Source organism: Harpia harpyja, chromosome 12, assembly GCF_026419915.1.
Source record: "Harpia harpyja isolate bHarHar1 chromosome 12, bHarHar1 primary haplotype, whole genome shotgun sequence".
NCBI classification, from domain to species: domain Eukaryota; kingdom Metazoa; phylum Chordata; class Aves; order Accipitriformes; family Accipitridae; genus Harpia; species Harpia harpyja.
This window is the reverse complement of record NC_068951.1, coordinates 39657394-39800512: the sequence shown is the minus strand read 5'-3', so window position 1 is coordinate 39800512 and position 143119 is coordinate 39657394. Positions and strand designations below refer to the sequence as shown.

Here is a 143119-nt window from a genome sequence, read left to right as displayed (position 1 = left end):
GGTAACTCAGAGTTATTAAAATCACTCTCATAAATGTAAAAGTTGGCGCTTTTCCTCAAAATTGCCTTTCTCTCCTCCCCCCTCCCCGCCCCCGCCCCCTCCCCCCCTTGAAACAGCAAATATTTCAAGTTTAGAGTTAGTTGCAGTGCCAAACTGAAAGCAAAGGGAGCTGGATCCTCACCTGGTGTAAACAGGAAGAGTTTCCTGAAAACTTTTTGCAGAAGTCAAAAAAAAAAAAAAACAAAATTTGAGTTACCCAAAGCCCTGAAACTTTCTCACTTCCCAGAGATGGCTGGATGTCATCAAACGTGTGCAGTTACAGGTATATGACTATAAGACCCTTTTCCTTTATCAGTATGAAGTATAAATACCACAGGATAAAAGGGTTTTAGTGAAGTTGGAGAAAAGGACAGAGTATTATGCACCTTGCTGAAGCTGACAGAGGACACTTTCTGCCCTAGCCTGGGGAGACCAGGAGCACAGGGGGGTACCAGCCTTAGTGGGGGGACACACAGAGGGTGGCTCTGCCAGGTGCCATGGCTACCTGTTCTCCCAACGGCACATCAGGAGGCAAAGCGGTTTTGCTCTCCAGGAGTGCAGCCGGGAGGGAATAACTATAATTCAATCACATGCCCTGCTTAGCTAAAGTGGGGAGCTGATGCTGCTGCAAGCGCTCAGCCGCCTGCCCCTTTGCTTGCGTGGCCAGGGAAACCAAGTGCCACCTTTTCCTAAGATAAACCAAAATCTACTGTTTCTCCATCGCCTTCCACAGGATCCAGCACTGACGCAGCCCCTCCACGCCCCTCTGCCAAGCCTTGCAGAACCCTGCTTTTACGTACACAGTTCTTCGAGGAACCAGTTGCCAACATACTTTTGAATTCGATGCTTCAAATGGGTATGCAAATCCCACATTTCATGCATCGTGGGGTGTTTTACGCTTTGGCAAGAAATGAAAGTCACCTAAGAAACAATTGCCATAATAGGGTGATGAGCACAATAGAAAGACATTTACAGGGCTAAACATATTATTGACGTGTCTGGTTTGACATAGTTTCAGTACAGCAAGACACGTAGTTCACATGTCAAAAACATGTTTTCAGTGACTACAATGTACACATCCAGAAGTGCAGTACTGTATTCTGCTGTTCTACAGACGCTGCCTAAAATAGGAATTAGGAAGTGTTATTAATTAAAAAGCAATTCGTATATACTGTCTATTATGAGTAAGGCATTGTGTTCCTCTGGGACTTTGACTTGAGGAGATTCCAAGCACATAAAAAAAACTCAGTGATTTTTTGTCAAATCCCAAAAGATATGCTAAACAGAGTAGATGATAAGCAATAGCACGTGGTTCAATGACCCTGTCTGCTTTTTTCATTTTTAGAAACATATAAAAAACAGTTTTCTTCTTATCTTTGATATTTGGGGGATTATTCCTTTTTAAATCAATTTTCCAGTTCCAAGATGTGCTATATGACAGCATTCATGTTGACTGCCATGCTTTTTAAAGTGCATTTTATCAAATATCCTTTACTTGCAAGTAAAACTATCTTTCTTCCTCCGCTTTTCTTTCTTTCTGACCTGCAACCATGAAAGCAGATTTGGGCTGCTAAGAGCACCTCCCAGCCAACACACCTCTGCAGGGGATGGTGGCAGCTCCCCACTGCTGCCCCTGATCCCCCTCCCACCTCCCAGTTTCCCCAGAGCTGGGGTCTGGGCATCAGGTGAGCAATCCTCAACTTGCATTTCTTGCAACCTGGTTAGCAAAATCTGCCAAGTGATGGAGAGTGAGCTAAGCCAGCGAGATCTGGGAGGAGACCAAAAGCTGGAGGAGATGCTCCGTCTCCAGCCAAGGCGAAGCCTGGCACAGAGACCACAGCTGCTCCCCAGTCTGCCCTCAACCAGGGCTATGGGGCAGCTCTTGCGTGGTGGATGGGAAGAACAAGGACATTCATTTAGCAACCAGCCTCCACTTTCTCACTTAGCCTGGAGGAAAAATTCACACCTGCAAACAGCAGTCAGGAAGAGGTGGGTGGGAAGGTCTCAGCCGCACCATCCACATCAAGGACATGCTCCTGGCTGGGAAAGGGCAGCGCTCCCCAAGATGCCTGCCTGCTGCACCAGCCAATGTGCAGGGGCAGGGTGAGAGAAGACAGCAAGGGGGTGTCCCCATGTGTGTCACCCCGAAGTCCAACATAACAATGTTTCAGTGGAGGCTTAAATAAAATTGCAAAATAATCCATAAAGCACTTTGCTGTCTTTTGGAACAGAAGGTTCTGTACCGTGCGTAGCAGGATGAGCTAATATTGCTGGAAATAAAAGCACTAAAAATATTAAAAGGTGCAAGATCATTCAGTGCTGAAGTTACTCCAGGCTGATCCAGGATATAAATTAGTTGCTAAACAGAGGATCTATACACATCCCAAACATGCCGGATAGGAGAGCATCACGAGGCTGACACCCGGTCCTGACTGGGCATGGTGTGGAAAAACCAGCCCCTTGCAGCACCCCACCGGACCCCAGCTTCCTCACCTCCCAAACCCTAAAAAATACTTGTTTCCAGTTTGTCATGTCACATTAAATTGAAATCTTTCATTGCCTAGCTAGTAAAAGATAACAGAAAGCAACACTTCAAGGTGATCTACCCTTCCAAACATAATCTTTAGCTAATTAATAATTAACCAACTATTTATTGGTCAGCTGATAGTGCTCAAGATACAGAGTTCCAGGCAATGCACCAGTGAGATCTCACACAGCCGTACTTCTCTTAATTAAGCACAGGTGAAAGGATATTTCAGCTAACCCTATTAATCTGGAGGACCTTCAGGGTAGGACCAGCATGAGCATGATGCAGCTCTGCTTCCCACCCAACCCCTGCAGGCTTTTCCTCCTCCTTTCTGCCATCCCCAGCTGACGGCACAGCTAACCTTGTCAAAGAGCTGCTTGTCACATCTTCAGAAAAAGCCATGCACAGGCACTGCTCTGACTTCAGGGACCGTTTCCCTCTGGATTTGGCCCGCACTTGGACACCTCTGCATGGAATTGGGCATCCTTTCTCCCAGGTACTCCCCAGCCTGCCAACTGCTAAATCTCCAGCATGCCTGCAGCCCCCTTGTGGAATGAGGTTTCAAAAACTACACCAAAAAGATGCATTGTTTTTATTTAAGAGCATGGAGGAGTTCATTTTTAGTTGCCACAGGGCTGATCCTGCAGGTGCCACAGGCTCCTGGGGCAGCAGCAGCTCCTGGCACCTCTCGGGATATGCTGGAGCCACTGGCGACCCAAGGGAAGAGTTCACTCCGTATCATATTTAAACGCCAGCAAAGTGTTTTCCTTGTTTCTCTATAATCCTTCAGCATGGGCTTCTGGCTGGTTTTTTTTTTTGTTTGGTTTAGCCCAGAATTGGGGATTTTGCTTCACAATGTTATTTCTAGCCCTCCAGTCCAATTCTCTGCTCGCTGCAGGACCAGAGGCACTTTCCAGCCTGTGCCGCTGCTGCAGGCTGTCCGAGCGCCATTCTCACTTTCAGTGTTTCCCCACTTGTGCCTGACAAAATAAATTGCAAGAGATATCGAGTCGCTTTTAATTTTACTTTTGCTGAAAACATCTCAGCGCTTCTCAAGATGTCACACCCATCAAAATCCCGAGCGGGATGCAGGACCCAGCAAATGGTCCAGGAGCAGAGACACAGGTTCATAAGGCACTCAGAGAGAGAAGCACAATTAATATGTATTTCTTCCCCAGCACACATCTTGCAGAGCACATCGAGAAAGTGGGGGAAAAAACCCATGCCACGGTGTTTCTAATAAACTAAGAAAGTTTTTTGACTTTCATGATGTACATATGGCCGTTAATTTCAATGTCATATTATGATTTTTGGCTGAGCCAACAGTATGTATGTATGGATGGAAGCAAGAGAAACAAATGCATTTTGTATTCAAATTTATACAACTCCATACATTTTTATGCTGTTTATTTGAAAATTAATTTTGGCTTAGGCCTTAGAGACAGCAAATGTTGTCAAGATTTGAGGGCTACCTGAAAAGCCTTGGGGACAGCATTACCCTTATGCATAAGAAACAGCAAAATAAAATAAAAATAAATGAATTTCCAAATACGTCATGGCTAATCCCTTGAGCTGACCTACAAATGAATTATAGAGGGTTTGCTACAGGACTGAGTAGATCTTGTGATTTCACTGAGAGATTTATCTTATTTTCCAACTTATTTTCATATCTTATTTCCTTTTCTTTTAGAATTAGACTGTAAATAAAAGAGCTAAGACCGAATGAAGCTCCCTTTCACTGCACTCATATTGGATTGATAAATTAAAATGGTGAGATGAGTTTTGTATGACCCATCCTCGAGGATTTGGGAAATTTAGCCGATGCAAAACAAGGCATTAATTTGGAGAGGCCTAGCTACTTACAATGCTTAGTATTCTGACAATGATGAATGGCATCATTCCAAGCAAATGGTAATTTCACTTTTTGTGACAGTACTTTAGAGCAAAACCGACTTTCTTCACACAAAGAATTTGCAATCCTATTGAACAGAGGCTGTACCTGAATATCAGAAATCCTTCATTGTTTAAGTATCATCTGATATTCTTGATTGGCTCCAGACTGAAGGTTGCAGTTGAATTAGGGAGAACGGAGGTTAAGTCCTAACCTTGAAAGATTTAGCTGCCATTGAAACACTGCCTTTGGGCACTTATTGGCCTGTATTTATCAAAAAACTTTTCAATTCAATGAGGGGAGGGAGAAAACACAAAACTTGTCACATTCATCAAGTGAAGCCACTGGAAAGACATCTACAGAAGAACACCCAAAAAGCATAATCTTTCAGAAGAGCTGATAGAAATGGTAATTGGATGGGATGAAGAATAATACTTCTAAAGCAGGGGTATAGAGAATATAGCTAAAAAATCAAGGTCAGGAGAAGAGAATGTATCCTTTTCAACTTAATAAAACTTACATTTGCCTTTTGTATTGCGGAAAATATTCCAGGTACCATCTGTAATTTATTTCTGCACAAACACTTCTGAGTGAAAACAAGATTACAGACAAACTGGAAGCATGTTTTCTTTTAGCATACGTGCAGCAAACATAAAAGCATTGTTAGCAGATACAATTAGGAAAAAAAAAAAAAGACAACACAAAACAAACTGCAGGACTTCCCTATTATTTAGAAATGTGGCTCAGCCTTCAGAAACACAGAGAGCATCTTTAAAAAAAGCATCTCCCTAAGGCACTCGAAAGCCACCTTCTATGATTGGCAAAGAGCACTGACATTGTCTCCCAAACAGGGAACAGAAATGATGAATCATAAAAACTTGATTGCACTTCTTCCTGCCTCCTTACTAACAAGCTAATCAGAGACCATGAAGCAAGTGTCATGTGTAAACGGATGAGTTGTACGGGGATGCTATATTGTCCCATTTTTATCTTGCACAAACACCTCTGGCCTGAACTTTGAAGACTTTTGGCACATTTCTCAGGTTTTGTATCAGGGGTCCTATCCAGCTGGTGAAGAAGGGGAAATACTGAAGTGCTGTGTCGCTCTCCTCGCCGGAGCTGCACGGATGCAGGTGTCTCCTTACTGACGAAGACATCAGCTAAGGGGAAAAAAATCTGCGAAAGGTCAGTATCTGCAGACACGAAGCCTCCAGCCAGCTCCCTAAACAGTTAACAGAAACAGCACCTACTACCAAAACATCCCCATAAATAACTCCTGTAATGAAAGTAGAGATGAAAGCATTTGTTAATTTTCCATAGTCCAGGGAATTTGGCTATCAATGCCTATTAATCCAGGAAATATAGCATTGTATTTGTCAAGAGCTTCTCAGGATGTGGGGCTGGAGGAGTAACCTATGATTTGTGCTGACAACATTTTCTTTGCCAGACCAGGTACTGTATTTTAGGGTTACAGTGCATTTAGCGATAGCATTGACTAATCTGCTCAGGCACTATTGCTCATCAGCGAGGCTGTCCCGCTCTGAGGTACCTGGAAAAAAACAACTTTTGCCAACCAGAACTGCAGGTCATCCCCATCCCAAACACATTAGCTGCAAGACATGACAGGGACAGGTCAGTGAAGACACACTGACATGATGAAAACTGGAATGAAGGACAAAAATACATAGGAGCGGCCCGAAAATCTGTAATTTGGGGTGAAACCTACCATCTGTTCCTTCAACACCTTGACATCAAGAAAGCACTTACAAGGATGCCCTGGTGTGACTAGGCATTTGTGGACATATGGTATGTTTTACCATTAACTGCAAATTTCCTTACTTTTATTGTTTTCTGTCACAAGCATAATGTTTTCTTTAGTGTGGATTTGTTGCGTGAACATATTTATTATACTTTTCATGTTTTCCTAGCCACTGCCCACTTCTTGGCTTTCTTGGTATCCACACTGGCCCAGGCCATGCCACAGCAGGGTCCCATCTGCCCTGCAGGACCACAGACACCCATCTCAGTGTTAGAAATGCTGCATCCCATGACAGGCATCTGCACTCCAAGCTTTGTGTTTTCCTCCATGCTGCTTAAAAACCCCTTTAAATCACCATCCAACAGGTGCCTCATTTCTCCTCCTCAGCACATGGACCTGCCAAATCTCCCCACACCGACCACCACCCTGCAGATGGCCAATCTCCTCAAGTACTTTCTTAAGCTTTTTATTTTCCTGTCCAAGCCAGACTAGACAGGTCTTTGGCCACATTTAGCTCTGGCACAAGCAGACCCTGCATTGCCCCCCTGCATGCACCACGCTGGGTCTCCTCTCTTGTCCCACCATCATAACCCCAGGAAGAAAACCAGCAGCTCAACGGAAAAGTCAGCTATACTCCTGGGTAACTCAGTCTCACATAATTCCTTCGTGGTCACAGCTGAGGTAAACCCACATCCACCTCAGTGTCTCTGAAAGGGCCAAGGAAGGACTTTTCAGGACATGGCCCATAACTACAGAGGCACAAACTGGATGGCCACAGTCCGCATAGTAATGGTGAGACTGGAAACGTCACGCTATCGGTGATGAAAGAAAGACGTATTTACAAGATCAGTGCTTTTAGGTAAAACCTGACTGCAAACGTCTAGAAAATTAGATAAACATTAGCCACAGAAAGAACTAACCTCTTACATCCACAACAAATTCCTGTATCACCTGCAATTCAGAGGCAGATCTTGCATCCCATCTCAGCAGTCCTCAGAGCTGCCCTGTGATATCAGTGTAAGTTTTGGCTGAGCAGAAGTTGAGTAAACGCCTCAAGATTTGGCCCTCTGATGTTGAGGAACCAATTTTAATTTAGAGCACACATTTCCTAAAATACATTAAAAGTATAAGTTAAGTCTTTACTGCAGCAGGCTCCAGGAAAGCAAACAGGTCATTATTTGTGGCAATGGTGGCGTGTGTGATTTTCCAAAAAAAGGCTGGTTTGTGGGAAATCACCAAATTAATCGCTACCCCGCATAAAAGGAGTATATTCTACAATGATTTCAGCACGCTTCTATGAATTTATTTATTCGCCTGATGCCACCTGTTTCGCTGCCGGTTCCTCCAGCCACATACCAAGGCATCGCTGGGGGGGTCAAACCAGGAAAATTCCTGGGGACCATCTGCTTATTCATAACCCCCAAACCCATATTTCCATCTCGGCATCATATCCGCCCTTATCACGGGGCATTGTGCGCTAACGACCATTATTTAATTAACAGATGAAGAAGCCCTGAAAGCCGCGCCGGCAGATTTTGAACTTGATCTTCTCTCATTTGCTGTCATGCAAGACCAGATAAATGACAAGTATTTCGAGAGTCTGCAAAGGCCCTTTAGAACAGCTGCACAGGCTTCACCCCTTCTTTGCAGCAGGTTTCTCACTTAAGAAAAAAACACGCTTCATTACATCGCCTCTTACTTGAGCTGCAAGGGTCTATTCAAGGAAGATAAGCCTCTTAGAAATGAAGTAGCGTTGAATTTAGGTTTTGAGTGACAGGAGGAAGGTTTATCCATTCAGCAGACAATACTGCTTTCTCTGCATTAATCTAGGAGGCGGACAATGATCTGTTTTTTAGGCAGCATCTCATCTCTTTTCCCACAGCAGAAGGTGATTAGAGTTCGGAAGCAGGGACTGTGAAAGAAAGGCAAGCGCTATCTCCCCAGCCCTCCTGTTTCCTGAGCGGGCAGGAGGGAAGTTCTCGGCCAAGTGCATCAATCACGGGGCTGGCGCTCAGGATGTGCCGCTTGGTCGGGTGCTGACCGGGGGCTGGCAGGTGAGGGCACGGGCACCCCGGCAAGCCCCAGCCCGGTTATCTCTACAGATAAACACACGGGCTCGGCGGAGGGAGTTGCATAACCCCACGTGTCTTGCATTCAGGACAGGGGGGAATAACGCCCTGGTATGAGCCCAAGGTAGGTAATAGGTGTCAGAAACCACTTTTCGTTAAGTGGGTCCAGCTGAGGGATTGCTTATCAGCGAAGAGTGTTGGCATTTCTCAGCTCACTCCGCGCAGCAGCACTCTGCGCTCGCTGGCAGCTCCATCCAGGCGATCTCCCAACACTCACAAAGAGGGCCGCACAGATCCTGCTTTGCAGAGAGTGGAACCAAGTAACCGAGAAGCAGATTTGCCTGAGACCACAGCACCAGAATGATTGAACCCAGAAATTTTGGCTCCCCCCTTCCTCCCCGGGACCTCCCGGCGGATTACACACAACCAAAGGGGCTGGGAGCCAGCTCACAGAGCCCACTCACTCCGTGCACATTCCCGTAATAATGCTCAAAAACAGCTAAAAGTTTTTTGTGTCTCACATCACCTCTGTTTTCCATGTTCAAGGAGCAACCTGCGATTTCAGCCAGCGGGAGAAGCGAGCTACCAGGAGCCACGTGAGAGCAGCGCAGCCACAACCTGCTCAGCAGCAGTGGCATTTCTCTCTGCTTTTCTGAGATCTGTGCCCCCAGCTGTCAGGCTGGAGGGGTTTTAAGCACTTCAGCTTTTCAAGCACACATGCATAGGCATGAACAGGCAAGGTTGCGAGAGAGGCAAATACACTGAAGTGTGAATAAATACACCACACAAATGCCATAGTTTGTGCTGGTACACAGGACAAGACACCAAGCTTTCCAAACAGAACTATTAAACTATCCATACATGCATCCTCTGACATGCAAAATAACCTGAACTTCGACAATTTTCTTTAGGTAATCACTATAGCACCTAGGTCTTCACAAATTAAAGTTGCAAATACTGACTAACCCACAGAAATCAGGTTTCTTGTCCCCAGTTGACGGGGAACCTGGCAGAGGTTATACCATAACTGAAGGCTGTCGCAATCCACCAGGGAACATCAGGACCAAAAAAGCCAAGACCAAGGCACATTGGAGACCCCATCCCTGGCTGCCCAGGGACCTGCTTGGAGGACAGCAAGCAAATCCAATTCTACATGAGCTGAGCAGTTAAAAAACAAAAAAAAACAACTTCCTAAAAATATTTCTGCCATTTTATGTAATACCCCATGGACACCATTTTTAAATAAGCAAATCCTCTGTAAGACAATCAACATTTACTACATTAGGAGGACTTTGTTGTGTCCCAGAGGGAAGCAGCTAAAGAGAATCCCTTTTCATCACCAGGACACTCTGAATAACTTTGAAGGGGCAACACAGCAACCCCCACTCCTGTTAGTGACAGCCCACAGATCAAAATGCAGTGTCTTGCAGAAACATGGTGAACCTTCCACAAATAAGGAGCGTATTGACACATTTTCTCTTCGCCCCTTTGTGCTAAGCCTGTGTAACTGCGCGTCGGTGAATGGCTTTTTGTTATTCTTATCTCCGCGCCTCAGAATTCCTCAAAACACATCTGTCATGGCACAGCTTGAGAGCCAGCCCCAAACAACTCCGGTGTCACAGCTCTCCTATCTCCCCCCCAACCTCCCAGGTGGGACGGAGTTTGCACAGACATTTCTTTTGCTCATCGGAGCATGGCTGGCGTGCCGAGTCAGCACCGCGCAGACCCACGTCCTCCCCTTTTCCTTCTCTCTGCCCCCCCCCCCTTTTTTTTTTAAGGGGACTTAATTGCTTCGTTTCAGATGTTATGTTTAACCTCAGGAAATGGTACTATAGACATGGCAAACAACTTTCTGGTTGTTTCCAATCAGTACCATATTATAAAGTACAGCCAGTTAAGAATCCTATTCATTTTCTTGCCTTGTCATCTTGATCTTATTTGAATGTCTGGGGAGCAGGAGGTGCTCGCTCGGCCCCGCGTTTCAGAAGTGGGGGCAGGAGCGTCTGTGCAATGTGTTAGAGACACTGAAAGTTTTCATTTTTGACTCCTTAATGAGAGCGACCTTTGCCACGGGCTGATGAGTTCCATACCTGTCCTGGTGTGTTTTCTGAAAACATTTGACACTGCTTGCAGGTTTGACGGGGATATGACTAATGAAGTCTTGGTATAAAAATAATGGGCTGCAATTGCAAGTCATTTGTGTGAAACCAAACTCCTTAAAAACTTGTCTCTGCTCACTTTCTGTTTTCTAAATGAGTCAATAATACGAATCAGATGGCTTGAAGGAATAGACCCCCAAATATTTCCTCTCTCCCTTCTATAAATTAGCTGCCATTTTGTGCAATTTTTGTTGCCTCCAGGCACGGTTTAAATTGGACTGTAGTTACTAAATTGCTGGAGCTATTGCAAAATGTGTAGGCTAATACATAATACCTTGTTTTTGTTAAATGTATAGTAACAGCTCTTCTTGTGAGGTCAAGAGGCCCAGGCTGCTACTACTTAGAATGCATAACAATTTTATGTAAAGTAATGGGGAGGCAGGCAGGAGCGTGTGTTTCTGCTGCGAGTTTTAAATAATCAAAAAAATTTATGTATTGTTTTCACCTTTCTTTTTTTTTTTTTTTTTTTTATCTGCTGCAAGGGCAGAGGGATGCCTGTTGCAATGCTGTGCGTTGCCTTTAGTCCCTGCTGTGGGACTTGCCTGTGGGCCAGGGGAATGCAGCATCAGGAGCCTCCCAGCCACATTAAAGAAGGCCATTTTGGAGACACATCACCGTGGCTCATCCTCCACCATCAAAGTTTAAATTCTCTTTTTAATTGAATAGGTACATCATGAATCTAACCACCTGGGTAGTCAACTTAAAATATATAAAACACTGCAATGACAACAACAACAATATCCTGGAAACACAAACTGCTATACTCACAGCATAACTGGATGTGCCACTGACTCTTCAAATTTTAGCATCAGTACTGAAAATAAAGCCTCAGCTCTTGGAGTCATGTGAATATATGAGGATTTTAACTATTAGAAGCAGCAGCTTACAACATGACAGAAGAATGCCTGAAATTCTCACCCAAGCTACCTTAGGAACTCAAAACCTTGAAGAAAAAAACAAAAAGAAACCCATGTGCTTTAACTTCCATACTTCTGAGACACCTGATTCATGATTTTTGATTGCCAGGAACTGGAAAACCTGTTACAATGACTATAAAAACTTCCATCATAAACTACTCTGCTTTTAATGCAGCCTGACCACTGTTTGATGACAACAGGTCCATACAGGTCCTAACTTTCCCTAACATATATATATTCCCACATAAATTATTTTAAATCCCTCCAAAAAAAAAAAAAAAAAGAAAAAAAAGTTCTGCTGGATACAATCAAGGGAAAATAAATATATGATGGAGGTGTAGTCATGCGTTTTAGTGTGCTAGTGGAAAAGGGTTCATATTGTATGGTTTTAGAGTCCACGTGGGCTAGAAGGGGCCACCGCTGCAGGGACTGCCAGCCGCTCCCAGGAGTTTTGTTTGATGTTGAAACACACAATCAAGTTATTTTATATAAGATACTATTTGAGCCACATTTGGATAGGCAATTGAAAGGCAAAGGTCAACGTTTTTCCTTCAGTTCAGGGATGTATATATATCCACCACACAAGTACAAACACACATTGTACTCATGTACGTGCATGAGTGTTATGAACGTGTGGAAGAAATAATCTGAACAGGTTACAGACATTTCCCATTACAACCTGTGAGTGGTCTCATTATACCAAAGCTCATTTGCACTCAAAAAGTGCAAAGTTAGGAACACGCATAGCCCTTTGCAGGACCAGGGCTTAAGTACACATTCAACCTCAGGCTCCAGGTTTGGACATGCTGTTCTTCAGCCCTAGAACAAACGCAAAGCTTCATACAACTAAATATAGCCAGTATACAAGAGATTTTGTTTTGTTTTGTTTTCTTTAGCAGCTCCCCTGTGACCCAACAGAAGTTACGAAACCAAATGAATGTAATAGAGCGTTCATTCCCTGCTTATTGATGTTGCCTCGCCCTTGGGCATATTTGCAAAATTTCCTTCTACATAATAAAAAATGGCATGTCACTTGGTGTGGCCAGCCGGACTGCGGACTAGCACTAGTCAAACACGGAGGCTATTCGCTGTTAAATGCCTGCTGCTCCTTCAGGACAAAGGCATTCCTGGACTCAGATAAAGGTGATATTCTTCTACGCTGAATCTCAGCGAGGATGATACAATTGTTTGTTGGTGGTGTTGCCCAGAGATAGGGCAGTCTCTTTGTGGGAAGTTTGCTCACAACACAAACCCACTCTGTTGAGTGGACTCACAGCTACCCTTGGAAGAGCCGCATGTCCCGTTTCATCATCTTTTCTCCTATATAAACAAACACATCTACCATCACTGACATTTCCTTGCCTTCAGCCCCAAGCAACTGACATCAAAGGAACACACAAGAAATCCTCCCACATGCAGCTCAGCAGCAATAGCAAGAGACCAGAAACCAGAAAGCCTACTTTTTGCTGTCTTCATTCAAGGATTCACTAATAAATCCCCATTAGCCAGGCTGAGCTGCTTTGCTCCTGCCCTCCCGCATCCTGCGTGGATGCAGCCCAGCCCTGGAACAAGAGGATTCCAACACCCAAGTGCTCCAGAACCCCACGTCTGCTCCAAAGCAGCACCTCACCTCCAGGTAGGAAGGGGACCTGGCAGATGGTGAGCGCTCCTCTAGGTGCCAGCACCACACAAAATGAACAATAACTACCAACTCTGGCATTCGTATCTACAGCTGCCAACTTCTGTGGTCAGAGAGCATCTCGCCTAGCTTTAGGGAGGGCACTTCTCAGCAAGTGGTCACCCAGCCTCTTGCTCCAGTCCACAGAGGAAGACACATTGGAGACCTCGCCCCAGATGGATGGGCTCACTATGGTCTTCTCACTGTCATCCACCAAGGGGGCTTTGAGAGCCACATTGAGCTGGATACCAAACGTTCAGACAGCTCAAGCTAGCCAAGATGAATCTCACCCTGTGTGGTAACCTACAGGGAAGTTCTCTCATCCTTGCCTATTTCAAAACCTTTCATATTTTCCTCTAAAATACATGGTATCAGCTATGGCAGAGAAAGGGTCCATGGCCAAATTGTCCAGCTCACTGTGGGATTTTCTACTTTCTGAACTCTGTCTTTGTTTTTGCTGGCTCAGGCTTGCCTATAGGTAACTCTGCACATATTTTCGCCCTCCCTGTGAACCGCAGTGAACATTGTAGCTAAACCTAATTTGCAGTTTGGGTACAAACGGGTAATTAGACATCCACTCCTTCCAACATTTGTGCCAGCAGTTTAAAGCGGGTACAGAATTACTAGGTGAAAATTGCACCTTACACCTTGACACCAGCTCTGAAAAGGTTGGTCCTGGGACATTGGACATTACATAAATATATGCACAGCCAGGAAGAAAATGGTGCAAGCCAGCCAGGATTCTTTTTAATATATCTCCTTAATTCAAGGGGCCCATTATATATAGTGCTCAGGACGGGAAAAGGAAGACTTGTACCCTCTTGGGGGGGGCGGGTTATGGTTTAGCCACTAACTTTCCTTTTTGCTCACACAAGGGCTAATTCATAGGTTAAGTGGAGGATTATAGATGATAGAAATGCAGCAGCCCTTTTCCTTTCCTCCCCATGCTTTTCATGTAAAGAGAAAGAAGCCTTCTCTCATCCCTTCTGCAAAAGTGTCGACACATTTCCATAGCTCTGTGAGAGGACCTGCCATTTCTGTCACTCCACTACCCCTTGTCCCTTTGTCCCCACAGCATCTTATTTCAGCTTGGAGAAGAATAATTCACGACTTCAGAAGATAAGACCAGATTTCCTAGGAAATACTTCTGTAAGAAAAGCCTAGACTCTAACCACGCCCAGGATAACGTGAGCCCAGTCCTCTTTTTCGCTGATTTGTGAGAGTTTTGCCACCAACTTAGAGAAGCAAAATTAGCTCTTTGCAAGATGTCTCTTTCAAAGCAGCATCTCACTTCGCACAACAGCACCTGCAAAGTCACCAGGCACCTTTGAACACGTTTTGTCAGTGGGAACAAGATGACAGCGTGGAAATTCAAGCACTAGCCAAATACCAGCCTGCCTTCTGGTACCCAGCTACACTGCCCCGTCAGAATAACTGCTTGTCTTTGCCTATAACTAAACACCAACTAAATGCTTAGAGAAATTAAACAATTTGTTACAAATTAAGCACCCAAGGCTGTAAAGACTCATGCTGAAAACAAATGTGTGCATGAACAGACAGCCCCATTGGGCTGCTGGTGACCCAAAGTTAGCGACTGGAGCAAAATTGCAACTATGGGTTTGTTTAAAAGAAACCTCTGTGGCCTTTTGTTGCCCTGAAAACATAGCAAAAACTACACACAGATCCCTTATGCATTTGTCCATACGTTGCATCGCAGGGACAACGTATATGTGCTGCAGATTGCTGCATTTTTCATAGTAAGTGGTCATATGCTGTTGAGCACAACAGTAAATAAAGCTCCGATATAAAACTCATGTAACTTTTTTGCTGGCATGAAAATTAAGGCTTCCCCTAGCCTTTCAGGAACTTAAATGCTTTCCTTTGATAGTTTCCCTTTTGTTTCTTTCAATTTTGTTTGTTTTAAAGAAATACTTGGAATTTTAGCACAGGATCTGCGAGTTGCCTTTTTTTCTCAACTCCTCCCTGTTAAAACCTTGACTCCTTTTTGAGTGCACAACAGAGACATTTGCTGGGTTCCCAGAGGGAGAGAGGAAACAGAGAAAAAAGTGAATTTGAAAAATGTATTTTTTTGTAGGGGATAAATGCACATTCCACACTTGTTCTGGGTAAGACAGATGGGAATCCTACATAAAAGAAGCTCTTTGCGTTTTGAAGAGTGAAGTGAGGAACCAAAAAATGTCCTTTCAGGAAAAAAAAAATAGTTTAGGATCATCTATACATGTTTTTTCGTGTATTTTCTATGGAAACATGGCCAGAGCTCACAGTTTCCACCTTAGGTACATTTTCCCTAGTTAATTAAACCCTCTTTCCCCACATGACAAATGGGCCCTTCTCAGGAAAGGGCATGATTGCAGGCGCGGGTGAAGTCAAAGAGGGCATTCTTAGTGATTAGACATGAAATATGGACTTGGAAAACATTGCGATTTTGAATGTAAAGGGAGAATAACTTACTGCATCCTCAGAGTAAAGATAATTTATGCATCCTTTGCCTAAGTGAGTTTTCTCTATCTGTTTATTTTGGGTTTAAAAAGTCTATTTATCTGGTTGGGTGTACTTTTAAAAATGTACTTCCAAAAATGTACTTCCCACGGCCCTCCTCTTCTGTATAGTGCTCACATGTTTCCCAAGCCAAATTCATTAGAAATATTGCCTGGATGATATGTGAGCTTTCAAACGTGGCATGCTTGTGGAGAAAACATGGGCACTGATGGGCTGAGTTTAGGACCGGTGTCTCTGGCTGTACCATTGCAAACTGCCAACGTGCGGGATACAGAAATGAATTATGAGAGGGGGGACCTAAAAATCATGAGATATTTTATATTTAATGAGATACTGGGCTTGGTGCTCCAGGTCATGTTTTCAAGCACTGCTTTTCCATGAGCAGTGCTGGAAACTCACTGTATTTGAAATGAAAATTGGGGTTGTCCCAGTTGCTTTCCCTGTAAAGGTTTGGGCAGGGAGATGTCAGCAGCTAAAGCTCACAGCCTACAGGAAAATTTGGGAGGTTTCTTCCTTTTGTCAAAGAGGCACATTGAGCACCAGGGAAACACCAAGAATCGAGCTGAGGAACAGGGCAAAACACAGGGCAGTGATAGAGACAGAGGTACTGAATATATTCAAGAGATACCAAATATATTCAATTCCTCCCACATCCTAGAGCTCAAGGACCACTTATTTCCTTAGCAGTGCTGTTCTGTTCCTCCTTGGTTCAGATAGAGTAAGTTCCTCTAGCTTAAATGGGGAACTAGTATAAGCACAAGGAAAAAAAAAAAACACAAAAAAAACTCAAGAGACAAACCTGTTCTTGCTGTAGTCCAAGTAACTTCCAAGCAACTTAACTTGCATGGGGTTCACAGGGCACTTGCATAAGAAAAAACAAAAAAGAATTCACAGCCCAGCAGAAACAGTGACCGACCGACCCATGGTCTTAGTCAAGTCCCCCTGTCTCAGTTTCCCCATTTTGCAAAATGAGACCATTGTAAAGAAGTCTTCTAAAGCATAGTGGAAAGATCTGCATCAGCTAGCAACACAAATACTATCTACCTACTGAGTGCAAGTACTAAATTCTGTAAATTTGGGGGGGTGGAACCTTTCATTTTCTACCAGGCATTAAACCATGCATTAAAGTGTCTGGTCCACTTTTAACTAATAAAGCAATCCCTCACTAATTCAGATCTTCATCCTGCTGAATTCATAGGATCTCTGTCAATCAGGTGCTTGTACTTCAGAAAGGCAGCGATTTCTCTTCAGGTGTGCATGGGGTGGAAAGTAACCATTTAGAAAAGATTGGTCATGTACCGGTGCGATTTAAAATTGAGAACATTTTTGGAAATAAAGGATTATGCATGGTTGTCACTTTTCCTCCAGTTCTACAGAGATGCAAGGGTGCAGAGGGAATACAGAGACTAGCCATGATCAGAGCTGAGACATGCTGTTCACCTGTGGTTTAATGGGGAGGGAAAAAAAAAACCCACCACAACAATTTCATCGTTCAACACATGAGAAAACAGAGTAGAAGTTTGCACCATGGAAACACAAAGGATTCTGGCCCAATCCTATTTTCTGTACGTATGTGAAGTGGTTTCCAGCACGTGGCCGGCAGCACGCCCCACCACCTGCAGCACACGCGCCACCCCACCACACAACATAATCTTTGCAAGAGTGCCCTGCACCTCTCTTCTGACAATCAGTTAAGTTTTCCAGATGGAAACACTGTCCTGCTTGCTCCTCACTCCAACTTACCCCCAAAGAGCCTTGCTTGCACCTCCCTCTGCGGTGATGTGGGCACCTTGGAGCTGACCCACCACTCACATGAGCTACCAAGGGGGATGCTAACTGCTTCGTTCTGGTGATTACTACTTACCAAGTATTAGGAACAGGAAAAAATACCCCAAAGCCGGGCCTAAAACCAGGAATAAGCCCAGCATATATACGTAGCTCTTTTCTGCCATACCTTAGGGACTGTAAAGCACACCGGCAAAATCAGGCCCCGTTCCCGCAGTCCTTACTCACGTGGCAGCAGGACTACTTGTATGAGCTGCCAGCGACTTACACAGCCAAAGAGCTGCAGGATTGGGCCCTTAATTGCTTAAAAATACACTACCCACCAATAGTTACCTAATTTAGCAGAATATATTACCTCTCTGCTTCATAAATCTTAATTAAAGCTGTTAGTTTTCCTATTATATGATCAAGAAACGCCCCATTAAAGTTAAGCAGTTTCTCCAAGTAATTATATACATTATGTGGTGTGAGTGTAAAGATGCATATAGCATTCTACTTCCAGTTACTTTGCATACCCTGAAAAGCACTATCTATTAAATAAAAAACTTGCAGAATTTCATTAATGCACGATTTTTTTAATCTCCCAAAAGTCAAAGCTGTCCCACAGGAGCATATATACTCAGTGTTGGCTCCTTATAATACAATTTAATGCTCACAAACACAACTAAAGTATTTAAGCATTTACAGAGGTTGTCATAAGTGTTTTTCTTATTTTTGATCAAATTCAAGTCTACACTTAATCCAGTTAACTGTAGTTATTTAATTTCAAAACTCAAGAATCCAACCTCAAAAATTTATAACAATATAAATTTAGTTACATTGATATAGGATATGTATGCTACTGGGAAGCCATTTTTCAGTAAGAAGTGTAGAATTGTAAGATCTGAAAGGAGTTATTTTTTAAAGTAAGCATTATTTCAAATAAACCTTGTCAGATTTCAAATAATATTTTCCTATTCGTCTGCGAACTGATTTCATAATTTTTAGTGGTATCTTTCAAGCCAGTGCTAAATGCTACCAAAAACTAAATATATTTTAATTATGCTTTCTCTTTTGATGAGAATTTCATGTAAATACAGAGCAAATATTAAACTGAGACACTGCAAATATCTTAAACGCGTTTTTACCCAAAGCACTTCATTTCCTAGCAACTGGCTAGAGAGAATGAAATTTGGAAAATTATTCTTAGTTCCCCTAAGACACTGAATTTATTGCCTGACCACATTAACAATTAAAAGGTATATGCAAGATGTTAGATGTTAAAGTATAATGGAAGGAGCTTAACATCTGCTCATATAAGGCAAGGAACCAGCTTCTGCCCTTCAAAGTAACCTAATCAGGCTTGCAAGAATGTAATATTTTACTTTTAAGCAAAATATTATTCTCCAAAAACTGTAGAGAGTCGATTAGACACATAAAAAAGGAGGAAAAAGAAAAGCACAGAAAGCAGCAGCCCCGGCTGATGCTGATAATCTTTGATCCAATACAGTTTCCTATCACCCCCTCAGAGCTGACAGTACATTATTAATTGAAACATTGGGGCTGAACTATGTCCTCTTCTGTAGTAATCATAATATAATTATATCCCATAGGCAGAAATACTATTTCCACCTCTGCCCCTGAAAAAGTAATCTACAAACTGGCTTAAAAATGCGTGAAACAAAATAGTACACCGCCACTCTATTTACGGTATCGGTACTCAGGGTCCATAAATCATGATTCATATTCTGAGGAAACAGATACATGAAAATATCAAATATGATTTTTATATAATACATTATGAAAGCATATTGGATAACTTGATTTCAAACTATCTGGCTAGGTTTCTTTTTGTAATCTTTTTTTTTTCTCCTGTTTTTAATTTTTGCACAGATGTAGCTATATAAATAGCAGTATTTCCTGGAATCCCTGAAACGTCAAACCAAACATATTTTCCAATATTAAATGATTGCATTCCATTATATCATTACCACTTAGAATAGGCTATAAATTCATTGACTGAAGAGTTTAATAGCAATGCCTGATCTTTTATATACCATACTTTCACTAATAGAAAATCGGCCTCTTCTGAAACATTAGCACGTTACCCTTTCTAGTAAAGCATATCAAATCACATTAGTGAAAAAGTTGCCAAGTCAAATGGAAGTTTGGTGCCAGTTTTCTTCTTTTTTTTTTTTTCTTTCTTTCTTTCTCTCAAGAGGCAGAGAGAGAGAGCAAGAGAGGGGGGATTAAATTTCTTACTAAACTTGTGGCAGTGAACATAAAATATAATAATACTCCTTTAACATTCCTATCATGATTTTGGTCCTAGCACTTAAACCAGCTGAGGACCGAAGGAGTTAATGCTTTAAAAGGTACAATAATTCAGAGAGATAGCTTGCATGATTTGCAACATACGTTTTTTTCTTTGCAAGATAGACTCCGGAGCAGAAAGATCAACTTTGCAAAAAGAAGGGGGGGGGAGCCGGGGGGGGGGGGGGGGGGACTCTACAACCAATCAAACCAAATACCAGAGCAGAGGGCAAAGGGATATGGAAACTGAGAAGATAGACTTCCAAGTCCTTTCCTGAAAGTGCTTGGATTTTGAGGAGAGTCCAACATCGCCTGACAAAAGTGTCTTTGTGCGGCGACACTGGGGAGAAGGGAGGAGAGCTCGGGAAACCTAATGAAAACAGACCAAGCCTTGTACATTAGACCCCACGGAGAACTTTGAATCATACGAGCTGCAGACAAGCACCGAGTATGTAATGCCAAATTAAAGACCACCAAATATAGGGAGCATCAGAGCAGCACCGGGGTAGATGTGCTTGTGGTGCAGGGCAGCGCATCTCTTGATGCTTCCCTCCATCCCTCATCCCGTCCCCTGCAGAGAGCCGAGCACCCCGGGGCAGCACAGCGTGCCTCCCCACAGGGACTTGTGGCTCATTTACACACTAAGGAAAATAAACTGCATCTTTTAAAACCTTTTTCTGCAATCTGGTTGACTATTAGCAGTGTTAACATGCTAGCAAAGAGAGTGCCAAAATGCAGATCCCATTGCAACATCCTGGTGTGGCTTTCCAGCAGCATTCCTTCTTTGTATTTTGTGATAGACAGTGTATTTTTTCTTGCCTTTGGAGAAAAAAATCCAGCCTCATGCTACTGTTCATGGGACTTGTTAGCAAGGCGTAATCTTTGCAGCTCTCTCCCACCCAAAGCACGTGCCTCGTGATGCAAGCAGCAAGGCAAGAACAAGCCAATGAATAGGAAACTCCTTGTGCCAAACCACCAGGATGCTTCAGCATCAAGGCGTTCGCCGTCCACCTCCCACCCGCTCGTGCTTTCCCACTGGTAACATCGCAGCACAGCATCTCCATCTTTCAAATCAGGCAGGGCTTGCTTTGCACAGCACTTGGTCCCAAACCTCACTGCCTGCCCTCCCGGGCTCCCCGCAGCACCCTTTCTGTACTATCCACTCATAAAAAAAAACATCCCGATCCCATTAGTTATTCTTACACTGCCACCTGCTCCCTCCAGGGAAGAGCTGCTGAGGTCTCCATGGCCCTGCATGGAGGAGATGGTACAAGACGATCTGCCTGAGCTGTGCTAAACTCATTATAACAGTGTTTAATAACATCACAGTGAACGCGATCCTGCTTTAATGCAAATCAACAGAAAAAGCTGCAAGTAATTAGAATGAGAGCGGAGGAAGGCCTTGCACATGCTCTCACCTTTGAGAGCCAAGCCTATACTCCTTGGGTCCTTCCCAGCTTTCCCAACCTCTGCTCCCACAACCCACCAAGGCTGGGTGAGCCCCAAGCAGGGGACAGGCGAGCAGGGGCAGCCATCCCCACCACCCCATGCTGCAACATCGGGACAGGCATTCACCCATCCCCAATTATTTAGTCCTATGCAAAAATGAGTGAATTTTGCCCTAAAAACATTGGGAAAATCTGCTTTTAAATAACCCAAGTACTTTGCCCATTGCTCCTTTGCCAAAGAAAGCTCCTGGGTGAAGGGGGTGAGTTTTGCTCCCAGCAGTGCTGCTGGAAACTCTTCAGTCCAAAACTTTTTTTAAAAAATTTAATAGTTAAAAATTTGAAAATCTCTCCATTTTAAGAGCAATGCAAAACAGGGATACCACCTCGCCCAGCAGTGAGGGAGGGTGAGAGCCAGCAGAAAAGAAACCAAAACAGAAGAACCCACCATGCAGGTGGGGTGATCAAGGAGGCCATTTGTCCCTCCCTGTCACTGCTCTGTATTACATGAAATTTGAAAACACTGGGCCAAATTTCTTGACTGGTGTCAGCTGGCACTGCTCCTTAGTGGTCAACAAAGCTAAACCTACTTGCAGGAGAGCACAGGATTTGTCTTGGTTAAATCCAAAAAGTTTGTAGAAAATGTAGAAGTGGCTGGTTTGGGGTAAAGGAGAAAAAGGAGGGACAAGAAACAAACCCAAAAGCAACATTTCGGTGTAGCTAGAAAAGACCAGCCACTTTTTAGCTACTAATAACAAACATTAAAAGAAAATCCCCTGTATTTAAAGTAACACTTGAAAAAATGACCACTGTGTTTCCTCAACAGCAACTGAGCCAACTTCTCTCAATCGCCCCCAGCATAGAGCAACACCAACCGTGGTGAGGTTGCGCTCATGTAAGTGACCTCCATTGGCCAAACTCAGGCATCTGTACCCAGTGGAAAGCTGGGGCAACCTCTAGCTTTGGTGGGATTGCCCTAGACTTGCACCAGTGTTGCTAGGGGAAACATTTGGCCCAATAATTCCTTAAAAACTCAAGGTGGTTGGGGTTTTTTTTTACCCCCACTGACTGTGAAATCTCAGTGAAGTCACTGGTGTTTCATATACTATAGATCACTACAGGTTTTGGTGCTTTGTTTTCTGCTAGATATTTTCTGTTATTTTATGTTTCTGGCAAAAATTGCCCTTCATTTATGTAATGGTAAGCACACTGGATGCTCTCCCAATCCCTACCTGTGCAGGCTGGACCTACACAGTCAGAAAACTCTGGGTTTTCCAACGTCTTATAAGAATAGACCTTTTTATTACTACTACTACTATTTAAATTCAGTTACTTTCCCTTTCTTTGCCTCTTCCTTCGCTGCCTGTCTACCCTCCCGCCAGAGCGTGTGCGCCTTTCCACTACTCCAGAGATTATTTTCTCTAACTTGGCCTAACAGTGACCCAAACTACTCCTCCTCACAGCTCAAAACTTCCTCTCTCTCTCAAGGTATTTTTCTTTCATTGCCCCATCATCACAACCCTCCCAGGCCTTTGTATCACATTGGATCCTTGCAATATGATCCTTTAATTGGGGACAGAAAAGGCTGTTCATCGCTCCTTCCTTTCTCCTCCCAGTTCTCCTTGTTCTCCTGTCATTGCCCATGTTTCCATCCCGCTCTCCCATCTGTGGTGCCACCACATTTAAATGGTTCAGCACACCCACAACAGCCCTGCTCCTCTTCACCTTCAGTACGCAGCTAGTTAGATATATAGATCTATATGCAGTAAGAGGGTTCATATCTATTGATTTCAAGACAATTTAAAGTGTGCCTGCAAGATACTGTATGAAGACAGCCCTACTGGACCATTCTTCATCCCACTAAAGTTGATGGGACTGTTCAAGTCAACATCAGGAGCCAACACAGCCTTTTTTGGATCATAAACCAGAGACTTGCTTTCACATTGCCTTGAGTATTGCTTTTCAAGTAATCAAATTTACAATCAGTCTAGCCCCAACAAGCACATTTGATTATTAATAGTTACTATACCTATCGGGCCACCATAATATACTGAGTTTACCCATCAGAAGGGAATTTTTATCATGGATGGCCCTGTTCCAAATTTTACAGGAGGCTACTTTCACTAAAAAGGTAGTTATGGATATGGCAAGGAAACTTCTTTAATGTTATTTGTGCACAGTAATAAAAAAAAAAAAAAAAAAGAAAATAATCTTAATTCCCTACTGAGCACTGATAGAGAGACTAGTTTGGAGCCGAAATCAGGCTCACCGTTCTGATGCCTGTGACAGTCTATACTGCTAGTATTTTATAAAGATTGTTTTATCGCTAGATACATTAACAGCATATCCCTAAAACTTCCCTTCCTACTATCTAGAGTTAAGTTAAAATAAATATTAGAGACCACTGAATAAGAAAAAAAGACCATAATAATCCCAGACTCTGCAGAAGCCCAGATTTGTCTCAGAATCTAATTAATATTTCAGGGGTATCTGAATCCAGCATTTTGACTTGGGTCCTTTGCTACGATTTATAGGAAGGTTTTTTCCATCCCTAACGTGATGTCCATTCATTCCCACTGTCATTTACTAAAGACTGGACATACCTTGGGGCTAAACAAAGAGCAGAGACGACGGTGCCTGCGGCTTCGCAGTGAGTGGTGGGAGAGGGACCTCTTTGCCTGCGCACCTAGCACCACGAGGGCTTTCCGGCATTGTTATTAAATCAATACAAAACACCAACAGAGAGCGTGCATCTCATTTTTTAAAGCCGTATGTTTTCTGAGCTGCTTATTCAATCATTTTAACAATTCCTAAAACCGCGACTCGCACCGCACGTGTCCTTTCGGTGAGAACCATAGGTGATATGATCAAAGTTAGCCTACACCTAATCAGCATGCAAGAAATAATCAAGAATCTTTTTTTTAAGACGTGTTCAATTCAGCAAAGGGCAAAGACTATTAGTCTTTTCCTTATTTACTACAGTTTGGGTGAAATTCACATTATTTCCATTAATATCGTTCCCGCCATATCAATTATTATAAGGTGCACTCAATAATGCAGCTACGTTATACCTCGAGCAAAGTATCTTTCAGTGCGGTTTCTCAAGCAAACAAGATTTACATCCTAATGCAAGATACACGGCTCTACCAAACTAATGCCATATGTCTCTTTTTTCAGTCATTGCCCCAGTGACATAATCCACTGGGTAGATTCGACGTGGAAAAGAATGTTAGAAACTCCACAGAGGAAAACAAGCACCAAAACAGAAAGTTGGATGGGATTGATTAAAGCACCACTTTTAAGTGTGTTGAAACAACAAATTTTTCCCTATTGTGGCAAAACAAATCTGTCACAGCAGATTTAGTCATAAATCATCCTATTGATACACGGAGAGGAGGAATCTCACATGGAAAGATTTGGTTATATATTGAACATCCCTAATCCACACCCATCGGGCAACCTAAACCAGCAGCAGTACGCGTGTATATCTCTATAAAATAGCATCTCTGCTTTCCCTTAATACAAAATTCCTGAACACCTGGATGCTCCCATGTCATGAAATAAATGCTTGTAGAATAAAAATTTACAGTCCTCCACATGCATTAAATTTGTTTAAACACTTTTTCAAAGCAAAGACCTTTTTTTTCTTTTTCTTTTTTTTTTTTTCCTCCTTTTTTAAATGGCGAGCTGTATTTTATAATGGAGCGCCAGCTCTCCGGCGAGCCTCCATTCTTCCAGCCCTGACAGACTGTTTGTCAGCTAAACTCCCCTTGTCATGTATCCCCACCACTGCCAACTCATGCACGGAGACCTTCACTTTTACTGCTACCACTTGCACCCTGCGCAACCTTTGTCATTGATCACTGATCCAACCCAGTGCCCACATGTTCTTCAAGTGCCTACACAAGTAATGAGGTACTTGTGGTGTAAAATTAAACTGTCAACTGTCAGCGATTGATAACCACAGTGAGAGCTGACCTAGAACACCTGCACCCGTGGCCAAGACAGGTGTGACACGTTTGATCGCTGAGCCCTACTAGTCAGTGTGACCCGACAGTGTCCCTCCATGGATTTCGCCCCTGACAGAGACGCCGTATTTCAGCCCCAGGTTTCCAGCGCCGGCACGGGAGCAGCCCCCTCCCCAACCGTCGCAGACCCTCTCCTCCATCTCCTCATTGCGGTGGCTGCAATGCAAGCAATGCCAGATATTGGTGGCGACAGATATTTATGGCCATGGAGCATCTTTCTACCTCCCCATCTCCTCGTTCCCCCTTCTGATTCCTCTTCACCCCCAGCTTGGCAGCAGCCCCCACATTTATCAGCACTGTCACCCCCTTTATGGAGGTTTTTTGTGAGCGCCCCAGGGCTCAGTCAGGATCTTCATTCACATATGTGAGTTGATTTAGGAACAACACTGAGTAGCATTTATGGCTATTTTTGTAGCATGAAGCCTTGGGTTCTGCTTCTGCGTTGCTCTGCATAGCAGGAGCACAGAGCTGAACGTTGCTTTGGCATCGTTTAAGCAAACTCGGTCTGATGCTGTTGGGAGCACTGAATAGGAAATCTCCTTTCCCCCTTCTCATCTATTCCATCACTGCCGTGGAGGAACACATCCCTCTTCACCCAGCTGTAATTAGTTTTAGCTGTGGTTACTACACAACATTTAGCCTTCAGTTCCTATTTGAATATTTTTAGTGTTATTGTTGAACTATTGATTTTCACTTTAAGCAAAAAGGGGGTTTTAAGGCACACACTGTCTTTTAAAAGCCCCTGAAACACGTCAGAAAATAATGGCAGGAAGGTTTCTCCCCTCCCCTCCAACAGTTGCACTATATTAAGTTCATGTGATGAGAAGATAAAAATCTATTAACTTGCTGCTGACCTTATCGACACAAGGATCTCTGCAGACATTACAGGAACCATATCTCTTCTGACTTTTACATCCAGAACCTCATGCACCAGCGTCCCAAACCAAATATAAAATCTTCATGACGAGTGAAACAGTGACACATACTCCGACTCCGGTCCTGCCGGCTGGCAGGAGACACGGGGTCCTCCGGGGCCCGGGTCCAGCCTCTACTTTCAATTTGACTTCAGGGGCGTTTTTTTCACCATATGCTGCTGGGGGCTCTGAATCAAAACACTTTCCATAGAACCATATGCTATGAGGCAAACGTGCTGGATACAGAAAGGCTTTCTGCTCCCCCATATCACCATGATGTATTGCAAACATAATTAAAGGCGAGTAACGCGGGCGCTCCTGTTTGGGTTAATCATTCCTTTTTGCAACTGATGCTGGTATAAAACAAACCAATTTTCAAATTAGACCAAAAGTCCATCTAAATACATATCGCTCGCACACACTTACACCTCCCACATTTCCACATATGCACCAGGCTCCTCCTCTGTGCAGACAGTAGCTCTGGAAAGGCAAAGGATTTAGGTTTTTTATTTTTATTATTAAATAAGAGCTGGTTTGTGCAGAGCAAGGACTCATGCCTGTCTCCGATGCTTCTCCCATTTCAGCAATCAGTGAGACAGGGGACCATCACAAGCACCATCATGCTCCAGGTGCTAGAAGGCAGGGATCAGGCAGTCACACAGTGGTCTCCGAAAGGCAGCAAAAGGAGTTGGTGGCAGGCAGTAGGTGCCACTGGTAGGACAGCAGCAGCATTTGCCAGGAGGCAGCGGATTCCCGTGCAGTTAGAAATAAGTCTGCGCAGGATGCCAGCATGTCAGCACCCCAAACAGCCCATGGTTGGATTACATCAAATGAAACTGGAGTGTTGTAACACCATCAACCAGCAATCCATGTGATTTGCTAGTGTCACTGACACCTAAATTCCAGGGGAATTTGCTCAGTAGCGTAGTTAAGGGGATTTTGCTTGGACTGGGCCAACTCTCCGGGTAATTCGGATATCAGCTCAGCGGGTGAGGTGTCACGTACCCCCACCACACACCAGAGGCAGGGCTCTGCATCAGCAAAGCTCACCATCTCCCAGCCCACAAACATGGCCAACACTCCACCCAGCTGCTCCGTGCTTCAATTAAAAGATAAACTCCAATGTCAACAAATCATACAATAGCCAAATGTTTTCAGAAGGTAGCTGGAGCTCAAACTAGCTGCTCTCGAAGCTATGCGAACACGTGGATGAGCCTGCAGAGCAGTTTCCCAGTGACCAGTCAGCGTGTGCAGTTACCACCTCCTCACCGGGGAGGTTTTGGGGCCAAACACAAGAGAGTTTCTGGGACGTCCCATGACTCACGGCTGCTGCCCTTACACCCTGCTCCGGCCACCCACTGCAGGAGATGGGAGGCTGGGCTGGAGAGACCTGTGGTCCGACCCGGCACATCTGGTTTTACATTTGGGAACATGCTCACGTAATTTTCTAGCAGTACCTGGAAAATCCTCAAGTGTGCTATTAATTTGAAAGGCCAGTGTCCCTCCAAAGCTCCTGGCATGCCAAGGCAAACCGCCTGAGGAGCTCCAAGCTGGAGCAGTGCCTATGCCCCATCCCTCCCCGTGGCTCCAACCCCTCACACACGTTTCACTCCAGAGAGCTCAGAGGAGCTCGTGGTTAGGACGAGGACTGGCCAAACCGCATGCTTTATCCCCATTTCAGCCCCCCGTGTTCCTCCGGGATCTCTAGGAAAGTGGTGTCATTCCCGTGCACCCCAGTTTACTCTTATTTTACAAGAGCTAGTAGCAACACCCATCCCACGGAGGTGTTGGGAAGTGAGTTGCAGTGGTTAAACATGCCTAAGCCACATTCATATCGAGAGTAATAAAAATATATTACAAATGCCTAACAATAAAGAAATAACATGGCTCAAGCCACTGCTGGTTGTGGTTGTGGTTTTGCGAAACAAAAAATCCTACTGATGGGGAAAATTGCTGATGATTTGCTTCACAGAAAGAAAAAATAAACCAGTACAATGTAACATGGAGCAAAGTTACGGTTTGATCAATGATGCTTTTTATATTAGCAGCCGATGCAGGCTGAAAAATTTGGATGCCAATTCAAATGTTTTCAGGGCTCAGAGATGTAACATAGAGCTCTGCGTGCTGAATGCGGTGAACCTGACGGGAGGATTGCAAACAGCTACTGTTCATCATCCAGTCTAGGCGCTAACGTCTGATACTGAAACTACAAACTCACTGTATTTGCAAGCAAACCCTAGTATTTCTGTTGCACATACAGCCTTTCTGTTGCTTTACTGCAAACAGGTCCTGCAATTTGTATGCTAGAAGGACAGTAGATGTGTTGCTTCTCTTCGATGCTCCCTGCAAGACATGCTGAGATCAGAGACTGCAACCCAGCCCAAGGAGAGATCAGTATGTAAAGTATGTCTGGAGCACCACATACAGCTCACTCCAGCATGCGCCATCAAGGAGAAATTAATGATACGTGGAAAGCTCATTCCAGATGATCACAGTGACCAAAACTCTTGGACCTAGAGCCTCTTCTTTTTTTTTTTTTTTTTTTTCCCGCCTGCATCCAGAGAGAATCCCTCTTGTTTTTATTCTAATCACAGAGCTGACTGGAAAACCAGAACTTCCCCAACCACCCAAGTGGAAGCAAAAGAGCTGATTTCAGAGCAATAAGGACAAAACAGAGTCCAGATTATGCACCTCCCATCCCAGTGTTTTGAAATCAAGAACAGTGCACACCTTCTGGCATCAAAAAGAGATATGTAAAAGTAAAATTAAACAGCTAAACTCTTGGGCATTCCTTGGGACAAAAAAAGTCAGCAAGAAGTGACATCAAAGATAGGTTGTTTACATATTGGGGGACCTGTCTGCCTGTCTCTTCGCATTGATTTTTACGGTACAAAAATATTATTTCAGTGACAAGGATGTAAACCTTATTCAAAACAGGATTTAAACCATATCCTGCAAGTGAGGCATCTCTTCAGATAGCCTGCCTGCACTTACAGCATACCGAAGGCATGCTGATTTTCGTCTGCGGTGTTTGTTAAGAGGGTCACAATATCAGGAAGCAGGAGAAGGCTCATCAAAGCCTCGTTGCTCGCCTTCACCGCTCATCAGCTAGACAGTACCTTGTTTTTTAAAGCAGAGCGGAAATGCATCTCCAGTGACCCATTGTTAGAAACTTCCTTTTGTCTTTAAGTTTGCTGGAAGGAGTATGGGGGCCCCTTTTAACTTTTTTCCAATAGGTAATTTCCCTTAATTAGGGCTCTCATTACAAGTGAGAATTTATCAGATGTGATTAAAGAAGCATCTTGTCTCTTTCCTATCGCCTCAAAAGGGGCATATTTTGATCTCCCAGCATGTCTTGCAAACACAGATAAGCACAGGCACCGAGCTGAGAGATCACAGCAGAAATTTGGCCTGCCCAGAAAGTTCATGTTTGGATCTCGGCATCCTCAGAGCTTCCCTCTGAATTGCAGGGTGTCAAAGCCGCCACCGCCGGGGAGCGGTGGGGCTCCCGGGGCAGGCAGGAAGCCAGGCAGATGCAACCGCAGAGCTGAGCTCCAGGGCTTCAGGCAAGCCACAGTTCCTTAAAAACCCCATGTGCACTGCGCAAATCACCTTCCTGAGTGTCCCTGGACTTTATTCCTTCAGAGCATCCATTTCAAACAGACCATGCCCTCAATATGAAAGGGCAACTCCTACCCATGACTGTGGGAGTTTCATGAAAAAACTGAATATAGCCCTTTTGGAACACCTCTAAATGCATTTCCCCATGCTGCAAGCATGAGAGATCCAATACAGAGCTTGCTGAACCAAAATCCTGCACTCACATAATGAATCTGTTCTACAGGTGCAGCCCTTTCTGCCATCAATACCCTAAACATTGGCCCTGCTCCTGATGCCTTCTCCTCCGTGTCCGAGCTTGCTTCAACAAGAGGGAAAAATCTCCCATTGACTTCAAAGGCAGCTGGATTGGGCCGGTATGTTAAAAATGCACTTGTGCTCTCAATAATATTATTTTTAATAAGCATGAGTGATAAACTCATTGGTAAGTGTACTATTTTATAGAGTAACTATAGAGATGCAAGTTATTTTTTATTACTGTGAACCAGCCAAAAGCACCGAAACTCAGATTATAATAGCAAGAATATTAATTTGCACCAAAAAAAAAATGCTTTCCCACCTGCAAATTATAGTATGCACTTACTCTCATTAATGATCTAGTATTTACACTCACATTGACCACAGAGTGAGCATTAATCTGATAATAAAGAAGCAATGAAGAATTTTCCAAACATTAAAAACATTCATGATCTGTGAATCACCTACAATCCAAGGTGTCGCAAACATTCATCTCCCTATGTGTCACTCGCAAACATCTGTCCCCTCTTCCCCTCATACAAACACGCATTCCATTCAACCACAGATACAATCAGGCTTTAATTTTATTTTTCTCACATAATGTTAATCAAGAGCTAAAAAGATAATTTCCTTCTACCACAAAGCAATTCCACTGTGGTGGAACAAACTGTTATCTTAAGTTTCACAGAGCAATTGTTCAATAATTCCTGTTTGTGGCTCTTTTCCAAATCCTTGAGAATAGCTCAGGCTGCCAACCCTTCTTAAAAAAAAAAAAAAAGAAAAAAGAAAAAAAGAAAAAAAATCACAACAGAAGCCAAAAAGCACTTGCTGTCACTCAGGGGTTCAGTGGTGGCAGGCTCGGCCATTTCTCAGAAGAAACTCCAGTCCTGAGACTCCAACACACAGAAATGCACTGTCTGTTTGAAGACAATTGCCTGGAAAGATATAAGCTCCCAGACTGTAAATTTGTCGCAGCACTGGCCCTCCGAGATGGTGTTATCTTGGCTTGGTGGATTCAGTGAATTGGAAGCTCCAGGAGGAAAAAAAAAATAAGGATACTTGGCATTTCTGCAGTTTTCTACATGCAAAGCGCAGAATGAGCTTTAAACGATTAATGTTTGTCAGAGAAGAATGGGAGGGTGTTTTGTTGCATGAAAGGAAACTGATAACGTGGATTTCTTCAGCGAAAGTAATAAAATGTTCTGTTTCTATGGAAAAAAATTAGAAATAATAACAACAGAAAGCACCCTGCATTTCAAAATCACTATTAATTTTAGCCTGTGAGCTCACTGAGGAAGGGACAGTCATTTACTACAGCTTGTACAATGAGCAGCACAACAGGGTGCTGCCCTGCCCGTCGGTGGGAGTTACCATCAGACAAATATTAGAGCAATATTAATCGTCACAAGTGAAAGTGCAACATTAAGCTGCCATTTCAAAATCTCTGGGTCTGAGCTGAGTGAAGGAATAGGGCAGGGAGGGAGGTCCAGGGGCTCAGACCAGCCAGTACCGGGCACCGCACACAGACCTGAGCTGCAGTCCGACCTCCTCCAAAGCATCCCAGTGTAACCCTATGGCATCCTGGCTGGGGTTTCCCAAAGGGTTTGGCCATGGCTTGCAGGAGGCAGTGCATGCTTGCTCAGGGTAGACCCAGCTGCTGAGTAAGTCTGGTGTTACCACCACCACCACACTCACATCATGTTCAACCCCAATGCTAAAAGGGGCAGGGGGGGTATCGGGGGGGAACAAGATGTTTTTTATTCCAGAACATAGGTGTCTGCAGAGATAATCTGTGCAAGTGGATTAACCATAATTTTTTGCTTCATTTAAATGTTTCTTTACATTGCTTGCACTTTGGTGTAAATGCATGTATCCCAGTGAAGCTCTTCTCACTCTACAGCAGAATAAAATTGAAGAATTGAGCCCAGGCCCTCTTCTCCAGCCAAAAAGGAAAGAAAAAAAAAAAAAAAAAAAGCACCACCCTCTGGTTAGAGTAACACAGCAGGCTTTTCAGGGCTGGCATACACTATTTTACCCAGTCTCTAAAATTTTTGGACTCAGAGCACAACAGAGAACAACCTGACTGTTCTGGAAAGATGCTCTCCAGGCAGAAGAGGGAAAATAAACAGATATAAATAACCACTGGCTGCAGAAGAACTTGGCTGCATCCGTACCTGCACACTGCACAAAGGCAGTGAGTTTTAGACAAGGTACAGCTAAGATGAAAATGCTGCTGTGGAGCTAAGCATGACAAGACATGGTTTCCCACCAGTCTAGTGTGCTGGGGCTATCCCATGCCCCTCTCCCCCCCCCAAAAAAGCCCAAACATATTACCATGCAAAGATAGGCTTCACATTAGCCTTTTGACCTATTTGAGCTCACAAATCAGATCAAATGTATAGAACTGCCGTAACAGCGAGCATCAGCAGGAGCCCACTGCCACATGGTTGAAACCCCATGGAAGGGAAATCAGCTTGGCTTCCCTGCTGGGGGTGGACCAGGCTTCAGCCTGCATAGCTCACCATCTCTGCCATGGGACAAGAGGCTTCTCCTGCTGGCTGTCTGCTCAGGATGAAGCTCAAGAAAAGCAAAATCAATAAGGACAGGAAGAGGGGAGAAAACAGATCACAGAATATCTGCCAATACACAGATCATGTATCGTGTTTTGGACAATTCTGTGCTCAGCCATGGAGGTACCACTTTGAAGTAATTATCAGGAATGAAGATATTTGTTAATTCATGTTCTCTCCCACGGCTTGCCAGGCAAGCAGTGTTTGTAAGACCAGGTTCTTTCCACAAATCCTCATGCATAAATCCCACTGAGATCAGCTGGGGTCCTGCACAAGCCTCCCAGACCATAACATGGACAGGAGACCACACCTCCCTTTCATCCCAAATCCAGGTTCCCACGTTCAGTAGTTTACCTATTACACCCCAACAAGCCCTCCTGAGTTAATGTCCCTGAGCTTACAGGGCCCTTCCCTTTAAGTTCCTCCTGACTCAGAGATGCAGACAGGAGAACGGCCACCCTGGGCTAAAACACACATACACGCACATGACTTAACACCCTGATCCTCCAGGATAAGCTATGAGCCTGTAAATCACCACACTTCCAGAAAACAATAGCTACCTCTTGTTTAAATAAAACTGCACCTGCTATATTAACATACCACTGAACAACTGCTTTGTTTTTCACTAGGCATCCAGGCTGAAGCCATGCTGCTTCCTGACCCATATAGTGGAAGACTTATTCTTAGAAGGGTATAGGGGTTTCATGCCGCACAGCAGCATTTTGCAGTGATCACCTTCCTTCCTTCTTTTGTACTGGGGCAGTACATGGTTTTGTTTAGCTTTCAACAGGTTTATTTCCATCACAGCCCTCCAAGACCTTGCAGCCCTTCTTTGGCAAGTGTTCCTTCATTTTGTTTCCCATCTTGGGCTATTGCAAGCTCTGAACTGCTATTTGGGCCATTTCGAATCATTTTTCAGAAGATCCTTCTCCCATTTGAGTTTGGGCAAAGCAGGCGCCAGCTGAAAATTTCTTTGCCAAATGTTCAATCATCGCTAAATCATTTTGCTCTCCCCCCAGCAGGTTAATTATGATGCCTGTTTCAAGTTTATTTCTCTCTACTCGATGCTTGTTTATTGATTGCACTGGGACTCTTTTCTAATGGAGTTATTTTACTCAAATAAGGTGCTCAGCGATGATTGAAAAATGGACTGCTTCAAGAGGTTGGGTCACTGATGTAGGGAGCAGTAAGAGTCTTGTAGAAGTGTGCAGTGGATACAAGAGCCAACTTCACTTCACCAAGAAATACGGTGTCTCCCCCAAAGAGCATGGATCGGTCATTGCTAAGCCAAAAAAATGTTTTATTCCTGAATCTGAGCCCAAAACAAACCCAAATCCAGCCCAGCCAGCACATTTCCACTTAGATATGCGTCTTCTGTCCTGCAGGCTACCGTGCTCAAAACAAGCACCCTGCCTCCGCTCACCACCTCCGCCCGCAGCCGGGAGTGCTTCCTTGCAACTGGCTTTCCAGGAATACAGTGCCCGCTCCTCCTCGCATCCTCTTCCTGGATGCCTGCCCCACGCCACGCTTCCTGCTCGTCCCACACGGCTCTCGGCCGGATCCGGCACCTCCTGGTTCACGCAATCATTTCCATTCTCAGCTGACTGAAGCCAATGAACTTTGTGGGGAGCTGTGCTCCATGGCCCCATTCAATAGTAACGTCAAGGCTTTAGCCATTTAAAACTGCAGCTGAACTTATAAAAAAAAAAAAAAATCTGGATGCAGACCTTCCTGAACAATTATTTTAGAAATTGTAAGAATATTTGTCCTGCTCCTGCAGGCACTACTAGTAGGTTACTCCTCTTCCTTTTAACCTAATTATGGCACTGCAGCCTGAGCAACAGGTGACTTTTTTTTTAGTGCAGCAGCTCAGAATTAAAGAGAATGTTATCAAACTGCATTTCAAGGCACTATTAGGAGTTGCTGGTGAATCCTGGAAGCCAGGTTGCAAAGATAGTCTTCAATTAATTGACTGACACTGACCATCAGGGCAAGTGGGATTTCCTCTTACACAAACCAGCAAACACACAAGCCCACACCAGCATCCTACCACATGACTCTTTTATAAGAGCAACAATATCGGCACTCCTCATCTACAAAGTCTCCATCCAGTCCACTTTCATTATTGTTCCCTCCCAATCAATATATTAAATTACTTTTAAAAAGCTTCCACATGCAAGATGTGACATTTCTCAAAGTCCCATATAGAGGAAGAAATTACCCTGAAAGCGAGGTTAACCTCCTGGTCTCTCTGTCAGCAAGGTGTGTAACCATATACCAGGGGAAACAGATGCCAGCTCTTCTGAAGACCTGCCTTGGCCAGCACCTGCCCTGCCACATTCTTCACCTGTGATGTGCCCCCACCGACAATTCTGCCCAATGTCTTGGCCAATGCCTCCAGCAGCACCAGGTGATTTGGCTGCCTCCAGCCCAGAGAGCCCAAACTGGGGTACAAAGCACCTGCTGTGCCTCATGCCAGATCCAGCACCAAGATGACCAGTGGGAATCACCAGTGCCAGCAGAGCTGCACCTCTGCAAGCCTCATCAGTGCTGCAAGTCTTAGTGGTGACCACAGCCACCCACATGGGTGCTGCCACCCTACCATGAGAGAAGCCCCATGTGGGATGGCCAGGTGCTGAGAAGCCTTTGCAGGCCAGCAGCAGCTTGGGGTCAGCAGGAACCAGTACATCTTACAATGAAGGGAAGCTGAGCCAAGCTCTGGACCAGCCCCTCCCCGACACAAGGGCATTTGAAACATGGATCAAGAACAAAGCTCTTCGTTAATAACAGCTTGTTTTGTGCAGTGAAAAATGTGCAATATTGGGTTCACAAGCTGAATTCCAAACTGCTTGGCCATTTTCCCTTCAGCTTCCCAAATTTATTGAAGTGTGAGAGCTTGGCTGTCTTTATAGTGTTTGAGTGACTGGCACATCACTCAGTCGTGGAGACTCGCATTCCTCATCACTGCTGTGTCCGAGGGCAGAGTCAGCTCTTGCGTTCGCACGCACTGGTCAAGTTCAACATCCACTTGTGCATCTGCAGGACAGCTAATTTCCACAGAGCCCTCACCAGCCTCCCTTTATTTTGCTGCACTGGGTGCTTCCTTCCTATCTTGCTCCTTCCAAAAGCCAGACAGCTCTATCACCAACCCTCCCAAACACAGCGACTGATCCTACATGCATCTCTGGAATATGGATGTGGGGAAGCCACCGCTCTCAGCATCTCCCAGACTTACAACGGTCAGAGACACAGGGGGAGGCCATTCCCATCACCATTGGAGGTAAGAGAGATGCCTTCATCCTCATGGCAGACGGTTGTCTGCTGACTGTACATACGTGCAACATCTGCCAAGGAGAAGGACCAGCTTGTGTCCCAAAGGGGTAAAGAGAAAAGCAAAGGTGGGTCATTCAGCCTTGGAGCAAAACCCAGGTGAAGCACCACTCCGCTCCCCACACAGATCTTTGGCCCCTACACCCTTCTCCTGCTCTAGCCACCAGAGAGCACTTCTTCCCTTCCCTTTTATCAGTCAGGCTCACAGATTGAATGTTATCAATTGACAGCTTTAAAGCTAAGGAATTGTATAAATTAAATACGGTCTGCAGCAAATATACTGAGGAGCTAGAATTTATATACACACTAGATATGGGAGCTCTTAGTTATTACCCACTTAAGGCTATGGCACTGATGAATGGTAAGGCCACCCTATCCCTGAAGGCACTTTTCATTACCCACAGTATAGGAATATTGAGAGAGTGTGTGTATGTATCCAGCACAACTGCTCATTTCCATAGTTCTCCATCAGGTTTGCATTCAGTTTATAAAATAAAAAATTACTCTGGGGACATATTTCACTCATTCCAGAACCCTTTCTCTCTCCCTCTCCCTCCCAGCCCATATCCCGGCTGCCTCTCTACTCCTCCCAGCCCTGATATGGTAACAATGCCTTTAAATCTGATGGAATTTATTAAATGAAACAACTTAATTACTATCAATATATAATGTTGTGTACTTCAGCCTCAACCGAGACGTCTGATCCCATTCTGCTCCTGACCTTTAATGGCCATCAAATCAAAGTAATTTTGGTCAGCTCAGTACAGCTCTGACACATGCCCAGGTCAGGAAGATGAAGGGACACTAATCTACCATGTTACCCTGCCCTTTGTTTAATACCTTTTTCAATAGAATTTAATAACTGGAGAAATGCCAGTTTTCTGTCTAGTTTGGGTTAAAACCTCTTTCGTTGAAAATAAATAATTATGGAACATTCTGAATAGCCTAGGGTTTACATAATTGGTGCCTCTTAGACAGAGCAATATACTTGCCTTTGAAGTTTGCAAGGAGAGGAATTTAGGAATTCAAATCAACAGCAGCGCTCCTGAGTGCGCTTCGCTCTCCACCTTGGAGGGGCCAGTGCCAAAGGAGGCTTAATTAAGGGAAGTGAAAACCACTTTCGATTCACCAAGGTAACACAACAAGTGCATTGCTTCCTCTGAATTGAGGGGAAAATAGCAGGAATGCTTCCACTCAACAGCAGCTATTCTGCAGGCAGGGACACAAGTCCTTCGGGGAGGGAGAAAAAAAAAAATCTATCATAAAATAACCAGTAACACAGCACCCCGTGCATAAGGACAACAGGAGTGTTTAGGTTCAAGCATTACTATTTATACACATTGTTTTCCTAGTGCTAAACAAAACAAGTTTTCCCATGCGAAAGCAAGGGACACTGCCAGGAGAGCTAGACACCCTGTCTGGATCGGACAAATAGCTTGACTTATTGACAGGGCAGCTAGATGCAGCAATATTTTATAGTGGGTTCACTTTGCTAATGCACTTGCACCGGGCCACTTTCAAAGCAACCCCACACTTCGGAAAAAACTAACTGCAGCACAAAAACATCACGTCAAGGCAGATACCGGTGACTCTCTGGAAAACCCTTGCTGCATCAAATGCAAGGGCAGGAAACTAGGGAATCATTCAGGGATTGCCAGGTTTCAAATCAGCCCTGCCTTTGCGTTTGTGAAAGAGGGAGGCTACAAATCATATCTGCCTGGCTTTTGAAAGCACCAGTCACGGAAGCTGAGCAGAAAACACAGAAGGATGTTTTTGTTAATTACCCGTTTCTCCAATACCCATTCTTTACCTTAAGTCATTAGTCATGTAACATAGCAGGCAGGTAACAAAAACCAGCAACCGAGATTTATAGGGCATCTCTCAACCTGAGGGTCCCGCAGCAGCTTACAGGGTTGGGATTACATCATGCCAGAGCTCTTCAAAGGCTGAAGGGCCAAAACCACGCTTGGTGCAGGCTCCATCACACTGCAGGTGCTGCTACAGGTCACAAAGAGCTTTGCAGATCCACGGAGACAGGCTCCATCTGTCCCAGCTCCCATCCGAGGCTAGCAGAAGTGGGATGCAATGGGAACCGTACAGCTCAGCATCCCTGTGCTGCCCTTGCAAGGGAAACGGGGAGGTACGCCATCGGCTCTGGGGGAGTTATTCGGGTGTAACAGAGCAGGATTTGTAATCAATCCTCACCCAGACACTTACTTGAGAAGGAATTCAGGGTTTGGCTGTACGTACACCAGAATCACTTCACAACCACTGAATACATTTATGGTGTAATTGAATCCTTTAGTGATTTTTCTTAAAGGGAAACCTTATCCATTTAGGGTCGATTCTGCATCATTAAAGTTAATGGGAGTTTTGCCACTTACTTCAGTGACAGTAGAGCTGAGGAGGGGTCGGGGCAGGGCAGATCACTCTATGCAATGCATCAGCAGCATCTCTGGCTGTCAACCTCTCTGAGAGTCATGAAAGGAGTATTTTTCTTTTATTTTCTAGAAAAGTTTAAGAGTAAATGGGACAAATACTGAGCCTTGATCAGAGGTCTGTGACCAAGCTCTGCTCTCATCCAGGCTGAAGTAAATCCACAGGGAACCTGCTGAAATCAATGGGGAGCTAGTCTCAGCGTCTGCAGCGGTGCATGCTGGACACAGAGGGGTTTTAACACTGCTGTTAGGTGCTTCCCCCACACTGGCTTTGCAAGAAAATAGTATCTACTCTCCAGACGCACAAAGCTGAAGTGCAAAATATTCTTTTGATTCAGAAGTAAGCACACAAAAGCATTTTTCCTCATAAACTGCTATGCAAACCTTTTCCCTTTTCCCAGCCAGCCGTTCTCTGCATCTGATCCCACATCTGGTTGCCCTAAGTGGAAAACACTGGTGAGTTTAAATGGCATGAGTCAACTCCCATAACTAAGAAGGGCACAGCCTAGACCACCAAATCACAGCTTATGAGTCTTTCCTAGAGCATTCCGAGATAAAAGATCTTGGTTTTATTCAAACAGAGCCAAGCCCTGCTGATACCTAATTTTGCTTCTATTACCTCATTAATAACCTACAGACATTCGCAGCTTACACTTCTTTCTGTCTGCGTTGTGGTTGTCATACACAGGCACGAGGGCTATTTCTTGTTGTATTTGTTTTGGGTTTAATTCCCAATTCTAGTCTATGCCTCTGCCACCTTTGCAGGGCTGGGCTCAATTAACCCTTTTGTGTTCTCTTTGCAACGAGCTGCAGCAGTCGACAGGCAATACACAATCTTTTAACTAGTATTAACGTATTCATGTGAAAATATTCATTGACAGCTTTATGTAGCATGGCAATCACTAGAAGTGGGATTTAAAGTACAAAAGTGGCATTTAGTAGTTAAGTGTAAAGGCACTTTCACATGTCACTTAATTGTAAACATGTTTAACATGTCTATTTGCAGCTAAAAACAAACCTATATCTTTAACAAATATTTTTCATATTGGTCAGACTGGCAAAACCGAAAATCAGTTAAAGTAATTTAACCATGTCAGGTAACCTCTTTAAAAAAATGTTTTAAATGAGGGATAAAACTGTTTACAAGTTTTTAACTGTAAAATATTTTCTTTTCTTCTTGTATCTTGCCAATATCAATAAAGAAACAACATGTATAAATATATATAAACAGACACTTGGCATAAGAACACATTTCATGAAATATGAGTAATAGAGCAGGAAAATTCAAAGTATATTTCTTTTTTACTGTATTGAATGGATAGGTTACCTTAAAGAATACATTCTGTGCAGATGGATGAAAATACAAAGTGCATGCAGGATATGTAGGATATGAACAGGGTGTTCATTTCCAGGTAGAAATACAAACATTTTGGTTCATTTCAGATCTCACTTACGCTGCACTATTTGGTGTAATTTCATTGACTCCCATGTATTTGGACTTCAGTCCAGCAAAGCACTTAAACACATGCTTAGCTTTAAGCGCACAATAGTCCCCTTGAAGTCAAATTAAGCACATATTTACGTGCTTTGCTGGATCGGGGCCATACTACAGATTTACACAGATGTAAGTGAGCTCAGATGAGCTCAAGCCACAATGTTTGTGTCCAGATTCAAATCCAATTGGCAAATGCTTTCAAAAGCCGGAGGTATTTGGATTAGGGGTTTTGGTCCGAGCCAATCTGTAACTTTAGTACCTGAACCCGCATTTCTTGTGCGCCCAAGACTCCCATCGGCATTAGTGGAAGCTTTGGAGGCACAAGAAGTACAAGAGCAAGACCTCTGGGACTAAAGAGCCAATTTACTTAAACCCAAATTATAACATTTTTTAACCTTTAGATTAAACCAAACTCCCACCAGAGTTCAGGCCTCACTCCATTACATTTCTCACCCAGCATTTGGATTTTTTGTTTATCGTATTACTATTGCTTTTGGCTATCATTTGCTTTATTATATAACATTAGCCTAGGAAAAACTAATGGGCACCATCAAATAGCTGTTAACATAAAGCACTTATAAACAAGTGCCATTAGTGAACTAGCAGAGAGCACAGGAACTCATTTACATTACATCTGTTAGTGTTGGATAAACACAGATTTATGATTTTAAATGGCAAATGATGCCTCAGCTTGGTCAGAAATTAATTTCCAGGTTTCTCACAGACTTCACCAGTCCAGCAAATGGACGCCACATGCTGAACCCCCAGCTACAGATAAGCCAGCTAAGAGGTGCTAGAGACAAAGTGACACACACGTTCACCCAAGTGCATGCACCAGCCTCTAACATCACCTGCGGCATCAGACATGCAAGCCCCTTCCACAGCCACATGGGGAAAAAAAAAAAAGTCATCTTCAAATCATCAGGAACAGAAGTTATCACCTACCACTCTGCGGCTCCAGCATGCTCTACACGGATCAACAGGTTCCTGCTTCTGGTATTGCTCAGACCAGAGGTGGCTGCTGGCTCTGCAAAGCCTGTGGTTCCCATAAATGTGGGAAACGCTAGCACCGACATGGGAAATCCCCCTGGCCCAGCACCGAGAGCAGCACAAGAAGCTGGGGAGCCCTTTCAGCAATTCGTGCCTTCTCCAGAGGATGCTCCTCAACAGCAACAGCCTCCAATGCACACCTCACCCCCGCTGTGGTCAGCAAAGCCTCTGTGGGACAGCACAGCCAGTCTCTGCTGGTTTTATCAGACACTCTTACAGGATTAGCACATCTTTTCTTGCTTATTAACCAAAACCAGAGCAAGATGGTGCTATTCAATCACCTCCACTGCTGCAAATACAGCAGGCAAAGCGCTCACCATGCACAGCACACTGTGAGTTTTCAAGAGACAGTATCTCAGCACCCTCAAATCCATCTCCCCTCTCACACACCACTGACTGGGGCAGCACAAAACTAAAGAAACACACTGGCTTCTGCCGCTGACTGATGGCGATCTAAACCTGCAGCCAGAAATGAATGCTTTTTTTCTTTTCTTTTTTTTTAAATGTATTTCTGTACATTGAGAGAAGTACACAGAATATGGCAGAATCATGGAAGAGGAAACAATGGAGGCACTGGCACTCAAAGCTGTGGCAGAAAGTAAAACAAGACATAGCATCCAACACCTATTCCCATAGCATTTTAGCTGTGGATAGGGAGATTGTGCTCGGAAAAGTGGTTCATCATTCCCCCAAGCTAATCTCCAACATCATCTGAAAAGTACACGGGAGGAAGAAAAAGTCTTCCTCCTATTGCTTTGGGATTTTGTAACCAACACTGAAAAAAATCAGTGCCAGTAGACACAACACTAAGCAAAAACTCTGCAGAAAAAAAGAAAATTAGGTGTTTCTCAAGAAAACATCAGATCCTTTCTTTTAGCCTCTGCCCAAATTCCAGGAGGAACAACACTTTGTTGATATCAGTTCTGGGATGACACCTTGAGACTGCTGTTATAGCATGTAATTACACCAAGGAGATGGAGACACCCCCAGCTTCAACTGCAGGCAGTACTAGGGGAAACTGAGGCAGCTTCACATTGTGCCAAAACCCAAAAGGCAAATCACCCCCCCAGCCTCAACCTACCACCAGCTGAGCAGTGCCTCACATGATAGCTCCACAAACACACAATCCCACCCAGAGCAGGGTATAAAACACCAGCAACAGTTTCCATGGTGTCCTACAGGATGGACAGCAAAATACTTGGCAGGAGAAACATGTCTTCTACCCAGCACAGAACCAACCTTCAACATTCATTAATTAGCTTGCAAACAAGCCTGAAATAGAGGGCCCAATTTCACCATGATGTGGCACAGCTGAGCAGGTCCCTCCCCACTGCATGGAGGTGAAGCTCAGGAGAGGCAGGATGCACCCTTGCAATCTCTCTTTTTCCTTTGTACTGAGTGATCTTCACTCCTGTATCTTCCACCACCCTTACATCCCATCATATCTCAGGCCATCTGGCACATAAGGTGCACGAACATACCAGGCGAGCCTCTGAAAACCTGAGAAATCCTGATGCAACCACAGGAAGAAATCAGCTGGGCAGCCTGCATACTTGAAAGGCTGCAGAGGACATCAGGTGGTGCACAGTCCCAGCTCGTTAGTGCATAATTATAAAAGCAGATGTCCTGCTCTTCCACACTGCTTTTTTTTTTTTTTTTTAAATAGATTATACACAGTAAAAAAAAAAAACCACAACTTAGTTAACAGCCTTTCCTCACTTGAATGCTCAGGAAGCCAGTAACGATATAACTCAAGTCTAATCTTTTGCTTCTCTTCAGCTGGTGTTGCACATCTCAACAGAGTTTTTTTTAAGACTTTATATAATTTTTTAAAAGCCACCAAGATCAGTGGAGCTGTAATACTGGAAAGATGTCCTAAAGACTGATAATAGCACTGAGGGCTAGAAAACACAAGAGTGACTGATGGGTAGTCCTGATAATTCTGTATATCAGGAAGTGGAATGAGAGATGGATAGATAAAATAATGTTGTTATATAGCCATGAAAACAAGCTTATAAAGATATTCCCAGAAATTAAAGCCCAGGCTGTCTCACCATGATCCTATGCTCTGAAACAAATGACACTCAGGGAAGAACGCAATCCCCAGGAATATCCAGAAATCCAAAAGGGAGAGAAAAATCCTTATTTTAAAGAACTGTAAGTATTTTCTGCTTCTAAGCATTAGAGGCTAGAGAAGACCTTGACGGAGCGAAGATTGCCCTGTATCTGCTTTCTCCCCACCCTGGACGGATCCCAGGGTGAACAGCCAGCAGAGCTGCATCGAGTCCATCCCCTGCCAAAGCAGGTTCTGCTCTTACACCAGTTTTACACCAGTTTAGCTCTGTGTGCTTTGGGGTTGTTACTTGAGCATGCTAAGAGGAAAAAACCCTCCGAGCCAATGCTATCTGTGTGGTTCCTGTGGCTGACACGAGGTATGGCTGGGCAGGCCACATCTGATCGGCCAGGGAAAGGTCTGTCTGCTTCTGCTCCTCTGACCGTCGGGGGAAAGGTATCTTGGAGAAGAGAGGGATAAGAAGCTCCAAGAGCGAGATAGTTTGGCTGAAAACCCCACCAGTAAAACATACTTTTTCTTGCTAGCCTCCTGCAGTATATGTCTTCAAGCTATTGGCAGATTTGAACGCACAGAAAATATCTTTTGCTAAAATATTTTCTGTATCGAGATGATCCAGAAAATTTCTGAAATTAAGTACCTTCTTCCAACTGAAAGTGTATTTGCCAGGTACTTCTATTAAGTCAGTCCAGTGTCAAAATACAGCAGCAGAGGTTAATATTTGGATGTAGCTGTTTTTCTAGCCATTAGTATCACTTTTATTTCCTTTCCTTTTTGTTCTTTCCTTAACCTCTTTTTTACTGCTGTTAAATTCTTTGCTTTCATTTTTGCAGAAGTTCAGCCTTCCAGCCCGCTCTCCGATGCTGTTAGACATCAGCTCAGGCTCAGACTTATTACTTCTGATATGTCACTCCGCAGGCAGGGAGCCTAAAGCAACACTGTTCCCTCCAGCCCTCGCAAGCTTCAGCTGGATCTTCACCGACCCGCAGAGTACAGCTATTTCTGCAGAGCAGGAACTCGGAGGAAATATGTGGACCTGAAGGGTAAGCCCAGCACCTTGGTTCACACTGAGCCTCTGAAACAGGAGACGAAGCAGGAGGTCAGGATGCACAGAGGTGATTTAGCCATGTTAGCTTGCTGAGCTCATGCATGTATAGATATAGATATATAAAACTGGTATAGCACTGGGGAGAGGAAACCATGGAGAACAGCATATTTAGGGCCTATTTAGTGTTTGAAAAACACTGATCATCTCTTAAATCAGATGTCCTCAATTACTTTAATATTCCTGCACAGAAAGGTGCCAGCAGAGCTGATTTGTTTGCCTCCTTTTGCTCAGGGGTCTGACAGCAACGTGTCAGGCATGTCCCATCTCCCGGTTCTCTCCTCACCACCACCCCTGCCTACTGTCTGGTCACTTCCATCTTATTTCCAGTGCTACCTTTGCTGCTGACAGCGAGAGATAGCCCTTTCCTTCCAGTGAAATACAGAAGGCTGGCAGAAGGAGTTTGATGGTTACTGGCTGTCCTATGCACGAGGCGCATAAACAAAGTGGGTAAAAAGACATCAAATATTTTCTCATTCTCTCTGCTCTGTGGCACCAGGAGGAGCAACCTTTTGAAAAGGAAGTACAGCCATTGGAATGAATACTCCTTTTTTCTCTAGTTTCTTCTCCTTTTTTTTCCTTTCCCACAGTGGTCTCTGCATTCCTTTTTCTCATTCAAGCTACATAAATAGTACTGAGCACTGATGAGGTCTAAATTCTGTTTAAAACCCCAGAAAGGGCTTTTAGGGTTATATCTGAGTCCTCAGGCCAGTTATAACTGGAAGAAGAAATGTCTGTGATTTAGTGTCTAATAAACAAACTGCCAAGGTCAAGATGGCATCTTCTCCCATACCCATAATCACTTCCCTCAACATTTTGAGTTGTTGCATGTATCAGCAGTACTCCTTCTAATGCCCAGCCACATTTAATTTTCCTTCTATAAATGACTTCCCAAAGAGAAGTGGGTGTGAATTATTACATTGTAAAATAGATTTTTAAAAGATGAACCATGCCGAGTGTAAAATAACTATTCGTGTGAGGAGGAAACATAGCAGAGGTTTACCTTGTAAATCCCATCGAAGGAATTCTGGATCTAGATTTACACACACACATATTTTGGCCAAAAGGCTGAGGGACAAGTGATTTTAATAGCCTCTGTTTTGGAAGATGAGCCTTGAGATTGTGATGATCACCTCGTGTGTAAAAATCAGGGCTCTTAAACATATTTCAAATTACAAATGCTTCACCCCCCAAAAAATAAGTGTGTGTTGCTCATCCCTGGACCCGGGTCAAACTATTCGGTTGGCTTTAAAAGGACTATTCCTTCCAAAGGCTACCCAGCCATGCTGTGCTCAATGTACAGCTTTTCACAGCAGAGCTGAGTGCTGCTGTCATGTCCTGCCCAGCGGTCTGATCCAAAAATCAAACATTTTGGGAACCAGGAGTGCGTGGCACAGCTTCCCACGGCAGGTCCGCATGCTGTGCACAAAGCCGTAGCACCTTGGCTTCTAACATTTCTCCCTATTTACAAAATATTATATCTAAAACTGTTGCACTGGTAACAAAATTGCAATCAGAAGTTAGGAAATTGCTAAATAAAGCCCATTTTACTGTCTAACTTCAAAGAAAGCCATAAAATTATCAGTCCTCTCTTTCCTCAATATATTTTCTTTGCAGTTTGTGATGCTCCATGGGGTATTTCTCTATGTGAACTCCATGATGGTTTGGCTCCAAATTATCCAAACATAAAAGTGAGCTTATGAAGCCTCACTCAGAGGTTGTGTGGACCCTTTTTATTGGCACAGACTTAAAAAAGAACCTTAATAAACCTTATAGGCTTGGGGGACTTTTTGGTTGCTGACACTTGCCAGCCACACTGCTTGCATCCCTCTTGCAGCACTTGAGTGGAAAGCAGGCTGGAACCACAACCCGGGGATTTTATGGGGCTGGATTATCTGCTGGTATTGCCCCTCTTCCTTCCCGGTGTATCTCAGAGCTATTTTCTTTGAAAGCAAGTGGGTGATGCTGCAAGGATACTCATAGCTTAATGCGGCTTGATCACCCAAGGTTACGGACATAGCCAAAAATAATAGGGTCGTCTAAAATGGAGCCGGGGGGCCATTTGCTGGCAGAGGGAGAGGTCTGATGGGATTAAAGCTGAAGCACATCCACCCATGTGCAAGCAGAAAGCCTAGCACTCCGCAGTCCCGATTCTGTGGATTTTCCTCAAAGCATCCATTTCTCCTCGGGATTTTATTACTGCCTCCAACGATGCTGTAATTGCATACGTAGGGCAGCAGGCCCGAAGTTTAATCTGCATTTCTTAGGGCCTAAGCTCTGCGCAGGCTGCCTGTGTTTGCACAGAGCTCAGCACAACAGGCATCCAGTCCTGGCTGGGTTCTGTGGTCGCTGCTTTAATTCAAGTCATAATAAATAATAATGTCAGGTTGGAAATAAATCTTCTGGGTTTGGTCCATGGCTGATCCTTCAGCATGGTCCGTGCATGCGTGGTGAAAGCACCAGTTGGGAAGCTTTGCTGCATCCCATCTTAGGTCTAACTCTGTGCCACCCCTTCTGGCTCAGTCTCGGTTCGGTTTTCACTTGGGGCATTGGTTCAGTACAGATAATTTCACCTTTTCTCTCATTCTGAGCCAGGTCACTGATGTTAAAGACAACGCATGGTTTTATTCCCTCAGATCTCTCTGATCTGCATCGTCTGGAGTGACCTTGTGCAATATTTCTTCATTTCTCAGTTACCTTGGCTTTATCTGGTATCTTCCATCGCCCATGTACCACAAAATCCTGGATAGTAATTATTCAGGCAGAGCATAAATACTTAATAGCACTTAACACGGGCAGTCAGTGACTACTGAGATATTGCTTACTATATGAACTGAAACAGTGAGGACAAATATATAATACTGTCTACCTTTTACAATTAACAAGTCTTCATTATTGCTGTGAATTATCATTATCGTGACACAGTAACAATAAAACAGCAAAAGTATAAAGCAGTGCTGTTAACTCAGATACAGCTGATATCCTTTTGCTTTTCAATGTTGTGTATTCTTAGACCAATACTCCATGCCAGTCCCTGCAGCCAAAAATACATCAAGAGCCTAAAAAAAGTAAAATAGAAACATCACTTCAGAATTCTTTCAAACAACATGTTTCCTTTTCTCCCTTTATACAGAGCCACAAAGAGAATCGGAAAGATTAAAACTCACAAAAAGCATTGCTTAATTCCTCACCAAGGTGCAAGTAAATAAAATGTGCCACAGTAAGTTCAAATCGCAAAGAGTTTTCGAGAGGGAGAGGTTAATCATTTCTGTCAAATGTTGGAAATGTTAAATGATTTTTAAACCAAAAATATAAGCACCACCAGTGACTCAAGCCATGTTTTAGACATGTTTGGGGTGATTTTTTTCCAGCGATCAGTGCTTGTCTCTCACATACCTTCTGTTTTTCTGAGGTGAAATTGGGAGGCATGAAACAGAATGCATACTAGAGGCACCAGGTACTTTCAGCAGCAGAGCTATTTGTTTAGAAGGTACAGATTCAGGCTATTTGGACAACCACAGTCCTTGGGATGCAGAGCCCGGCAGCACAAGCCAGGGGTGCTGGATCCCTCCCGCATCCCCCAAGCACCCGCCGCAGCCCCCAGCGGTCCTTGACCCATGGCAGACATGGAGAACACGAGGAATGGATGGGGCACGGTGGGAAACAAGTATGCGAAGTCACCACAGTCCCCCCCATCAGCAGTGTTCATATTTCATCGTAATGGCTAAAATGACTCTTAAATGAGGCCAGATTATAGGGGCAACCTAATTCACTTACACTGATGTAAATCCAGGTATCTGTTACAACATTGCATGTTGGGGCTCACCACAGAGCAAAAGTTGCTGATAAACCCCCCCTGAGGACAAAGGGAAGCAGATTCCTCCCCGCCAGACCCGATCCAAAGCCCATTGAAGTCGGTACAAGCTCCTTCAGCTCCAGTGGGTTTGGGATAAGGCCCGCGGCGAGTGCTGAGCCAGCTCTGCTGCCAAAATACAAAATCCTTTTCCATTGGCTTTGCCAGTTTGGTGTTAATACATGTGTGAAGGAGCTTGGGGAGGGGGGGAGGTTTTTGAGGGTTTTTTTTTTTTTAAACTGAGGAATGATTTCACCCTTGCCAGCATGTGGACTTTGTGCAAAAGAACAGGAGAGGGGCAGGAGATGTTTTTCTGAAGCCATCAGCTCCCTGTCGCAGCATCTCAGTGGAGGGTGGATGTGTCCATCACAGGGACTCTTAGGTCCCTTGCGCGAGGTAAGTCCCCGCTCTCCGCTGCAGAAGGGCAAATCTGGAGTCATGGGTGGGTGTGAGTACAGAGCCCCGCTCGACAAACTTGGCTGAAATTAGAGGAGGCTTCATAAAATGTGGAATGCGGGAGGCAAAACATCCCTCGGACACAGGTGAGCCCCCCATCCCAGTACAACAGAACCTGCTGGGAGCTGGTATCATTTTAATCCCATTTTCCCTAGTAAACAACATTGCCCTGAACCATCCTCCAGTTTTCTCTACCATTCAGCTCTTCCCCCACTGCCAATTTTTTTGTTGCATATGTCCCATACAAGATGCTGTTGCCCCTTTGGCTCTCCAGGGGAAGGGCTCTGCCTTCCTATGGCTTTCGGAGCGTGTAGCCTGGCCGGTCTCAGAATTAGACTGGGGCCTTTGCAGGCTGCCGCAGTATAAACAGTTTCAGTAGGGCACATGTTATACAGTAAGATCATCCGAAACCAAACATTTTCCCACTGCACACAATAAACATCCATAATAAATTGCATTATACAAAATATATTTATGGCTAATTTTTTAATTTAAACCACCTGGGAAATTTTTGTTAGATTGGTTGATAGGAAGGTCTCAGTATTCTGGTAATCTAATGATATCTAATAGACAAAATAGTATGATGTTACAACAGTCTCAAAGCTTTCATTTTCTGTAGCCCTCTCAGAGATCAAACTGGCAGAACTCATATTTTTTGAAATTTTATACATAATTGGTGATGCAATTGCCAAAAATAACCTATTCATAGAAGTCTTGCTCTTCTGGTTTCTAACTTACTGTAATCACGAAACAGAGCAGCGCACTGCTTTGCAATGGAATATGGGTTTGGGTCAGGGAGCAAGGGCTACGGTTGTGTGGCAGTTTCCATTCTGCGGATTATTTTACAGGCAATTTAAATTTAGTTTAAACAGGGCTAAAAAGTAGTGCACCCATTCAGACATATGAGCAATTCTTCAGAAAAGGAATAAAGCTGTAACTTGGGTATATCTCTTTTCTGAACGAAAATTTTGCTCCAATATAAGATTTTCTAAACAAAAGCTGTTGGTGCCGAAGGGGACAAAGTGTTTCTATTACATAAATTAAGCCCAGACCTGCAATCCTTCCACCATAACACCCTCATGCTCATCACAGATCAGCCAAGATTTCCAAAAAGGCTCGAGATCATCACAGATCTTGTTGAGCCAGCCTCTCTCTAGTCAATACAAATCCCAGCTCGAACCGTGCTGTGTATCTGCAATGAGCGCTGGCCGCTTGGTAGTTGCTGGACTCGTTTTAAAGTGCAGCCCATACCTTTAGCTACTTCCTTGCCTCCTGTTGTTCCTGGGACTTGGAGGCCATGTGGTACATTTCAGCCTTAACTTTGAATTTCCTTTATTTTGTAGATCAAACTTTGACATTCCCTTAAGGTAGTGGGGTTTTATGTTGTTGCATATATCCTAGTTTAAAAGATAATGCTTCACTGAAACAGGCCACAATATTAAACCCTGAAATAAAATGAATTGTATTTCACTTCCCAACTCCTGTTGCTGGATTAGCTCACTTTTTTTTTCTCTTTGTTACATATTAGCACCAAGTACAATATTCATTGCAGGCTAGCTTCCCTCCTCCCACACGGCTCTGTGGCTGCCTTTTCTTCCAGCAGCACTGGAGAAGGCAATACCTCACTATTGCCTGGAAATGCAAACAAAAGGGAGGGAACATAAAGTCAATGATCAGGCAGGGTTACTTTATACCCTGAGCATTTTATTTTTTTTTTATTTAAAAATGGCAATGCAAAGAGACAGAGTCCTGCGGATAACAACATCCACTTCTCCTTAGCTTCTCCATCCCCTTCCCCACCTTGCTCCTTCTTAGCTGAGTTTATCTGCCAGAAACACCTCCCTCCAGCAGCAAAGGGGGCCTGGAGGTGCTTTCTGATGCTTAGTGGTCCATATCATGATCTATACTGGTCTTGTCTGGTTCCTGGTCTGGGTGTTAAGAACTGCAGCGGTAACTAATTGCACATTAACATGGCAGGAACCCACTGGAAAGCTGTTGCAAAGCAGTAATCAAACCTCTGCGACCCCAGACCCCCCTCTCTGTATCCTAACCGCAGCGTGTACACTCTCTTCCTCCTCCTCATCTTTGCAAAACCCGTCATTGCCTTTGCCCTTAAACACAAGGACAGGTCACCCCTGAGTCCAGCACGGCTCCGGGGACGCCTGCGATACAGGTAAGCAGTGATAAGGATGGCAAAGACTTTGAGCCAGACATGGGTTCTGCATTGTCTGAGTTGAACCCAGGTTTTTTAATGGCCATTTAGTTTTTAAGTGCATTCCTGTGATCCCAGCCTTGAGCTTATGTCTCCCTATGAAACGGCACTGCTTTAACTAGGTGCATAGATTATAAAACCAGGAAGAGTGGTCTGGTCTGGTCTGCCCCTCTGTATATCACAGGCTACAGGAATTCCCTAAATTAATTCCTGTTTGGATTAGCTCATATCTTTTTAGAAAAACAGCCAACCTTAATTAAGACAAAGGAATTCCAGTGATGTTGAAACCCACCCAGCTCTCAGTAAATTGTTTTACTGGTTAAATACCTTCACTACTTAAAATATAAACTGTATTTCTAATCTGCATTTGTCCAGCTCTAGCTCTGTCTACTGGATAATACGACACTTGTATCTGCTAGTTTGAAAACCCTATGGGATTAAACCTCTTTCTGCTCTTCATAAGCCACTCCTTGCCTAACTAAACAGACAATGTAAAACTGATTGTATTAAATTATGGCAAAAGAGCACTGAGTTTCTCCAAAACTGACAGCAAACCTAGTTAAATTTTAAATAAACGAATATCGTAAATGCTTGGTCGGAAACCTAAGTATCTGAACAACCCCTTCCAAAGTTTAAGTACATCTGTTTAGAAAGTGGTTTACTGCAAAGCAAGGCAATTTCTGTGGACAAGGCTTCATTAGCTGAGATTTATAAAACTCCATCTGCTTCCCCACTGCCCTTTCCTCATCCACCCTGGGCTGGAGCAACCACCGATGCTTTCCTTTATCCTCCCACACCACGTACCTGTCCTGGCAGAAAATTCATTCCACTTTCTTCTTCAGCAACTTAGACAGCTTTATCGGGGAGCTGTGCTCCCCAGGACAGCCAGAAATACCTTCTCTGTCCAGGCCCCTTTACTTACATGTGAAGTCAATCAATATTTTACAACGAATACTCCCACCACAGAAGTACACAATTAGTGCCTTTGGGAAGCATCCCAGGGAACACCACACAGGCTCCTGTATATCAACTCTGTCCATGTTCCCTATACACACCCACAATGTTTCAGAGCCTGTGTGGATGTACAGACATAGGTGCACAGCCTGCAAGCACCCCAGGAGCCTACGCATACCACAAACCCTCTCTAAACCAGTACATACATTAATCGCAATTGCAGATATCAAATGTATTTACCTGCTTTTCTCTCTGTATGTGCACACACATATATATAGGTATTTTACACATATATACACACACATATATATATCTCCATGGCACAAACAGAAAGGTATGTTATGAACGCACATGTATACACACGTATACAGTAAGCACAGACACATAGACACTTAGGTGCACTTAAATAACTGGGTGAATAGGTGAATATGAACACTAATAGCCATTTATGGCAACAACAATGAAAGCTGTCCCTGGAGTCCGCCTATGGTACAGCAGCCAAAATGATTGAGTATGTACAGGGCACTGCTGCAGCTATGGCACTCACATGGGCCTCCTTTTAGAAATGATTAATATTTAACTGACTTGGTGAACCTGGCTTTGGTTTTAGTTATGATTAGATAGCAGGGTGCACAGAGCCACTAAGGACGTCGTGGGATGTCCGAGCAGCTTCCACTCACGCTTCACAAGAAGACAGACAGAAAGTGAGAAGGGGAGAGAGGGAGAGATACGAGGCACTAAAAAAAAACCCCTGTGCTCAGCTCCATTTGTGTTCGTTTGGAAAGAAAAGGGGGAAAAGCAGCCTGAGAGGCTGGTGTAATAAGATGCTGTAGCTTTCATGAAAGAGGTGAAATAATTTTAAACACAGACACACAATGAGTTTATTTATTTAGAAAGTTGTTAAATAGAGTCTGGGAATTCAAATATTCAATGTTGACATTGTACAGAGCTGGCGGGGAGCCAGCCCCGGCTCTCCGGAGGGACCCAATGGCCACGGCGCCCAGGCCCTCGCCCCTCCCAGCCCACTAACTAGGTAAAAGCCATTAGTTATACCCACAAGCAATATCTGAATCCGAGTCAAATAATGTTGCCTCAGCCAGCCAACTTCAAAGGCGTGTAAGTGTGTTTGGCTTTTTAGTGCTGGAACTGCAGCAATATGTCACACTTTTGAAAGAGTTTTGTAAACAGTTCCTTCCCCTTTGTAGAAACATTTCTTAAGTTTCTTGTACCCCATGTAAACAGCGTTAATTAACAAGGGTTACATTTTTCATTTACAAGCAGGGCTGTATTAATAACAAGCTCGCCTTTCGGACCGTCCTTTTCCTTTGTGTCCTTTCTCTGCCCTGCACCGCGGCCGGCCCAGTGTGGCCGGGGAGCAGCCGGGAGGCACCGCAGAGCTCGGCCATGGGCTCAGCTCCGGGCGGCATCGCCTACCGCAGCACCACAAATTTGGTCCCAAATTCAGTGGTGACTCTTGGCCCTGGGTAAGAGACGGTGGGAGAGAGAGAAAGGGAGAAAGAAAGAGAGAAAGAGAGAGAGAGAAGAAGAGGAAGAAGAAAGAGTGGAAAGAAAGAAAAGGGAAGAAAGAGAAGAAAAGGATGAAAAGGAAGAGGAAGGAAAAGAAAAGGAGAAGAGAAGAGAAGAGAAGAGAAGAGAAGAGAAGAGAAGAGAAAAAAGAAAAGAAAAAGAAAGATGGAAAGAGGAAGGACAGACAGAAAGAAAAGAAAAAAGAATAAAGAGAAAGAAAGAGCGAGGGGGAGAGAGAGAACAGGAGAAAGAAAGAAAGAGAAAGAAAGAGAAAGAGAAAAAAGAAAGAAAGAGAAAGAAAGAGAAAGAAAAAGAAAGAAAAAGAAAGAAAGAAAGAGAAAGAAAGAGAGAAAGAAAAAGAAAGGACGAGAGGAAGGAAGGAAGGAAGGAAGAGAGGAAGGCAGGAAGGAAGGGAGGAAGGAAGGGAGGAAGGAAAAAAGAAAAGGCAGAAAGAGGGAGCGAAAAGCCGCACGCACGCTCTCCACCCTGACAAGGGTTAATGAAGTGCCTGCTGAAAATGTGCCCGGCACATAATGGGACCGTGTCGCCCGTCCCCGCAGCCTCCCCTGCCCGCACCCGCCGCGCAGAAGCTATCCGGGGCTGCCGCCGGGCCGGGCCGGGCCGTGCCCAGGGCCGGCGCTCGGTGCCCCGGTGCCGGGGCGGTGGCGGGTGTCCCGGGCGGTGCCGAGCCGCCGGCAGCAGCGGCGGCGGGACCGGGCCGGGCCGGGCCGGGTGCGTGTGCGCGGTGCCGCCGGCCGCCCGCGCTGCCTCCCCCCGGCAGGGCTGGGCCGGGGCGGGGGGGATTGACACAAAGCGCCAGCGGCAGTAAAGGCGGACTAAGGCAGAGGTAATGGTAAAGCGACGGCAAATAAACAGCCTCGCTGAAAGGGCCGGGAGCCTGGACATGGCAAACATTTCCCTGCTCGAAAACAAATTCCCGGACAGAGTCTTAAACAGGCAAATAAACTTGCCAGCTCTGTTTTTCAATCAAGCCTTTTAAGTACTAGACTGAGGCAAATTACAGGCGCAGGAAAACCTGCTGAAACTTAGGAAAGTGTTATTTTACTATCTCAGATGGTTAGAGGGATCTGGATCTACCTTGGCTGCACTAAATTGCCTGTAAAAAAGTGGTGATAAAGTGTAAAAGTAACAAGTGCCTCCTTATTCACGTGTGTTCGCCTAATCTGATCACCTTCTGTCTCTTTATGAGGCTACTGGGTGGCTGGGGGCTACCCCGGACCGGCTGCAGGGCTGCGGCAGCCCGGGCTGTGGCAGGGGGTTATTCGGGGATACGGTTTCTCCAGGCGGGCACAAACCCACCCGAGTGGAAAAGCAGCTGCCCCGGGGGCCGGGGGCCTGTCCCGGCGTTGCGCGGAGTGGGGATGCCCGCGCAGGTGCAGCGCGGCTGCGGGCGGCCGGGCCCGCACCCCCCCCCCGGGTCCCACACCCCCCTCCTCACCAGCTGCCTCCCGAAAGCGTGGCGGGGAGAAAGACCTCAGGGTGTCTTTTCCCTTATTTGTACAGCTGGACATTTAAAAAATTCACTAGCTATTCCCCGCGTGGCTCTTCTTCTTGCTTCTGAAATTTTTTTTCTTTTTACTTTTTTATTGGGGGGGGGGGGCGAAGCCTCAAAATTATTTTTTAGGGATTTTTCACCCAGGTTAACAAAATGCGCGCTTCGGGTATTCTCCCTTAATTAAGAGGAAAAAGCCCTCCTGGGCATGAGCGATACTCATACAATCGGGGCGATTTTTCTTTCACGCACGAAGCAGTAAAAGTGAAATAATAAAAAACGGGCGCTTGATCCCGATCTATACCCTTTTCCATGTAAGAGGGTGAAGGCTACAAAATATTTTCTATTCTCAACCCAGCCAGAAAGAACTGAAAAGCTAAAAACTTTTCCTCTCGAACGACTAAATTACAGAGGTCGCCTTCAACCTCCTTCCACTTGCCATGAAACTGAGACGCTCTTCGGGGGGGAAAGAAACAGCTTTTCGAAACACACACACACCAAAAAATAAAAGCCCAGCGTTTTAAATATGATTTCCTTTATGAGCGGATTGTAACCGAAGGATTATTTAATACAACGCATCTGTCGGGGGGGTGGGGGGTGAAAGTGTTGCTGCTGCTGCAGCGAAAGCCAAGACGCGCAGCCCGGAGCAGAAACTTTGCAGACGATCGGATCTCGCCCACGGAGCAGGAGCAGGAGCAGCCCTGCATCGCTGCGCAGCGAGAAAAGCAAGGGAAAGGCAAAGAAACCTGACGGATTTGGTCGGGGACGTGAGATTTTTTTCCATAATTAGCTCCAAAGTAGGGATGGCAACCTGGAGATTTAACAATATATTTGTTTTCAAATTGTGGCGGCTGGATTATCCACTTTCAAATCACCTAATCAAATGCAGGTTGCTGCTGTTATTGTTAAGGTTCACAGAAAAGCTGATGATGATCCGGAGAGATCTTTCTCTTCCCCTTTTCCACGCTCCTCTATTTTTTTTTTTTCCCCTTCACAAATAAAGAGTAAATAAGCATCTGCTTTTTACGTCACGCAACTTATGCAACATTTCATCTGACTTTTTTTTTTTTCGCCTGCCCATTTTTTTTTTTTTTTCACTCGGGAATGTGAGTTGCCATCGCTATGGATATCAAATGAAACTTGCCCACATGTGTCAGAGAAAATAAAGTCATCAGCTGCTTTAAAAATAGGACGCGAAAGCTGGCGAAGTTTTGTTGTTGATTCCCTCTTTTTTTTAAAAAAAAAAAAAGAAGAAAAAAAAGAAAGCCCCAACACTGCAGCAGCTAAAAGCAAAGATCCCTATCATAAAGGAGAAACAGATGGGGCGAGCGTAAGACAAATAATTAAATAAGTCGGGCTTTGCGTGTGGACGGCCGAGCCCTCGCCTCGCGGAACAGAGACCTTCGGGCGGCCAAACTGTATAAAAAGTGCTGGAAAAGCGCCTGAAATTACAACATTTACATCAACTTTTAGCGGGTGACTCCAGCAGGCTGGGAGCCGCTCCGCGCTGCCCTGCCTACCCCCCCTACGCCCCCCCCCCCCCCCCGCGGGGTATCCCGACCACGCGGGGCGGCTCCCGCCGCCCCACCCGCACCGCGCTGCGCTCCGCGGCCCCACGCACGCCCCGCTCCCACGCGCGATTTGGTGGGATGGGGGGGGTGTTTTTTTGCGAGCGGGGCAGGGCCGGGGAGGGGGGGAGGGGGGGTGGGGGGTGTCCCCGGTAGCTCCGCACCGGCTACCTGCGCCCGGGGCTCGCCGCCTCCCCCGCAGAGCTGCCGCTGCCCCTCCGTGCACACGCACACACACACACACTTACACTCACACACACCCCCCCGCGGCCCCCAGCCCTGCCGACAGCCGACAGCGCCCACTATAGGGCCCGAAGCCTCTCGCACCCCCCCCCCGCCTTCCCCGACCCCCCCCCCCCCAACCTCCAGCCCCCGGCAGCAGCAGCAACTTCCAGCGCTCGCCACTGAACTTTTCCTCAACTCCTTGCCCACCTCCCGCCGGCCGCCCGTAGCCCCCCAAACCGGCTCCGGTCGCCGCACCACCCCCCCACCCCACGCACCCCCGGTCCCCGCGGCCGCCCGCCGAGCCGAGCCGAGCCGGGCTGAGCTGAGCCGGGCCGGGCGGCGGGAGAAGGAGGGGGGGTTTTGGGGGGGGGAGATGCTGCAGGTTGCCTGCGAGCTCCGCGCCGCATCAGACACGTCTATGCAACATGGCAGAGAGGGAGGGTGAAAAGCCAAGAGAAAGGGGTATTGCACCTACTTGCGGCCAGCTTCCTCGCCCTGCCTTTGGATCGCATGCTGCCAGTCCCGCGGCCGATGCTGGCGTGGGGTTGGGGTGGGGGGGGGCGCTTTTTTTTTTTTTTCCTCCCGGAGCTTTTCCTCCTTTTTCGCTCCCCCTCTCCCTCTCTCCTCTCTCCCTCTCCCGCACACACACTCTCCCTTTCTCTCAATCCCGGCTCGCTATCTCTCCAGCATTGTCAGTTTGGACACCTTCGCACATGCGCACGGGCGGCTCCCCCCCGCTCTTCAACATTTCAGCGCCGCCAAAAAAAAGTTTGCAGCGATCCATCACCGCCGGTGGGGACCCTGACAGCCGGCACCGGGGCCGGGACGGGCCGGGACGAGGCGGGCAGCCGCCGCCGCCGCCGCCGGGCTGCGCGACCGCGGCCGCGGAGCAGCCGCTCCGCTGCCTGCGCAGGCGGGAGGGGTTATAGCGGGGGAGATCCGCGCTCCCGCCGGGGCAGGAGCCGGGGGGTGGAAGAAATTACACCTTTTTTCTGCCTTTTTCTGGTTTGTTTTTTTTTTTTATATGGGATATTAATGGTGTTCTGGAGTCTTTGCAACATTTAAATAGTTTATTCTCACCCGGCCGCAATTATCGTAGATCTCTGCGTACATATAGACAGAGAGATATAATTTGATTATATGTTTTATTATGTATGCGTACCATTAAATTGTACACTTTCCCAGCGCGCACACTTTTGCCCACCTTGAACTCGGCTCAGCCACCACCAGTTGGGCAGAAAAAAGCGCTTTTAAAACAGTAACACCGACCGCTCTAATCTGTTTTAATTACAGGGTTTGCCAATCAAAGAGGGAGAGCGCAGAAATTGGGAACTCCTTTAGGGGATGGCTGTGTCCGAGGTATGAATCAATCCAAACTACATATAGATTTTTCTCTGGTACAACCTCCTTGCATTAAACAGTTTTGTTCAATACCTTCCATGCGCTATTTATGTTCCCATTAATATCTGTTGCAAATCCTGCCAGACACCATAAAAGAAAATTACAATCTTTCAGACTCGGGGCTGCGCCAGTACATACACGCTGCTCAACTTTTTGTTTTAATAAAATCCTCAGCATCGCCCCTTCCCCCTTCAACCCCCCCCTCCCTCCGCCCCGGCTGCCGGTGCTGCGGATCGGGGCCGCCCGCGGAGCCCCCCCGCCGGCCCGCCCCCCCCCCCCCGCACCCCACCGGTGACAACCCCTCTCGCCCGGGCCGTGGGGCGGGGGCACCGCGTATCCCACGCTGCTCCCCCAAACGCCCGGCAGACAGGCGCAAGCACTTGAACCCGCTCTGCGGAGCCGTCCTTGATCCCCGCCGCTATTTTTAATTTGCAAATTGGATTTTTTTTTTTTTCAGGGCCACGCAGCTGCTCTGTGCCCATCCCCTCTACCCACCCCCCCCTACAGCCAGGCAGGGGTGCACCTAACCACCCCACCCCCCCCCCGAGCAGGAGGGGCAGGAGGGGCAGCAGTGGCAGAAGGGCAGGGCGCTGCGCGGCCGCGCACCCGCACCGGGCTCAGGCTCCCCTGGCCACAGACCCCCCCGCACCCTTCGGGGTGCCCAGCCCGGGCTGTCCCGGGCGGAGCTGGGCCCCTCTGCCCCGGCGGAGGCAGGGCCAGGGCTGCCGGGCAGCGGCCCCCCGGCTGCGCGGCGGATGCGCGGGGAATGCGCGGGAGATGCGCGGGGCCGCCCTCGGGGGGACGAGCACTGCCCAACCCCAGACCCCGCTCGCAGGCAGCTCCCTTTCCTTGCGGGGCTGCCCCGGGGTGTCCCCAAATCATCCCCCCGCACCGACCGGCGGCGCCGGTTCACTTGGGAGAACTGCAAACGCCTGGGAACTTTGCAAAACTCACCCCCCCGCGCCCTCCCCCCCCCCCCCCCCCCCATTTAACCGGAGACCCCGGCAAAGCCGCCGCCCGGGCAGAGGTGCGCGTCCTTCCCCCTGCCCGGGGAACCCGCTCCCACCCGGGCGGCCGAGCCCGGCGCCGCGGGGATCACGCGTGGGAGCCCCGTGGCCTGGCCGGGCGCGCAGATGCGGGTTTCCCGGGCGGGCAGCCCTGACCCCGGCCGCGCCCGCCTGTCACCGCCACCTGCCCGCCGTCCCAGCGGCCCCGGGAGCCCGGCAGGTGCCGCGCCGCCCGCTCAGGGCACCCGGCCGCCGTCCCGGGCCGCCTCCCGGCCGCCCCCCCGCCGCCCGCCCGCCCGCCCAGCGGCCCCCGGCATCGCCCGCCGCAGCCCCGGCAAGTTGGCCCCCCTCCCCGAAAGGTCCCGGCCAGCCCTCCGGGAAATCCGTTTCGTTCGTGCGGGGAGGCTCCTCTGCGCCGTCAGCCTCCGCTCCCTCCCGGGTGGGCAAGCGGCGGGCGGCGGGGCTGCGGGGCTCTTTTTCAGCCGATCCACCGCCAGAAAGAAATATTGAAATTTGTTGGGGGGTTTGTTTGGTTTTGTTTTGTTGTTTCTCTGGATGGAGGGGTGGAATTAAATCTATTTCTAATAAAGGCTGGGAGACCGAACGCACCCCCTCACACGCAGGTTTCAGTGCATTCCCCGTAACAGGAAATTTTCTCTTCCTTAAATTATAATTGAACAAGCCCCGCAGCCCACTTGGAGAAAAGTTGGAATTCTTCATCGAGGTATTTGTTGTGCCATTGTCTTTGTGCAGTGAACTTTACATCGTGTTATTCAATCTCAATCTATATTCTCCTAGCTACCAGTAAGATTAATTTAATCATTGTAATGCAATTATTAATACTGTTTACCCAACGCTTGATTTCAGGTTTGCTGTTAAGAAATTAAGCTTCTTGCTGGGTGACCGAAAAGCTATGCAGGGATTTCCAGTCCACATCGAAATGAAACAGTCCTCTTTATTTAGTCTCAGAACTCCAGCTTTCAGCCACGGGCTCAATTAGCCAAAATGGAAACAATTTTCATTCATTGCAATAACTCACTGTTCTGCTGATCACTTTCAAAATATACACTTTATTATTATATGCTGACCTCGGTGCCGCGAAGTGGCAAGGCTAGAAAGAGGCAGAGGGATCTCTCCAGCCCCCTTGGGCTGTAATTATTAGAAATTAATTGGGTTCAGGACCCTGGGTAGCATGGGTAAATTAATAGCTTGTCTGGTTGTTTAAATCCGAATTCTCAGCCCACAGGAGAGCAGGGGAGGGAGGCTCTGCCTCCCCAAACCCGCCCCGGGAGAGCGCGGCGAGGGCTGGGGCAGCGCGGACCCGCCGGCTGATTTCCCTCCTTCTTTTCACCAACGCATTGTTTTCGGGGAGCTGTTTAGGGGTTAAAAATCAAAAATAAAGATCCTGTATACTTGGAGCTGTCGTGCGGGAGTAAAAGTGAAAAGGGAGCCTTAGGCAAAAGGAAATTACTGCAAGCCCGCGTGACCTTTCCGAGAGGTAATCAATCAAGTGATCAACAGGGATATTTATCATTGCTAGATGGGGCTACTTTACAAATGCACAGAAGTGGGGGGGGGAGAATACACACACACACACAAAAGTTTGGATAAACCCGATAAGTCTAAAGACAAATACGGAGACTTTAATCACTGGGAAGATTGCACATTTTCTTTTTCTGAGCTCTCAGAAGGAAAGGCAAGGAGAAAACCACTCCAAAGTTTCCCAGTAGAAAATGCCTCCTGTACTAGGTGGTCACATGGAAGCTGTCCACTTTGCTTTGCAGTCCTGGGAAAGGCTGGGAACGACAGATGTGATTTAAAAAAAAAAAAAAAAAGCACCAAATACAAGGGAAAATAATAGAGAGAGATTGAGGCTTTGATAACCGAGCTCGGTGTTTGTTTGTATGTAATGTGTTTTTATTTGCTGGCTCGAAACTCGGAGGCTGCGGAGCCCAGTCCCGCCTGCCTCTAGTCCCCGAAACGGTTAACTCCGAAAACAAAACAAAACAAAACAAAACAAAAAAAACACCCCATGCCCCCTACTATATGAAATCAGCGATCTGGTTCAATTAAACTTGCTCTCCGTAGCATAAAGCATCCACCACAATACAGGCAATGAAAACCAACAATAAAAGCCCATGCATTTTCTGCACAGTTTCCTTCTCCCTTGTAAAACATGCCGTCGTGTAAGCACCAGACATTTAATTTTGCTTCCTATAACTTACCGGATTCCTTAACAAACCTACTATGACCACTTTTTTTTTTTTTTCCTTTTCTTTTTTCCCTCTTTTGCACGGTGCTTCACGCACACGCCTGCACAAAGCCTCCCTGTTTGCGCCCAGTGCTGGTGCCTTTAAGCGACTTGGGGCGGGTGAGCGGAGAGCAAACCCCGGCGCCCCCGCCGCCCCCCGGCAACGCTCCTCGACCCGTCTTTGGGGAGAAATCCGCGGCTAACGACTGCGCGCCCGCGGAGCCCGGCGCTGCGCTGCTAGCTGCGCGCAGGAACAGCCGCGGTGCTCCGCGGAGCTGCGCGGTTGCCGCCGCCGCGGCTGGGGCTCGCCCCGGCCCCTGCGCGCCGCTGCGCGCCCCTGCGCCGCGCTGCGCGGCGCCCCGCGGTCTGCGGCGCCCCCTGGCGGCCGCGGCGCGGCACTGCAGGGTGCGGGCACCGGCGGCCGGGCGCTGCGGGCCGGTCCCGGGTGAGAGCGCGGGTGACCACCCCGCGCTGACAACTGTCAGGAGCAAGGAAGAAAATAAGCCGGCAGCGGGTTTTAATGGGACGCAGGTTTACGGTCTGGTATAGACGCCTGCCAGGAAGCGAAGCTTGCTCTGAATTTCCAACAGGCCTGGAATTATCCTGTCCCTGGTAAAAGTGCCACAGAAAACACTGGGGTTGGGAAGAATGAAATGCATTCATAGGTCAAGAGACAAGTACAGAATACCGGTAAGCTGTGCAAAATACTCCCCTAGAAATATTTCCCCATGAAAATGGTACAGGACGCCAGCTATGAAGTAGATCTTGTTTCTGCCTGTAGGAAGGACTTGGATTTCCACAACATTGAGACTGAAAGAAAAACAGAGGAAAATTAACAGGCTAGGAGCTAGACTGAAAGACTGGTGTGGAGGTCAGCGTGGTAAACAGGGACACCAGAGAACTGAATCTGATTTTCTACTTCATCGCAGATTTGCTGGGTTAGTTCGCATTGGCCCCTTAGTCTCAGTGTTCCTCCGTCCCTCACCTGAAATGGAGAGAAGCTTCACCGAACCCAAAAGCTGGAGGTCTCTGTGTTAAGGTGCCACAGCAGGGTTGGCTTCACTCTGCCCCCAGTCCCACTAGAAGGTGGCAATGCAGGACCATCCCCGAGCATGCAACAGGGCTCACGTATTAACTGACTGCAAGCAAAAAACTCATTTACCAATGTACCGAAGAGATGTGCAATCAATATCCTCAACCCAAGCTCTTTTCCAAGACTTAAAGCACTTTCTGGCCAAAAAAGTCATATCCTCATATCCTCAAGAGGTTACCCCCAGTGCGTCTTGCTCTTAAAGCAGCATCAGTGGAGCCGCAATTGGAAAAATTAAAGAGGAGGAGGGGGAAAGTAATTACAGGCCACTAGAGAAAAACAAACATGTTCTGAATGTAGACAAAACATTGAACAGGGGGGAATTAATAGTACTACAAATCAAAAGGGAAAAATGTCAGCAGAGATCAGCAGAAAGTGAACATCCTATTAAAAGCGAAAATAGAAATAATCAAAATCACGGAGAAACACAGAAGGGGGAAGGAATTTGAAAAGCAACCTGAAATAAAAATAAAGGAATGGAGTAAATGTTACTCAGTACTCAGCAATAGTTAAAGCTGATGTATGAAGGTTTGAAAAAACTGAAGCCCCAACACACAGGTGGGTCAGCAGGTGAGAGAAAACCTCAGCTGATTAGACACAAGACTTGTGACTTATACCAACTGGGCCAGGCTGGGTCCCATTACACAAAGTGAACTGGGCAAGGCTAGCAAATCCCTGCAGAAGATGAAAGGGGGTTTTCTGGTATCTCCCATGACCTTCCCCTTCCTCCCTTGCCTCCCCCAGTGGCTTCCCAGAAGGAAGGAGCTGGGGACTGGTGAGATCTGGGCTTTGAGGAGCTGTTGTCCCCTTCGGGCAACACAATGGGGATGGTGCAACAAGCAATGCTCAGCTCTCACGTGTCAGTCAAACACTCCCATGAAGGACATTTTCTTTTGCTGAAGCCACGTTCTGAAACAGGCCTGTCCAATGCCATGAAGGCTGGGGAAGCTTTGGTTATTAAGCTGTTTAAAGAAGATAATATGACAAAATATAAGGGCGGGAAATGTAATGGGATGATGGCAGAAAGGCTTCCAGCTAGTAATGCTGAAATAAATGCAGTTTTGAAGTAAAAAATGAAATCATCTGTTTGTGTCATGAGAGCAGTATCATGACCAAGGACTCTCATCACAAACATGGAGTTTCTGTTTGTTGGTGCCTTATCTGCTTTCATTCACAGTGTTACTACCAGGCAAAGAGTGGGCTGCTTTCTGCTTGTCTTCAAAGGAACCACAAAGGCAGGTTAACACATCAGCCTTTATAAAATCCACAAACCCATTTTTCCCTTTAAAGCATAAGGAACACATTCATATTTCACTCCCATTTCTCTCCAGTACAAAAGCACAGGGTCGGAATTAATGAGTAAAGTATTTGTGTGACGTTTTATATTGTATTGGCATTTATATAGTGCTTTTCACAGGCTTCATGTCAAAACCCTTTACAGGGCAATAAATCATATACCTTTCCTGATGAAATTGTATGTAGGCAATTGGGCACCTATCCTGCCCTTAGCAACGTCCCACGTGCAAGACACGGGAAGTGTGATGAAACCTGCAGAAGTGGGTCTGAAAAAAATGGATGTAGGTCAAACCTTCCCCCCTTAATATCCTGCAACATGTTAAAAAGTCTTTAGAGCCCACTTGAACAGCCACAGGAAAGACCTAACCTTAACATGACAAAGCTTCTATTACAGTCTGCATTACTCAACATGCAAATTGAATTGTGAGTCTTACACTTAACCCCAGTTTTTTTTTCCTCTGAATTTAAACAAGATGTCCATTTACTTGGAAAATAAGGGGTTTTTTTCAATTGAGTTCATTTCTAAAAATAGTGTTCATTCACAAGAGTGAACCCGAACACCAAATTTTGGATCCTAGACTTTCTGTTAGCATTCACAAATATCTCTCCTTACATGAAATTTGCAATGTGACAATGCATCTCTGCCCTGCCAGCATTTGCTTACTTATTTGCAGTTTTTCAGATAACGAAGAGTAATGAAGTTCTGAGAACTGTATGGCCGATTAGACTGACTCTTTTATGCATTTATTTGCATTCCTGCCCTGTTTCCAAAGCCAATCTGGGGTAAGAAAAAATGGAAAGTCATTTAAAGTCTTTTTGGGGAGAGAGGGCCGTGGTTGGTAAGCAGGAGCCAGAGCTCTGCTCCATTGCCCGTCCACGAGAATCACAGCACTTTGCCCAGTTGAGAGCTTTTTAGGTTCCATGGGTGTCAAAGGAAGCTTTGCAGAGCATCCCTCCTGGCACACCATACCCCCTACTGCTTAAATGCAATCGCCCCGAGATTGCACGAAGGCAATGGCTGAGAAGCAAACGGAAAATCTTTGCAGTAGCTCAACACCATTTTAAAACCACTTTTCCACCTCCCCTATCTGTAACACATGAAAACCGATAACATTCTGCACATACTGGCTGATAGTTGAAATGCATTAGAAACCAACTTAGTTATGATTTATTAGCCGGAAGAGCTGTTAGAATAATTTCTAAGTGTGAAAGAATACAAAAAAATACTGTTCTCCACCAAACAGACATTTAGATTACTTAATCTAAAACCAAAGTAATTCAGAAGTAAAACAAAAGTAAACAGGTAAAAACACATCGCCTGGTTCCATTAACTGCCATAGGCTACGTTAGAAGTGGAGGGTTCTTGCATCTTTCCGGAGATGATTAATGTGAGATCTGAGCATTAGCTGTGCAGATGCACTGCCATGTTACAAACTAACGCTGCCTTTGCTTTCTTCTGAGTATTGTATCACAAACTCTTAGCTAACAAGAGCTCAAATTCACACACTGTTGTTGTGCTCTGATGGCAACATAGCATCATTTTATCTCTCGTTCCCGTCTTGGTATACAACTTATTTAGTAGTTTAAAGAATGATCTGCAAATAATACACATGCATAGACTTCACTGAGATGGATGGCAATGATAATTAAAACGGTCTTTTCAGTGGGAGACACTATCAGCATCAATAGTTAAAGCAGAATTTTAAGAGTAACCAACACATTAGAGCCTGTAAATTCTATTCTTTCTGGCAGTAATACATTCAAAGATTAAATTAGACTAAATGTTTGTTACAACAAACGGATTTATGTTAGCATTCAGGATTATGCTCCCAGTCAATGTTTATTATGCTTTTGGTCATATTTATTCTAAAGGTCTCATTTTCCTGCTTCCACAATTTTTTGATCAGTTTTGTTTAAACTGGAAGCCTTTTACTTTTCACTTTAAAAATTACTGTTTCTTCTTGAAACTTCTAGCAGGTTATGGTATCTGGAATGAGTACTAAGAAAAAGGAAACAAGCTAAAATAAATTACTATCTAATCTAACCCATCTGACTATTTCTAAGGTACCTATTATTGTGGTATCAAAGTACTGGATCTCTGATAGCATGTGATCTTTGATCTTAAATTGGACCTCTGATAACATTTTTAATTAAACATCTTATTTGATGCCTGCTGTAGCTAAGATGCAAATAGCATCACATAAAGAACAGAAGTTATGAGAGCAGGGAACAGAAAATGATGTCCAGTTATGGCCTGTTTATTGTACCAAAACAAAGAACCCCATCCTCTAGTCCCTGCTGAATTAAAATGATCAGGTTCCAAGTTCAAAGACTGAGTAAAAACTACCTAGAAATGAAAAATGCTTTCAATTTATTAAAAGTGAAATAAACAGTTTGTCAGAAGCAAATTTGAGGTACTCACAAAAATAATTCAGAAAAACTGTGATCTTTTTGGCTTCCTTTGCCCTCCAGTGCCCAGCAAATATTCCATTCTGTTGCAATCCTTCACTGGGAATTTTGTTTAAGACTTCCATACTGGCTGAGACAAACTACGTTTGTTCTCTTTGAAAGGTGTTTTCAAAATACTTTTTGCATAGGACTCATTAGTATTAAAGCATGAATGCCCTGGCAAACTTCATACAACTGTATTCGTAGTTGATTTGATAGCTATTTCTAAGAGACGTTAAGACGGAAGATATCATTAGAGCACTGCTATTTCCATTTGTTGAGGCTTATATGAAAGCACGCATCGACCAACACATTATATCAATACAAGGCATATACAGACAGCGCTTACAGCTGACAGAAGTTGAGTGTATTCAATTCCTTTCACATCAGATAGGAATTACTCCCTTGTATGTTATATGCTGCTACTTCTGCTTAGGATATAAGTACAGATACCATTGCTCAGACCTTTCTGCTAGATGTGGAATTCCAAAAGATTTCAATCACACTTAAGCCCAACATATAGTAAAGCCCCACTGTTCCAGATGAGAGTCATCAAGTGCAGTGTCATGATACTTTGACTACCAAGTAGTCCTTTTTCAAAATGTCTTTGGAAAATTTTCTAAAATATTCCCATTTACTTTTCCATATTGTTTCTTTCATTCTACACTCATCACCATAATATGAGCACACTCTAATGACACACTAAACAGCTGTTCAACCATTTTTTCCCCAGCATCTTCCCAGAGGGGGATGCGTATACTGTGTAGTGATTTGTAAGATTTAAATTTTTCACTTTGATACAACCCCATGTAAAGATATCACCACGAGTTCTTCTGCAGCCTAGAGGAGCAGCCTCTTGGTATCTGCTGCCTGGAAGAAGGCAGAGTATAAACAGTAGTCATCTCACATTTATCTGAGGTGAAAATTCAGCCCTTTCCTTTCAACTGCCACACAGATGAAGACAAAAAAACTGTAGCCACAACTACAGCAAGCAGTAAAAAACAATAGACGTCAGGTTCCAGAAAGAACAACAGATGAAATTTCCATTTGTTTATTTCACAATGTAGTTGGCATTTCTAACTGCAGTAACCAAAGAAGCCCATAAAGGTGAAGAGCCAAGTCCGTTTGTGGCTTCCCTTAGATGGAGCAGCAGGGGCAGCGTTCCTGAAGGGATCAGTTACAGCAGAGCCATCAGAGCGTTGCCTGCCAGTCCCTAGAGATGCTGCAACCCAGTGCCAGCTCAGAACCCCAGGAGACCTTCCCTGATAATATAGCAATGCTCTATCCACATCTCATGTTTGAGCAAGAGCAGCCAGTGTCTGCAGTAAGAGAATCTGGCTGAAAAATCAATGACAAAACCCTGTAGAAGAGGCAGGAGAGCGAAGATCTCATTTTTCTCCTTCCTCACATTTCCTAAGGTAACTGTGGTTTAGCCTTTTGGTTTTCATTTTTCAGGAAAGTCCTTAAGCCTAGTTCACAGCAGTCCTTATGGCTGAGAGCTCATTCATCAAGAGCAAAATCTCAGATGCAAAGTTCATGACGGAGTGCTGAGGTGCAAAATTGAAAAATAATTTTTCCCATCTCAGAAATCATTTCAAAATTTCAGAAGCATTCCCAATTGCAACAAGATTAACTTAGAAGTGGGATTTGTTTGTTGTTTAGTTTTTTTGTTTGTTTGTTTGTTTGTTTGTTTTTACAAAGGCACGGGAAAAGAGCACTCTAACATCATAACCCAGAACTAGGGATCTCCTGGAATGTGAAGACTTTGGGGGTTAAATCCTTCTTCTCAGACAGGCAGATCAGGGTTAGAGCACACTCCCTCTAGATTCTAGCCTGAAAACAAACTTTTTATTACAGAAGTTTCACTGAAACTGGCATGTTCCCACAAAATGTTTCAGTGGTGAGAAATAAAGAGTTCCCGAGTGTAAAGCACTGCCAAAAAATTCCCGGTTGTTTCTAGCCAGTGAGCAAGCAAATGTGTTATTTTGCCATCAGTGGAGAAGGATCTCTCTGTCCCAGTGGTGCAGTAAGGTCATGCTTCAGCTTATCCCCAGCAACTTGTTTGTGCATCCACACTGCTAGGTACCTAAAATAATGTAGGGTCATTTTCAAATGCATTTGAGCAGTTTGTATTGTAAATGCTTGTATAAAAGCAATGAGCATGGCTAATGAACACAGACAGAAAGCTACCGTGACCTCTTTTCTATCCTTTTACAGCAATCTCTATTCCCTGCATATGCACATACACACCCATTCATGATGTGTGAAGAGATTTTGGAAATAAATCCTTCACAAATATTTACTCTTCAAACCTATATGCTTTTAAAAGAGAGGTGGGATCCAGCTTTCACCTGTGGCACTTAGCACTTGCCTCTTGTTCACATGTTGGGAAAGGCCGGAAAAGAGAAGCTGTTATGTTGCCTGAAATTGAGTGCAAGGTGGTAACTCCCTGATTTGTCAAAACTCAAAGTCTTTCTGGAGGAGAAATCCTGAAAAGGAGCTGGCTAACATAGCACAACTGCAGTCATGAATCTCATGGAAGGTTTGGTGGACACCAAAGCAAAGGATAATGTGAGTCCCCCTATCAGCTGAGCGCAGCTGGATATTTTGGAGAAGGTGCACTTTTCTTAACCAAACTTAGAGGAGTGGCTGTTTCAGAAGCCAGCGGTGCTGAGTCAGCACTTCTAGAGACCACTCTTGTCTTTATCACTTGTGAATACTGGATGCAGTTAAGCATTTCATATTAACATCCCCATGCTAAGCTTACACATACTACTCCTTATTATACTCAATCCATAATAATGGCAATGCTTTGCAGTTAGAATGCTAGTCAACCCACGCTAACTCCATCTTTTTCCAAATTCCTTTGCTATCCCCAAACAGGCAACACAACACCTGCTATTATCCCCGAAAAAGCAAGTACTACCAGAGAGGAAAAGCACCTCTACGTTACAGGCAAAAGAACACATCTGTTGGCTGCTCTCAGAGAAAATCCAGCTGAGTAAAAGAAATCCTGCTTTCTCTCTGAAGAAGACCTTGTGTGCTCAAAACAAACTTGAAAGAACTCAAATACTTGATATAATTTTTAATTAATTCTATCTAGACACACAGCAGTCTGAGAAGCTGTAGTGTTATATATATAACCTCCTTAAGTTTCACTATTTACATTGTGTTACTCTCTGGCTATTTCCCAACCTTATTCATTCACCCTAGAGATCAATTTATGCACCAAAATAAAGTATGATCTTATCTTTGCACTGTACAGAAAACCGAAACAAAATCTCTCATGGGAGGCAGGGGTTAAGACACTGGACTGGGTGTCAGAGAAGTGGTGTTCTATTCTTGGCTCTACCACTCACTTGCTGTGGGAGCTTGTAGAGCAAGATATAGAGCAGGAATGGAGACACTAGCCAATAAATTCCTCCTCTGTAACTTTTCCTCTTTCATTATGCATGAGAGCGAGTTTTTCTAGCATTCAAGCATACATCTGAAAGCTGGGGAAACGCGACTCAACCAAAATACAGAACCACCAGAGAAAGAAAATGAGTGGAAAACATCAGTTACAAAATTTTCTTGGGTGCCTCTGAAGTACTGAAACAGAATCTCTGCTCACATGGTGAAGATAAAGGACCAAATTCAGCCCCGGTTTCAGTAGGCATACCTCCAACTATTGCACTGGACCTGCACGAGGGCTGACTTTGGCCCGCTGTACTACTACTCCTTGATCCATTTTCTGTTTCAGGCAAGTTTTCTGAGACAGCAAACAATAAAGACTCAGGCTGGGGGGGGGGGGGGGGGGGGCAGGTTTTGTTTTGTTTTTAAAAAAATAGGAACCTACACTTTGGGTTTTAAATAAGCAATCTGAGTTTTAAAAAGTAAAAATAGAACTTATTAGAGCAACTTTTGAATCAAAAGTCATAGTGAAGACTACATCCCGATCTGGAGTAGCTAACAAACTGCCTAAGTTAAGAATGGCAAACCCTCAGTTAACTGCTACTGGAAGCAGTATTTCCATGCCCTTGAACAGGAACAGACCAGACAGTACTTCTTGCTTAAGGTAATAGCTGTGATCTAATGCACAAAGTTGCAACATTTCTTATCAGTTTGGGAGAACTGAAGAAAAAGTAAGCATGTAGGTCCTCATTTAGGCATGGTTGGGGCTAGGCTGTTGTACTGCTGTGGCAGCTAACAGTTGAAGAGCTAGATTTTTGCAACTACAGTGTTCTGTGTGTAAGATACATTGTCATGAAACTGATTTATCTTGGCTTTATTTATTTTTAATTGTTTTATCACCTACTCAGAGAATCTGCACCACATTCTGCTTTGAGCCATGTTCTAGATGTTTGGTGCAGACTCAACTCATTTGCTGACAGCTTTACAGCCAGGTCTTGGACCCTTTAGGCTCACAGAAACAGAATACTAATCTAGTTGTAGAATACTGTTCAATACTAACTTTTTTCTAAATTTTGTATATGATATATGGGAATAGTATATATCTTGTTTTAAAATTTTAAGAGTTGTATGAAATCAAAGACTGCCCAATAACTTCACAAAAGCAGCTGCTGTACCGTGTCAGTTCTCAAACACCGGTAACCCTGGTTCTACTATATGACAAAATACACTATCTTGGCCAAGACAGAAAAAAAATTCTTATTCTGACAATCCCTTAAAACACCAAGTTTTCAGAAACTTTTGGACTGAAAGGCAGGCCCGCTAGGGCTCCTTTAAGGTGACAAAATATAGGATACAACCAGTCATAAGTGATTTATTAAAAATGTTAGCAGTGAACATTGGTCTCCTTACATACAAAGTGTTTGTTCCCTCCTCCTTTTTTCATGTCAAATCTCTAGCATTTTTTATTTTTCAGGGCCTGTAATAAACTGTCCCAGATATTTGCTCAGGAAGGAGAGCTAGCTTCTTGATATGTGAGAACAATCCTTGCAATTTCATACTTTCTAAAATTTTCTGTATTTTAATTGCTGAATTATTAGGTAACTGCAGTCTTTAAGTACCACGTACACTTGATATATAACAATTATTTCTTAATAAAATACAATTATAAAAAATTCAAGGCAGTCTCAGAGAATGTGCAACTGAAACTATTAATATACCTGGGGGATTATTTCCATGCTTATGTATATTAGGCATTATATAAAACATAGGATTTCTTAGGACATTATCAACAAAGAAGAATTTTTTTTTAAACCTGCTTTTTACTGATTGCATTATCGAATTCAATTTTATTAGCTTGAATCTTCTGGGAAGGATATGATTTTAATAATGCATAAAAGGTTTGCCTAGTAGTTGGCTGTTGGCTTTTACTTGATACTTAATGTAATCTGTAATTACTATAGCAGCTCATATGTTGGCTAGTGTGTTAAGGTCACTGGAAAGCTATACTGTGTTGTACTTGGTGTACAAGAACATCCTTCTGGTGATTGATGGCTACACCCTATAGAAATGTTTTAATTTTGTCCTTGAAGCATGCCTTTAAGAAATGCTGTCAATATGTATTCTTCCTTGTCAAGCAGTACATGGTCCTTAGGAATATGTAGACAGCCCAAGATCTGTCTTTCTACCAATGAGCATTCAATAACATCTCCTTCCAATTTCAAATTCAGTTCCCAAGTCTTCAACCAATGAACTTACAAACCTCTTATTTATTAGAAAGGGTGAATTTAAAAGGCCCATTTTACCTTGCACAAGCATTAAGATGGAAAACACTTGAAGCCCTCACTATACTTAAAAAAAAAAAAACTACTGTTGCAGGACTCGGCTTCAAGAAGATAGACTTTCACCTTTTTAAGCATTGTTCCTTCTTGCGATAATTTTTCTTTAAACTGTATTCCTGAACTATCTGAAACACTTGGCCAGAACTTACACTTGAGAAATACACTTAAAACATGATTTGAACTGGCTTATATTACAAGACTAAACTGTACTTTAAAGAAGTTTAACATTACCGTGCTGTAGCCAAGCCCTGTGACACAGCAGGCTTGCAAGCCAGCAAGTCACCTGCGGCTTCATGTGTCATCTGCTTCAGCGGTACTACCAAGATAAACTTGAAAATAGAAGCAAAGTGCTGGAAATATTCCAGAACTGCAGTATCCCCGAGCTCATTGAACTCGGACTTTATACTCACAAGATTTCCATGAAGTAGATTGACAACCAAAACAATGGTTAGTATTAATCACAGAATCAGCAATTTAACTATTAGTCCACATGTGTTTATGATCCTCACTGGATGTAAACCAACTCTTTGTCCTGGTGATACAAGTTTGCTACATTAAAAATGGCATTCCCAAAGGAAAAATCAGTATGGAAAGTCCTCTGACTGCGGAATGAAAAATCAACTTGGTAGAAAAATGGGTAACTTGGAAAAGCGGATTAATAGGTAATTTTTTTCTGTACTTCACAACAATTTCTGTACTAGGTAACATGAACTCTACATTCTATAAGTTTATTTCAGACAGATTGTTCACTAAAAGGTTCATGTGCTTTCACAAGGAAAATCAGGAGCAAGACTCCACTTGTCATTTACCAGTATTTGCCATGCATTTTCATAGTTTCAGATTCATGGTTGCTGCTCCCTCTGAAAGCAATTAGAACACTGATTTACAAGCCATAGGAATAGAAATTTGTAAAATACTTCATCAGTAATATTTGGTGTAAAAAAACACCAAATAAAGAATCATTATCTTCACCTCCAATAAAACAAACAAACAAAAGGCTCCCTGAGATGGGTTGTGAAGATTTTTTTTCAGTCTAGATCTTCATGTTTTAGCTTGTTGGTTATCTGTTTGCTCAGTGAAATTATTTCATTTCATGTTCATTAAGTGACCTGCCATTCTGTGTAGATGGGTCTCTTAATCTCCAGTTCCAGCCAAGAGTGACTATGTTTTTTCTGTATCTCCCAGCTCACATTGACAATGATGTAGATTCTTCTCGGGACCAGATGCATTTAAACTGTAGACAAGAGTCAAGAGGATTTTTTATAATACCAATTCATCTTAGCTCTTACTGCAAGTTTAAACCTGCTGCAAGATCAACACAGATGGAAACTAAACATTGTCGTTCATGTCTAATGAAAGAATAGGGAGCTTTTAAATATTGCTCTCTGTAACTGCTAAATGACTAGTACGTACAGACAAATAAACCTCTGCCTTTGAACAAGTCTTGTGATTGTCTCCACTGAAAATTAATTTTGTACTCATCAGCTGCATTGCATCATTCTTGTCATCAGAAAAAAAAAACCCCAAACAAACACGAGAAACTGAGTAACAAAACACCTACATATTTCTATATCCTGCATGACCAAGTCTGTGGATTTACTTTTTCGCTATAAATAAAACCAATCTAAAATCAACATTAATACAGAAGAAAACTGCTATTCAACACATCAGTGAGAATCCCCATTACCTGTAAGGCCACTACTGTAATCCCTGATAATTTCTTGGGAGCAGAATCAAAGAACTACAGCATGCAAATTCAATAAAAAAATCCAGCCAGAATAAATAGAGAAAACATGAAAACAGTGATTTTCTGGCACTCTGTTTGAAAGGAAGAGTTAAATTAATACATGAAAAGATCCTATCAGCCCTGACTTGTCTGAGTTATTAATTGAACACCTTCTTGGAAACATGTAGATAAAGACGTGTACCTTAGAGAATACCAGATAAGAGTGAAAGGAAAGGGAGAGAAATTAGCAGTTTTGCCAGTTCACTCCCTTAATTGTCAAGCTAAGGTTGTTCAAAGCTGCCTGGAGGAGCGTAATATAAAATGGTAACTAAAGTGCAGGCTGATGATGCAGAAGATAAAAACTTCAGGATTATACTTAAACATACTTATCTTTAGACACAGAAGAGGCTGTAAAGCCAGCTGAATGATATAAAGCTGTTCTAAAACAAGACAAATGTATACTCCATGTGTTATAAGCAGTTCAAGCTGCTTCCTGTGATGAAAAACATGGACTGTACGGTAGACATACTACAGCTAAGTACAATAGATCCCATGATACAGTTGTTTAAAGGAATATTAGAGTGATGAAAGAAGTGATGGAATTCTGCTCTTTAGGAGGCTCAGAGGCTGAACCAGAGAGAAAAGGTTTAAGCGTGCGGACTTGGTAAATTTTCCTGATCCTGAAAGTTTGTGACCTAGAAGACAGTTTTATGCATGAAGAGCCTGGCCTCTCAGGAAACAATACAGCTCTAAGGGTCTATTGCCCCGGGCAAAAGGAGAAAGGATAGTACTGCTTAGCACTTCTCATCCATAGCCGCAAAAGGAGGTCAGTATCATTGTCACCATTTTATAGATGAAGCATCTAAGAAGCTCAGAAGGGCACATCTGGAGTCAGTAGCAGTCTCGGGACCAAACCCCCTTCTTCACTTTGTTTCAGTCAGTTTCCATCCTTTCTGCCTTACTTTGTGTCCCCCACCCAGAGCACAGTGAAGCGTCCAACTGTACAATTCAGATAATACCAATACAGTAATAAGAAACAACCTTATTAAAATACTAATTGCAGCACTAAAATGTTTTCTATGAAATTATCATAGCTGCCAATATTCCATCATTAATGCACAAAAGTCTGATTATCTTTTCAATAAAAACAGAGAAATGCTAGCCTTTAAACTCGTTATCGTTGCAAAACAGAATGCTGTGATAATGCATGAGAACTTTGGTTTGCAGCTGTAAAATTCCCAAAAGTCTTGTGACTCGGTTATAACTTTGTTATAGATGATTACCTTCCTCACTCACATACCTCCCACGTTCGCTTTTGGGAAACAAAGTATATATTCCACAAAAGCAAACAGTAAATTTATTTAAATAAATGAGAAATGGGGAGGGCAATTTATCCTACAACATATTGCTGTACACTGGAAAGGCTAACATTTGCACAGCTAGTTTCAAATTATACAACGCATTTTTAGAGGCAAAAGTAAAATCAAAGATCTCTGAGACTATTTTCAACGGGGTCAAGGTGTCAAACTGATTTGTCAAGGTGAATCCCAAAGTTTATAGATGGGAAATTAAATTCTTTAATTTGTATAAAGATATGTATTAATTAGTTTCTCAGCCAAACAAACTGAAAATTACTACCCTTTTGAGCGAGCTTGAAAAGGAGCTAGTGTTAACCAGCATCTCTTAATCACTTGAGTTTATCTAGAACGTACATTGAAAAATGCATTTTTAAATACCGTTTTACATAGGAATGACAATTCATTATAGTACCTTCCTGTGAAGCTCAAACAGTATCTTTCAAAATTCTTGCTTTGAAGTGGATTCTATAAAAAAATTATTTAAATTGCAAAGGTTTCTATTTAATGGCAGTTTACCTGTACTTGAAAAAAGAAAAGGTTTTTACATATAGTTTCACTTAAATTCCTACCCAGGAATGATCCTCCTTGCACATTAAATGCTGTAATGCACCGAGTTCTACTCTCATGTTTTACAAATGAATGGCTATTGCCATCTACTGTTGGAAAAAATATGATGAACAGGAAGAGCACATCCAACAGACCTTCATAGCACAGATAAGATGTAGAAAACAAAGACTTCACCAGCCACAGGGGAACAGCTTACCCTATTGAATTCTTTGAACTACAACATTCAACTAGACAGAGAGTGGTAGAAAAAAGCCTCTTCTATTCCCAAACCATTATCATTTTTAGGTCTGATATAAGTAGGAACTACACACGAATCCAAACATTAACAACTGTTCTTTTTGTGCGGATTTGAGGGTTTGTAAGACTCCCCCAATGACTGCAGCTAGAGTTGAATACACACAAATTAAAAGATTAACTGATAAAGCTTAATTTTAAGATACTATTAGGCCCAAGTTACAATCATGCCTCTGCAAACTGAAAACTGTAAATGCAGAAGGTAAAAGCCATCCCCCAGGTCTCTGTGCAAAGGCCATGCAATACAGAACTCTTGCTTGAAGACAGACCAGATCTGGCCCATCATGCAGGTCAAAGTCACCGAGCACGGGACAAAGACCCAGAGCTGTTCTCCCAGGCTCTCATGTCAGAGGTTTAGCATTGCCTGGGGATGTTTTTTCCAAACTTCTTTTGGATTAAACAACTTCCCTGCTTGGGTGTGTTAAGCTGAATACAGAGAACTGGGCAAAGAAAGGCACAGAAAGTTATTCTACGCTTCAACCATCTTTAGTCTGTATTTTTAGCGTTTACAAAGACTTGATTGCATGACTTCGTTTTACCATTAAATTACTTATTTAAAAACGATTGAGATGTATGCTTCTTCCATTCCCTTTGCTGATAAATATCCTTAGATACGACATCCAACCACGTTTTGAAAGTACCCCTTGTTGAGGCAATCTACAAACAGAATTAGGGTAGGGTTCTATTAATGTTTGCCAGACCTGTCGGACGTTAAACAGCCTTTGAATTAAACCATTCTTTACTCTTTGATAATTATTATTTCTCCTTAAGACGCTTTTTGTTGTCTCATAAGCAAGGTCAACTTGAACTGTTTTGTCAGACTCAATATCGTAGTTCAACGTTAACTCTACTTGCACTGTTCTTACAAAGCCTCCATGCACTGTCACCTATGCAAACAACTTTGGGAAACATTTAGCAGAATTTTCAGTAAGTGAAAAAACTCCAGCTTTTCTGTTGGTCATTTCAAGTACACAGGAAAGCGTACTTCACATTTACACACAAAGTCATACCAACATGTGAATCTATACTAATTTAAGTTTGTCCATCTTTGCAGGTAAATCCCCTGAACTGATGTAAATCTTCCTCGTTGTGCGCTGGCACATCACATACAACCCAAAGAATCATGACTGTTTTTAAATTAATGCAAGAAAGCTAAAACGCAAACTGGAAACAGCTTGATGAAACCAATGTAAGATAAAATACTGCTGCTTTCACATACAGCAAGTTCTTCCCAGAGTGGAAAAGTGTTCTTGTTGAGATCGGGAAGGGTAACGACGTTGAGAGGTGACTGAAGGCAGAGTGCAACGAGTGGAAGGCAGCTCGAGACCCCTGCATGCCACACACTGCTACAGGCAGAATAACCCGCAGCTGAGATCTCATACTTCAAAATGTGCACTTGAAAATGTGGTAATGGGGGAGGTACGCTCACACTACCCCCCCAGGGTCCCCAAACCTGTCAATTCTTGAAACACCCTCAGAACAGGGCTATTTGCACAAGCATGGTAATATTACACCTCCTGCTATCCCGTCAATTCTAGGGGATCTCCCACGGGTTTTCATCTACATTGTGCTGATTTTTTTCTAGGTTCTCCAAAGAAAGGGAGTGATTTCCCACAGGGACAGAAAACTCTAGGGTGTTTCGAAATAGCGCACTGGGAAGATGACGATGCAAAAGGAAGGCAACCCCATACACATATTAGTAGAGTGCAGTGAGGCCATTTCGTACTGCTAGGGTGATCGACAGTGCTTTATCACCTTTGGCCAAAGCACTTTCCGTGTACCCAATCTGACATGACAAATGTTGTATGACTGATCTCAAACAGTGAAAACGCCCACCCTAAGCAGATGCGAGCAAGACGTCCTTCAAAGTTCATCACCTAAACATTTGTTACAGAACCTCCTGACGAGTTGGTGTTAATTTCCAAGCATCTGGCACTTGATAACAAGTCACACAGGATGCTGAACCCTAATTCCCAAACCATCTGAATGGCAGCCCAGAGTATGAACCTCAGTAACACGCTTTCATAAATTTATTGAGCACAAGTGCTCCTCTTCTCCCAAATGCCATCACCTCCCTCTGTATCACTTTGCGTCACAGCTAGCATCGATGATAAATTTCTCAGTGCCCACAAGCTTCAAACGAACCATTAGATTTTTAAAAACAAGCAAATCTGGAGATACTAACAAGAGCACTTACGCTCTGCAGGGAAGAAAATCCACTTAATGCCAAGTGATTCAAGCATGGCAGTGAGGTGGACCTGCTCCCCCGAGCTGCTGACTCTCGCAGGTAACTACTACTCACTGCCAGTTGAGTGCTGCTTAGAGGAGAGCCATCGAACACGATTTCTTTGACACACCGTGGCGGCTGCCACTTGCAAATGGTTTTAAGCTCTTCAGGAGAGAAATTGCCGAGAGCTTCTGTTGTGATTCTTAAAAAGCTGCAGTAGCACCTTTTGGGGACTGTTTCGCTGGGGCGGGGAAGGCAGCCGCAGGCTGTTCAGAAACAGTAGCAAGCTGTAGCAACCACAGCTACGTTTGTTGTAGTCTCCATAACAATACCATATTGCACAAAGTTTTCCTTGCTATCATAAATAAATAGAAAAAGTAGACGAAGTTTGCAGTTTCTAAACATTTTTTCTCTGACACATGGCTCTGCAAAGCATACACTTTCTCATGTGTACAGAAACTTGGCAGTTTAAGTTTGTCACGTCTTTCAGAAGTGACAGCGAAAAAGAAAATCTTTGTAAACGCCACAAAACCAGACATTTTTAGGAAACAAGACTTTTCTCGGGGAAATGGGACTCTTGTAAGACAAGGAGTTTCGTTTGAAAAAATAATGTACTAAGCACGTGAAATATCTTGGCTTTGCCTGTTTTGTTGGAAGTCTGAAATGAAGTATTTGATGCCAAGTGAAAGCTGTTGCTCAGAAACAAGATAAAACAATGAAAACACATAAGTTACTTTGAAACAAGAAAGAATATTACCGATGGCGGAGCCAGTGCTAGTTTTAGCTAGGTCAGGTTTATTAAGCGACATTCAGATTCCACTACCAGAAAGAACCTATACATCTTCAAGTGTAAAATGTCAGACTCTCCCACTTCCACTTATTCTAGCAACATAAGGTTTTCTTCAAACAGAATCAAAAAAAAAAAAAGTACCCAAATTCATCCCTATGCTCTGTGCAAAGAAAAGAAAGAAGGCCACAAGATGGCACTGGTCAAACGCTCAGGGAATTACTGAAGGGTTGGTAAAATGTGAGCATTGAGTCATGCCTAAGCCCAGTTTCTAGGGCCATGTCTGTTCCCCAGCGAGGCGAGACCTGTGGTGGGGCAGCGGTGCACACTTGGCTTCCATCGCACACGGCACGCACATGTGCCTGCATTTCTGGTAAATTTTCTGTAAGCGGCTGATACTGGCTATAGAAGGATGGAAAAGGTTTGGCCTATGGTAAGACCTACCAGCAGAGGTAACCGAACAGCCCGTTTCGACGATGGTGAGCGGCACAGGATGGGCTCTCTGCACTACTCCTTCAGGGAGACGGTGCTGCGGCTTGGCGTGCGACAGGTAGGCTTGCTGCACGGTGGGGCCAAAGCCTCCACGCAGAGAGGCACGGCTGGGGACAAGCCCCGACACTTTCCCCCTCACAATCCGTTCTTCCGCACCTCAGCGAAATATTTGTCGCCAGCTCCCCGTACTCGGAGGCTTTTGCGTGTTTTTGCAAATTCAGCTCCGTGCTTCTCCAAATCGATGAGTAAAATTCAACGTTTCTTAAAGTCGGTGAGTAAAATTCAACATTTCTAAGTTTCCATCACCGCAGGGCTCTCCCAGATAAAGATCACAGCGGCGGCGGCGGCGAGCCCAGCCCTCCCACCGCCCGTCCTCTGGCGGGGAGGGCATACACAACAAATCTCGGCAGGGACTGACATTTTGGGGCCTCCGGCCGTCTCGGCTTGCCCCCCCCCACCCCCGCGGGGGTGGGTTCCCGCTCCCCCGGCCATTCCCAGCCCCGGCGGAGCAGACCCCGGCCCGCCTCACAGCGCTGAGGCGGCGGGGTGTGTGTGTGTGTGTGAGGGGAAGGAAGGGGGGGGGGGGGGGGAGATGAAAGGGGAGCGGCCCCAACGGTCGGGCGCGAGGGGGGTCGCGCGCTGCCTGCCCCCCCCTCCCCACCACCACCACCGGCGGGAAGCCGCTGCGCGTGTCGGAGCGGCGCCGGCCGCGCGCCCCACGGCTGAGGGAAGCGCGGCGGTTGGCCCGGGGGCACCGCTCCCGTTTTGCTCTGCTGGGGCCCCCCCGGCGCGGGGGTAGAGGGGGAGTGGGTGGGTGGGAGAGGAGGGGGGGTGGAGGGGTCGCCCCTTCGCTCCCGGCCGCCGCCGAGGCTGACAGAGACGAGCTCTTCGCGGCGGCAGTGGCGGGAGCCGGCCGACCGCGGCCTCAAGGGAAGAGGGTGGTGGGATAGCGGCGGCGGGAACCTCCGCGGCGGGCCCCCGGCTGCGGGGCGGGGGACGGGGCACAGGGACCCCAGGGCGGGCCGGGGTGAGGAGACCCCTCGCTGACGTTTTTTGTGGTGGCGGAGCCCCTTTCCCCCCCCCGCTCCCTCTCACCACCCCCTACCCCCACCCAGGCTACTCCCCTCGTCCGCTGAAAGTCAGCGAGTAAAACAGCGGACGGGCGCGGGGGAGCGAGGCAGCAGCCATTAGGGTTAGTCACACCAGGGCCTCCCCACCCGCCACGCGACGTGGGGGCGCCCCCGCGGGGTTTTTAAAAGCCTCCGCCGCCACGCCCGCCGCTCCTCCATTGGTCGGAAGGGTACCCCCTCCTCCTCCACCATTGGCTGCGGCGGGGAGAGGGGGAGGGAGGGAGAGAGTGGCGGGAGTTTGGAACGCTCGGGCCATTCGTCCCCCCGCCGCACCACGTGCTCCCGGGCGCGCGCCTGGCCGTGCCCTCCCCTCTCCTCTCCGCCCCCCCCCCTCCCCGCCCATTCCCTGGGGCCGGGGCCTGGACGTGGGGCCTGGGCCTGGGGCCGGGCCTGGGGCTTGGAGGTCGGATTTGGGGACCGGGGCCTGGGGCTTAAGGCCGGCACTTGGGGCCTGGGGGCCGAATTTAGGGCCCGGGCCCGCGTTCCGGCCCTGCCCGCCTCAGTCGAGGACCCCCCCAGGGTGAGGGACCAGGCCCAGAAACTTCTCCCCCCACGCCATTCCCCCGAAGCAGGGCTGCGCCAGCCCCCCGTGCTCTCCTGGAAGAGGGTATTTATCGCTTCCATGATGTCTCTCTGCGCAAGGCATGTTCTCCCCATGCGATACCCACTCCCTGGAGCGCTCGCCTCGGACACCGGCTGTCTCGCCTCTGCTGCTTCACGTTCCTCAGCATGGTTTTTTGTGCGTTTGCTTTTTGACCCTGAGACTTCTGCGGAAAAGCAAGGCGTTTCAAGGCTGCGCAGTTTTGCAGGTACAACGGAGTATGAAGCAACGGCGTAGAGCTCTCAGTCTTTCTAACTTTAGTCGTACATATACTGTACAGCATTGTTCTGGTAGAGAACCTCTTTAAAAACATATTTTACACCTATTCAGAAAGATGTGTTCCTGGACTAAGAAGGAAGTAACTCTGCCAGACTTTATGATTTTTATTGGACTTTCAAAAGGCAAGCTACAGACACAGACTTCCTCCTAGACGCTAGCTTCCAAGCAGCAGTAATCTCAGGTTCTTTTCCATGAAGTGTCAAGTAAAATCTGTTATAAAATCACGTGTATTTTAGAAACATTTTCTGTGCACCATGTTAGGCTCAGCCCCCCTGTACTCTGTCACGGTAATCTGCATCGGCTGGAAGGCGCTCAGGGAAGCGAGGAGCCTTCTCTCCAAACTGAAAACTTCCTATTAGGAGGAGGACTGACTTTCACCTTAACACCACCTGGGACCATGCAGATGATCTCCTTGTTTAAGCATTCAGCTTAATTCCAGGGAAGAGGCTGAAACCACCAGAAAGGACTGGAGCGGAAGTAAGTCCTTATGCCAACATCCTGATGATGAGTCATTCATGATAGAATTGGAGCACAGCTTGTCAGTCCCTGGTGACTCTGTGCCAACATTAGGAAGATGAAAGAGGGTTTCAGGACAACGAAACCTTTGATTCTGAACCATAATTTTGTGGCCACCAGGAAGTTGGTAAGTTTTTTCCAACTCACTAGGATTCTTAGTCATCTGCTCAGGCACATGTACAAGCAGCTCCTCACCTGTGGTGACTTGTGAAGTGCTGCTTTCTTTCAGAATCCATGTTAGGTGCCCTGTAAGATCACAGCTGTCCAGGTCAAGCTGGAGAATACCATGGGGCAAGAAGTAGCCTTCAAAGATTGGAACGCTGTGGGTGACACCGTAACCGGAGTCCATCACACAACCTGTGCTGAGACCTGAAGCACAGAGTGTGAGCACAGCCTGGACAGACACACAGAGCTGGTACCTCAGCGTGCTCGGGGAAGAGCTCTGCCGTTTTTTCTCTGTTAACCAGTGGGTTCAGCCATGCCTCAGTCAGAATCACTGTCTGCTCACTACTTTTCATCTTCAGGTCATTGTCATAGACATTCTTCCCCACAGCCTCCCTATCTCCCCAGGACGTGACAATCCCGCGCTCTTTTGGGTACCTACAGGAGTCAGACAAAATACAGCGGCACTGGATGAGTACTTTTCCACCCCAGTCTCCATGGCAATACCAGCATCTCCCCTTGGTGAAGGTAGTCTGTTTGGGGATGTCCCAGGTAAAGGACGTTAGGAAAAAGCACTTCATGTACATTTAAGTTATGTGTGTTGTTTTGAAAAAATACTGGAAAAATACTTGGCCCTTTCACAGGCCAGGCAACTTCAGCAGCTGTGAGAGCTGAGACCATTCAGCTCCTCAGAGAAGGTTATAACACGTTACCTAAACAGGACCTTCCTTCTTGTCCTGGTCTCGGCTGCGATAGAGCTAATTTTCTTTCTAGTAGCTGATATAGTGTTATGTTTTGGGTTCAGTATGAGAAGAATGCTGATAACACGCTGATGTTTTCAGTTGTTGCTGAGTAATGTTTAGTCTAAAGTCAAGGATTTTTCAGCTTCTCACGCCCAGCCAGCAAGAAGGCTGGAGGGGCACAGGGAGCTGGGATGGGGCACAGCCAGGGCAGCTGACCCAAACTGGCCAAAGGGGTATTCCATACCATGTGACATCACATCTAGTATATAAACTGGGGGGAGTGGGGCTGGGGGGGATCGCTGCTCAGGAACTAACTGGACATCGGTCGGGGAGTGGTGACCAATTGCTCTGTGCATCACTTGATTTGTAGATTCCAATTATTTTATTATTATTATTATTATTATTGTCATTTTATTTTTATTGTTGTTATCATTATTATCATTATCATCATTATCATCATTATTATTATTTTCTTCCTTTCTGTCCTGTTAAACTGTCTTTATCTCAACCCACGAGTTTTACTTTTTTCCCTGATTCTCTCCCCCATCCCATGGGGGTGGGGAGGGGCGGAGAGTGAGTGAGCAGCTGCGGGGTGCTTACTTGCCGGCTGGGGTTAAACCACGACACTTCTTTAAATGTGGTTGTCAAGCTATGACTGAAAATATTATTATATCAATAATAATACATATTCATTAGTTAATTTGTATTTTGTGTTTTATTAGTTTATTTACAATGATTAAAATTTAATCCTCGGGGACTGCTGAAGACCTTGCAGGAACAAAATGAGTGCTATGAATATTGGGGCAATACGCGATTGGGCAGAGGTGTGGCTGCAACATCAACCTTTTCACAGTGGGTGCTACAGTTGCGCAAAACAGATCTTGTGATCGTGGTGTGCCAGTAAGAACACAAGTGCATTCCCACAAGTGTTTTTCCACGTGGACCTGAGAGATATTGCAAGCATGAGAAGAGCTAGTAAGGATGCTTGTTTTTCCCAAATGCTCTTTTGTGGCACCTCTTATACACACATCCTTGCAGCTGTTACAAACCTCTGCATGATGACAGCAGTAGTGTTAAGAAATCTTGCAGCTGCCACTGCCAAACTCAACAGAATATTGTCGCTGCTTGCTGCCAACGTTCTTCTGTTTCCCCTTTCCCTTCCCTGTCACTGCTGTCTTCTGGAGCCTTTCCTATTTCATTGCTCTTGGCTTTTCTTACTCCTCCTCCCACCGGCTGGGATTTGGCTTGCATTTCCCTTTGCAAAGGATGGCAAAGCTAAGTTCCCTTTTACAGCTCCTTCCAGGATCAGGTATTTCAGTGCCTGGTGCACTAGAAAATCCAGGCGGATTAGTCACTTCACCATTTTCCAAGCTCCAGCTGTAGCGAGAGGCCTGCAGAGGAGACGCTGCCTGATGTAACGCACTCTCTGTTCGGCTCCCAGCTTGCCTGCCTGCTCTCGCCAGCCGCTTTATTATGGTCCTGCCCTGCAAGGCTAGCAGTGCCAAACAACTCCCTTCCTCCTCTTTGGCTGGGGCTGTCTCATTCCGATTTCTGAAAAACACGGGCTGAAACTGCCCTGCTTTTTTCCTGCAGGAACTGCAGTGCTTTACATCTCCCATTGGCAGCCCTGCCCGACTTGTCCTGGTCAGCCCGCCTGTATTTGCTGGCACCAGCTGGCACCAGCGGGCAAACACCTCTGTCGTGCTCTGCTCCTCTCATTTCCCTGGGCTTTTCAGCTCCTTTTGTTGGTGTCTTTCTCCTTGTCCGTGCTTCCTTCCCAACAAAGTAGTCCTTCCACAGCAGGAGGTAGATTTGGCATTGTAAGCCATGCTGGTTCAGAATGACGCTTCGGTGTGCAACGCTAACTGAGGGTTTGGCTTTTTATTTACAGATACGTTGAAAATCGATTAGAGTATTCGAGGGAAGACCACGATCTTGAAGTTTCTCGTTCACGCCAACGCTGTTATTCCCGGCACGCGTGGCGGAAGGGCAGCAGTGACATCCCTGGGACGGTGTGGCGCTGCCAGCACGGCCGGGCCGTGCTTCGGTGGGGATGCAGGCCCGTGGGTGAGCCCGGTTTTTGGGCACCCGTGGGACACAGGACTGAGACAAGAAGGGTCGTCGCCGGGGTCCAGGCGGGACGGGACGCCATTAGTGGCGCCGCTGGGAAAACCCGGCAGGCGGCGTTTCCGTAGTGTAGTGGTTATCACGTTCGCCTAACACGCGAAAGGTCCCCGGTTCGAAACCGGGCGGAAACACCAGCCGCGGTTGCCTTTTTTCTTCCTCACGTGTTGTTCCGCTCCCGAAAGTAACCACAACCGATCCCTGCCGGGCTGCAAACGGGCAGCAGGGCATCGCTAAACCTTTAAAAACACCTTTACCTGCCTTTTTTTTTTTTTTTTTTAGTTGGAAGCACAAGCACGGCGAGACGCCTCGGCGCTGCTGCATCAACAGTAACAACGACATTAAGCCCATTTGATTTACCAATCCAGGGATGCAGGCCGAGGATCTACACCACGGGAGCTGACCCGCGGGTAAGGCAGCGCACCCACCGTCTCCCCGCCGCCGCGGACTCCGGACTCGGGGACCGGCCGGCAGCGCTCCGCCGCCCCGGGCGCGACTACATCTCCCGGCATGCACAGCGCCTCGCCACGCTGACGGCGGGCCGCGCCACGCCGCGTTGCATCATGGGAGTTGTAGTCCTCGCCTCCCCGACCCTCCCGGGAAGCCGCTCGCAGCCTTAGCCCTGCCCGCTCCCCTCGGCGGGACGGTCGCGGCCCCGCTCCCGTTTCCCGCTTTGTCGCCGGTGCCACCGGTGCCGCTCAGCCCCCCCCACCCCCCGCAGCGGGCCTCGGGAGCGGGACACCGGAAGTCACATCCCGGAAGCGGCGCGCTCGGCGTCATCAGAACATGGCGGCCTGAGGCGAAGGCCCCCCCCCACTTTCCCTTCCCTTCCGCAGGTGCGTGGGCTCCGCCGCCCCTTACTCCTGCCGGCCCGGCGGCGGTCCCCGGGGGTACGGACGGCGCCCGGTTAGCCGTGCCCGGACGCGGGGGACATGGGAGTGCGTGGCGTGGCCCGGCCGGGGCGAGGGCCGCTGCGGGCTCCGGCCCGTCCAGCAGCGAGGCCGGGCCAAGGGTGAAGGCGGGGACGGGGGTCGGGTCGTGGCTCGCCGGCACCCCGTTTGCTCCCTTGGCGCCGAGGCGGCCCTTCCACCCCCCAGGGCCCCGGTGACCGCTCCGGGGTCTGCCCGTCCCCGGTCCCTGCGGCGGGGAGCGGGGCTGTGTCCCAGGAAGCGGCTGCCCCCGCCGTCCGAGCGCGGTTCGGTGCGATCCTCGGGTGGTTCGCTTCTGCTGAGTGCTCCTCGGAGCCCAGTTTTGAGATGCCAGCTCGTCAGCTTAGTCAGGGTAATCCTCTGATCTGGGTGGGGGAGCATACAGGGCGCTGCCCTCTCCCCCTGGTTCTGGCTCTAAAATTAGCAGCTCCCCAAGTTAGGAAGGATCCGCCCATCTCGCTGTACCTCGTCCGAAAGCGCTGCCACACAAACCGCCCCACCGTGATCGTGAGCGGATTCGAAAACTGACTCGTTTGTAATCATTAACTTGCTGTGTTAAGGGTAAAACAAAGTTAAATCTTGCATGTCAATGAATTTTTTTTTTTGGTTTCCCAGGTCAGAACAGAGAGGCTGCAGCTCGTTATCAAAATGCAGTATTCCCATCACTGTGAGCACCTTTTAGAGAGACTGAACAAGCAGCGAGAAGCCGGCTTTCTTTGTGACTGCACTGTTGTTATTGGGGAATTCCAGTTCAAAGCACACAGAAATGTGCTTGCCTCTTTCAGCGAGTACTTCGGTGCATTTTACAGAGATGCGTCCGACAATAATGTTGTTTTGGATCAGACTCAAGTGAAAGCTGATGGATTCCAAAAACTCCTGGAATTTATTTATACAGGAAACTTAAACCTTGACAGGTAACATACGCTATTAAAGGGGGAAAGAGACTAGGGAAATAAAGTTTGTGTTAGGACAGTACCGGATTTTTTGTTCTTTGTAATAAGTTCTGGAGGAACAAATAGTAGTGGATATGATGCATATTAACAAGTTGAAGATCATCTGTTTGTATGTTTTAAAATACCACGTGACATGCGAGTGCCAAAACAGAGGTGTGTTGTCTGATATTTCGCTGACTGATAGTTTTAGTCTCCCAGCCTTTCTGTCTGGATAGGGAGGGATTAAAGATCTTGCGTGATTACCAGCAGAGGGAAGGATAAGTGTATTCTTTCTGAAGTTGGATTATGGGAGTCCATTTTTGCAGAGAACACACAGAAACTGTGTATGACATAGAGACTAAAGTCTGAGGAATGGATGAAGATAGGCACAATTTTTAAAAAATCGCGTCTGTTAGAATCTGCATGATCTGTTACTTAAAATCTTAAATTACAGTGCCCAAAAGGAGTCAGAGAAAAAAGCATTTCCCCCCCTTAGTGCATTGATTTTGTGGCCGTTGTGTTGCCTCACATACAATGAGGATTCTTTGCAGTGCTTTTCTCTCAGCGAAAGAAAGAGATTATCCCTCATGAGGGAAGTGTGACTGCTTAGAAGTATGTAGTCCAGGATTTTTACTCCTTTCTCAATGACTGGTGTCAAATGCAGGTTTAAAAAAACTTTTGTTTCTGCTGAAGTCTGAAAACTCGTACTCGATAATTTAAGTACACAGATGCAAGGTGGTGGTTTGTTTGGTTTTTTTAAATTACCTACAAACATTAACAGTGATAGAGCAGCGTACGCAGCTATGTGGTGAAGTTAGTGATTGATGCTTTGCAAATTACGTGTAAGCAGAAGTGTGCAGCGTTCTTGATGTCTGTCTGGGACAGCAGCAGGAGAGTTTCTGGATCCATTCTGAGCAGTTGAGATCTCTGAAGGAAGAGGAAGGTGAAAGTACCGTTCTCGCCCAGGGAGAACTATTTGACTAAAGATGACACCTGCAGGTCTGCCCATGTGCAGCTGTCATCTTGTACTGTATCCCTTTAGGTGATTGCTGCAACTGTCTGCAAATTCTGTTGTCTTCCGTGTGCGAGTGACACCAGGAGGGTGTACTTTGAACTCGGTGCTAGTATAATACAAGATACTAAAACAGTTGTATTCATCTACAGAGAGTAATTGTGGCTAGTTGCTTGTTTAACTACATTTACTGTGTAATAGATCGTTAGAATGATGTTGTTTACCATTAATCTCTCTTGATAGTGCTGTAAATCCATAAATGCATTGATGGTACATGTTGCTACCTTTTCCAGCTCAATTTTTTCTACACCATCGAGGCCTGCATTGCAGGAACTGCAAAATAGAGTGTAGTAGTTTAAATGAGGACTTCCGTGGTGTTAATGTTGTCTGTGCGCAGCTGATACAGAATTAAGACTGTTTGCAAATCGTTTTATAAAACAAGATTAATACCTGCCTCACAGAAGTGCTGAGGTGAATGCGCCACTTGTGAATTACTTAAGGCTTTTGCCAGAAGGATTATAGAATGGTAATCTATGCATTTTATTCTCCAGTACTGTGATTTCTGAGCGTTTTGGACCAACAACCCCATGTCTAGCCTCACCACCCTACAATTGGACTTTTACCTTAAAATTCTACAAAAGGCGTGTAACTGAAAATAAAATTCTCAGTTCTGTGGATCCACAGACCCCATTAGACATGGGCCATCGGTTCGGGAGTAGTTGTCAGACTGGTGGTGTCTTGGGGCACTACAGCACTAAGAGATTAGATCTTGCTGTACGTGTTCGCAAAGTTACATTTTCTGACAGTGTCACTTTTCTGTAGCTGCGCTGTCTGTATTTGATACGGTTGGTACAGAACAAATGTTTGCTTTGTGCAGAATATCGTCACCCAAGTCTTGTTTTCTTGCAGCTGGAATGTTAAAGAAATTCACCAGGCTGCTGACTATCTCAAAGTAGAAGAAGTGGTCACTAAGTGCAAAATCAAGATGGAAGACTTTGCGTTTATTGCTAATCCCTCTTCTACAGAGACATCTAGTATCACTGGAAACGTTGAAATGAATCAGCAGACTTGCCTTCTGACCCTCCGAGATTACAATAATCGGGAGAAGGCAGACGCTGCTTCTGCAGAGTTGGTTCAGCCACAGGCAAAGAAAGCAGCTTTAGAAAAGAAATCTCCTCAAACCAAAAAGCGAAAGAAGAATTTCAGCTCCCCCAAAAGCATACAGAATAAATCTGTACAATATCAGAATGATGTGACCGAGAACACATCCATTGAAATGTTTTTAGATGCAAATAAGCTGGCCACCCAGATCACGGAACAGGCTGCCCAAGGCAGTGATAACTCGGAACTACAGCTGGCATCTGTGGTGGAAAGCGAAACATTGGCAGCGCAGGATATCCTAGTTCAGACGATGGCAGCAAAACAGAAACGGGGAAAGCCTCAGCAAAGCTGTGCACTGAAGGAGCACTGTATGTCTAACATAGCCAGTGAAAAGAACGCTTACCAGCTGGAGAGTTCGGGAGAAGAACTTGACCAGAAGTACTGCAAAGCTAAGCCGGTGTGCAACACCTGCGGGAAAGTCTTCTCAGAAGCCAGCAGCCTCCGTCGACACATGAGAATACACAAAGGAGTGAAACCGTACGTGTGTCAGCTTTGTGGGAAGGCATTCACCCAGTGCAATCAGTTGAAAACACATGTAAGAACTCACACAGGTAAGCCGCTGGCCTTGTCTTCATGGACTGTGGAGACCTGGAATCGCAGCCTGTGAATGCAGGACTAAAACGATCTTTGCATTCTGACTTCTTCCTCTAGAAATTGTCTGCTGCTGGTACGCGTACGGGGATAGTACCTGTATCCTGGTAGCATGAAACGTTTCAGCATTTTTCAGTACAAAATCATAGTTTCTACCTTAAATAGCTAGAGAGGACTTTATTAGTCTGAGCATCTTGATTTCTGGAAAGACTCAGAAGAGCTAGCTACCCTTTAACTCTGCAGAGTGATAGAGTGCCAAAAACTATTGCCAGTAGAGGACAAAAAACTCGCTGTACTTGATAGCAGAATTTCTGTTGCTTTTTTTGAAACTTCAAATCCTAATACATGTTTGATAACAAAAGTGGGAAAAAGTGCGATCTTGCGACAAGTAGGTAACTTCTCCCATAGGGCCTTCAAAAAAGGCAGGGGAGGTGGCTGAATTACTACAGCATTTGGGATTTTATTTAGCAAAATGTGCAGTTGAAATGCGTGATGGTCTTACGATCTCTGCATTTGATAACGTTACCAGAAGTTTGTGTTGTGTCAAGAGCTACTGAACAAAACATCAAAGAGAAATCAATTATGAACACTTAAACGTTAAGACAACATGTCTGACTTAAAAAGATTATGAACAGCAAATTGTTGGGGCCTGGGAAGACAGATGGGAGAAGTACCGTGCTTGTCTTTTCATACGTTCTTCCCTAGAGATGGAAGACTTGGTGCCGGGTTAGTTCATTCTTCAGGCTGATCTGGCATAGCTGTTCTTCTGCTGTTGCCTTTGCTGCTGTACTTAGCGCAGTGAGCAGCAGAGGGGCCTGGTTTATGTAGTTTTCTTCCTTTTGTGGCTGGCATTCAGAATGCTGAAGTAAGAGTCAATTGGATAAAAAGTTGTTTACTTTTGCTCTTTTTCCCCTTTGGAAATCTCTGAGCAGAGGCCAGCAGTGGAGCTCTTTCCAGGAAGCTGTGAAGTAGGAGATGTTGAGGTGCAGCTGCAGGAGAACACCTTGCTCTTTCTGTAACCGAGGGGGAGAATTTCCAATATTGTCAGCCAGTGACTAACCAAAGATTCATATGCGAGATGGAGCTTGTGAGCAGTATTCAGGGACAGTTTGCTGGTAGGAACGTCGGCTGCGCTTTCTACTTTTGAGGGTGTTGTACTGGGAATTTTTGCATGAGCAGGTAGGGAATTTCATGGTGTTGGTTGCTAGATGCAGGTTAGATGTCTAATGCTTTTATTTTTGAAGTTTTTTTGTACACAATATACTTAAGAATTGTTGAGTTCTTGGTCTGGTGGTGCACTGCCATGGAAATGCAGACAGGCTCTTTTATACTGTCACCTAAGACTGCGGAGCTGCACCATCTATTACATGACCACAACTGACCACTAAGAGAACATGAATAGTCAGAGAAGTACCTGTAGCATTCTACAGCAGATGCTAATGAGAAATTAGTGAGCACTAGACTGTACGTTGAAGACCTGTTGCTGTTTGACAGGCAAGAAAAAGCAGATGATTTACTGGTTGTTCATCTTAAATGTTCAGAATCATGAATAGACATAACCAGCAAAAAGTCTGAAAATGTAGTAGCATTCTTAAAGTAGTATGGGGAGAATGGCACTGTTAAAAATATTATTACCTTTGTTTCCCAAAAGGTAATGTGTTATAAAATAGTCTGTTAACTGCTGTATTCCTGGCATGTTCCACTTCAGCGGACTGATTACGGGATGTTCCAAGATGTTATCTGTAAGAAGTATTAGAGCGGACACCTGAGCTTTGGTCAGGTAATGGATTGGAAACCTTTCTTAAGTAGATGCAGAGAGCACAAGGGTTTTATTTTTCACTAGGGGAGAAGCCATACAAATGTGAGCTATGCGACAAAGGCTTTGCTCAGAAGTGCCAGTTAGTGTTCCACAGTCGGATGCATCACGGAGAAGAGAAACCATACAAATGTGATGTCTGCAACCTGCAGTTTGCAACTTCAAGCAATCTGAAGATTCATGCCAGGTAGGCAAAAGTGACATCCTGCAAATGCTTATCCATGTGTTTATTAAAACAGAATAATTTACTCCAGTGTGAGCAAGAGTTACACATTCACAAAATTTGGTCATTTCTACTCCTTTTCTGGTGGGTCTTCTCTCACGCTGCGTAACAGAGTAATTACATCTGTGGACTTGCTCATGAGGGAAGCGATTTGTGATTTATGAATGTTACAGCCTACGCGCTGGTGTCCTTAGGGCAATGGTGTGGGTTTTGTTTTAAACTGCTTGTAGTACCAAAGAGGAGAGAGTTCCTTGCTGGGAAGTGAAACAGAACAGTTCTCACTGTTCACTGCTATCTGCATGGGGCTTTTAATTTTTGGCAGGAGCAGGAATTACATTCTCTTGTTAGGAATCATGATTTTATCTTTCAGTACACTGTAACGCAAAACATGGCAAGTTCTCATGGTGCACGTTACACGTGCAGGGCCTGTAGTTCAGTTCAGCTGCCACTGAAATCACGGATGTGCTGATTCCCAGAGTCAACAGACAGTGAATTTCACTCTGTTGAGAAACTGCTAACTCGAAACCAAACACAGGTGTTTTGTTTTGGTGTTTTGTTTTTTTTTTTTTTTTTTAGTTCACAGAACATTAGCACAAGGAACTTTGGGGATACAGTTCTAATTGAGGAAAGTTACTTAACCGTGTGTGTTGCTTCCCTTTCTGCCAGGAGATCGCTGATGTCTGTGTCTGTTCACAGGAAGCACAGCGGAGAGAAGCCCTACGTGTGTGATCGGTGCGGTCAGCGGTTTGCTCAGGCCAGCACGCTCACCTACCATGTGCGTCGCCACACAGGAGAGAAACCTTACGTGTGTGACAGTTGTGGAAAAGCCTTTGCCGTCTCCAGTTCTCTCATCACCCATTCCCGAAAACATACAGGTAAGGCGGGGCAGAGCACTGCGGTACTGGAACAGGCCTGGCAAGGGAGGACTGGCTGCCTGCAGAGGGGTTGGAGATAGGTAATGACCCGGAAATCTGTAGATTGGGAGTTAGTTACCTCTGAAGTAGTCGTCCAGCTCCTTTCTCATGTTTTTTCCCTTTGACTCCAGTTTAGGAAGCTCTTTCTCCCACTGGACATCACCTCTGTTTCATTTTGATTTGTTCTTTATGTGTATTCTGGTTTATATATTGAAATAACAAACTCCTTGTGTTTCCTTTAGGAGAGAAGCCATATATCTGTGGCATTTGTGAAAAGAGTTTTATTTCCTCTGGAGAGCTCAATAAACATTTTCGGTCCCATACAGGTCAGTTTCCAGACAGGCTGCTTCCTGCACTATAAATAATATTCTACCTTTACCCTTTTGCCTTTAAAACAAACCGTATTGTGCTGTACTTGAAAGTAGCAGAGTTTCTTAATTTATGTATCTCTGTGTTAATACAATTTAAAGAAAATATTTGTGAATTTTTAGTTGCCTTTTTCAGATTAGTATCTGTGTAACGGCGTAGGTGTTGATGTATGATCATGGCTTTACTTCTAACGTTTGGGGGTTTTTGCTTTGTTTTAATCGATTATTCTGGAAAGGATTTTATTCTGAATACAGACACAGACAAAATAACAGAGTAACAAAGTTGTATTTTAAAATACAACATTGAAATCCATTATCCTACATCTCTAACTGTGTTTTCTTTGAATTTCAAGATGGTTCTAACTGCCAAACAAATTTTTTTCAGGTGAAAGACCATTTATCTGTGAAATGTGTGGAAATTCTTACACAGATATAAAAAATCTTAAGAAGCACAAAACGAAAGTTCACACAGGTGAGTTCCTTGTGCAAAGAAAGGTTAAGAAACTACATCAACTGTTTTGTCTTCAATGCTGAATAACATTTTTCTTGCTCATTCATGCCTAAAATTAGAAAATAAAAGATTTTTGGATAGTAGCTCTCTTTAGAGCCAAAAACATCCGCTTTAGAGGTACCCAAACCTTTTAAAGCATAAAGTACACACTTTAAAGTAGATTCAAGACAAATTTTCAAGCATTTGCATTGCTATAGCAAACACATGTTGAGCAACATAGAAGTGGATTGCTGCTGACAAGAATTTCTGTACGTGAATATTTACTTTCTTGTCCTAGTAACTCATGAGAGCTTCCCCCATGAAGGCATAGTCTGAGTTGTAGGAGATGTTTTACCTCTTCTGAGTATGCTGAAGGAGTATGTCTGTACGGGGGTAGTAACTGAGGTGAACAAGGCATACTGGTTACAAGAATTACTTTGCATCTTGAAGGCACAAGTATTTTTAATGTGACAGTGAAAGGGTTTTTTTATATATGCAGTCAATGTTAATCCAATTCTGAGCTGGATTAGCAAACACACGAGATCAGACAGCTGGCAAAATGTTCCCAGCTGCGAATACTGCTTAAAAAAGACTTTTCAAATACATTCAGTTCCTATTCTAGATACCAGATTTTGATTAGGAAGAAATTTGACATATATTACTTGCCTATGGTACAAAGCAGAGAGATGTTCAGATAGCCAGCCTCTTTCAACACAGGCTCCATGCACCTCATTACCTGTCCATCCTTAAGTGTATTAACCATAATTCCCTTGCCTCTGTCATACGGAAAAAGGAATAATAGGTGTCTGTGTACATCTGGATTGGGAGGGAGAGGATGAGAAAACATGAGTCATATGCAGAGGCACCTTTGAATGTCAGAAGCCTGAGAAGCCCCGTTTAGGAAGGCCCCAGTGCAGCAGAAAGCCAGTGGAAGCAAGGGTGAGGCGAGAGCAGCAGCGAGTGTGGAGAGAGTGTGAGCTGGGAGAAAGAGCTGCCAAGGCAGGTCCGCTCTCGTGGAGAGGCAGAAGGCAGACAGGAGTGCTTCACCACTGAAATAACAGGCGTCAGAGCACGCTTTGATAGAGGAAGGGTCAAATATCTGATGTGGCTTAATCAGAAAGCCGTCCAAGAGCAGTGGCAGACTGCATTCAAACAGGAAGGCGGTGAGGAATCTGTTAACAGTGATTTCAGTTAAGAATAGCAAATCATTTCTCAAGTGACTGGGTAAAAACCGTAATGGGTCTGGCTGGTATGGAGTTAACAAACGTTTTCTTCTGAAGAACTTTATGGATAAGTGATATATTGTACATTGCTATCTCAGATAAAAGAGGATGCTTGGATGTGGCTGTGGTTCTTAGATTTTCAGGGGTGGAAAATCTCAAGGAAACCTTCATAATTACATTTTTTCCAGAGTTCCTTTGTTCACTGTCACGTTAAGGATTTGTTATCTTCTGTACCATGCCAAGTAGAGATCAAGTTGGAATGCATCATCTGTCTAGTTGTCATGCTACAAGCAGCAGAGGATGTGATTCTCAGTGCTTATGTTGTATTACAGCTCATTTTGGCTTCGCGGCACATTGAAGCCACTGACAGCCCAGCTGCCCAGGCAGTCTTTGACACACCAAGTGTTTGTTCTGACAGTCATTTGAAAGGGAATTTGAAGAATTTGCGCAGGAGCTTTGAATGTTTCTTTCTTTTTTTCCCCCCAGGATCTGAAACTCCCCCTGATTCTAATGCACTTGATAATTCTTTCAATGAACAAGAATCCATTCAGAGTCAGAAAAGTCCTTTATCGGAGTCTATAGATGTGAAACCCTCTGAGATGTCTTTAGCACTTCCTCTTCCCATTGGGACTGAAGACCATCAGATGCTGCTTCCCGTGACGGGTAGTCAGTCTCCTTCATCAGAAACATTACTAAGATCTGCTGTGACTGGATATTCAGAACCTCAGTTTATTTTCTTGCAGCAGTTATACTGACAGTGCAGTACACAGCCATCAAGGTAATTTGGTAGTGAACTTGCATACGTTTGGTAAGATGAACATAAGCAAGCAAGCAGTCACACTTTTTGAATTGGACTTCTTTTTTTTCCGCTGTGTAAAGACACTTGTAAGGCATTTCCATTGTGCAGTGCTGTCTTTTGGTTTTTGTTGAATTGTGCTAATCTACAATCAAATTTCTATCTGCAATTAACACTGATTTCCAGGAGACCATTCCTCTCCAGCAACACCTGCCTTAAGAATTCTTTGTTAAATATGTTAATGTATTTTGGAGATCTCCTCCCGTGCTCCTTCCAATCTGATGTGTCACATTGTCATTTGAGAGCAGACATTTTAAGCCATATTTCATAGTTTAATATTAACCCAGATGTGTAAGGGGAAAAACGTAATTTGAATGTACTAACAAGCTTGTACTCCTGCATTCCAGGGTGATACAATGGTACATGATGGAAGGTAGGCCAGTGCTCTGGTGAGGTGCTTGCAAAGAATTACTGCTGTCTGCCAGAAGTAGCCGTCTTCAGTTTAATTCTGACCAGAGGGAAAGAAAGTTTTGTGTATATTTTCTGGGCAAGGCAAGTAAAGGAGGGTTAATTTTTTTCTGTAGAGTGGTAAGTCAGAGGGTTCTAATGGCATAGATACTACTGGATATTCTTTCCAACAAATCACTTTTTCTTTTTTTGTTGTTTGTTTGTTTGTTTGAAGTGAATCCAGCATTGTTGTATCTTGCCCCAGATTTATTTTTCACATCCCTAAAATGCCCTGGTTTTGGCACAAACAGCAACATTTGCTCAAAAGGAGAGCTGGAACACACATGTTGTAGATGAGATGAAAAGATGCATTGACTTAATTGTGAGGCACAAATCATAGCTTTGTAATCCTTTTACAGTAGTGCTTCTTCTTGTGCTAGACAGTAGGTACAAAAGAGGAAGTAAATTCTGCCTTTCACTGTGAAAACAGTAAGTGAGCGCTATGTGAGGGGACATTAAGGAAGAATACAACAGAGCAGATTGATATTCTTACAGGGAAGGTTTTGTTAGAGTACGACTGATTTGTTTTAATTAAAGTATTTATGTATTGCTTTACCTCTCATGTCACTTGTCCACAGTAACTGCACAAAACTGGTATCTAGTAAGACCTAGGTAAAGGTAGGTTTTATTACTAGCAATGTACATTTTTAAAAAGCAACATTTTTAGTGTCTTGGTAGGGTCATTAGTTAAAGATTAGTTGTCAATAGGAGTACTTTTATACTCCATTTTGCCAGTTTGTGCCATTAACATAATGTAAGCATTATTTAATTAATCATCAAATAGTAAGGAAACAGTTGTAATACTGTACCAACAACGCATTTAAAGATATTATTTGTTGGTTATTTACTTGGTGCTAGCATTTTATTTCCACTGATGCCTTGTGTCCAGACACTGATAAATAGAAGAGCATAGGCGATACCTCTTAACTGATTCTGTTCTACATGGAGTAATAATTAATCTGCACCTTAATTAAACAGACTTATGAAAAATTTCTTGGAGGATTTCATTTAAATATTCTGCAAATGATCCCTTGACTCCTGAGTGTGACTACAGATTTTTTTGTTTTAATTTCTCTTCCTACTTGTTTGTAATTGTAAAGTAATAGACTTTTTGCTTCTTTGTGTTGATCATCTTAGTATGTGGCATGTTTAAAACTCTGCTTCTTGATCATATTTTATGCTTTAATATATGGCGGATTTGCAGATAAAGTCTACTGTGGACAGCAAGGACTACAACCGTGTTCACCAGGAACATTCTTAATGCAGGCATCTCTAACTCTGTCCACTGGAGCTAATTACTGCCATATCTGGCTGACCTTCATTTTCTTTGCTTACCTGTACTACCACATTTATAAACAGCTGATGTCCTTCATAATGCTGGCAAAGGACAATGGATTAACTTCTCTGATTTTTTTTGTTTGTTTGTTTGGCATTTCCCCTTTTCCTCCCCCCTTTTCTTTTTTAGCTTCTGTTGTTGATGTAGCGCCTGAAGGATTCCTTAGCCTTGCCATTTAAGACTGAAGAACCACAAAGACCAGGATCTTGACTCTGTAAAAAAAGCGAACACTGTGTAGCTTGTCCTAAGGCTCCTCTTTACTTTCTCTCTCTGAAAATAGAGCAGAAGTCTTGGGATAGACATAGGCTTAGTCATGGATACTGAAAAAGAACAATACCTTACAACTGATAAGTTTCATATTTAAACAGCTTTGGAAGATGAACTGATGATATGCTGCTGTTATCTAAGGAAAAGTATCTGAAGATTAACATATCCAAGATAAATGACCACAAGAGAGAACTAGCTCTGGAGAAAAAAAAAATTTAAAAAATTACATTCCTACATAGAAAATGCATTCCATAACAATGTTTGTTTGGACTGGTTTTATATTTCTAAAATTATAGCTTATTACTGTATTCTTAGATTTCAGACTTTTTTAAAAAATACAGTGCTTAGATTTATACAGGATTTGTTTAGATACTTAGTAACACTTGCTTTATTAGTCATTTAGTTTTCTTTATAGACAAGAAGATAATCATTATTTTTTACAAGACAACAATTTTAACCTTTCTTAATAGAATACACAGGCTTGTAGTTTTGTCTTGGAGCAATAATTTAGTGACCTGCGCTCTTGAGTCCCCATCTGAGAGTCTTGATTTTTATCCTCATCTTTCATGAAGATATCTCAGCTGCTGAGGTATGATCTCTATGAACTGTATTCATTTACTAGAATATAGATTTTAAAAATATATATATATAAAAAAAAAATGTTTGTAGGTGTGTTCAGGCTGGGTGCTGTAGGACCTGAAGAAGCAGGTCTGTACTGTACCTTTTGCCAATAGATGCATGGAAGTCAGCTGCACATCTAATTCCTCAGCTTAAGGATTCTGAGTTCATTTTGGAGGTACAAGGTTTATAACAGTATTGATAATTTCTGTAAGGGATTAATATGGGAAAGCATGGAATCTTTTTAGGCAGACATCTTCTTGAGACCTACCTGCAAAAGGAAGGAGGGAATTTTAATGATTCCATTAACAGTAATGTAGAGAAAATGACATGATTTGTCACACCGTTGGCACTGAAGTCAGTGGAAGTTTTGCCTGAATAGGTTAGCTGTATCTCTGAACTGGCTGTTCAGAAATTCTTACGTGAGAATAGCTCCTTATATGACACTAACTTCCAAATTTTTGCCTATATGTGGGCACAAAGCACGACAACTTTTCTGAAATCATGCGTTCCAAAAAAAGTATGGACAAGGCCCATGGTAAGGGTTTCAGGGCTGTGATCTTGGGGAGGCTATTGCTAAGCCTTGCAGAATTAAGTTCAGATAAGAACTAATAACTGATTTTTTGGTTAAATTATTTTTAAAGTATCTTTCATGTATATACAATTTTTCCTCTGTTATTTGTATATACCTCAACTCTCAATTTTATAATCCCCTGGGAAGGGAGGGAGTTGTACATATTTAGCCTGAAGTGTTTTATGTTAGACTTTAATAAACTTGTTTTGTAATTTTCCCTCACCTTGTGTCTCCTGTTTATAACTGCAAGGGGTAGCAACAAAAGAAGGAGGGAAGCAGTCTAACATAACCACCGTCAAAGCACCCTGTCAGAAGGATGCGCAGTAGCCCTTGGCGCAGCATACTAACACAGCAAGGATCACTACATTTTCTTCTTGGCAGTAAACACACCTGATTTTTCTTATAGAAGATATCTTGGGTCTGCTCAAACTAAATTAAACAAAAACTTTAAATACAATCTAGTATAATGACTCTTAGGTTAATTTTTTTCTACTTGTTTTGAGGTGTTGGGGGATGTGTTTGGGGGTTTTGTTGTTTTTTTACAGAGTGCTTTGAAGATGTATATTTTATGCTAAAGTAGATATTCAGTGAATTTCTTTGTCAGAATTTGTATCTTAACTTATTTTTACTAGATTGTTTAGTTTTACAGAAGGTGGTATGGTGGCTAGAGCACACAGTAGGACTTAGAGAACCTGCACTGTACCACTAGTCTGCTGGATCAGTCATTTTCCTTCCCTTTAAACTGGGGCAAAAATGCTGCCTTTCAGGAAGGCACTGCAAGTTCTGGGAGCTGAAACAATGGTTTACAGAGCAGGATTATGCTTGCTTTAGCTACTAGAATAACTTAGTCAGAAGAACATGGCAAAAAATTCTAGCCTGTGTAAATTCTCTCACTCCAAAGAACACAAGATACACCTTAAGAATTTCAAGGTTTGGTTTTCAGAGAAAGGAAAGCAATAAATGTCTCTGGTGTAAGCCTCTTTAAGCAATACAAGTTTTTGCACAAATAATTATTTTAGTTTGCAGGAAGCTGTTTATACAAAATTCAGTAGGAATTACTCTGCAGACCTGTCTTACAATGGAATATCAAAGTAAACTAACACAAGAGCTATTTTTATGGATATTGTCAATAATGCAGGGTGCTCTTATGGGCTGAGCATCTTGCTGTTAAACAAGGGTTCAGACAGAGTACAAATATTTCAAACACATATGCTAGCATTTTTGAAAGTAGATGCCATTTATCCTGTTACGTTTTGTGTATGATATTGTTGCCATCTTACCACATCTACTAAAAATAAAATACAGCTGTTGGTAGAGCTGGGACTGACTTGGTAGATTTTGGTCCCTGTTACCACAGCAGATTAACAAATGTCATTCATACAAGTAAATTAAGATGCAGTTTGGGCAATGAAATTAGCCTGAACTTCATATACAGGACAAGGGAAAGATGGATGTATGGAAAAAATACACCTTGATCTGAATCCTGTAGCAGTCTTTCTGGCAAGAAATTCTATCCTCAGTGTCAGTACTGAGAGTACTCGCTTTAGAATATCACAGTATAACCTGCAATGCTCCAGAGCAGCAACGCTCAGAAAAATACCAACTTTGATAATACAGGCTTATCTAATTATTGAGAAACATCAGAATTTTCATAGCATGCAGATTCTTAAACAATCACGTTCAGTGTATCCTCAACTTTTGTTCTCATTGCTCTGTTCTTCCTGTTTAACAATAGTTAAAACATAAGCTCCTCTCTAGCATAGGGTTTTCATAGTGTGATGTGTGGACTTTGTGCTTAACAAGATGACTAGAGGTTAAGATGGCCCTGTGCAGGTATGTAGAACAAACATACCTGCTCTGTGGGCTTACCTCTTAACTCCTCTTACGATACTAAGTGCTTTTTGGAGCAAGAGAGCCTGACTAATTTGTGTTGGGGGGGGGGGGGAGTGGGTGAAAAAAAACCAAACAAAAACCTCCAGATACAACAGCTATCAGTAGCACCTTGGTCATTTCAGCATGGTAAGGGGTATCCATACCTCTCCCTGTTCCTACACTACCACTGTGATAATACAGAATCAGAACATCAGCAGTTACATCACTGCTGCTTAGGTATTATTGTTGAAATTACTTTCTGATCTTTTTCTCCTCATACTTCAATCTCATAGGTCTTTTGCCTGCGTGCACATACATTCACAGGTTATTCTGTTACTTTATACTAATTTTCAACAGGCACATTTAGACATGGAGAAGAATGCACTAGTGAAAGTCTTAGGACAGCAGAGGTTTGCTCAATTTGGTGACTTTTCCTATTTAGGAGCATAGAACTAGTCACTTCTACAGGTATGAGCAGAGTGGGTGGAAAAAAGAAACAAGCTGAGTGATTCCCAAACTTCTACGAAGTCTGTATACAAGCTATTAAACTATGTTTAACTACCATTATGTGCATGTGTTGTCTTATTCATGTGTAGGAGTTACCACGTGGCTGTAATGATAGAACTCTTTTTAAACAGTTCTCAAGAGACAGGAAGAAATAATGACACCAAGTTTGGTGGTGGTTTTCATTTGTACTACACGAAATATATACCTGTGGCAAGTTAATCAAAATACCATTTATATCCCAGTAAACTAGGTTCACTAGCTTTAAAGTTCCAGCATTATAGTGGCTTAATGCTTAAGGTCACTTATCTTGGTTCAAAAAAAAGTCACTCTTGGAAAAAGGTCAAAAGCATGCAGTTACTAAGTAAAAGGAGAGAGTATGTAGAGCACAGCAGCAACAAATGGATTTACCCAAACCTCTCAGCTTCAGCAGGAATCTTGTTCTACAGCATATCTGATTTGCTCTCAAGCAAAGCTGCTGCCCAGCGGCAGTACTGGGTGTAGGTTTTTGTCAGTTTGATCTGGCTGGCTGTACTCCAGCCTGCACAGATGCAATACAATTACCTGTGGGCTCTCCCTGCTACGTGGAAACCTGAGTGCAGAGACCACAACAGCCCAGGAAGGGCAACAGCAGCTCTTCCTCTGCAGCAGCCCTGTGGAGGAGGACCCTGTGGTCATGGTACTCCATCCATAGGCCCTGGTGCTGCTCTGATCCAGCCCCAGCATCTTTTTTAAATAAGAAGCACTTGATAAAAATCCTGATTTGAGAAGGTCTCCTAAATAGAGCGGAGTAGTTCAGCTGTTAGGAGTTCAGTTCATGCATCTGCACTGCTGCACTCTGAAGTCTTTGCATGCCTCTGGTCAGTGACTGTTTTACTCCCCGTTACTGCAAAGAATACCTAGTGTCAGTGCACTATGCTGTGGTGAAAATGTTTTCCTCTGAGCATGTCATTTCACTAAATTTATCTATCACCTAGGAACCCTGGAACTACAGCTCATCATGGTAAGGCAAAGGAGATAGCGTGCAATAGAAATGACTGCAGCAAAATTAATGCATTTTCATATTATTAGGCTCTTAATCGTTTGGGCATTATTTAACAACAAATTTTAAGGTCATTGGTTCAATATTTTATCTCTAATGCCATTTCAGGCAGTTTTAGATTCCTTCCAGACTAAAGACCCTGAAGAAACAGCATGCAGCAAGTCTGATCCTGATATAATCTATTTTACTAGAAACCAGGTAGGAAAAGCTCAAGCATATGGAGTGCAGAAAGCTGCTACCTCACTCACAAGTATTCTGAAACCGCGGCAATAGCCAGCCTGGCATTAGCATCTTTGTTTGTCACCTCCCCACAGCTCGGTGTCCAGTAGTAATGCTTCTGAAGGCCATGGGAGAGCTCTGCAAGGTGAACGTGCCCATCCACTTCATATGGTTCCACGTCTGTACAATTAGGCTTCAGGCGGCCCGTCTGAATTAATTCTGAAAATGCCTGAAACGAATAAAACCAAGAATAGTGTAATATTCCACTTTGACTGCTGTGAAGGCTCTAGAAGATAACACACGATAGGAGAGTACATTTCAATATCCTGACGTCCAGTGAGTTTCTTTACAGCACCACCATATTATAACTATTTAAAAAAAACAACACATAGTCAATCAGGTATCTTGTTCACTAATTGCTGTAGTCTTCCCAATGACAGAACAAACAAACAAACCCCGACCCTCTTAGAAGAGTTCAGAAGCAAACACTCACCATACAGGTGACTTCATCAAATTTGTTCCCCCAGATATAAATATAGGAAAGTTCCATGTTTGTTTTCATTGCATCTGAAAGAGCTACAAGTCCTTTGCCACTTATATTGTTGCTTACTACTGACAACCTAATAAACAGAGAAAATAGTTACACAAATGTGTGCTAAACCACAGAATTGCCATCTCTTAGTTAAAACTAAGAGTTTAACTGATTTAATTTATATTGTATCACTATATATTATTATATATCATATATGTATATTGAAATTTTATATTTGTTGTTAACAATTTATTTATTTGTATCAAGGCCAGTCCTACTATAAAATCTTTTTCAGGTTGCTAAAGGCAGTTTGGACCATGGACTTGCACTATTTCTCAAGGCATTTCCATGACTCGTTCAGCCAGGTTGTTCACTATTTAGTTCTTCAGTGTCAGTGACTTACTGCATGTTGGCCAGGTGTCATCTCTAGTCTGCTTTGAAGCCCAAGCCTTGGCATTTATCCAGGCTAAGCTTTGATCTTTGTGGAGTGGCAGTTATTTTTATATTAGTGAACCTGGAAGGCTTTCAGAGGCACCTAGCAGCCGCCACCTCCTCAGTCTGCTACTTAAAACTAGTGGCTTCAGGTAACACCTTTGATCAGCTTTTACATCCTGCCGGCGCGTGGTTTAATGCGGGCTACAAAATACACCCTGATGGAGAGATTACAGCTCTTTTGGGTTCACCCAGAAGCTAACTTAAACAGCGGATTTTCTTAAGTGTTGAAGATCAGAATCAACAAATATAGTGCCTTATCCCTGCATGGAATCTGATTATCTAAAAATTCTGAAGATGTACAGCTCTTGCATGTTTTCATTTGTGCACCACAGGGACCTGTGCTTTAAAGATGCAGAAAGAACTAAGAAGATCTAATTGCCTTCCCCCCACACACTCCCCTTAGAAGGACTGTAAAAGCTGTGAGTCACATGTAACATGAACCACTACAAAACTGATCTAAGCTTCAGTCCCAAAAAACCCTGAAATAGAAGGACAAGCGTATGTCAGGCCACACAGCAATGGATACAAGATGGAAAAAAAGGAAGTACAAGGAAAAGGGGATAAAATGAGTTATGAGTAAGCCTGGCACCGCGGGAAGGTGAACACGAGGCAGTAGCATGTGGGACTGAATGGCATGTCCTGGCCTAGTGTTTTACTCCCTTTAGCTCATGTGAAGCCACAGGGGAGTTCATTCAGATACCAAACACAGGCCTCCTGTGCCCTCTGAAATGCATTACTATGTCCTGCCTGGTCTCCAGCGGCAGGGCTCTCCGAGGGCCTGTGGCTCACCTCCAGCGCCCTGGGATGTCTCACAGGTCTTGGAGCATCTCACACGGCCAGAGACACTTAGGCTTAGGCAAAGGAATCCCACCCAATCTGTCACTCACATTTCCCCCACCCACCCCCGAAGGAAAAATGGACCAAAAAGTTTGGAACTTCCTGACTTTTCTATTTTGATCAACATCAAAGCACCCAGTTTTGATGTCAGTTCAGCCACTGCAAAGTCCAAGTTTCTTATACTCTGAGTTGTTACACCTGCAGTCTATGGGGAAGTTGTATAAATACTAACGCCTGAAGAGTCCTGTTGTACAAGGTCAAGGCTTCACTCAGGTAGAACGCTCCATCATCTTCTATTCGGTTTGCATTGAGATCTAGGATTTCCAGGGTTTGGTTCCATTTTAGTAGTTCTCCCAGAAATTTTACACCATCACAGGTTATTTTATTACTGAAAAAGAGAGATGCATGCTTTTTTTTTTTTAAAAAAGATCCTAAGAAAATGAGTTTCTAATGTTAATCAGGGCTGTGTCACGTAACTCTTACCAGCTAAGATCAAGGTATCTCAGGCTGGAGTTTTCATACAATGCGCCACACAGTCGCTCTACGCCAAAGTTTTTCATTTCGTGCTTGCCCAAGTGTAGTTCCACAAGAGAAGAGTTATTTTTCAACATCAGAGCTACATGAACTGTGGTCTCTTCCTAAAAACATACACTCGGTTTTATTAAGCTGTACTTTAAGGTAAGGTATCATCTTGCTTCAGTAAAGGGGAGATGCACAACTAACAACAAGATTTGGGCATCAGTAGTGTTCTATTTTGTATATTACAACTTTGTATTAAAAATAACCAGGAAACCATATATTATGATAATGCTGAAAAAAAAAAAATACCAGACATATTTGCAGATTTACAGTACTATATACATCCCTGCAAATATCAGAAGCATCAACGTTTGAATCATTATGTCTAATCAGTTTTCCTCCCAGTCATCATTGCTCTTAAAAAACTGAATGTTTGAGTTAGTCTTCACTAACATTAAGAGTATTTTGCCATGATGTTAATCTATTATTTCTTAAAAAGAAACAGGATTGCTAGGGGAAAATATGTCTTGTCACTGTAAGACAAAGTAAGTTAATTTTGAAGTTGTCGCATTTAGTTAAGAAAATACCTGAGTGAATACTGAGAGTCAAAAATAAGGCAACAACCCAGAGGCCTCAGAAAATGATAGGTAGGAACAATGGCTAATAGAATGTCCCACAGATACAGACCAGGCCCTTAGTGGCCTACATTTTCAATAACAGTAGTTTAAATTGACTTCTAAAACCAAGTTTAGGCAGATCAAGCCCTGTCTTAGTAGAAAAGAAACAACTAAAATCTGTTTCAACTGTTAAATACACCTTTGAGAATTTAGGAAGATCTGGCCTTCATGACAGTTTAATTTCGTTATCCTGCCATCAGGAAAATACGGTACCTATCGCAGACACCTGACAACTGCTGCCAGTCTGGTGAAGGCACCACTGCAACCAGCTTGGTGGCCAAGACTTCTGCAGGACCAGCCATGCACAGAAGCTGCGTGCAAGGAGAAGCCCCACAGCTCTGTGCACCTGTACAGATCCAGGGGCCTGTGGTGCTGGCCCAGCAAACACTGCCTTCCAGATTCTCTTTTCAGTGCTCGATTGTTTTGGAAGGTTTGTGCCTTTGTTTTGGCTCACAAATGCGTCATAGGTTTTAAATTGATGAGGTTCATTCACTTGTTAAATTCATGTTTCAAGTTCACATAGTGAAACAACAAAACCACACAGCACAGTGAATACGGCATATTGTTGAAGTGTGCCTTTCTTCTTTAGGCTGCGGCTCTGGCAATTGCCCATGTATCGCACTGCTCAGATAAACACCAGTCTTTTGTTCTTCCCCTCATTTCCTGCTAAACAGCATTTCTCCCTCAGTTTGCTGAATAATACATGAAACTCTCCATGCTGTAACAGCAGAAGGAATACTTGGTTCACCAATACCAAGCCACCTCCATTAGCCCTTTAGTTAACAAATGCATATCTACCAAGACAGAAATTTTTTAAAAATTAACCTTCTAGTTAAACAGGGGCAGCCCGCGACTGCACAAAACTTGGCACAGAAAAAGAATATTTCTGCAACCATTTACTTCACTTTGTAAGGAAACCCAGAGAGCCGTGTAGTTCAGATGTCCATAATATTTACATCAGTACTGACTTGACTTCTCTCTTTGACTGAGCTGACACTACAGTCTACTTACATACCTCTTGGCTGTATAGTAAAGGACGATTTAGGTTTATTGCTTTGACTGATTTGTTCTGAGTCAGGGCTGTTGCTATTGCTATTAGACACTGCGTACCCTGGAAATGAAAATAAACTCTTTAGAGAAACCTGTTCAATGTATAGATCAAGCTACTAAATTACCATGACTACTTAGAATTGTCAGAAGATCAACATCATCAAATGAGGTCAGATTGGAAATACTATTATTTCTGCCTCCATGTACTCTGGAAAGATGCAAGTGCAGTAAGCAAGTGCTTACAAACACAGTGTATTTTCTGATAATACCAATGCCAACTCCCTGTGGAATAATAGAGTGGAATTAGACCAAGAAGTACAAATGACCAGGAAAATTGGCAACTCAGTAAATAACAAGCAAGAATAATGCATCTCAAAGATACTTATCCATTTAATTGATCCTGTATTTTGGTTTTCCTGATTTATGAATTAAAATCAGCTTATGTATGTTCTCTAAGGTCTTTGGTAAAAGTCTTAGGTAGCTTTTATCCACTAGGTAAATTCATACTAAATGCGAATTAATGTGGTACAGAGTAGTGAGAGTCTAGAATACAGGCCAGTTCACATTTTTGTATTTCCTTCTTGTTTGCTCGCTAATTTATATTTACGTTATTTTCCAATTAGGCTGGTCTACACCCAAAGCTATTTCATTTTAAATCAGTTTTCTGACAACTCCCTACCAAGCATAAGTATATTAAGCTTTCAAATAAATCCTACACTGGCTGCACTTTCCTTGTTTATATTTTCATAACACCCTTCACAATTTCTGAGAAGTTTTCAGCTCTCCAGTTTAGGAGCAAATTCTGTAATTCCAGGAAACAAATATAATAAAATTTTCATCGGACCCCAGCTCTCTCCCTGCCTCCAGGTGACAGTCATAACTGTCAGGTTACAGTCAAACTTACTCCTTCTGCCCAACATACACTTCATTATCTCCCCAAAAGATGAACACCCTTAACAGGAAGGCTAAGAGTGGCCCATCTTAAATTTCACTCCTAGCTCGGTTAGAGCATTCTCCTGGAGGGCAAGATACAGGACCAAATTCTCCCAGGCAGGGAGAAGAACCACTTCCACTTTCCAGCCCCTCTGATGTGATCATACAAGGACACACCATCAGTCAGGCGCTGGGACCTTGCACCAGAGGGAGGTTCACAGCTCCAGTTGCTACCTCCTGCTGTACCCCACAGGTTTTTAAAAGCCATCCACAGGCTTTTACTGGCTCGAGCAGGAAGCACCCTGCACAGTGCATTGACCCATTTCCACACGCCTGACTTTCCCTGTCCACTGTGTAAGAAGGCTCAGTGCCCAACTCTAGGAGATGGCAAGTTATCTAAGATCAAATTGGGTGCCTTTCTACTCAATTCAGCATTCTTGTGCCTATGTCCTTTATGGATCAAGCTCTGACAGGAGGAACAGAGCTATGGGACTAGGTGACTTTCAGGCGTTATAGCACTGCACACTTTAGACGGAAAAGAACCTCCAGGGAGTAAGAAGCCCTTTCTTCAACATGAATCACACAGGACTTAGCATAACAAAAATGAAGAGCAGAAACAAACCTTGGAAAATGTGAAAGCCAAGCACCTGAATTCCCAGGGACATAATGGCTCTAATGTAATCAGTTATGACTTCACAGGTGTTTTATGCAACATGCCTTTCCAAGTACGCATTGCAATATTATATATTGTGTTACCTCCAGCTATAACAAAATGTAAAATCAATGACAATAGATGCCATTTTCCCCCAATTAAGCACTGCAGGACCTTTGTAATAACCTTGAAAGACTTATGTCATTGCTGATAATTTTACTGAGTTACTCACCATATCAGTGTCTCCAAGATCCAGCTTCTCTAAGGTTGAATTAATTTGTAGCATTGAAGCAAAGAACATCCCACCTTTGTTTCCTATTTTGTTTCCAGTCATTCTCAAATACACAAGAGTTTCATTCCTCTAGACAAAATAATAATAATAAAATGAATTCCTTTTAAATGGCCTGAAAAACAACGCTGTCCTTTTTCCTGTGAATCCTGCTGGTTGTCACACAAAGACAAAACATCCCTACAGAAGATTTGTGTCTAAGTGATAACACTGACTAAGCAGCTGGCTCAGGTTCCCCTTAGTGGAATCAAATGCATGAGAGTCTGGAAGCAAAACTCAAATATTTGAAAACTTTTGTTTCTCCCAGGTTCACAAATTTCACTCTCATGAAAATAATCCAGGTAGATATTTATGCCTAAATTGGCAACTGAAATGCAAATTATATCAAAACTGATTTAAATCTGGTAAGCGTATTTTAAACAAGAATATAATTTGCTTTATTTTTCACAGTCTTTTAAATCACATGACCAGTCAAAGCTCAGTGAAGCCAGTCACCATCGGAAGGACTACTTGGTGCAGAGTGAAACCAGTGTGTAAGTCTTTGCTGGACTGGAGACTTCACTGGCAATATAAAGTTCTGATCAGAGGTCTAGAAAAGTCAGCATCTTTCTCCTCACCCTCCACAGAATTTCAATAGATATGAAATAACTATTCACTGTTAAGGCCCTAAATGCAATGCAGAGTAGTTTTGTGGTTTTAATTCCTCAGTACCACCGTAATCACTCATTATCAGAGATTATGATTAAGTGATTACAAAAGTAGTTCTATGAGCAGCAGAACTAATGTAGCCTGATTTCATAGAGCTTTTTTGTCTTCCACGTGTCCCAGTACCCTTTCCTCTGCTGCAGTACCTCGCTACAGCATCTCCTTCCCTCTCCCTCACTCAGTAACACACCCCATTCACCCTCAGATCCCCCCATGCCTGGCCCAGCAGCGGGAGCCCACGCAGCCAAAGGGCTGGTGGTCAGGTCCTGCCACCCGCCTGGTCAGCAAACGCTGCCATGGAACTGCACAAATAGCTTTGGGGGTTGCTTGAAAGCCCAGTGTTGTACTATCTACTGTACAACCTTAGCGTTTTGGAGGCCTCTCAAATTTAGTTGAAATCAGTTCAGAGTTCAAAGACTATGAAGGAGGAAGAAAGAGCTCACGTGAGTCTCGTTTCACAAACACAATGATTCTTACACACAAGCCTCATTTCACTGGGAAACCACATTAAAAATAACAAACATGTTTTTATGCTGCTGCTGTAAGGCAAAGTTTTGAAAACATGTCTCAGACATCTTGAATCAAGACAAATATTGACATCAAGGTACAGGCAAATTTAATACAATTTAAAAAAAAAAAAAGGAAAAAACTGATGGCATTATATATCCTATAGCATAGCATTTTTCACACAGAAAAATCCAGCTGTGATAGTTGTGATAATTAAGTGTTAATGGCAGCACAGAGAAACCTTCTCTTGTGTGAAATCTGATTTCTGAAGTCTGCCTTGGGAAAGCAAGCAATCCCTGTGATACAGCAAAATGCTGAACGGACTGAAGACAGAGGGCCCTTTCAGCCAGCTCTGATGTTGGCAGGACAGCTAGTACTGTTCGTCAAAAGCAAAAATATCAAACTAGATGCCATTGTCTAAATCTCCCAGACAAATACTCACATGGAGTGCTCTCGCTATCAGCTCTGCTCCGCTTGTGCCAATGTCATTAAACATCAGGTTAAGGTACCGCAGAGTGCAGTTTTCCTTAGGAGCGAACAAAGTAGAAAGCAATGAGAGTTTTTTCCAGAGCATGCCTGCATTTTTCAAAAAGATGTGTCATACACATACTGACAACCTCTGTCCTTTGCTGCATTTCAGGCAGCCCCTGATTTGGAGAAGTAGTAAAAGAATGCCAAAGTACGTCAGATAATGAGGGAAAGACAGAAAAACATGTAGCTCCTCATGGGGCTTACAGAAACCATCCAGGAACCCACGTGCTCAGCATGACCAAACAAGGCAGGTGGTCAAGCTCAGATGCAGATCTTCAGGCATTTTGTGAACTTAATGGCACTCCCTGAGCTCTAGGAACACAGGCACGGAGTGGCAACTCACCATTTTCCGCCTGTATTCCAGTGCTTACAATGACAAAAAGGCAGTATTAAAGTTTCCCATGTTTAGGCCTACCAAAAGGCAAACAGAGACGATAAAGTATCTAAAACAAAGGCCTTGGCACACTTGACACTACCATTACCCCCTTTGTTGAATTGAACTGTAAGCCTAAAAGCCCCACAGTTTATTCCACCGTTCTTTCTTCAGGAGATCCTAACCTAATGTCCAATGGTTTTCTACTAGAGATTAAAAATCTCCCCAGAGAATACAGTCTGAGATTCTAGTAGAATGGATTTGGATGTGAAAGTAAAAATTAATGGAATTTTGCCAAACCAATGCAGTCTTGTCTCCAATATACTACATATAAATATTATCACAGCCAAATAATTACAAGTTGCTGAAAGATAAACATCACTTTGGCACCTGGAGGAATGTTGCCATGTTCTTTGCTCCAGCATCAGTCAATACATTATACCTAAGATCCAAACCTGAAAAAGATGAAGAATGTGACAAATGCGTATCTACAATTAATTGATCTCTAAACAAAAAGAAATAAAGACGAACTAAGGCTGAAACCAAGACTGCTTATGTTTTCTCATATTAGCACAGCAATATCAAACATACATAAAAAAATTTACCTGTGACAAATACAGTACTGCGTAAGACAGAAGCAAGAACTTGAAGATCATCATCTGTAACTCTCTGCACAGGCACTAGATGATTATTTCCAGCTATTTTTAATGTGATCCCTTTTGTCCCTCTGCTGTAACATAAAAATGTAAGTACATGGAGAAAAGCAAGAAGACACAGAAAAATGAATTCTCTCTCCAGATAAGGAGTGTATCCATGCTTGCCCTCACTAATGCATTTGCATACAGTTAGCTGCTGCCACTACCTTTGGTAACACCATGACAGATGACGTGATTCAAGCTGTACCTCAGCACTTTCCTTTTTGATACTCTGAAGGCAGTGCACAGCCACAAGACCACGCTTAGCACACATGCACAGAAAGCAGGAAGAAGCAAGATAAGGGAAAGGCAGGTAGAAGTAAAGACTATCCTGGAGGTTACCTCATCATCTCCTTTTTACTTGTTCCCTTTCCTTAATTTACTCTACCCTGCCCTCAGGATCAAAACCTAACACAAACCATTTCCCTACGTTGTATTTTCTCACGTTTTCTCTCCAAAGGACAATTAACTTTGACCCCAGGAGCATCCATGAGAGGAAGCCTTACCTAGCCACATAATGAGAGAGTTTGAGTGGTTAATACCTTGGCAGGATTCAGAGACAGTTCAGGGAAGCATTACCAGCTGGAAGCTAACTGGATGCAGCTGAGGCTTTTTAAACAGGAGGGAGACAAAAGGAAGGGAGTTAGGAAGACTAGACACGGGGTTTGGCTTCTCTAAGGGACACAAAGGCACCATCCTGTACGTTTTTCACTTTTTTTGATTTCACTGCTTGTAAAGCTGCCCAGAAGGGAAATATAGTGCAAACTTCTGCCAAGATGATGTCAAGATGAGTCAAACCAGAACTTCAGCAGTCAATGCTAAATATGATTTGTGTTTAAGCCTGAAACTGCATGAACTTTCTCATCATTTAATTCCTTGTCCTGCTGTCGTGTTTAAGGCTTTCAGAAGCATCTGAAACATACTGTTTGTTATTTCCTTACATTTTATCATTGTTATCGGCTTCTTGAAGTACGTGAGCAATAAAGGGGTTTTCAGGCTGGCCCACGTTTTGACAGGCCCGCACATAGTGCTGGCGAAGATCTGGACGAACTGCCATGACCTGCTGGAAAACAAAACAAAGTGTTACCGCATCGTTATGGCAGCCTAGCAACATCACCATGGACCCAAGCACTGCTGTGCCAGGTTCTACATAACAATAAAAACGGGCTTGGTCTGAAAAGGGTTACAACTCTTGGTATGCAACACAAGAATAAGAGATAGATACAGGCAGACAGGAAAAGCACGAGGAAAAATACATGGATTTGTGGAGGTGCTTCCGATCCGCCGTTGCGTAGGATCTGAGCTAACAGAGAATTAATATTCACACAGGCGAGTCCTTTTTCCCCGGTAAAGCAGCTGGGCCCCCGACCTCTGCACGCCTACCTGAGCAATCGACGCCCGCACCCTCTGTCCTGTGGCCGAGCCGGGCTGCGCTCCAAGGTTAATAGCGTTTGGTCGCGGAGAGCATCCCGGGCCCTTCCCCAAGAAGGAGGGGGCAATGGCAGCACGGGGCTCCATGGGGTGCTGGGCCCGCAGTTTCCTCAGCTCAACCCCGGAGTATTTACTTAGCGGTCTGCCCGCGGTCTAGCGAGGAGCCTTTGCAAATATTTCCGTGGCTACACGGATTAGCAGTTACTTCAAAGGCGCCTGTGCTGGTCGTTCCCACCAAATAAATCCTTTCAGCCACCTCGCTGCTGCCCGTGTACGCAGGAGGGGGAGGGCTGAGGTCGCACGGTCTCCTGTCCCACAGCACGTGGGGCTCACACCCTGGTACCGGACCCGAGCCAATAAAAAAATAAAATACTCTCATGCAACATCTGAATTAGTCTGGGAAGCCCAGCACGGGTCTCTCCCCATGGTGGTCGCTCAGTTCCTCCTCCTTGTCCTGGCGGCACCTGGAAACCACCCATCTCTGGAAACGTGATGTCTGCCCAGGGTGGTTGCAGCAGCAGAGAAAAGGGCATCAGGTGGGAGACGACTGACAGCTGCCTCTCAACCTCCATTTTCTTATCATTCCATAAATGCCAGCTAAAAGGTTTCTTCCATCCAGACATCACAGGCCAGTCAGGTAGTCACCCCTTCCCACCTCTCGGTCTTTCGCTATCAGCAACAGTACAACTTTGAGGGTTATCAGATTCACCGGCACCTCTCCGGCTCATCTTCTGGTTACAGACGAAGCTGCCACCTTTTTACAAGAGGACACTTCTAGTTTTACAGTCAGCATAGCTGAAGACAAACCTCAGCCAGTGTTTGTGAATATAGGCCTTCAAGACTCAAGGAGGTTGCTTCATCCAGCTCCCCTGACTTCACATGGTCGCCCTCCGAATTTGGCTGTTGGGGCACTTCAGGATGCACTGGCATTCAAACCTATGGTCCTGCTGTATTTACTGCAGGATTCGATCTCAGTGAACCCAAGCAGCTTTTTGCAGGGGTACAACTGAGACTAGAACCTGTCCCTAAATGCTGAATTCTGCCAGTATTTGTTAAGCACAGGAAGGTCGTTGAGAACTGTCGATTTTTAATTATTTTTCTCTTCTGAAATTACAGATAAGGAGCAGAGGTGGCTGAGTCTCAGCAGAGCCAGGAGGCCAGCGCAGGGGGCACTCATCGCCCCAAAGCTGACTCTGCTGGTTTTGAGGATGACCAGGTTGAGACTGCACAAGATATACCAGTGAATGACGTGCCAGAGAATGAAGCTTTCTCCCACACGCATCACAGACAGGATATTTTTCATTGATCTAGCCAACAAGCAACTGCGAAACATCTTGCCAGAGGTCTCGAGTCTAGAATATCTGGAAGAGCTGCACATGGAAAAGAACCTGATTGTAAGCATCCCAAGACATCAATCACCTGAGGCACATGAAGATCCTCTACTTGGATCAGAATTACATACAGGACATATGTGAAGAACTGGGGGAGCTGAAATGACTTCTAAGCTTAAATCTAAGTAACAATCCCCTCTCCTGTAGTTTGCTGCCAGTTATCAGCAAGTTGCAGCCCCTTCGTCAGCTCAGTCTATAAAACAAACTTGCACAAAATCCCAGTGCAGGTCTGTGAATATCTCCATCGTGTTGAACTGCTTGGCCTTTCTGACAATTATTTCAAGTGTCTGCCTAAAGAAATAGTGAACCTGACAAAAACTCAAGGAAATTTACCTCCAGAAAAATAGATTTGAAAGTTTTCCCAAGGAGCTTTGTCATATTGCTAATTTAGAAATAATAGATCTGGAACAAAATCTGATCAGTCTCATCCCAGAAGACAGAGGCTTTTTGACAAACTTAGTTAAGATATTTTTAGCTTTTAATAACTTATCCTCCATTCCTCCTACACTGCACACTGCCAGAAGCTGCCTGTGCTGGATCTGTCTCAATCTCCTGCACAAGCTTCCCCCAGGTTTGAAGAATCTCACTGAAATGAGAACTCAGACTGTCTGCTAACAGCCTGGAGAAGTTCCCAAACCAGATCTGCTGCTGGCCGTCCCTTTCCCGTGCTTATCTGAGGAACACCGGACTGCACACAGTACCCAGGTCTTTCATCAGATTAACCAGTGTCAGGATACTAGATCTGAGTGAAAACTGCTTTGATGATATTCCTAAAGGAATATGCACTATGAAAAATCTGGAAGTATCAGCCCTTGATGACAATCAGATACAGAAGGTATTTGTTCCTTTGTTTTAATTTTTATTTTATTGATACCTCCTTTTTGCAAAATCTAAGTTCTTCATTAAAACTGAGTGCCACCTTTCCCTACAACAGTGAGAAGGCATGTTCCACTTGGTATGCACCTCAGCCTAGGTAACTCATTATTACTGATACCTGAGTATTCAGGCAGGGAGACAATAGCAAGAACACGGAAACACTGACCTTTGTGTTGAATCGTAAAGACAACATACTGAGCGGAGGGATTGCTTCAGTCTTTTTGTGTCTTTTTTTCCTGTGTACTCTGGAAAATAAGAGCTGCATTTGCATAGAATCAATACATCACAAACTGAAACAGAACAGAGGGCAATTTAAAAATGGATGTCATATTATTAATGCCTTTAACACCATTAATATTTGCTGTTCATTTGATAATGAACAATTATGTACCCTAAAGCTGTGTTATTATAAGTGTAATGGTATTCATGGGCATACTAATTTTAGGGCTCAGAATACACATTCCTTTTTATATAATGCAACTCTTCTTTTCCAAGGAGATTTTCACTTGTGCAATTTTCTTCTTGAAGGTTACTTATACAGAAGTAGTAATTTATGCAAAAGAATCACTTTCAGATTTCATTCATTTAAATTACTCTCCCCTGCACTGTGCATACAAAGGAAATGAAGCAGCAGACTAATGTTTCTGCTAAGAAATAAAATTAACCCCATAAGAAATCTTTCCAGCAGAGGAAACAACATGGATTTTTTTGCCAAAATTTCCACCATACTGTGAGGTATAATGTTATATTAATGACCAGAATATTCTGTGTTCATCCATCAACAGTAATGCGGCTCCACAGCATTTTCTTGGAGATTTTTCCCTAATAACAAAATCCCAAAGATTACTGTTTAATTGACATAATGTATCTTTTTAATGACTGTGTCTAGATACCTGCAGAGGTGAAAGACCTGACAAATTTGAAATGCCTTAGCCTGTCTGAAAACCAATTCAGTATCCTTCCAAAGCAAACCTTTCTCCTGGAGTCATTAGAGAAATTATAGCTGGGACAAAATAAAGGAATTAAATTCACAAGTCTGCCAGAAGACATCAGCAAATTGCAGGTAGGAGCAATAGAAGGGAGAAGGTCTTGGTCTGCTACGGCATGGCACTTCTGCGGACTTCAGCTGCTCCCAAATGCAGGACTGAAGGTTCTCCTAATCTCTTTAGGTACATGGTGCAGCATCAGGCCAGGGCTGTCAGAATAGGAATAATATCAAAACTCAGTGTTTGAAACACATGTTCTCTCTTTGTGTTTAGTAATCATCCCAATGGTATCTCAGGTTATAAACCTTGCTTCTGCACTTACTGATATTCTCTATACATTGATTATATATCAAGCTAAGGAAAAAGTCCTTTAATTATTAAAACTTCCACACACATCTTTTCCAGAATCTGAAGGAACTGCATACAGACAATAATTTTCTGGAGTACCTGCCCACAGCCATTGGCTCATTGACCCACTTGAAAATATTTGACTGTCATAACAACCTCCTTAAACAGCTCCCAGACTCTGTACGCCAAATACAAGGTGAAATACAGTCTTTGTGTTTGTGGCCTTAAGGATGTAAGTACCAGTAAGCATTTTAGAAGAAGGAGGGAGAGAAGGAAAGGAAGGAATGCAGTGCATCATTCAGGGCTCTTCCTGTAATTGTAAGGGAACCAAACAGGATAAAAGTTAGGAACTGGGAGGGCGAGGGAAGTACTGTACCCAACCCAAGTGGACAGGAGGTCCTCATCCACAACCTACCTCAACCTCAGGGTCTGGGGAAAAAGATGTTTCCCAGAGCTCAGCTCAAAGCAGACCCCCTGATGTGAGAAGACCCACTGGGTCAGCACCAGTGACTCCAGAACAGTGGTGTGGAACTGGCTCTCCAGGGGTGCTCCCCAGCCCAGCCTTTCCATCTTCCCCAGTTCTCCATTGCATCTCTGCGTGGCTAAGTTCACTAGCACTGTTGGAGGACCAATTGGCAGGCCTTTTGAGAGCTGAATTTAGCCACCTGGCTGCCAGGTGAATAGTCTTCACCTGGTGAAGCAAATGCTTTGCTGGGAGAGCCTGAGTTCCATCCTTCTATATATGGGAGCAGACACTTTGAATTTTAAATGCTCTGGTGAGATGTTCAATACACACATTCATTACATGCACAGACTGAATTGTTTGTGCCTCATCGATGTGTTGTTTATGGGGAGCACGCAGGAATGCTCCACATCATTCCTGTTCCTTGTGCTGCAGCTGTTTGCTTTTGTGTGTTCACGTTAGCAAAAACTGCTCGTTCAGAACAATCACCTGTCCCAGCTGCCTGAGGATTTGGACAGTCTTCAGCAGCTGGAGCTGGTCCTTGTGGATTTAACCCCCTGATTGAAGTGTGCTGTCAGGGGATATCTGCCATCTGGGAATACTTACAGGAAAAAGGCATAAAAAGGCCATGAACTTAAAGGTAGGGGTATTAAGAAAGCCACCACAATATACATACAAAGTTGTGTTTTTAGTAACAGATACTTTGCAGAACAACCTACAGGACACTCTATGCAACATCAAAAATGTCTTAAACCACAGTTTGCATCAGCTATGGCAGAGCAATACTTCTATTACTGATCAAGTTAAGGTAGGATATAGGGGCCAGGTCACAATCAGCAGGCACAGAACAGCCCTCACAACTTGCAAGGGAGCTTTCCTTAGTTCCTTGTCCAGTGGAAGGGAAATGGTTAGTGTGTCTAAAAACAAGGCAGATCCTCTAAGTCAAGGCATTGTTTAAAGATGAAACTAACTGCATGTGGCATTTTCACTCTTGCTGACTGTATTTTGACTGTAGAGAGTTGAAGATCCATTGGGCAAACACATTGAAAAAACCCACATTTTTCGTGAATTGTTTTTTGGTTGTTTTTTTTTTTTCCAAAAGAACATCAGTCTGTATCACCAGTAGGCCATGGAATTAATTTGCTCAGAAAAAATACAGGGAAAGAAGGAAGGAAAGGCAAATCCTCAGTCTTTGATTCTTCTGAACCTAAATTATTCCCCTCTTTCTGTAATGTCTGTAATTTCTTCATGAACTACGGTGTTTCTCCCAAACTGTTCTTCTGAACTAAAAGGTGACATTTAAAGATGTGTAGACATAGTAATTTACTACTCTAATCAAAGGGTCTGGAGGACTACAGTGTTAGTCTCCTCCCTGGTAAGAAATTCTTCTTGGAAAAAAAAATAACACAGAGTAAAAGAAAAGTCAGGTGGCTGGCAGTCTATCTTAGCTGAACACAATGTAGCCTAATACAGAATAAAAGTTTTTTCTGAAGACCGCAATGCGCCTGGCTTTTTGCATCAAGAATATCCACTAGTAACACTGTTCCACGTGACTGACTGCTTTTAGCCTATTCCTCCAGGTAACCAGATTGTTCTTCTCTCTTTTTCAGATCCAATGGTTGTAGCATGGGTCGATGAATCAGAAGGGGATTGGACGTTTCTTGACACTTAAGAATCTAACGAAAAAAAGAAAGAAGGAAAAGGAAAGGGAAAAGAGAAGTCTGTAAAAGCCTCAAAAGCAAAAAAGTGGTATTTGGGCAGAAAAATGCACAGGGCTCTTTTCATTTACAAGAAGGGCAAATGTGAGCAGAGATAAGCGAGTAGGAGATAAGCAGTATTAAAGCATTCGAATCAGTGAGTGTTACAATGAAAATAGATGAATTTTTGAGGTTTGTTTTTGTGTTTTTGTCAACATTGGCTCCAGCTGAATCAGGCAGATTCTGAAATATTCTTGAGATGTCTCATTCTAAATGCATGTTATCTCAAAGCATTAAGGCAGCCGATTAACTGCAAATTAGTCTAATCTGTAGGAATCTGGTGCAATGAAGTGTTCTTTGTTCTGAATCCCAAAGTATTTTACATGCAATTCTTAGAAATCTGTTTTCCAGTCAGTGAGGTAGAGCCATATCTAGAGTGAAACAATATTTGTGGCCCCACTTACTTGCAGTTATTTAATGAGTTTTACGTTCAGAAATGATCAGTACCTTGTTTGGAAATATGGAGGATTCCAGGCAGTCAGAACACACGCACTTCTACCAGAACCTGTATTACCATCCCGTCTTACAGAGGTGTAAAAAGCTGTTTTGAAAGTATCTCCAGACTTTTGCAAAACTGTTCACTGATGTTTTGACAATCTGTAGTTATAGTATTTTGAATGACTGCAAGCTGTCAAATCCTTAGTGTTATAGCTCATCTCTGAAATAGCTTGGTGACTGTAAAACAGACGTCTGTGTACAACAGGCTTATTTGAAAGCAGGGAGTCTGCAGAATGCAATATTCTGCAATGATTCTGGGTCCTGGCATGTCATAACACCTTTGTTATTCAAAAGAACCATGACAAACACTCCTTACTATAATTCTAGCATGCCAAATTTATATGCAAACATGTCCTTCCACAGCACTTCACAGAAAGCTGTTTGTCCTAAACAGCTGATGTCCTCGTCTAGTTTTTATTCTGTATTGCTCAGTTACTCCTTAAACTCCTCCAGAGTTTTATCTGCAACATACATAAAGCACAGAGCTGGACTGGGACCAGCCACTGTGCAGATTCAAAGGGCACGAGTGGGTGGGAGCAAACCCCTTTATTTAGCTTAACTGGCTGGTCGGAGCTGCAGTCCTGCTCTCCCTCCCCTTGCCTGAGTTGCCTCAGAGAAGGTGGTGGCATCCTGAAGGAGGTGGTGAAGGCAGGGTCACGGAGACCCAGCTCTTCCTAGAGCTCCACCTCCAGGTAGTGTTCTCTGAATGCTGCGGCTACATCTGCACGCAGGGTATGGATCTTATTTCTGTTTGGCTCTTGAATCGATTGATACTGAAACCTCATTAATATGCTTGTTGGCAGGAGAGAGCTGGGAGTGCAGAAAAGTGGGACGGCTTGGTTTTGATTTTTCCATTTTAATAGGTGATTGATGCTGTTTTGATTGTTTGGAGGTGTCTTATGAAATTTTTTCACCCTAAGTGAAGGCAAAGAGGAACAGAGAGAAGGATGATTCAGAGACTACCGAGGAGGAAATCATTGGAAGAGAGAGATCTCCGGGAAGACAGGACATTTAATAGAAGTGATTTAATAAAAGCTTTTTAGTGGCACAATAGGTATGACAGAATCATGAGAGGGCAAAGGACTCAGAAGAGGATCATGAACAGCAAGTGGAGAGGTTTCTAGCAGTGAGTCCGTACTGTGCTCTGGAGCTGAGAATGAGGAGCCCAACTATGACAAAACAAGAAACCCCAACACTGAAGTCCAGTTCAGTCAGTAAGATTACAACAGACACCTGACATTAAACACTGGCCAGCTGCTGTACTGAATTAGAGAGAGAGGTTCAAGTGGGAAAGGAGTGATTCAGAGAGATTCTCACAGAACAGATAAAGAATCAATTTCCCAGTTTGACCAAAGGCAGATCTGAGGAGGAAAGTCACAGGAGGGTGAGTGATTAAGAGAAGAGATTGGTGTGCTGCTGTTAAACAGAGATGATGGTACTTCCACATTAGAGTAACTCTCCTGGCTTAAGTCACTACTTGAAAGTCTCTCTTGTTAGCCTTGTATGAAACAGGGGCTCTTTGCTTCACTTCAGAGGTTGAGGATCTCTGTAGAAGATAACTGATCCCACACTGCAGCAATTCCCTGCTACCTCTGATCAAGACACTCCAGTTCACCTCACATTTCTCAGAGCTGGGGGAACCAAGTGCACTTTTCAAGTGGAACTGAAACTGGAACCAGGAAGTCCATGGAGACCCTCACATGAAGTCATGGATTAAGTGATCAAGGGGTATCAGCACAGCACGGTCAGCTGCTGGTTATAACCCTGACCAGCCAGAAGTTGATGTTGGAAGGGTCACCCAGACTGAAACCTAAATATTGATCTGCATCTGCACAGGAGAACTTGCTGAGAGGGGCCCTAGCAAGTTAGGAAATTGCCACTGAATGATCCTGTTGTACCTCTCCTCCAGGAGATTGCTGCAGCACGTAGATATACTCAGAGCTAATTGAGCAGTACTTTATCCCTCAAGCTGCCTCAGGATTTCTCTAAGACTCCTCACTCAGTGGGCAGATCTAATATCTTTACTTCCTAAAATACCTTACCAATGAATAATCCCACTGCAGTCTTTGAGCTCACGTGTGGGTTAACAAGCTCCATGACACGAGTGACTATGCCAAAATTTAGCTCTGTGTAAGCAAATACAATAAAATGCCAAATAAGAAATTATCAACTAAAAAAAGGAGGAGCCACTTACACATCCCAAGTTGGTGCTTTTTCTAACAAGTCTTGGGCACAAAGCAGGGTGCTGTGCTCTTAGCTAGAAGCTGCCCTGTGGCTTTGAATAACAGACTTTGCTTATTTCCCTCATCTTTAAGGTAAGGATAAGAACACCGTCCATGTCACAAGGTGTTGTGAAGGTTAATGGATTAATCCTGAATGCAGGAAGCATGAAGGCACTGCAGGGACTCCCACTGGCTTTCATATGCTTTAGATCAGACTCTTAGATCTGGAAGTTTGGTTTTGTGCTGCATGTCATAAAAGAGTCTGCACAGAAAGCGCAGTCTGGGTAAGGCCAAAACAGTTCAGGATGAGAAGAAGCATCCCTGAAGTATCCTGAAGTCTTTGTATAGCCTTATCCAGAACACCTATGGATTGCTCTGTGTCCAAAATCCTTGCTAAGGTAGCAGGACATACCTCTGATTTAACCTAGCACAGCATTTCCCTTGCCCCTGAGACCTGCCAAGATATCAAGGAACTGTTTCTTACCTTGATTTTAAGCTGATTCTGTACACAGGACTTATCTACACTATAAGATGGCATCAACAGCCACAGCAGAGGCAGAACAGCCCCTTCCCTATTCTCCTTGCTGGACTAACATATAATCCTGAGTTGTTGGGATGCTTTGCAAATCTCACAATTATGTAGATTTAATGCATTCACAAAGAGGCAAAAGTCTGGGGAGAGAAGAAACTAAAATTTAAAACATAGAGGTTTCAAGTATTTTCACACTGGAGGCATCTTCCTTATATACAGGAGGCCACATTCACACTGCCCACCCACCTGCATTAGCACACACCGCGGCCACTTTCCTCCATTGGCAAACCTACAGTGTGTCCATGTGAAATCATCATTGCTCTTTTGACAGTAGTCATTGGAGTATTCACAACACAAAGATTAAGCTTATATAGTAGCATAAGCATAGCCCAGAGAATCTGAAAGAATATGTTATTAAATGGAATGATCTATGCATGCAGAAGGTTAAATAACAGTTTTCTGTAATTGTGGAACTATTTCAAGAGCTCTCATGAGACGAGATTACTAAAAACTGGGCAGTCTTCTAAGTCAGAGACACGTAATACTTGCTTCATGTGCTGCTTGTGAAAGGCCTTCCAGAAACCTTCAACCTCCGTCAACAGTCAAAACGAATGTTTCTTTTGTTGTCTTGATTAAAGCTTTCCAGTCCTTTTCGCTGTGATTCTGAAAGGACCCATCTTTGCATCCCCAGCTCTGTCAAGGCAGGCAGCTTTGTCAGGGCTGCTAACAACTCGCTGAACCACGGCCCACAGTCACGGCAGGACAATGGGCGAAGACTGACATCCAGCTCTGAGAGTTCTTTGAATACTGCTAAGCCTTGACAGAAGACGACCCACCCTTCATCAGAGATGCTGTTGTTATAACTCAAATCCAGCTTCCGTAATCTGGCTAGATGGCCATCCTCCGTCAGTAACGCTGCAAGAAACAACAGACACAAACACAACTAATACATCCCGGCAATTGCTTTAAAAGCTTATAAGTAAGAAGAGTACCATATTATTTAAGGGTTTTCAGCACTCAAACAGCAAGATTCAACTCCTCAGCAACATAAAATCACTTGCTGTTGATCTCAGAAAGATTGTTTTATCACAGCTGAAGGAGTGTACAACATTTTAAACACAGGCAATTCAAAAGGAAGAGGAGTAATGGGTTAAAACTGTATGGCAACCTGAAAACCTTTGAGTCAGTTGGAAGGAGGTTATAAGTGCCAATTAAAATAGGCAGAGAGGCTTTACACAGAGATTTAGAAAGAGGAAAGCAAAACTAGATGAGGTTGCATGATTACAACAGCCACCTCTCACTGTGGGAGGGTAATGGGCCTGATATACCCTAAAGGGAACTGGGATCCTTAATGTATGATTGGCAAAGGAGACACCCATCAAGTGTGATGTTTGTAAAGTCAAAAATACTCAGGCTTCATCTCACCAGCCTTCAGATTACAGGGCCTTAATAGCTGTCACACAGCTATTGCCAATCTCAGACACTCAAAACCCGTGAGTCAGGCCCACAGAATCACAAGGATGATTACAAAATAAACAGGTTTGTAAAAGGATCCTAGAATTTATTCCCTCATCAGGTTCCTATCTTCCAGTATTCCTCAGCAGCTGCTAAGAGGTGGGTGGAAATATTTCTGTTTTAGTTCTCCCACAATAGTTTGACTCCAGAAACACACCTAATAGACTGAGAGCTGGTAGTGCCTGTATTACTGGCTGTCAGCACGTACATTTTCTATAAATTACTGAACCCAAAACCAGCAACTGAGCAAAATAAAACTTCTTACAGGCAGCTTTAAATATCTGATATAAAAAACAGATGCAAAACCTATGTTTTCTAAGGGCTGCCTTTTTGTATTAATAGATAAAACTGCTAAAAGATTCTTTGCATTTTAGCCTTTTCAGTTTTTGCACTATGCATGTACAGGGGACACAGTCTTCAGCAAAATTAAAACCCTTTCTGGAAAAAATACTGCTGTATTTTCCATCTTTTCATTTGATTTATGCAAAAACGTGCTCAACCCATTGAACAAGTCCCTTCTGAATTGTGGTCTAAATGCCCTGGCTCTTTGACTGCTAGTAAATACCATGTTATACATACTTAGAAGTGCCAAATCTTCAGCCACCAAGTTACAGCTGCTCAGTCTTAACACTTGAATCTCCGTTGCAAGCTTTAGTGCTCCCAAAAGCAGCTTTAGGTTCCCACCAACGCACTTATTCCAAGAAAGGTCTAATATCTCCAGTTCAGGAAGGTGAAGGGCAGCCTCAGCTGAAAAGATTAAGACCAGCAACTTCTGCTTACTAAGAGAAAACAACATGGCCTCAATAGACACCTCACCGGCAATTCACCTGTAAATAGGCTCCTAACAGGCTGCCTGCTTGTGCTTAGAATGACTTACTTTATCCTAATAAGTCAGACAAAAAATATCTCCTGTGCTCTTTAAAGAATACAAGAAGGGCCTGCCTACAGAATCTTTAAGGATACTGCGGAGGGGTTTCTTGTCTTTCTGTTCACATTATTGGCTTAACCTTGTCCCACTGAAGTCAATTTAATTCAACAGCTTGTTTTTAAGCCATTTAATATCAATTCAAAGACAGCAATTTTTGCTGTGAACTCACCACGCAAGGTGAAATGCTCTGTACCTTTTGACAACACTGATTTCCATGATGCCACTCTTACATAATTGTAATGATATAAATATAGTACTCTTCCTGCAGGGACCTCAGACCAGTTTAGCTTGCTGCTGCTTCTGCTGAAGGCAGTCAAGTTTCAATGCCACTAGTAAACAGTACAAAATATATTATAAATGCACAATACACAGTAACTAACAGATCCCTCTGTACTTAGATTTCATGTGCCATATGGAACACCTATCAAAGGGACGGTGTAGCCACTAATCCACTGAGATTTGCAATAAGTAGGCAAAAGAGGCTGAATTTACATATCCTCTGTTAGATTGGACTTTTCTTCATGGCTGTGCAATATCTTTTCCACTACTGCAGTCATTGCCTCAGTTCCTCCATTGCCCCATGCTTAACTCTATCCCAGAAAGTTTCTACTGAACTTTCACCTGCAGTGAGGTGAAAAACCTTCAGTCAAAATTTTTCCCCACTAAACTGCAAATGCAGTGTCACAACCAAATGATAATTACAGCATAATATGAAATCATGTTTTCCTTTCTCTTCCAAAATTAGGCAGTATATGAAAGACAAAGACTATCAGACAAAGGACTAAAAGGACTTCATCCAGTCAGGTATAATGGGGAAAGACATACAACGGCCTTCCCTTGCAATCAGGTCCCATGAAGCACTGGTTTCATCACAGGCTTTTTCACTCGGGACCTGTGGTATAATATAACCATGATCTTTGGAGTTCAGCCAAAGGAGAATGAAGTGCTTTGTCCCACAAGGATACACAGAGAATAGATATACTTTAAAAAAACATTCCTACCTAGTAATGAAAACGACTCTTCACCTAAACCACAATTGCTGATGGCCACAGATTTCAGCTTTGGTAAAAACCTGAGCCTGCCCAGAAGAGGATCAGATGAGACTCCTACACTTTTATTTGAGGATAAATTCAGCTCTTGAAGACTGGAGAGCAAAGGTATCACCTGGGCTATGAAAACATGAAATATTTATTAGACAGTCACCGATCCAGAACAAATATGTAGTTGTATATTTGCTTGACATCATTTCTTTTCTTTATAAATCAATCCAAAAGTCAAGGCCAGGTTTTGACACTCAAATTTATGGTGAGTAATGTTTTAGTCCATAAATAGCCTTGCCATTTTCAGTAGGAATGTTTAAGAAATTAGGTATTACATACTGTGTGGAAGGTTGTCAGAAGACAGCATCCTCTTGCAATTTTCTAGGTGAAGTAGGGAATTTAACATTAAATGAGATGGGGGTTACTTCCAAATGTCTTCACTGCTAACTGAAACTCCTTTATATTCATGTTACTCTTCTCTATTAGTCAATAAATTAAAAATAAATCAGGATTGCTATTACTAATAGTTACTATTTCCCAATGCTTCAGCAGCAGCTTTTCAAATAACCTTCTTTATCATGGAAAATAAGATGTGGGCAATATAGGCTTTGAGTCTTGTGATTTTTTGTTGTTGTTGTTGTTGTTCTAAAGAGTAAAAACCAGTGTCAAAAAGTTGTTATAATGCACACAGAAAAATAAACTGTCTTACTGATCGAATGGGAAATGTCTTTCTCTTCCTAATAGTATTTATGAGTTGGATCAATTCAGCATGGAGACTGTAGTCTTCAGCTTTTCCATAAAGCATACAGCAGCAGCAATGCAAGATCTCCTAACATCACTCTCTATTCAACATACAGTTCACTAAGCAAGTTTTAGGCAGTTACATTTACGTGCACATACACACCTTGGATCCATGACAATTTATACCAGTGGGGGAACTGTCACGGGATATTTCCAAAATTACTGATTATCAAAAAAGCAGTGCTTGATGGCAGTTCCTACATTCCCAACATGGGTCTGAACCATGGCAGATTCAGGTCCTTAGTTCCACGTGGGATCAAACACTATGAGATTATCTTTGATTCAGCAAAAATAACATTCCATATTGATCAAGAAAGCTATCCTCCACAATGCACTTCCAGAACTGCCTAACGAAAAACATACTGAGATCTGCTAGACTAGGTTAGGTAGAACCTCTTACGCCTTTGAGATATTTTCCGAAGTCAAAACCTAGATTCTTAATGGATTTCATCAACATGTCCTTACACAAAACGGTCACGTCCTCTTCTGTTACACAGCACTGGTGGAGATCAAGGACTTCGAGGTTTTTCAAGCTGGCCAAATGAGCTGTTGAGTCTTTAAAGCCACCACCAATCTCTTTGTTACATGATATGTCTAATTTTCTTAGCTCTGCAAGGTGCTGTAAAGCAGTGTCTGAAATGGAAAAGGGAGCATGCTGGTCACCGGCTGCTACAATAGCACAGGTCACGGCTTTAGCATTTATTTACTTTAACATCAAAGTTTGCACAAGGTATTGCAGGCAAAGCTCTTACACTAAGCTTCAGCGTATAATCACAGTGGACATACAGTAATATCGCAAAGCTTCCCCACCCATGCAACTCCATTCTTCTCTGAAAGAGCAGGTGAAGGTGAGGCCAGGTCATCCCCCAGATCCATTCACTCCTCAGCCTTTTGCTGAAATTACTAGACGTGGTAGTTAGTGCCAGTTGTTTTATTTTATGGATAAAACCTCCACTAGGGAGAGACACAGATAATAAGCCCATTTCATATGGCTTCACTGGACACTCATTAAGTGATAATGGTGAATTTGGATTTCCTTCTGAGAGTAGGATTAGCTTGTTAGAAGTTAGCTAGCCTGTCTGTGCCCTTGTCTATGTTCTGTCTGGGGAGAGAAGCAGCATGTCCAGAGAGCCACTAATCTACCCTAAGATGTGTCTCAGATAAATGGTGTGGAGGGTGACTCTCCCTACTGAGTTTCACATGCTTGAGCTCGGGGAAGATAAATGCTACTCCTGCTGAAAGTCTCTGTAGTCTTTTATCAATCCTCAAACAGCAAATAATGATTGGCCATTAATACTGCCAAACCATTAGCAAAATCCCACCTCATTGCCCTTCTTAAATGGTTTTCAGATGTACAATTTATTCAGAATGAAAGTGTTTCTGAACATAAAGTCTAACCTAAGCCCTGGAGGCTGTCTTGCTTTAATCCACACATGTGCAAGTTTAACTCTTTCAAGCCTGGCACATTTTTCAGATCCTGAGCAATAACCTTCATGCTGCAGCCGATGTGTTTGTTGATAGAGAGATCTAATACTTCGAGGTTTGGGATCACATTTAGAATTTCAGCTGGGAAAAAAAGAAAAGAAAACCAGAATTGGTAATTGTCTGGCATACATACAGATGAACCCTATTAAAATACAGCACCATGACAAACAGGAAGAGGTAGACTGGGTTTGCCTATATGTGTGGTTTAGACTTACTAAGTTCCTGTTCTACTTTAAAAATACATCAAAACAAAGATTGGATAGACATCAAGAAAATCAGTCAAAAATCTGTATGAAAATAAAGATGAAAAAATACAATGACAGGTAGAAAAACACAGGGGAATAAAAAGCAGGAATACAAAGAGTAAGAAAAATTTCTAATGAGAAGATCTAGGACTGTATGTTGCATGTGGGCCATGTCCTGCAGTGGAGATGAGAGCACAGGAGCTTCTCTTTAGGGAGAAAATATCTTTTAAAACACAGAGTCAGATCAAAAGACCACACAGGATTAAGCTATGGTGAGAAGAAAGAGGGGAGGGGTGATCAGTGGTTGCCAACCCAGCCTAAATTCCCATCCCTCAGGCCTTCTTTCCCATCCCATAACTAACTACAAATTTGGCTGCTTACTTTTAAGCAATCAGTGTTGGAAATTCTGGCACACATGACTTGATCAGGGTCTCAAAGGATCCAGCAACCCCAGACCACTGAGGCAGCCAGACTATGGTTTAGATCTAGCTATTCTTCTCAACCCTACCTCACATGATTAGAGAGAACAACTTTCTTCTTTGGAAGAATGTGCAGTAAATCCCAACACTGTGTGGTAAATACTGTTACAATGCAGAGCCTGAAATAAAATAACTTTCCACTAACATTGAGCTCAATACAGACATCATCTAAGGCAAACAAGCGAGTCTCCGTCCAGCTAGATGGATACACATACCAAGGGATTCTCCATCCTTTGCTGTCAGGTTACAGTCTGTAATTTTCAGAAGTTTTAACTTGCACCCTTTCTGGATTTTTTTTGTCAGGAGTGATAATTTTCCACCTATGTTACTGTTCCATGATAAATCCAGTTCTTCCAGTTGAGAAACAATCTCAAATGCCTCTCCTGTAACAGAAGTCTAAGATGATTCATTCTAGGTATCAATTTCAGTGCAAGACAAAAATAGACGTTTGGAATATATTAAAGAAGAAGGTTAGCCACTTAGTTCTCAAATTATTATATTTTGAACGGCTTGCCAGGAAAATTGGTGGATGCCATGAATTGTTGCTACTGCAGCAATGTTGTATAAATTCTCAGCTTGTCTAAGGAGCAATACAGATCACAAGTCATTGTCACAGTACACACAGACCTGAAATTTATTCAGGTTCCCAAATCCTCATCAGACTGGCTGTCATTGTAGACCTGTGCCAGGACCCAGAAAGCCTAGACTATAGGGAAATCAATACAAGTGTCAAGTCTGAATTTACTGTCCTGTACAGTTCTGCTCTATTTTAGTTGTCAAACTTCCAACGTCCTCTGTACTGTGTCCACAGGTCATTTTGGAGGGGATGAAAAACGTCCTCTCACAACTATTTCTGAAGCGTAAAAGTTTCATTTCTGACAGGAATTTCTGACTCACTTCATAAGGAATCACGATGAGCATTGTTTTGACCCAAACTAACTTTCCCATTATTTCAAGGCAGACGGCACTGATTTTGATTACATTCAGAAAAATTAGCCTTTTCCAGGCTTGACGCACCTGCCAATGTGAACTGTGTTAGTGCTTCTTTGTAATACTAGCATCCCACTGCAAAATCCAGCTTCCTAACTTCCTTTGTAGAGGAGGGAGGCAGATGTATATTTGCATAAACTCATTCCCAAGAAAGATCAATTAATCAGACCATATTCAAATGCAATTTCAAAGTGTCTTTCACAAATTTTTGATCTAAAGTCTTGTCATCAACCTAATAATTGAGAATTGTATTTTAATAACAAAAACACTTCATGTCTGTGTGTTTTCATAATTAATTCTTCACAAAAGATTTATAATAGAAAAATAATTATTTCTGTTGTTGTAAGTGAATATCCAGGTTTGAGAGAAAAGGACAGGTCTTAATTTTTATTTTTGCATTTATTTTAAATTATTGCCTGAGTCTTGAATACTGAGCAATGCTCTACAGTTGAGAAGTGGTTTTGCTTCTGCAGCGTAGCCTGTTTCTGTTTGACATGGGGACTAGCATTCCAGACACATTTTCCACCCAGAAGATAAATAAAGGACTATAACTCCAGGAATGGTTTCCTACCACCTCTCACAGTCACAGCTCTGAGCAACCACATAGGAAAGGTTGATATTATGGTTATATTTGAGGCATTGATTTCTAAGCAGAATGCACTGAGTCCACAAGTGGCCACATTTCCACAGATAGATGTAGACATAGTCAAACAAGCAGTATCAGCCTAAATACACATGCTATTTTCAAAATCGCAGGCAAAATCAATGCAAACTGACTGTTGCTATTGCACATGTCAAGGGCATCACATTTTGACTAGAAATTCAAGTCCTATGATCAGTTTTGTGTCTGTCTCAGCAGAGGCCAAGCCAGAAGAGGGAAGGAAACAGCACAGAAGAACCAGGCAGAAAAAATCAATTGGAAATATAACTAATAAAATTCAAGAGAAAAAAAAGTACGAGAAAAGGGTTTGAAAAAGAATGAAATAAAGTTGAAAAAATATGATAGAAAATGAAACACAGGTTTTACCCTCATCAGAAACAGATCAATTACTTTCACCAGCTTTTGTAGAGATGCTGGTGAAAGCATCCTCCCTAACGATAGTATGACCCACTTTTGAGCTACTACCATATATGTCATTTTATTTCTGAACCTTTCCTGGAAAAAGCCTGGATATGAATGACATAAACCCCAGCTTTATAACTCAGACCAGTTTTTAGAACTTGCAAAATAAGCAGTAGTTTTTATAATTCCTAGTTGATTGATTGAGTTTGCCCTTCTTTTAGATACATATCACAGACTGACCCCCGAGTAAGCTCCAGGCCCAGAGGTAAGTGACTCAGCATCAGCACCTGAGTGCGTAACATCACTTTTAAATCTCGTGCTTTGCAGAAGGCAGGGTTGCAGGCACTCCAAGCAAAGAAGCAAGCAGAGGAATAAGCTTCTCTCAGGCTTGCAAAACCAAGTCATAAAGCTCCAAGGCAGCACTTCCAGTTTTAAGTCTCTTCCAAAAGAACATCACTTTTTTTGTGATGAGCACTCATCTGTCCTGCAGCATGAAGACCTAAGCTGACCCTATGACAACTGACTCTGTTTCAGTTCTTCTGTCTACCATTAGATATCAAAGCTAGCTAAAAAAATACTTATCGAAATTGAAAACATGGTTTCCTGCAAATAGGACTGAATTCTGCTCCCTTCTGAATGTGAAAGCTTCATACCCTGAGGAATGAACTTGGCAGAGCTACTCAAATGTATAAGGTCACTCATCAGCCCAAGCTCTTTCTACTGTTTCATAGCAGGAGTTTACACCGCCCAGCATGGAAGCAGCAGGAGTAGGATGTAGGAAGAGATGAGATGGATTACATTAGACCCAAACTGTCTGGAAGTAAATGTAAATGAAATCCTGTACCTAAGGAGGTGACATCCTCAGCTGTCAGCCTGCAGTTGTTAAGTCGAAGGACTCTTAGCAGGTTCACATGATGAAGATGAACAGTGAGAGCTTTCAAAGTCCCACCAACAGAGCCATTCCAGGACAGGCTGATCTCTTCCAGCTCTGGGAGAAACGGCAATAAAGAAGCTGTAAAAAAAAAAAAAAAGAAAAAAAAAGAAAAAGCGTATTCTGTTTGCATGTTATTTGCACACATTGGGTGTCAATACATCTTAATACAGAGATGCTTTTTACAACCAATACAGCATTATAAAGCCATGACAATTTGTACCTCAGTTTTCTTATCTGTAATTTGAGTGTAAGGACATTCATCTGCTTCACAGACCTGTATGATTTTTATATTCATATATATATATTACATAATTTACATAATTTATTAACTATCATTTCTCAGGGACCTGGGACCACCAGATGAAATTTTAAATGAAGCCAGGCCTCTATAAAAAAAAAGGGAAAGGAAAAGAGGAGAGTGAATAACTGAATAGGCAAATAAGTATTAAATAAATGTATGAAGTGACTAGTTGAAGAAAATGTGTATTTACCCAGCTCTGTTACATCTGCTGCACTTAATGCACAATTATTTAGATCCAGATTCTTGCTGTTGGGTTTCTTTCCCAGTTTCTGCATGAACTGGTTAAATCTCTGCTCACCAGATGGTGACTCCGCTTCAGAAATGAGATGTGAAAGTCCATCTGAGTAACAAAGAAATAGGGCCCTGGTTAGCGCTGCTACTAACACAGTGTGTAAACCCTGTCTGTGGCTGTCGGGTGAAGATTTAGGAAATGAACTAAATCTGTCAGTAAACCAGACTCTATTTTTGATCAATGTGGACCAATAACCTGAGTGATAAGATCACTACAGATCTGATGCAGAGTGAGAAAAGAATCTCCTCTTGCACATCTCCACTCTACCTTATGCCAGTGACTTGGGATGTTTGCACCACCAGTTCAAGGACATTAAATTCATGCAAAACTCTGAACTGCAGCAGTTATTTTGGATGCACAAGTCGTATAACCACCTCTGTGTGCCTGCGCTGTAGCCACACTGCTGCAATACAGCCTGTACTTGATCAGTTAGCACCGAGTGGCCCTGGAATTGTGTGATGAACCTGCTACTTCCTTCATGACAGCCTGTGTTCATTTCCATACATTGTCTGTGTAAGGCAGATCCTGCTTTTCTTGGCTGTGCAAAGCAACCCCCACTTACGTTCTTCTTCCATGAAGTTTGTACAGCAAGGAAAATTGCATTTACATTCATTGCTAAACCCTTTAACAAATCAGTAATTTCATCTAATAGGCAGAAAAAAGCAGCCAAAAATTACACAGAATAGCAATCCCACTCTCAGCAGCTGTCCTCTCATTGTTTTCCCAAACCTACCCAAAACTCTTAGGACAAAAGGATGGGGTTCTAAGCCTCACCTCCCAGCTCCTTTTTAGAAATAGCCTCATTTTCTATGATGCAGATGTAAAGAGTATTCTTGTGTGCGCGAAATAACATACATGATGAATTTCCATTCCCTTCCCCTCCCCCTCACGAGTGTCAAGTGGTAGGAAACATCTGCTCTTGTTGTCTTCAGATTGCTTTAGCAGCAGGGCAGACAGAGACCAATCTTAAATACAACAAGCAAAGCTACTGCTCAAAGCTTGGCTTTGAAACCAAATAAGCTCTGCAACTAATGAGCTGACTCTAGCACTGACCTCTCACATTGGAGATCAAGAGAGAGGTCACCCAAAAGCTTTATCCCTCCTCAGCAATATGGATCTCACTCCTTGCTTGGCACCTATCAAATTAGAGAGCACATCCTTGATAATGTTCCAATCAGAAGTAAATCCTGGCTAAAGGATATAGTGTAGGGAGCAAAATACAGGACTTTGGCTAGCAAGAAAAGCAACTGATTTTCTATGAAATTAAAATATATACACATGCACACGTATTTCACTATTGTAGCAGCATTACCTTCTACAGAGAGATCTTGCTTCTCACTCTCATCATCAGCTCCAGAGCTGTTTATTTCTGTTTCTTCAATTTCCCTTCTGTCCTTGCCTTCAGATTTCCCAAAGTCAAAGGCCCTGAAGAATTTTTTGATGGCTGAAGGCTGCTCTTTTCTTTTTCCAGGAGAGGATCTCTTCCCTTGGAACTGTTTTATTACAAAGTCAAATGGGGAACTCTTCGGGATGTCCTCTTCTTGCTTATCCTGGCAGCTCTGAATGTCATCTTTCAGGGAATCAGCAAACATAGAATTAGTTTTACTAACATTTACTCTTGCTTACCTTCTTTCATAATGGCAGATGCACTAAGAATTTCCTACCATTCCCTCCGTGCTAATATCAGAAAAGCACTGTTTAGTAGACCACACTCTGAACTCATTTCTCCTCCTTCAAAAGGAACTGGTAATGCTCAGTATTAGCACAGCAGACTCAGTGGTCCCAACTCTCAATGGTACAAGTATCACTCTCTGCTGCCTTGTTAATGCAGACTGCCCTTAAGGACACCCCACCTGGCCACCAAGTGCTGAAGGGCTAACCTGCTGCTTCCCCTACCATTTAATCCCCAGGTTCAGTTCATAGTCTTGTGGCCACATTACAGAAGCAAGGCTGAGATGTCCCCGTTCTGAGGGGATGCCAGGTTAAGTTTGACACCAAAGTGATTCTTCATGCCAAAGGCCAGTCCAGCAGTCAGGAAGGTGAGAGGAGGAAGTGTGCAACAAGGAGTGCAAGAACATCCTTGCCTGAACAATATGTCACACACTCCCAAGCTCAGGGTGGAACATGGAAATGAAACCCCATTAACCTTAGAGCAAAGCTGAAGTGATAGTGCAGAAAACAACGAGATATTGTAGCTACGAACACTGGGAGCGTGCCACTGCTGGAAGAAAACAAGCCCCCCAGATAGCTTGTTTGGAACAGTTCAGTAGTATAGCGACCTCAGTTTCAGTGACTAATTCACAGGTAAATTAAAGTTTGACTTTATAATTTGTACACACTCTTTCCTTATTTCTGTTTTTACTACACAAGCTATAGCATCATCCGGTGATTCTGAAGCTGCTTTGTTTTTCTCTAAATATTAATTTAATGCTCTTTCTTTAGTTTTAATGCTAGCCTTCGCCTGCACACACATGCTTTTAATGGAGCAGTCATAAAAACTAAGCAGGCATTCATTGACTTTTGCTTTGCGAGGACTATGTGGAAAAGGTATGTCTCAAGTCCTACTGTGTGCCGTTGACTGCAAGGGGAATGACCTGTGCTCGGACCTCGATCCTGTAATACACCAGAGCTCATGAACGGATTTCTGTGCTCACGTACATTCCCTCTTCCCCAGTACAGACCCGCACACAGAACTCACTCCACAATTAGCTGTTATCCATAGAGTACGTGAACTCAATCATTTTAATAATCGTCAGTTATACAGAATATCACTGGCATCAACTTTCTGAAAAAGAGAAACATGTGAAGAAGTATCAGGAACCCTATGACTTGCATAGATAGTTTTCATGTTATAGCAAGAGTTGGGTCAGGGGGAAAATGTCAAAATAAAGCAAATGTAGTTTTTATATACACATACTTTTCTTTGTGTGTGTGTATATATATATAAAAAAATGTGGGTATATATACTGATGTATATGAATATATGTATATTTTCTTACTGCGTTGGAAGTTATCTGTCATGATACCAGTGTTCAAGGGCAGAGCACCTATAATTACAAAAAGCTGATGCGTTGTGTAAAGTCTTGCTCTTAATAGCCTGTCACAGCTGTATTTCTTCTAAGTACAAAAACTATACAAAACAATGTACATAACTGTACATGCACATTTACTGAGCTGTAAAGCAATGCTGGTTACTCCGGCTGTGTTTTCACGCTGTAGAGTGGTATTATTTTAAACAAAGAAACATACCTGTCTTTTCCATTGGCACACCTGAGGATCTCTTTCACGTTCTACAGTACTTTCAGGGCTCGCAGGAGAAGTGAGCCGTGATATGCAAACAAAACCTCACTTCTTTCCCTAATAGGACTTTCCATGTAGTTTTCTTTCAAGAGTTTCTGTCTTCATCAGCTTGATAGCAGCAGCTCTGCACAAGTGGTTTGTGGGCTTTTTCCCGATGCCTCTATTCCTCTGCAGTGTCTCCCAATGTCAGCCTGCTGTCCCTGGCCTCTCTTTTCAGGGAGGGGGTTGAGAAGTCCATTTAAATGCTCTGATCATGTCCCAGCTCTGATCACTCACAAGGCAGAAATCAGGAAGTGACCGCACAGACCTCGATACCGCAGGCTGGCTAACCACTGCATGTCCCTGAAACAGCTGTTGTTAGAAGAGGCTGAGTCACCTCATAGATCAGGTTACAAGACTACCTGAAGAAAAGCTCTTTGTTTTCCCACCCCTTTTGTCCATACTGGTCAGAAATACTGCTGGAGGCTGAGCAAAGCCGTGCTGTCAGCAGGATGTTGCATAGTTCAGTAAGAAAAAGGAACACAGCGGACTAGTGCACTCCTGTTCACTTTAGGGCAACAGGAGATGTGAGACATCATACTGCATCATCCCACACAATCTGCTTGTAGGCAACAGTGTGATACAACATTACGATGCAATACGTACATCAAACTTCACTGTACCTTTTTTGTCTGTCTGTCTGTCCTGGAATCTGATTTCCATGATGGCAAATGTTACAATTTCTAGCTTAGACATACTCATGGCCATTTACGCTGAATCTCTTCAGCTTTGATGATTCTTTTTAATCTATGAGGTCTTCACTTTTGTAGGCTAAACTGACAAACTCTTCTTGTCTCCCCTCAAGTGGAGACTCCATTTCCCTTATCGCTTCCTGCTCACCTTTGTCTGCACCTGTTGCAATATAATTTATACTTCCTTAGGTACAAGCGACCATCCAGCGGTATGTATACACTAAAGACATATGCAAACTGGAGTGCTTTTGGTGGGGAATGATAAAGCTGGTCAACAAAACTAATGATTTCTTTGAAAGCAGCTGAGCAGACACCAGCTGTGAGGACAGGCTTGACTCAGTGTGTCAACGTACAAATGATTCAGACAGGGTGGAATGAAGCACGAGCTGCTGGTAGGAGCTAACAGGATAAGATTAAGAGAAAAAAAAACTTAAAGTGAACATCAGGAAAATCTTCCTGCCCATGAGAAGTACCACGCTGGGAAACATTTACAGTAGGAGAAAATGCACAAAAACACTGTGATGAACCATCTTTCCCTGCAGGAATGGAGGGCACATTTCTATTCCCAAAAAGAAAGGATCTCCAAGTTGGTTTTAGGGTTTTCTGACACCAGCAGTGGCTGTCGTCCCAATTTCTGAAACTAGCATCTCACTACAGACCTGCATCCACTGGGAAAGATCACCTCCCTGTGTGCTAATTCACTTCACGTGTTCAGGCACCTCAGCTACGCAGTCTATCGAAAATCCCAAGCTTTTCTGTTGGTAAGGAACTCATTGAATTTGACAGCTCTTTTCCACTTGTTGTGCTTAACAACGGCGTGGCCAGGGATGAAACGGAGACAAAGCAACCCATGCTCGTGACATGGGCTCTGCTGGCCCTAAACACTCGATGCCCACTGCAGTTCAATGAGAACGTGGAATGGGAATATCTGATAATCTCCACTCCCTGGAACTGGGAATATCCTTAAGTATGAAGCACCAATTACAATGGTTAGGCTGGGCTAACTTGAATGTTCTGACATCAGTATGTTAGGTGATACGTTGCCCATTCAGAAATTCTTTCACCACTTTAGGTTGTTGAATGATAGTGGAAATACCTCAGGGCAGCATGACAGCATCCCTGTAATCTGGTGAGAAGGCAAATGTAGTTTTGCAGTGACCTAGTTTCCTCTTCCTAGAAAGCAAATCTTTAACTTTTTTTACAGCAGCTATGAAGGAAGAGGGGACAGCAGGGTTATCCCAAAACAAAGCAGGATAACTAGAGCGAAGTGGGCTGAAGACATGAGCATTACTTTGCGACCGGCCCAGGCTGTGCTGTGAAGACGCAATATGTCACGACAGCCAGGCCCAGCCATGCTGCCGTTAGCTGCTAGACTGGGCCTTGCTGTGTTGGTTGCTGTCTCCTCCATGGCATACTTCTGAACACGTGTCCTGCTCCTGCCTTGCGGACTTGTGCATCTGCTTCTTGCAGCACGTCATGGACAGCACAGGCCAGGCTTAGCTTTTGGAGTTTAAAAATAATAAATGCCTTCCCCTTTCTATCCAGTTAAATGGTTTGTGACCATCTGCCGAGTGCTCAGTGTCACACTTGTTTATATCTACTCTTCCTTCTGTGTAGACCTGGGGCAAGGTTAGGAACAGAACCAATTTTGGAACAAAATAGTTAAAGTGGCATCCCACACAGCATCCACTGGTGAGAGATTAATGTGGATTTTTGTACTTTGCCTCATTGTGACTCCTTAATCCTGCATATATTCCAAAGAAATAATGCCATTAGAGGATTAGTGCCACAAGTTCATTTGAAAAAAAGGATTTGCAAACACTGAAATCCTATATTCTATGTACTTAATCACTGAGTATCATTTTGGGGATTTCCTCTCCCTTTAGTAGTGTCTCTTTCAATGAAACCCAAGCAAAGTAGCAACTCTGTTTTGGACAGCCCTTATTATCCATTAAAGGAAAACAAAACCCCAAGCATCTGGTTAAAATAATACAGAATCTAAACACACTGGACTAAACCCATCCTTGCTGTCATACAATCTTTGCAGTTATACCAGGGAGGCACTTGGCCCAATATTTATACAGAATGTAATGATTTGGGATATCTATCTGCTACGGATTTTTAATATTCTGAGTCCTGTAGCATGTAGTAACACAGTGACCCTTGTTTGCTTCTAAGGCAGTTCCCTGTCCCACCTTTGCTCACACCCAGTGAAGCCACTGTTCTCCTCTCTGTGGGAGAAGGAGACTGAATCACTGCCATGTTATTCTTTCTCCCTTTCCTTAGCATGCATCTCTGCTGCTCTGTTTCCCCTTTCTGCATGACTGTCCCTGCCTGCAGCAGCCTCCATGAGCTTCTCTTGCTTGGCTCGATTTGCTGCAGGCTGCCTAGGTGAAGTGGGCTGTTGCATGGGCCAAGAAATTGCTAGGGGTGGAAAAATGCTTATTGCCCCATTGCTGACTACCAGTGCCACATGACTTTCTCTTGGGCTGTGCTGACTCAGAATACCTGTGCCAGGAGCTGCTGCCAAACGAGGGCAGGGTAAGAGTGGCCTGCTCCTGTACCAGGTTCACTGCCCTCATCTTTCCCAGCCACGTACATCAAACTATGCCCCTCACAGCCCCCTCCATTCGCTCGCTCCTGCTCTGTCCCTTCCCTTTATCCTCTGACTTTCACCAAGTTCTGACCCCTTATAACTGAGGCAGCAAAATTCAGTCTTGCCTACATAGCTGAGAAGCCTTCAGCTGGCACTGATGGTATTTTGCTAGCGCCACAATATCTGTCATCCGCTAATTTGATGTTGACTCTCCTTACACCCAGGCAATTCACAGAGCAGCAGGGATCGGCTTTAAGGCCAGAAAAAACCTTCAGAAGAGACTGCACACACGATGGGCTGGAAGGACCATTCCCCGCGGATGAATGAACAGATGTAGCTGCACTCAACTAGCGGGAAGTGCTCTGCAGAGCATAGGTTAGGAACCGTAGCTTGGGCTTCCAGGTAGAGCTCAGCAGTGTGCTGCCATGTGGATAAACACTTTTCCCATATATTCTTACACTCTCAGAAATATTGTGCAACACTGACACTTCCCTGGAGCAAACTCATTCCAGACTTCCCTGCACTGAGATCAGTGTGCATGCCTGAGGATTCTATTTGGTCCAAAGTGTCCGAGTATCCTCATCATTTCCTACAAAATAAATATTAGACCTTCTGATTTTAATAGCCCATCAGCCTACAGTAGCTCCTGGGGCAGCTGTTTAAAGTACATTTCACTGGGTTATGAAAACTAAATGCAACCCCCTCATTCCGTATTTATGTGCAACCATACACTGATAACAGGAGGGGTTTGAAGAAGCACGGAGAACATACAAAACCAGCTAAAAACCTTGGCTTCAGAAACGCATACACCTCTGAGTAACCTTAAAAAGTCACCTAAACTCAGTGAGACTTTTCATAGGTGGAAAGGCTGAGGAAGATTTTGATTCTTCACTGTACTTTTACACTTTAAAACATAACAAAAAGTCAAGTTATGAAACTCTGGTGCTAGCATGCAAAGGTGGGCTCTGCCTGACCTGAAGGGGCTGCACACTTGGCAGGACAATCTTGCAAGTGCATGTGCTGGATGAACTGGTTGTGAGCAGAGGTGTGTGATGGCCTCTGTTGCCACTGATTTATTATAGTTAGAAGAATTTCAACCTTGCATATACCAGCACAACCTGCTGAACATGAACTGTAGAATTCTAAAACATATTCTTTTTTTTCAGAGCCAGAATTTACCTTATCTACTATGAAATAATAGCAATGATAAGTAGATTTTTCCAACTATCTCATATTGAATATGCATTTTGATTCCATAAAAAGCATGACTAAAAGATCTATTGCAGCAAATGTATATTTATATCCACAATGCAGATATTTTTAACACTTTGATATTGAGTTACTCTTTTTTGAATGGAACTACACAAATACAAACTTAATGTTTCATTCTCTATTACAATATATTAGTCTGATAGAGAAGATTTTCAGGCTGGAAATTTCTTTTTGGTTGAACTTATGCCAGGATTAATCCCCTTTCAGTTAATCATTTACATGAATGGGTAATCTTCAGAGTTCATGCAAGGCCTGCAAACTATATTAATTACTAGAAACCTAATTAGAAATCAACAGAGTCAAAGGATCAGTGTTACTTCCATACGGTACCATCTGGTACAATGGGTCTGGATAGTTCAGCAAAACTCCTTATTGCATTCTGTGGAACTTCAACCTGAATATGTGTTGCCAGAGACAGCAAATTTATGCTGATATATGAGCTGTCTGTAAAGCATTCTTAGGGTCATCCTAAATGACAGCATCTGAGCCCCTGTATTTCTAGATGTTATTGCAAAAGTTAGTTCAAAAAAGAGTATTTACTCAAGTTTTCTTTTTGAATGTGATACCAATGCAGTCATTAATTGGCCTTTCTACATCCAAAAATACCCTAAATCCATACACAGGCTAATGAAAAAAATCCCCAAACAAGCAAATATGAACATATGCCATAAAATGCTTTAATTAAAGATAAGTGTGTGTATTGTCATTTGCTTTGTTAATTATTACTCCAATGTAAAAAGGCATGTCCAAAGTGAAAAGAGTAAAATTCTGTACATGACACAAACATGGTAGAGTGTGGCTTCCATTACCTCTGATGTGCGTGCGTGGAAATGGTAATACAATTTTACCAACTGATTTGCTCTTTCAGCACACGGCCAGTTTGAAAATTTTGACCAAAATGTTTCAGTCCTGTTAGCCAAACAAAAAATCAGGTCTTTGAAAACTCAACTTGTATGGTTTTAAATCCAGACCTTTCCAAACATTTTGATTCAGGGACACACAAAATCCAGTCTTCTTTCAATATACAATATTTGGTCAATTTAATTTTCAAAGGAACTTAATGGTTAGTCGCATTTCATCACTTAGATTCACTCGTTGGCTTTTGGAATTGAGATCAGCCATGCTAAGTAAAATTCAGTAGCTTCAGTTTTGTCCCTGTTTAGGTCCAGTTCTCTCTGATTAATTCCCAGATTTCCACTGGGAATGAGACAGCTGTGTAATCCACCTAGTCCTTCCAAACTTCGCTCAAGAGCTGTGGCAAATGTAATGCTTTTCCATTGAACAGCCAATTGTGTTACAACCTGTTACCTTTCCAGTAAGTATTTGCTGATCTTGTCAGTATGTATTTAGTACAGGTGAACACCAAAGTTGGGCACTTCCCTCCTCAGAGTGTCCTGCAATTTAGGAAGAAACTAGAACACTGATCCTGCAACCAAGTAAAGGGCTGAGGATTGGGAAAAAAAATTTAACTCCCAAGGAGTGCTATAGCTTAAAGGACATTCTGCATACCCAGGACGTCAGATGATTACAGTGACACTGACACACAACTCTGCCCATCCCCTTCTCTGGTTATTTTTCAGTTTCTTGTGAGTGGACCCCAAGGCAAGATCCCATGTGTTTCTAAGCCAGCTGTGTCACTGTAAGGTCTGGCGACTGTTTCTAATCCCAGGATTCTAGACCACTGCTTCTTGTTCAAGCTCATTCCTGCTATTCCCAGCTTACTGATCCCAGACTTCCCAACCCAACCATCAGACCACCCTTTCCTTACCTACGCTTGTGGGCACTCTACTCTTCTAGTTTAGAACTTTTGGGGAAACATGGAAGGAAGTGAGGTTTAGATGTAGAATTTGATATGTCTGAACACAGATTTCATTCTGGAAAAAGACAGGGTGATTTGTGACAAATAAGCCATTTACCAAGTTCTGTATCAGTCCAGTTCATTTCATCATACAGAAATAAGTCTGCATTGAAGTGTATCTTGCTTCAGTGAACTTCATAAGGAGAAGAAATAAGGATTATCACTCTTTCACAGATTTCTCACTTATGACAGACAGTGTTTAGAAACAGTGGATTAAAACCTGCTTAGACTCTAGTTTAGCAGGTTCTCTACTTATACAAATCCATTCCAGCATTGCATTTTGGTAAACAACATAATTCTTGAACTGGTAATAAAATGGCCTAATACAATTTTTTGCCTTCCATTTTTGAAGACTATAAATCCCATCAGCTGAGCCATGTCTGTCATTGATTTCGTCAAAAGTGAACAAAGAAAGTTCTGACCCAAACTAGTGCTGACAAAATGTCTGGTGACAACAGTAAGACTAGACCTACCTTAGTGCATGGAGCTGATTCCACGCTGATAACCCATTCTGGTACTTCAGGAACTGTGAAAGATGTAAAGTAGTTAACATTTCTTTTGAAATGAATTGAGAAAGAGAGTCTCTTCGTTCTTAATTCAGCTTTAGAATAGTATATAAACTGCCAAAAACTGTTGGTTTTTTGGCATTCTTCCAACTCCTCGTGGTCTGTGATGAAGTGATACTCTCTTGGGGTATCCTATACCAGCTGGGTCAAATCCCAGTTTTGAGACTTTTTCACTGCTTGCCGTAGAGGTAACCCCAGGCAATAACTCTGGGTAGGAATGTACAGAAAGTGGTGTGACTCCAGCTCCATCTTTCACATTAGTATACATCTGGTGCCAGTAGCTCAGGCAACAACCACCAGATAGTGGGTGGGAGCTGTCAGGCTACAGTTATTCCCTTTGCACAGAGGAATCTGAATGTCGGTGTTTCCCCACTCTCAGATTCCTCTGTGCAAAGGGCATAACGTGGGACTACACTGTCCTAAACCATCTCAGCTAACATTGATACTGATTGACAAAGGCCCAGATCAATTTGATATACTCTGCATTACTTTGTTCTATTCATAACTCATCTCCTATGTCGCTTTCCCTCCCTCTCTGCTGCTTTGCCATTTTTCCTATTGGTGAAGACGACCAGCAGAAACAGGACTACTGAGAGACACGCAGACCACTGCATGATCCAGAAATACACCCCTGCCTGACGCCTGTGAAATCCAGTCAAGAACAACTAGATCTTCTCCTGAGAGGGACCATTAAAGTATCTCTATGAATTGTGGTTGTCACACTTCACTACAGCACACAGCAATCGTGCTTCTGTGCCAGAAACCAAAGGCAAGATGCCAGCGGTCTTGCGAAGTAGTGTGCTCTCTCTCCAAACTTCCCTCATTAGGTTAAACAGGAAAAAATAAATATATATCCTTATTATATTGCTGGTTTTGTTTCTACCTCAGGAAGTAATTTTTCCTGGTATTAAACTTTTTGTGGTTTTCCTGAAACATGATTCACATGGACTAAAACATCTGATGAAAAATGGATGCTGATGCAAGACTTTGCTTTTAATTTATTCGAGCAACACCATATCTTACAAAGGATTTGCTTCAGCCTCTCCCAGACAATCTGGAAAAATCCCAGCAGAGGAACTTTTTTCAAGACTGTATCTACTCATTACATTTCAAGTCACAGGCTTCTGGAGGCAGTTACAGACCGAGTAGACTGAACACAAGCTGAATACTATCTTTAAGCCTAGAATGCTCCTTCGATTCCTTGTCTGCCTGCACATGCAAAGATTTGGACAACCACATGAAAATTACTCTCAGGTTATTATAGCTGGTCTCTAATTATATTTTTTAAAGGAAGTCCTAAAATTATTTTTAAAACCTAATATTGGAATTTTTTTTAAACAATGATTCTGGGTGTGATTTTCTTCTTTATAAAGAAGGTCCAGACAGCAAAAAAATAGTCACGATAGCATTTACAACAAAAATATTTACAGAGTCACAGTCACTTTAAAAAAAAATAAAAAATAATCCCACAGTAGATATTATATATGTATTTTGTGTTACATTATAAAAAAGTTTGTTTTCTGTAAGGACATGCTGAACTATAGCAGAATTACA

At 43.6% G+C, this 143119-nt stretch overlaps 6 protein-coding genes and 1 non-coding gene across 16 annotated transcripts in view; 3 read left to right on the top strand and 4 right to left on the bottom strand.

Moving 5' to 3' along the window:
* Nucleotides 1–56795, bottom strand: part of MECOM (MDS1 and EVI1 complex locus) — a 345547-nt gene extending 288752 nt beyond the window's left edge. Inside the window, exon 1 of one of the 2 annotated variants that reach the window (XM_052804152.1) lies at nucleotides 56721–56795. In XM_052804152.1, coding sequence (XP_052660112.1) covers nucleotides 56721–56757 — 37 coding nt within the window. In that variant the 5' untranslated portion in view covers nucleotides 56758–56795. The remainder of the gene's footprint in view (nucleotides 1–56720) is intronic. The other variant, XM_052804154.1, reaches the window with a different exon arrangement.
* A 24242-nt stretch (nucleotides 56796–81037) lies between these two features.
* Nucleotides 81038–81952, bottom strand: ACTRT3 (actin related protein T3). Its single transcript, XM_052803788.1, is given in 4 exon segments — nucleotides 81038–81258; nucleotides 81261–81360; nucleotides 81363–81409; nucleotides 81412–81952. Coding segments are annotated over 4 exon segments (627 nt in total). The 5' UTR covers nucleotides 81797–81952; the 3' UTR covers nucleotides 81038–81163.
* A 2585-nt stretch (nucleotides 81953–84537) lies between these two features.
* Nucleotides 84538–84610, top strand: TRNAV-AAC (transfer RNA valine (anticodon AAC)). Its single transcript has one exon. It is a non-coding gene; the product is annotated as a tRNA-Val (tRNA).
* A 637-nt stretch (nucleotides 84611–85247) lies between these two features.
* Nucleotides 85248–100667, top strand: MYNN (myoneurin). 6 transcript variants are annotated; one of them, XR_008237423.1, is made up of 9 exons: nucleotides 85917–85940; nucleotides 86021–86319; nucleotides 88259–89061; nucleotides 90945–91104; nucleotides 91837–92015; nucleotides 92297–92380; nucleotides 92808–92894; nucleotides 94622–97837; nucleotides 98484–100667. XR_008237423.1 is itself a non-coding variant. In XM_052803229.1 (9 exons), the coding sequence occupies exons 2-8, from the start codon at nucleotides 86054–86056 to the stop codon at nucleotides 94888–94890; spliced, it is 1848 nt and encodes a 615-aa protein (XP_052659189.1). In that variant the 5' UTR covers nucleotides 85917–85940; nucleotides 86021–86053; the 3' UTR covers nucleotides 94891–94913; nucleotides 96904–98455. The 6 variants fall into 6 exon arrangements, 5 of the variants coding, with proteins under 5 accessions (XP_052659185.1, XP_052659187.1, XP_052659189.1 ...); XM_052803229.1 differs by lacking the exon at nucleotides 98484–100667 and having other exon boundaries at nucleotides 94622–94913; nucleotides 96904–98455; XM_052803228.1 differs by lacking the exon at nucleotides 98484–100667 and having other exon boundaries at nucleotides 94622–94913; nucleotides 95339–98455.
* Nucleotides 100668–100766: 99 nt separating this feature from the next.
* LRRC34 (leucine rich repeat containing 34) lies at nucleotides 100767–111840 on the bottom strand. 3 transcript variants are annotated; one of them, XM_052803234.1, is made up of 11 exons: nucleotides 111607–111840; nucleotides 110576–110700; nucleotides 110361–110425; nucleotides 109509–109592; nucleotides 107798–107926; nucleotides 105946–106041; nucleotides 104218–104372; nucleotides 103967–104122; nucleotides 102364–102490; nucleotides 101900–102099; nucleotides 100767–101262 (listed from the first exon to the last, which is right to left on the bottom strand). In XM_052803234.1, the coding sequence occupies exons 1-11, from the start codon at nucleotides 111783–111785 to the stop codon at nucleotides 101190–101192; spliced, it is 1389 nt and encodes a 462-aa protein (XP_052659194.1). In that variant the 5' UTR covers nucleotides 111786–111840; the 3' UTR covers nucleotides 100767–101189. The 3 variants fall into 3 exon arrangements, with proteins under 3 accessions (XP_052659194.1, XP_052659192.1, XP_052659193.1); XM_052803232.1 differs by having other exon boundaries at nucleotides 100767–102099; nucleotides 111607–111837; XM_052803233.1 differs by lacking the exon at nucleotides 105946–106041 and having other exon boundaries at nucleotides 100767–102099; nucleotides 111607–111838.
* A 323-nt stretch (nucleotides 111841–112163) lies between these two features.
* LRRIQ4 (leucine rich repeats and IQ motif containing 4) lies at nucleotides 112164–116792 on the top strand. Its single transcript, XM_052805145.1, is given in 13 exon segments — nucleotides 112164–112236; nucleotides 113218–113365; nucleotides 113367–113501; nucleotides 113503–113676; nucleotides 113678–113798; nucleotides 113800–113995; nucleotides 113998–114040; nucleotides 114042–114074; nucleotides 114076–114322; nucleotides 115253–115426; nucleotides 115755–115903; nucleotides 116553–116707; nucleotides 116710–116792. Coding segments are annotated over 13 exon segments (1731 nt in total).
* A 1004-nt stretch (nucleotides 116793–117796) lies between these two features.
* LRRC31 (leucine rich repeat containing 31) lies at nucleotides 117797–134897 on the bottom strand. Of its 2 annotated transcripts, XM_052803231.1 has the most exons (10): nucleotides 134492–134897; nucleotides 132555–132812; nucleotides 131141–131290; nucleotides 130560–130727; nucleotides 127878–128045; nucleotides 126852–127019; nucleotides 125919–126086; nucleotides 124614–124781; nucleotides 123264–123431; nucleotides 117797–122084 (listed from the first exon to the last, which is right to left on the bottom strand). In XM_052803231.1, the coding sequence occupies exons 1-10, from the start codon at nucleotides 134502–134504 to the stop codon at nucleotides 121765–121767; spliced, it is 1749 nt and encodes a 582-aa protein (XP_052659191.1). In that variant the 5' UTR covers nucleotides 134505–134897; the 3' UTR covers nucleotides 117797–121764. The 2 variants fall into 2 exon arrangements, with proteins under 2 accessions (XP_052659191.1, XP_052659190.1); XM_052803230.1 differs by lacking the exon at nucleotides 134492–134897 and having other exon boundaries at nucleotides 132555–132834.
* Between the last annotated feature and the right edge of the window lie 8222 nt (nucleotides 134898–143119).

Coding starts and splice junctions, on each gene's coding strand:
- LRRC31 (XM_052803230.1), bottom strand. CDS start 132,834: ATGTTTGCTGATTCCCTGAAAGATGACATTCAGAGCTGCCAGGATAAG. Junction 131,291..132,554: donor GCAAGATCTCTCTGTAGAAG/GTAATGCTGCTA, acceptor TTTGTTACTCAG/ATGGACTTTCACATCTCATT. Junction 123,432..124,613: donor AGAGTCGTTTTCATTACTAG/GTAGGAATGTTT, acceptor TAATCTTTTCAG/CTGAGGCTGCCCTTCACCTT.
- LRRC34 (XM_052803234.1), bottom strand. CDS start 111,785: ATGGTGATGTTGCTAGGCTGCCATAACGATGCGGTAACACTTTGTTTT. Junction 109,593..110,360: donor ACATGGCAACATTCCTCCAG/GTGCCAAAGTGA, acceptor TTCGCTCCTAAG/GAAAACTGCACTCTGCGGTA. Junction 104,373..105,945: donor CTTTACTATACAGCCAAGAG/GTATGTAAGTAG, acceptor GTATGTTTTTAG/GAAGAGACCACAGTTCATGT.
- MYNN (XM_052803225.1), top strand. CDS start 86,054: ATGCAGTATTCCCATCACTGTGAGCACCTTTTAGAGAGACTGAACAAG. Junction 91,105..91,836: donor AATCTGAAGATTCATGCCAG/GTAGGCAAAAGT, acceptor GTCTGTTCACAG/GAAGCACAGCGGAGAGAAGC. Junction 92,381..92,807: donor ACATTTTCGGTCCCATACAG/GTCAGTTTCCAG, acceptor AATTTTTTTCAG/GTGAAAGACCATTTATCTGT.